This window comes from Equus caballus, chromosome 1 (genome assembly GCF_041296265.1).
Source record: "Equus caballus isolate H_3958 breed thoroughbred chromosome 1, TB-T2T, whole genome shotgun sequence".
In the NCBI taxonomy this organism is placed as follows: domain Eukaryota; kingdom Metazoa; phylum Chordata; class Mammalia; order Perissodactyla; family Equidae; genus Equus; species Equus caballus.
In genome coordinates this window covers 147,818,671-147,962,849 of record NC_091684.1, presented here as the reverse complement: position 1 = coordinate 147,962,849, position 144,179 = coordinate 147,818,671, and the positions used below count along the sequence as shown (strand labels likewise).

Genomic DNA, 144,179 nt, shown 5'->3' with positions numbered 1-144,179 from the left:
TGTCATGATAACACTTGGAGCCATTCGATATTCAACTCAGTGTTTGCTCAGACATTGTATCCAATATCCCTCAAAAACTTCTATGTATTCCCTTTCCTCAGTTTATAATTACCTCAGAAAAGTCTTTTTGGGGAAGGACTGGGGAAATCACTTGGTATACATTTGCTATTGTATTGCAGTGTCAAGAGGCCTGGCCTCTCTTTTAATTGACAGACTCTGAGTCTGAGAACTGCCTCAGGTCTGGAAACTAGGCAAGGGATTATATCTTTTCAATGGGGCAGCTGACCTCAATCTTTTGCTCATACAGTAATATATATCACTGATTGATTATATATATTAAGGAATACCCTTGTTGGATCCCTATGTATCTTGCTCCTGGACACACCATGTTCTATTAGCCAGCCCTATAGATCACTGTGGGTCAGGCTTCCTTGGCTGCCATTCTACCCTTGCTGCCCAAGAGAATAATTACACCCACCTTGCTTTTGACAATTAGATGCTGCCACCTGGCATCTATTATTCCAGCATCAGACTCTTGCCGTTAGGGAATCTAGTTCTGTTATAGAACTTCTTACTGTCAGCCCCTTCTTACAGAGGACAGACACTAGTACTGAGCATCTCCATGCTACTGCTGCCCATCCTCTCCGTTGCATTTCTTATTGCCTTGGTAAATGGAATGCCCTCAGGGCCATACCAAGGAATATAATTAGCCGTTGAATTTTCTACCTCACTTAGCATAGTCCTTTGCTTTTTCCAAGCTTCTAAGAGCCATCCTAGCAACTTATTAGAACTAGATGTCAAGATCCTTGCCAGGGTCTTAAACCCAATGTCATGGGAGAGTGCCTCTATATCAACAAACTCTCCCTTATTCTGATTTATATCCTGCTTCCCTTGATTCAGCATCTTTAGGATCCATTTCCTTGCATATGATCCTGATCCTGGTTCTTGCTACTGCATGTTATTGAGATGCTACAGCTCATGTGTAGCTCATCCCTCTCCTGCCTTAGCAGACCTGATACTCCCCAATTATGCTGAAATTTGACCCTAGTTATTTGTCTAGTTACCAGGACAGGAGTAATGGCAGATCCTGAGAAGGGCAAGCATTGTCTTGTAAGCCATATGCCTATTTTAAATGTCTGCATGTTCTTCAAGCAAAGCAGCACCCATCTTCTAACAAAAATGAGTGGGACATTACTGCAGGCTCAGAGGGTTCAGACATACCAGGAGGGCAAAGTTCTGAGTGGATCTATGCAAAATCCTTAATCCAAGTCTCAAGGTCTCATTCTTTCCATCTCAGGGCCCTTACTTGGGCATAGGACACTTTCTAGGGTTGAGAATGCAATATCTTCTAAAATTCTACTACTCTTTAGGTCCTGAGCTAATGAGAACTTCTTTAAGTGCTACTTAGTAGGATCTTTAGTGTTCACACTTTGCTTTGAATTGATGAGTGATCATCCTTAGCCTATTATTTTTTCACTTCAAGTCATTGATGGTATTCAGCAACAACTATGTAATTCCAAAATCCTTATAATTGCTATTTCTCCCACATCTTTCAAATGCCACAGATATTGCACAAGCCAGTGCATTCCCTTCCAGATCCCATTCCAGTTAGCCACAATTGGAAAGCCTTAATAGTTTTACTGCTTCATCATGCCAGGAACTATCAATTCTCCACCTACCAGCAGAGATGAGGTCCTCATTGGCAACTGGCCAGCAGGTGATCCAACTCCTGAACACTATCCTTAGAGTCTGCTTCCTAGCCCATTCCTAACACCCATGGGTCATGGTTGGGGTTTTCTAGAAGCAGAGTCTGAGACAGGGATTCAGGTGCAGGTTGTTTTTTTTGAAGGAGTGCACTTCAGAAAAAAACTAAAAGAGATAGAAGAAAGCAGAATAGGGAAGGGGAAAGAAGACAATGACGTGATCTTAGGCTAAGTCTGACTTTGGCCTGAACAATGGGGTTGGGGCCTCTGGAAAATAAATCATGCTGAGAATTTTCCCAACTTGAGGCAAAGGGGCTAGGCTTTTAGACTCCTGTATCAGTCATTTATTAGCACCCCCACCACTACCATACGCACATGGGATGTCTCTTTTGTACTTTGAGCAATGACTAGACACCTGGAAAATTTTTTTTTAATAAGTGGTCTCAGACCCTTCCTGCTGTTTCCTTTCCTCCAAAATTTTCTGGTTAAGTTTATTGGAGAGTAGTACTAAAACAAAAACTCTGTAGCTCCTTAAATATTCTCATTGGTCAAACTATGATATTTGAGAAGCAAAATGACAATATTAATAATTATTATAATTTAGATAATTGGTGAAAAAGATGAGTCTGTGAAAGGTCATGAGCGGATAAGAATATACAAAAGAAAAAATAAATATAAAGTATATAAAAAGATAATTATAAATAAAAAATATTGACAATAAGGAGATCCTTAAAGTTAATTTTAGGTGCACATGAGAGTTGGTGGTGGGCAAAAATGCTGATAATTTTAGAGATATAGATGGAAAAGATAGTTCTCTTTTTAAAAGTTATGAGTTCATATTTATCTTCCCAATTTATCATTTATGCCTGTACCCAACTTTTCTTATCAACTATGGAGTAAGATTTTTCTATTACATTGACATAGATTCAATTTTATGCTAATCTGTGTGATGAAGCCCAGAGTCTGGAATTTTGAGAGTTCAAACATGAAATTTCAACTCAGTACTAAAGTATCACCCCTTCCTTTTCACTTGGTGCTATTATTGATGGTCACCTCTCTTGTGGTTCCATAAAAATAATAACTAATATGTGCAAGAAATTCTCCTAACACTTCATATTATTGCTCTCACATTTCACAATAATCTTATGAAACAGGAAGTATTGTTATCCCTATTTTTCACATTAGAAAAATAATACTCAAAGAGGTTAAGTGAAAAGGTCACATGGCCAGTAAACAAATGAGCCACATGGCTAACTCTGCTCATTTCAGGAAATGAAATCTCAAGATAGCTAGTTTTAAAAAATCAAAAATTAAGAATAACTTACCTTTCTACGGTATCTGTTTTACTTGTAAGAACTATCTTCTATCTACCCATCTGTGGTCAAGAAAAGAAGTAAAAGCAAATATTATGGTTCAGAGCATTTAGCGTTTAGTTAAAAAGAAAGAAAAAAGAAGCTCCACATGCAGTAGAAAAGTTGTTATTGTGGTTGGAGGTGGCAGAAATAAATACTCCTAAACACTAGCCCAGTGCAATGAATTCCTAAACAGACAGTAAATTATTTTTTTTAAAAGCCTCTGCACAAGAAAATAAGCAAGAAGTTACATTGGACTGAAATACAATCCACAAGGACAAATGTGGCTTTTATTGGATGACTGTGGCTGGCTTCTGGGCCACATCCTTCTGATTCATAATGTGAAAAGGCCACAGGGTTAACCTGGGCAGGGCAACTGGTCAATTAGGCTGAGTGGAGTGCCACAATAAGTGTGAATCAGGATGCATGGCAGTGCCAAATAAATATTTAAGGGTGTTAAACATAAACATTGCCTGCTTGCCCTCTCATAGAGTTTTCTGTATCTTAAGATCCAATAGTTACTAATAAATACTCAGAGTTTCTCTAGAAAAACAAATGTAGAGAGGGACCTCAATTCAAAAGAAGGGGTCCAAATGGAAGTCTATTTCTGAGGTTGGAAGAAGATGCCTGGGAGAGGTGAGAGAGGAGCAGAGAGGTGCAGCTCAAGTGTGATTCTGGGAATCTGACTTCATTCTTTGGGGAAGTGGATTGTATAAATTTACCAGAATTGAACAGTGACTAGACTAAGGTGTGTGTCTGGCTCTTGCCAGAGACAAGCCAGGGCAAGACTGTGAATAGTGCTTCCTGGAGCCCAGATTAGTATTTATTCCTTTCCCAATCTTTTAAACAAAGCTAGCCTATCCATGAAAGGAGCAGTTGAAGTCTCTAAAAGCCCCTCTTCCATCTCCAAAATTAAACCATCCCACTCTCTATTTGCTACTCTGACTTGCTGTCTAGGGTCTCAGGTTTTCCAATCCATTTCTTTCCTACCTTAGTCCCGGTATTCCTCATATTGATTGACAACTCATTTGGGATATGCTTTATGACCCAACTATGCATTTTTCTCTTGGATGTTTGCAATGCATGTAGAGGTAGGGGAGACCACCTCTCATGCACCCAAGCTTTTAGTACTGATCATCAAGATTTACTTTTATCTTGAGTTTTCCATTATCAAGGAGAGGATATAGATATCCACTTTCAGGTAGAGGTAGCACATGTACTTTTCCCTATTCCTCTCACTAAGTGCAACTAAAACCTCTGGAAATTATATGTAAAACAAACATAAGAAGACTTTGAAAGGTGGATAGAGGAAGGCAGACCAACTAGGTATGTTGGGACTCAAGGAATGACATGACAGTGAGTTCTCTGGGTTGCTGGGGGTTTTTTTTTGCATCATATATTCCACACTTTGAGGTGAAGAAGACAGAAACCTGAAATGCCATCAAGCAGAGAAGAAGAAAACTCCAACAGAAAGTCTGCTCTCTTAGCCAAAGGATCAGGAAAGGGGCAACATAGAAAGAAAGAACAAATACAAAGAAATTCACTCAGCTTAATTAAATTTATGAAAACTAAAAAGAAAAAATATATTTGAAAGAAGCCAGAGGAAAACAATATTTTACCTAGAGGAGAAAAACAATTAGAATGGCAGCAGATTTCTCATCAGAAAACACAGAGGCCAGAAGGAAGTGACACAATATTTTCAAGTTCTGAAAAAAAAGAACTGTCAACTAGAATCCTATCTCCAGCAAAAATATCCTTAAAAAATTAAGGGGAAATCAAGACATTCTCAAATGAAGAAAAACTTCATAACAGAATTTGTTGCCAGGAGATGTATCCTAAAAAAATAGCTAAAAGAAATTTTTTAAACTGTAAAGAAACAATTAAAGAACGAATCTTGAAACACCAGGAGGGAAGAAAGAATATGGTAAGCAAAACTATGGGTAAATAAAATAGGCTTGAGTTTTATTAATTATATTTGACACTTGAAGCAAAATTATAACACTGTCTGATGTGGTTCTCAATATATGCAAAGGAGATAGTAAGACAATTATATTCTAAACAGGAGAGGGGAAAGGATGTAAAGATAAGCTAAAGTTTCTATACTTTACTAGAACTGGTAGTAGAGTGTGATTATGTATACATAATGTATTACCTAGAGCAACCACTAAAAAATGCTAAGGAGATACAGCCAGAATCACTACAGAAAAATCAAAATGGAATTCTAAAAAACATGTTCAAGTAACCCACAAGAAGGTAGGGAAAATAAAATGAAAAATTTAAAAAACAGAACCAACAGAAAAAATAAAATGGCAGAGATAATCCCTAATATATGAATTATTAGAGTAAATAAAAATGATCTAAGTATGTCAATTAAAGGATAGATATTAGTAGGTTTCATTAAAAACATGACCCATCTAGGGGCCGGCCCCGTGGCTGAGTGGTTAAGTTCATGCGCTCTGCTGCAGGCGGCGCAGGGTTTCCTCGGTTCGAATCCTGGACATGGCACCGCTCATTGAGCCACACTGAGGTGGCATCCTACATACCACAACGAGAAGGACTCACAACTAAGCATACACAACTATGTACCTGGGGGCTTTGGGGAGAAAAAGGAAAAAAAATAAAATCTTTAAAAAAAAAAAATGACCCATCTATATGTTGTCTACAAGAAAGTCACTTCGAATACAATATAGGCAGTTTGGTAAAAGGGTCAATCAACTAAGAAGACATAGCAATCCCAAATGTGCCTGCACAAAGCAACAGAGCTATAAAATATGTGAAGCAAAAACTGATAGAAAGGAGAAATAGACAAGTTGGGGACTTGAAGCTCCTCTCTCAAAAACTGATAGAACTACTAGACAGAATCAGCAAGGATATGGAAGAATTCAAAATAACATCAACAAATAGGATCTAAAAACATTTTTGGAACACTTCACCCAACGACAGCAGAATACAGATACTTTTCAAGTGCACATATATCATTCACCAAGATAGATCATATCTTGAGCCATAAAATAAACCTCAAAAAATTTTAATAGAACTGAAATCATACAGTGTGTCCACTGACCACAAGGGATTCAACCTAGAAATCAATAATAGAAAGATAACAGGAAAATCTCCAAACACTTGGAAACTAAGCAACACTCTTCTAAATAATCCATAGGTGAGAGAGAGTCTTGAGGGGAATTAAAAAAAAATACACTAAACTGAATGAAAATGAAAATACAACCTGTCAAAATTTATAGGATGCAACTAAAGCAGTGCTGAGAGGGAAATTTATAGCAACTAAATGCATAAATAAAAAAGTAAAAATCTCAAATCAATTATCTAATCTCCCACTTCAAGGACCTAGAAAAGAAAGAGCAAAATAAAACCAGAGGAAAGAAATAATAAAGATAGGAGCATAAATTAATGAAATTGACAACAGAAAAACAATAGGGAAAAATCAGTTAAACAAAAAGTTGATTCTTTTAAAAGATCAATAAAATTGAGAGACCTCTGGAAAGACTGACAAAGAAAAAAGAAGAGGAAGACACAAATTACCATTATCAGGAATGAAACAGGGGAGATCACTACCAAACCTGCAGATATCAAAGGGTAATAAGAAATAATATGAACAACTCATTATGGATGAATTTGACAACTTAGGTGACATAGACTACTTTCCCCCCAAAACACAAATAAATAAATGATTTGAATAGCTCTATAACTATTTAAAAAAGGAATTTATATATATATATATATATATATATATATATATATATATATATATATATATATTATTTTTTGGTGAAGAAGATTGGCCCTATTGCCAATCTCTTTCTCTTTTTGCTTGAGGAAGATTGTTGCTGAGCTAACATCTGTGCCAATCTTCCCCTATTTTGTATGAGGGATACTGCCACAGCATGGCTTGATGAGTGGTGTGTCGCTCCATGCCCAAGATCCAAACCCGGGAACCCCAGGCAGCCAAAGTGGACTGTGTGAACTTAACCACTATGCCACTGGGCCAGCCCCAAAGAAATGAATTTATAATTTTAAAACTCCCAAAAAAGAAATCCCAGGGCAAGATGATTTCAGTGGAGAAATCTACCAAATGTTCAAAGAACTAACATTAATTCTCCCCATCTATTCCAGAAAATAGAATAGAGGGGAACACATTCCAGTTCACTTTATGAAGCCAATATTACGCTGATACCACAACCAGACAAAGGCAATAAAAAAAGAGAAAACTACAGACCAATATCCCTCATGGATAGAGATGCAGAAATCCTTAGCAAAATATTAGCAAATAGAATTCAGCAATATATTAAAAGAATGATACACTGTGAACAAGTGGGATTTATTCCAGAGAAGCAAGGCTGGTTCAATATTTGAAGATCAATCAATGTAATCTACCATATTAACAGGTTAAAGAAGAAAAATCACATGATCATATCCATCAATTCAGAAAAAGCATTTGACAGAATTTAACACACATTCATGAACAAACTCTCAGAAAAACAGAAAAAGAGTAGAACTTCCTCAACTTGATAAAGAACATCTACAAATATCCTACAGCTAACATTATACTCAATGGTAAAGACTGAATGTTTCACTGCTAAGATCAGGAACAAGGTGAGAATGTCGACGGTCACAGCTCTTTTTCAACATAGCACTGCAAGTTCTGGACAGTTCAATAATACAAGAAAAGGAAATAAAAGGCATAGAAATCTTAAAGGAAAAAATAAAATTTCCCTACTTGCAGATAATATGTTTGTCTGCATAGAAAATCCTAAGAATTCTACCAAAAAAATCTTCTAGAACTAATAAGTGAGATTATCAAGGTCACACAATATAAGGTAAAAATACAAAGTAAATTGTATTTCTATATCCTAGCAATGAACATGTGGGCTACAAAATAAAAATACAATACCATTTACAGTCTCTAAAAAAAAATACTTAGAGGCCAGCCCAGTTGTATAGTGATTAGGTTTGCATGCTCTGCTTTGGTGGCCTGGGGTTCTCGGGTTCAGGTCCCAGGCGTGGACCTACATACCACTTATCAGCCTTGCTGTGGTGGCATCCCACATACAAAATAGAAGAAGATTGGCATAGATGTTAGCTCAGTGACAATCTTCCTCAAGCAAAAAGAGGAAGATTGGCAACAAATGTTAGCTCAGGGCCAATCTTCCTCATTAAAAAAAAAAACTTAGATGTAAATTTAATGAAATATCTATAGAACTTATATGCTGAAAATACACAAAACTGATGAAAGAAATGCAAGAAGATCTAAACAATGGAAAGACATACTATGTTCATGGTTTGGAAGAGTCAACATAGTAAAGATGTGAATTCTTCCCAAATGATATACAGGTTAAACACAATTCCTGTCACAATCACAACAAGAGTTTTTGCAAATACAAAGTAATATTATTCTAAAAATTTTCATGGAAAGGCAAAAGAACTAAAATAGCTAGAACAATTTTTAAAAGAAGAATTAAATGAGAGGAATCGGTCTACTCAGTTTCAAGACTTATTATGTAGTTACAGCAATCAAGTCTGTCTGACATTGCTAGAAGGATAGACAATTAATGGAACAGAACAGAGGACCCAGAAAGAAACCCACAAAGATATGTCCAACTGATTTTTGACAAAGATGGAAAAGCAATCTGATGGGGGAAAGATAGCCTTTTCAATAAGGTGTGCTGGAGCAATTAGATATCCAGAGGTTAAAAAAATGACCCTTGACCTAAGTTTCACACCATATACAAAAAAGTAATTCAATATGGATCACAAACTTCAATGTAAAAGTATAAAACTTTTAGGAAAAAACAGGGTAAAATCTTCAGAATCTAGGGTTAGGCAAAGAGTTCTTAGACTTGACAGCAAAAACATGATGTATAAAGAGAAAAATTGACAAGCTAGACTTCATCAAAATTAAAAACTTTTGCTTCATGAATAGACCCCGTCAAGAGAAGGAAAACACCAGCAAAAAAGTGGTAGAAAATATTTGCAAACCACATATTTGATAAAGGACTAGTGTCGAGGCTATAAAATGAATTTCTAAAACTCAACGGTAAAAATAAAGCAAACAATTCAGTTAAAAAGAAAGACTTGAAGAGACCTATCACCAAAGAGGACATACAGATGGCAAATAAGCACATGAAAAACTGTTCAACATCATTAGCCATTAGGGAAATGTAAATTAATACTATAATGAGATAGCACTACATAACTATCAGAATAGCTAAAATAGAAATAGTGATGACATCAAATGTTGGAGTATGTGGATCAGTCATACATTGCTGGCGGCAATGTAAAATAGTGCAGTCACTGAAGAACAGTTTGGCAGTTTCTTAATAAACTGAACGTGTAACTACCATGAGACACAGCAATTCCACTCCTGGGCATTTAGCCTAGAGAAATGACAGCTCCTGTTCATGGAAGAACTTATACACGAATATTTATAGCAGCTTTTTTCATAATAGCCACAAACTAAAAACAACCTTGATGTCCTTCTATGAGTAAAAGGTTAAACAAACTATGATATATCCGTACCAGGAATACTACTGAGTAATAAAAAGGAATGATACGTGTGACAACCTGGATAAGTCTCCAGAGAACTATGCTGGGTAAGAAAAAGTCCAATCTCAAAAGGTTACATTTTATATGATTCCATTTATATGACATTCTTGGAAGGATAAATTTATAGAAATGGAGAATAGATTAGTTATTGCCAGAGGTGTAGCAGAGATTAGAGTGCTAGCAAAGTAAGTGTGTCTTTAAAAGATCAACTTGAAACATCCCTGTGGTAATGGAAATGTTCTATATCTTGACTGTATCGATGTTAATATCCTGGTTATGATACTGTATTATAGTTTTGCAAGATACTGCCATTGGGGAAAAAACTACCGGGTAAAGGGTACACAGAATCTTTCTATATCTTTCTTACAACTACATGTGAATCTAAAATTATCTCAGAATGAAAGAGTTTGGAGAAAAAGAGGAGCGGATTAAGATAGTTTGGGCTGGCATCTGTTATATGATGGAGAGTTTGTGAGGGACTCCTGCAAATGGTCTGTTAGGGACAGAAACTACTGGACAGTAGGAAGAAGGAGAACTGGGAATCCAGCTGCTGGGGACCCAGAGAGAAATAGTTGATTTGATTTCTACTGGGGATTGTTCTTTTTGATTGTTCTTTTCCAGGCTAGTGGCTTGGAAACACCTGGTATGCAGGTTGTGTAAAAGCATATAAATAGAATTTAGTAGATTTTCTTTAGATGAATAGTTTACTTTAGTCCATTGCTATATTTACTTTCATTTTCTGGCACTTAAGAAGGGCTAATTGTATAATTTGTTTGGCGTCTGTTCAACATAGCTTGGTGCTGTGGTGGTAAGGATGATGTTTGTTGAAGGAGGATATGAAATTCAGATGCTATACCTTATATAAAACTGACAGGAAGGAAGAAAAATTCAGAAATACAGGATTTGAGTGTATGTCATAGCTAGATAATTCAGAAACAATTAGGTGTAATTATTTCATCTGGTTATTTAAGGAACTGACAGATTTGTTCTATGTTTTCCCATCCTTTAATATAGCTTTCCAGTGATGGGCTAGTCACCTCTGTTTCCTTCTTCATCTATCTAATTTCCTCCTTCAAGCAGAATGTGCAGCAGTATGCAATTTTAAGTAGGAGAAGTGAGAAAATATCTCACTTCTTTTTAAAAGTTTTTTAAAGAGAAGACTTTTCTTTATTTCTTCTTTCAACTCAATGGTGGGAAAGGGGAATACTTTTCTACTGCAGTTTGGAGTCTCTGTGCTGGAGATCTACGCTACTGGCTCAGACATTTTGCTGTGTTATTCTGAAATGAATGTGGCAAAGTTTCAGATCTGGTGTACAGGAAGTCTTTCTGTAACGATGAGCGGTTACTATCATCATTCCTCACTCCACCTACGCTGTGATCCAAGCAAAACACCTGGTCGAGGAAAAGCATGAAAAAGTAGCAGGCTGGATAGCTACCCAAAGAAGCCTTCAAAGACTTGATACCCACAGAGAACACAGATGCTTTCAGCAGAGAAACAGTCATTCCAGAAAGGGGGTAGCCTCCAAAATTGGAGTAATCAAAACTGCATGAGGTCCTCAAGCTCTAAAGCTGTTAATACATGCAGAGACTGTGTGATTTTCAGATTCCAAAAATGTACCCATCACTGGTATGGGTGCCTACTGAGAATTTCTGACTTTTTGGAGACAGGGGATACTGAAAAACATTGCAACAAAGTTGGCAATCACTTAGCTCAGCTTTCTAGTTTGAGAAGAATACAGATGTTCAAGGGACTTCATGAAGTGTGGTGCAATGGAGTTGAGTGTGATATATGAATACAAACGGGACAATAGGAAGCATAGGGATTTTCTTAGGAAGTAGAAAACAAGGCTGTAAGAAACTTTGTTTTACAGAAACTGGCACTGGAAAATCATCCTCATTCGTTAATTTGTTTGGTCATTTATTCCTCCATCCAACAACAACAACACAAAGTTTATTGAGTCCCTGTTATATGTCAGGCACAGAAACCAAGGGAGCTCTAGCATACCAGCTTATTCCTTTTGCCTCTCTCTGGAGTTACAGTCTCTGCTTCTTTCTATATTTCTTCTTCAGTTCTTGGACTTTCACAAGACCTCTAGCCTCTCTGACATGAAGTTTCAGCCTTGGTTTCCACTATTAAATGACCTATTATTCTTTTGGGATTTCTTGGTTCCAATTCCTGAGAGAGAAAATCTGATTGGCTCAGTTCATCTTTTGGTACTTCGTACATCATAGGATCTTGGTAGGTTTATGAGTTGACTGTCCAATCCCTCCTCTTACCATGTAGCCTAGTCAAAACAGCTGTTGCCAAGGGGAAGAGGGAGCAGAGTCACCTGTTATCAAATAGGAGAACTGAGCCATAATTAGGAGCTATGAATGAGACAGGCAACGTGAATTAGTGCTCAATACAATGTTACCAGAAATTTAGGCAGAAAATTGGTCTGTACTGAGGGAGAACTCCCTCAAATTATTTTTAATGCTCCAAGCGATAATTTTTCTACTTCATTCACAAGCTCCAATTCATACAGATTTTACTTCCAAAATATTTTTCAACCGTGTTCCTCAAACTTCTTACTATCCCTTCTTTAGATCAGGCTCTCTTGATGTGCTTTCTTTAATACTACTCTTGGATCACTGCAACGGCTTAAGTTTCCTGCCTCCAATCTTGCCCTTTCAAATTCATTTTTCACTGAGTAACCTGAGTGATCTACATAAATACAGATCTTATTATGTCATTTTCTGGCTTGACAACCTTCACATAAAAAGTAAGACCAGGCTCCCTAGCATGGCAGACATGTCCTCCAGTCTTCCTTTCACACTTAGCATTACAGCCACGCACCACGTAATGACGTGTTGGTCAATGACAGACTGCATGGATGACAGTATTTCCATAAGATGAGTACTATATGGCCTAGGCAATACCATCTAGGTTTGTGTGAGTACACTCTATGATGTTCGCACAATGAAGAAATTGCCTAAAGACATATTTCTTAGAATGCATCCCCATCATTAAGGAACACATTGCTATACATGTAATGAACTGCTGGAAATTCCTTAACACACTGTGTTGTTTCTCTTCTTCATGCCTTTGTTTACATGGTTTCCTTTGCTTGAAATGCACTTTGCCTTCTTTAAAAAGACATTAAAAGAGAAAAATAGTATTTTATATTTACTTCAATATTTACTGCTCTCTATTCCTTCTTGAAGATCCATCTGGTATCATTTCACTTTTGCCTAAAGAACTATAGTATTTTCGTAGTTCAGGTTTTCTGATGATAGATTTGCACACGACTCCTGGTGACAAGTTTGCATAGTTTTCTTTTACGTGGAAATGCCTTTATTTCACCTTCATTATTGACCTTTTTTCCTATTGGATAAAGGGTTCTGAGTTAATGGTTTTTCCTGTCAGCACTTTAAAGCTGTTGTTCCATTGTCCACTCTCCTCCATTATTTCTGAAGAGAAGTCAGTAGTAGTCAAATCATTGTTGCCTTTATGTATTAATTTTCTCTGACTGCTTTCAAGACATTCTTTTGTTTTCAGAAATTTGATTATGATGTGTAGGCATGATTTCCTTTATATTTATACTGTGTGATGGTCACTGAGCTTCTTGGAGCTATAAATTTACTTCTTTCACCAAATTTGGGGAGTTTTTGGCTATTACTTATTTAAATATTTCTTCTGTCATGTTCTAAATCTCCTCTCCTTCTGTGACTTCAATAATTCATCTATCATGTATGTTAGAACTACAGATATTTTCCACAGGTCTCTGGGTCTCTGCTCAAGTTTTTAATCTTTTTCTCTTTATTGTTCAGAATGAATCATTTCTAATGATCTATATTCAAGTTCAATGACCCTTTCCTTAGTCATCTCTACTCTGCTATTTAGCCTATCTAATGAATTTTTCAAAATTTCACCAATGAAGTTAAAAGAGCTGCTTTAAATTCCTTGTTTGCTAGTTCAAACATTTGAGTCATCTCAAGGTCAGCCTCCATTGATGGCTTTTTATTTTGAGGATGGGTCACATCTTTCTGTTTCTGCAAATGTCAAGTAATTTTGTATTGTTCTTAGACAGTGTGAATACTAATGTTCAGAGACTTTGGATTCTGTTGTATTCTTGCAAAGAGTTATTTTAGCATGAAATTAAGTTGCTCAGACTCAATCTGAAAACTTTGTCTCTTGGGAAATACCTCAAATCTCATATCCATCATTAGCTGAGCTGCTTGAAATCTGCCCATGCATATGTACTTCAGTTGTCAGCTAGAGATTTGGGTGGAGTTTATACACGGAATTTGGGGCTCTCTCTCTCTCTCTCTGGTGCTCTTTTCTTTTCTTTTTTTTTTTTTCCCTAAAGATTGGCACCTGAGCTAACAACTGTGGCCAATCTTTGTTTTTTTTCCTTCTGCTTTATCTCCCCAAATCCCCCCTGGTACATAATTGTATATCTTAGTTGCAGGTCCTTCTAGTTGTGGCATATGGGACGCCACCTCAATGTGGCCTGACGAGCGGTGCCATGTCCCCACCCAGGATCCGAACCAGTGAAACCCTGGGCTGCCACAGTGGAGCGCTTGAACTTAACCACTCGGCCATGGGTCCAGCCCCTCTGGTGCTCTTTTCTAGTTGCCAAAACTCTGTCTTCTGGTTCTTCAGGCCAGAAAGACTGTGGATTTTCCATCAGAGTTTTAGCCACCCTGGCTTGTGGCAACTGCAGCTTGCCCTCAGGTTAAAAGCTATAAAAATGAGAAACTCATACCATGCCATTCCCTTCACTCAAGTATAATTTTCCTTTCATAAATTGTCTGCTTTTGGTCACCCTCCAGTGTCTATAGGGGATTTTTTCGTATTGTGTCCAGAGTTTATAATTGTTATCTGAAAAATAGTCGGTCCAATAGATTACTCAGCCATACTAGAATTTGAGACCCTTTCCCTTCTTTTTTATCAAAAAAAATCTATTCATTTGTCAAGAATCAGTTAAGACACTACCTCCTCAGAGAAAACCTCCCTTTCTCCTATCTTCTTCAGGTTGAAAGTTAGTTAGCTACCTAAGGGTAGGTTAGGTGTTCCTCCTCTGGGCTTTCATAGGACCTTGTGTCAAATTTGCTTATAGCACTTATTATATTTTAGTGAAATTACTTATGTGGGTATTTCTTTTCCAACTGACTATAAGAATTTGAGCTCAGGGCTTATTATCTTTATATTCCTAGTGTGTAGTACAAGATCTGGTGTATAGGCTAAATATTTTGTTGAACATTCTCTATTGATAAGATAGATAGATAGAATTTTTATGATACTCTCCCTGTTGGTAAGTGTGTAGTGTCCAGCTATTCAAAGCACAGAGTTCATGGGGACAGGTCTCATCTATCTCTTGGCCTAGTAAGGGTAGGATGGTTATACAGAAAGTCAAGTCAACTAGGGTCCGTGGAAAGTTTCCAGACCCAGCAGTGGGGATGATCATTCAAACTAAGAACTGAGATAGAATCTATGTCCTGTTGATCAGGCACTAATGGTGGGGTCCAGATAAGAAGGCAGCCACATGGTACACCTACAAGTGCCTGGAGAGTTCTTGTTCCAACTATACCAGCTAATTCCAGATCCTACTCACTTAGTCTGGAATAGCCTTGGGACTGGATGAGTCTGACCTTTGTTTTGGTGTTCTTCAACCATTAAAGTTTATTTCTGCTAGGGGGTACATCAAGCCTGGTCCAAGAAATGTCATAATTTTGGATTCATTTCATTAGGGCTTGAGCTTGTATTGGTCCTTAGAAAGTCCCTAACTAAAGTGAAAATACCTGTGGAGGGGTAACAGTTTAGAAGATACAGTCAATTAACTGATAGCTAGCCAAGGCCAAGACCAGGCAAGAATGTGACACACAATGAGTGTTTAACAAAGTGTTTGTGGCATGTGTGGTAGTGGAATGGGTGAAATGGAAGAAGAGCAACTGTAAAACATTTCCACAGCTGCACTGAGAGTCACTGTTTCAGGAGACCCTTGGTCAATTTTCTCTTCATAGGCTACAAATTCTAGACACTTAGGATACAATGAATAATATTTTCCCTCTCTCTTGAGAAAAAGATGAGAATAATTTGTGGCTATTAACAATGTTTCATGAGTAAGTCTTACCCAGATTTTGTGCACCTTTCAAAGAAAGATAAATTTCACATTATAGCAATAAACAGGACATCAGGGATCCAAAGTAACTTTGTTTGAAATTTATGCCAGGTTGGTCTTTATTGTCTCCAGGAAAGGACAAAGAAAGACCTGCCTAACAGACCTGTATTGATGAGATAATGGTGTTATGAGAGGACACCCTATCATATGATAGGATGTTGAACATTTCCACCCAAAAAGCAATTATAAGACAGTTAGAAGTCCACCTTCCTTTGATGAAGATACCTGATTGTAGGCAAAAGCCTCTGGATTTGTCCCCAAAGTGTCAGGATGTGTAGTTGCACTTGAACATAAAAAAATTATGTTATAAGCAGAGAACTAAAACTGCACAAGGGTTGGACCACAGCCAGGGTGGTGGTATCTGCATATTGTCTAATATTGTTTTGAATAGCGAAGAATGAGGGGACGGCAGGGTAACCCTTGACTGATCTCTAGGTCTGCAGCTAGGTAAAAAATTGGGCCTAGCTAGAGGTTATTAACTCCAGTTTCAGCAAATGTCTTAAGCAATCAGGCTTGACAGCTGCCAAAATATTGAGCTCAAAACATTTCTGGTTTTATAAAATCGCTTGAAACGTAGTCACAAAGATTGGGTTAATATACGCTGTGTGTGAAAGAGAGAACTGCTATTTTGTTTGGCATTGCGTATTTCTTTAATTCAAAATGTCATTTCAACTAAAGTGCCAAGTTGAGGTATACAAAATGCTTCCTTTTGGTTTCTGTAAGTCTTAGCATGTAACTTTGTTAACAGGGCACTTTAGACACTATTGTCGTCCTCCTTAATACTTGAGGTGAGTGGGAGAGGATGCATGATAAGTATATAAGGAAGCTGTTGGTCTGAAGGTATCCTATAAGTGAATTTAAAGCTATTCTAAAGTGAACAAGATTGAAAAAGAAGCAACTTTAATACTTTGGGGAATGAATTTCATTTCCAGGAAGTTAGCATGTGCAGATTGAAAAGGAATCCCAGACAGGAGTGAGTTGGAAAGTATGGAGTGATAAAGTGTTAAAGGCACATCCAGATGTTAATTGCTGCATTTCTATTTCAAGCTTTGCGGTGCATCTTCCATTTAGCATACACCTATTTAAATAATTTACTCTTTTGACGATGTAGTGGTTGATGGCACGTCTATCTTGTTTATTATCTGTTGTTTTCAGTATTCTTACCATATGGTGCTTTATATTCATTGTCACATTAGAAATATATTACTTTAAAATTTAAAAATAAGCTTTTTATGCAGAATATTTTAGTTACTCCACCCAAACTCTGAAATAAGATATTCAGTCAGTTAATAAAGATTGAGCTCTATTATGTAATTTCATACTATATGGGAGTATATGAAAAATACATTTCTAAATATCTTTGAATCATTTTTTCCCCCTCTCCATCTTCTCTCCAACTCAGCTCATTATCTAAACCACCTAAGGTAAATTCTTTCCTATTCTTATGCAAGACTGATGAATAAATATTTGGATCCTTGTGATATAGGGCATAATATTTGGGCACCTGGCCTGCTCACAGCCCCTTTCTGAACAAATAGACAAGAAGCAGCCCTTAAGAATAGGTGGCCATGCTCAGGTTTATAGGATCTCAATACCGTAACTATGGTTGTTTAGACCCAAAGGTAGTAAATGACCTGGCAAGCTGGTGAGTGAGCCTATCATGAGAGCTTTGGCTAAGGGTGGTGCCCTGGTGCCCAATAAGTGGCTAATACCAACAGAAATTTCTCTTAGAGAGTTTGAATGAGACACCTGCTGTGAAAGGGTTATTTCATTGTTATTGACAGGAGCAGTAGCAATAAAGACAGTAACTTGAGTGGTGGAGCACTAGAATTGGGAGCAATGAAAGTCGACTAGTGTGGGTATGACGAAGTAAGCAGACTCCTAAAGTTATATTGTTTCCTTAATGATACCCCAGCTCTCCTAGGCCTGGCTATATGGCTATTGAGACTGTTTCCTTTTTTTCTAATGACCTCCCCTCTGTATATCCACAATATATCCTCATTCATTGAAATAATATGTGCATGTTTCTTATAATCCAAAAAAACCCAGAGCAGTGCTTCTCAAATTTTAACGTGCATACCAATCTCCTGGGGATCTTGTTAAAATGCAGATTCTGATTCAGTGGGTCTGGGGTGTGGCCTGAGATTCTGCATTTTAGAAGTTCCCAGGTAATACTGATGCTGTTAATCCATGGCCATGGGCCACGCTTTGAGTAGCGAGGGCTTAGATACCTCTTCTCTGGGCTACATGCTAATTGATTGATTGATCACTTATAAGTTCCTACTAAGAAACAACATCTATAAAGATTATTTCAGTCTTCAGCAATAGAATCTTAACACTGGAGGAATTATCTAGTTCAATGTTGCCTTAGTCTGTTCAGGCTGCTTTAATAGAAATACCATAGACTGGATAGTTTATAAACAAAGAAATTTATTTCTCACAGTTCTAGAGGCTGAAAGTCCAAGATCAGAGTGCCAGCATGGTCAAGTTCTTGCGAGGACCCTCTTTAAAGTTGCAGACTGCTCACTTCTCATTGTATCCTCACAAGGCAGAGAGCAGAGAAAGGATGCAAGCTCTCTGGTGACTTTTATAAGGGCATTAATCCCATACATGAGGGCTCAACCCTCATGACCACATGTAATCCTAATTAGCTCCCAAAGGCCCCACCTCCTACCTCAATCACATTGGGGGTAGTTTCAACATGTGATTTGGGGAAGACACAAACATTCAGTCTATAACAAATGTCTCAACCAATGCCAGAATCTTTTCTATAATATCCGTGATGTATAGTCTCATTCAGCTTCTGCAATGAATGCTTATGAGTGATGAAGAATTCACTATCTTACAAGACAATCCATTCTACTGGTAAACAACTCTGGTTATGAGGCCTCACAAAGGCAGGACCTAACTCCAGTGAAGCCTGGCCTAAATGTGCAGAAACTATGGATCATAAAGTATCTAAAAATAGTTGTATCTACCACCTATTCATTGTCATACAACCCTACAATACAGGTTTCTCCATTTTACAAATAAAGAAATTGAGGCTTAGGGTAGGTAAATTACTTACCTAAGATTGCACAGCTGTTAGGTGGTGGAACCAGGAATGAAGCCAAGATCTGTCTTAGTCTAAAGTGGGCGTTCTTTGCACAATACCATATTGTCTTTCAAAGTATAATTTTGTTTCTTTCAAATACTTTAAATGTCTAGATTACCAAAATAGTTTCTTAGCTAGGACCCCTTCACACAGTTTCTCTCCTCCTATTCATTTTATTCACTGCTGTTGAGTGAATTTTCCTTCAGAAAATTTAAAAAAAAATTATAGTACCACTCCCAGGTTCAAGAGCCTTCAGTGTTTTCTGATTATCATTCCTACCTTATTACTCACTGATTACCCACCATAAACCTCCATTCTGGACATTTCAGTCTCCTCTTCCATTTACTCTACATCCAAATGATTAGTTTTCCAATGCTTGCCAAATGTTACTGGTTCTTAATGGCCCAGATCAAATCTTTCCTTCCTTATGAAGGTTCTCCTTATTTCTCAAGACTTCCAGGAGTTTATCCTTCTTGAATTCCTATAGCACCGATTACATGTTTTAGTCCTTCCTTAATTAAAAATTCTATCATATTGTCGTCCTGACTTTTGACATTTTTATTCTCATTTCCTCCAACATCATTTTAAACATTTTATGAACTGCTAACATATAGCTTTATATGTAATAGATTTTCCTATTCAGCCCAGTTTTTATCTGTGAAATAGCAAGTATTTTATTTTTATACTTTTTGTAGTTGGCTGTACACACAACGTCAGAACAGGATTTATTTTGTAATTTTAGCAAGTATTTTATTTTTATACTTTTTGTAGTTGGCTGTACACACAACGTCAGAACAGGATTTGTTTTGTAATTTTAGCATTTCTAAGGGTTAAATTTTGATTGTGAAACACATCAGAGAAAATAAATTATTATACTGGTTATAAAATTAAAACACTACTCTAATTTTAGACATCCTGTGTAAAAAAAAAAAAAAGCAATGGGGTTGGAGTCATAAAACCTGGCTTTTAATCCCAAATCTACTGTTGTTAATGAACCAGGTAACCTCGAGTGAATTGTTAAATCTCTCTAGACATTGACTTCCTCATTACCGCAAAATGAGGGGCCTATGCCAGATTATGTACTGCTCTAAAATCCTCTGGTTCTGTGTTATAATTAAATGTGAACTTTAAAAATACTTTAAGTAGATTGGGCTTCTGTTCTAGCTAATGTTAAGGATATCTTAGACAATTTTCAAGTTGCATTTGCTTTGTGCACACTTTGAGCTGAATTCCCATCAGCTTTTTTCCCTCCCCATAAGCCTTTTCTCTATTCACTACTAGCTCCATGTTATTGAATCAACTGCGAATGTTTATTCAGATCATGCTCCAAGTGATGAACTTTATTGGATAAAGATACAAAATTCACAACATCCTTTAAATTCTTGTTTGTTTTCACAATGTTTCCATAGCTCAATGCTGTTTCACACATTCTCATTACCCTGAAACATCATTTCAAAACAGATGTAGTGGCTCTATAGAATTATAAACATTTCTAATGTTTTCAAATATTTGTGGAATTGAATTATGGAAGACTAGTTTTGAATTTGCAAATTCCATTTAAAGTAGAAGAAATCAAAGCATTGTTTGTTTGAAAAGTTTCTCATAAGGTACTTCCTTATTCAAGAGAGGCACTGTGAGAGAGAGCATGTGCCAGCCATGACCTGACTCTGTCATTTAGTAGGTAGCAAGTATGATCTGAAAGACACCAGAAGATTGGTATCGTTAGAGCAGGACTTGAGGAGATCTCTGTCATCTGAGGGATGACAGATCAAAGTAGGGTGCAGCTTCGCAACCAGATCTAATAATTATTGCACATACACATCAGCATAGAGAGAATTTTGAATAATTACAGCTAATCCTCTGCTTTTACTCAGGAAGGGCCACAGGTTTAACACACTCTTTTCTGACCCCATCTGACATTAATTACACAACATTTGAAGGTCGGGAACAGCTGCTGAGAAACACATAACAAATCAGGGGTGTGAATGTGTCTTCCTGTTTGCTGCCAGATGTCAATCTGCTGAGGAAGAACATCCAGAAATCATCTCTCCCTCTCAAAATAAATTATACAAACATGTTTCAGGATAGTGGTGAGGTGGGAAGAAATTTTTCTTGACTACTTATATTATGTATTCAGCATGACTTTTATAAGAAGTTGAATTTCTATAGCATATTATGGTATAGCATTGGACAAGTCTGTTTCTTAAATATAAATTTAAAAATGTTTTTTTTGGTAATAATTTTAAAGTAAACCATGTCAATAAATAGGTTTTACTTAGGCACCTACACTTCTCATGAAATACTGAAGAGAGAATCCACATTTTAATAAAAGTAGGTTTTTCTATAGGCGAAGAGAAAGTGAAAACTATATTAATTTGTGATACAAAGTTTTTTGATAACTGAAGCTAGAAAACACATTTAAAATTTTTCTACTAAACTTATGACTAAGAAGAGATAAATTAACTTGGTTCCATAATTCTCCTATTGTCCTTACTGGACTAGCTTTGTTTTCTTTTTATCCACTTGTAACTACTTTATGCATTTTAAGGTATATTTGAATTTTTATATTGTCCATGTTTGTTGAGAAATACTCAGAGTATATAAGCTTATTTTAATTAAATTAACGTACATGCTGTTGTTTTCGGTAGTGGTCATTTCCCTTTAAGACAGCCATGTTGAAAATTAATAGTCACTTCCTAACGATGCCACAAAAAATGTTTAACTTTGGATATTTTTTTAAGATTTTTTTTTTAAAGATTTTATTTTTTCCTTTTTCTCCCCAAAGCCCCCCGGTACATAGTTGTATATTCTTCGTTGTGGGTCCTTCTGGTTGTGGCATGTGAGATGCTGCCTCAGCGTGGTCTGATGAGCAGTGCCATGTCCGCGCCCAGGATTCGAACCAACGAAACACTGGGCCGCCTGCAGCGGAGCGCGCGAACTTAACCGCTCGGCCACGGGGCCAGACCCAACTTTGGATATGTTTAAATAAAAAAATGAAAATAACAATTCTTACTCAATTTCTCATATCTCTATAAAACTTGGGGAAAACTATAAAATCATATCAGCACTCTAAGTTAATAGCACTTTTGAAAATTATAAGCTACAGCTTTCTGTGTTGTGAATAACATCTTCCTTTAAGGTTATGTTAATTAAAAAGGAATCAGATAATTATTAAAAGAAATTTTTGACCACGATTAAAATTGTGATTTTAAATGACTTATTTAAAATAAAATCTGACAAAAAGTGGAAAAAAATATAATAAAGAGACGATGTAGTAAAAATTCAAAAAGTGATATATGTGGAGACCAGTATGGGGCGATTCAGTTGGTCAGGCCTAAGCCTCAGATTTTTGGATATGGACTAATTCAAAAGAAATATGCAACGATCCTTTGGCACCAAATTCCTCAAACATATTGTTGATAGTAATTGCTTTCCACTCATTCTCCTTTAACATGGCTTCTAATGCTTCTACTTCACTATAAATATCCTTCCTGTGGCCAGCAGCTTCTTGCTTGCCAAATCCAGAGGCCTTTTCTTAGTCTGCCTGTTGCTCAATCTTTCCATTGTATTTTAGCTGGGTAACCTCATATTTGTTTCATCTTATTTTTAGCATTCTAAATATTACAAAAGTACTATGTGTTCTTTGCAGTGAATTAGAATATACAGGTTTTTAAAAATCATTTGTGATAACCAAGGCTAACATTTTAATGGAATCTTTCCTGGCTTTTAAATCCATTTATATACTTTGTACAGTTGTATCCTGAGTTACGTCATTTGGGGTCAGGGATAGGAGTCATTCTTACATTAACACTCAGGTGTCACTGGCTTTTGCCATACCTGCTTACAGAGGACATTACCCACTTCTGCAGTATCCTTCAAGTAATTCTGGGGGTCCCTAGGGGCGTCTCTCTTGTACTCACAAACAAGTCTTACCTTAAAGGTAGCGCTAACTGCTCTGTGAGGTATCTATCTCGCTCGCATCAGGCTTCGTGGACTCTGCTGGACACCAGCATTGGCTCTCTAATGCCCTTAAATTGTCAAAGTAGGGCTGATCTCCAAAAGCAAAAAGATGGGTAAAAGACAGACGAGGAAAATGACTAATCAAAAGTATGCCAAGTTAGTTATATTTAATCAGATAAAATTGACCGATCAAAAAAGCATTATTGGAGATAGAAAGATTATTACATAACACTAAAAGGTTGATTTCGCCAGGATTTAAGCCTTATTTGCTTCTACCGCATTTCAGTGCCAAGATGGGTTTCTTCCCCTTCACATTTTAGTATATCTGTTGTCAGAAGGCGTCTTATAGTCACAGTCACATAAGTGGCATAAGCAACGCGATTATCATTGCCTGAACATTCACATCAGAACTTGCAGAATAGGTGTCAGGTGTGGCAGAAATTTCTGTAGAAAACAGTAGAGCTCACAATAAATGCTGCACAACCAACACTTGATGATACGGAAGAAAATACTGTATGGAAGAGGATGGATATCTTGGCTCTTAGTGGAAAAATAATTCAAACAAGCCAAACTGAATATTCAGAATTATGGGGTATGTCTTACCCAATCTATTTTTCCCCAGCTTTATTGAGGAATAACTTATACACAATGAAATTCACCCATTTTAAGTGTATAGTTTAATGAGTTTTGGCATTTATACGCAGTCATGTATCCACGACCGCAATCAAGGTAGACAACATTTCCAACAACTAAAATTTCCTCATGGCCCTTTCCAGCCAATGACTTCCTCCCTCCTCCAATTTCAGGGAGCCATTGATCTGCTTTAAGTCACTACAGTTTGCCTTTTCCAGATGTTAATATCAATGGAATCATATAGTATAAAGTCTTTTGTGTTTGACATATGTTTTCATTTCTCTTGGGTAATTACCTAGATTGCTGTGTTGTATGGTAACCACATGTCTAACTTTTTAAGACACTATCAAATTGTTTTTTATATGGTGTGAAGTATGGGTCAACGTTACGTTTTTCATGTGGATTTATAATTGTTCCAGCAATATTTGTTTAAAACCCTATTCTTTGGCTTCCCTGAATGCCTTTGTACCTTTATTAAAGTGTGTGAGTCCACTTCTGGACTCTCTTCTGTTCCATTGATCCACGTGTCTACATTTTTTGTCAGTACTACACTGTCTTGATAACTGTAGTCTTAAATCAGGGATTGTGAATCCTCCAACATTGCTCTTCTTTCTCAAAATTTTTTAGCTAGTGTAGTTCCTTTGTCATTCCATGTAAATTTTAGAATCATCTTGCTGATTTCTACACAAATCCTGCTGGGATGTTGACTGGAGAAAATTGACATCGTCACAATATTGAGTCTCCTAATCCAGGAACATGGAATATATTTCATTTATTTGGTCTTTTTTGATATTTTTCATCAGTGTTTTGCAATTTTTAGCATATAGATTTTGCACATATTTTAGTAGATTTATACCTCAGGATTTCATGTTCTTTTGGTGCTACTGTAAATAGGATTGCATTTTAAAATTTAATTTCCAATTGTTCATTGCTAGTATATAGAACTACAATTAGTATTTTTATATTGACCTTGTATTTTACAACTTTGCTAAACTCACTAAGTAGTTCCATGGATCTTTTTGGTAGATTCTTTGGAATTTTCCAAATAGACAATCATGTCATCTGTGAATAGAGACAGTTTTATTTCCACCTTTCCAAGATTGATCAATTGATTAATTTACCTTATTGCACAGGATGGAACCTTCAGTTCTCCAGTATGATTATGAATAGAAGTGGTGAGAGTGGAAATCCCTGTCTTGTTCCTTATATTAGGGGGGAAGTAGTTGGTTTTTATCATTAAATGTGATGTTAGATATAGGGTGTTTTGAGACACTCTATCAGGTTGAAGAAGTTCTCTTCTAGTCCCAGTGTGATGAGAATTCAATGTTTTAGTCTTCTTTTTTAACTCCACAAATTAGGCATTATTATTAGTAGGAATTTTAGAGAAATTATTCATTTATACTTACATATATGTTTACCATTTTATTTGCTTACCATTCTTCTGGCATCTCAAAGTGTCCCTCTGGTATTATTTCCTTTCTTGCTGACGTACATCTTGTAGGAATTCCTCTAGTACGAGTATGTGGGTGGTAAATATTAGATTGTGTTTATCTGAAGATGTCCTTCTTTCACTCTCTTGCACTAGAGTATTAGTGAGTGAGTGCACAGTTCTAGACTGGAACTATTTTCTTTGATCACTTTGAAGATATAATAAAATCCCCTCATAATAAGATTAGTAAAGATGAAAATTTTCAATTGTGTACAAAGAAGAGTGGGCTTAATGTGAAAATTAAAGAAATGAGTCATCTGACCCTTGTCTAGCTGATTGGCTAGAAGTTCTGGTGGTCTGGCACTATAATTAAAAGCTTTGCTCATCCTGCTTGTGGTTTGGCACCACTTGGTGGTGGCTGTCTGCTTCAAAATAAACACCAATGGTGCCAATTCTGGATTCTGTCTCACTGGCTAGAACCTCCAGGACAGTGGCAGCATTTATAGTAACCTCCTGTTTAGCTATGGCCCATTTAGTCAGTCTAATCAAAGGAGATTGGCTAAAAGAATTCTGGCAATAGAGGACTCACCCTCTGCCTCCCTGTTACCTGAGAGAGGAGCTTCCTTTTTCTCACCAGCCTTGCGCTTTCCTCCATGTCCTCTACCCCATCCACTCAGAAGATAAAAGTTTATCCTACCCAATTTGAAAAAGAGGGCTAGAGAGAAGGCAGCCAATCATTAATGATTAATTAGTGATTAATCACCAATCATACTTAATCCAAATTCTCACTATAATGAGGCTGTCATGGGATTTCACTCATTATTTTACTGTCTTCTGGCTTTCATTGTTGCTATAAAAACATCTGCTTTCAATCTAATTACTTCTTTGTAGGTTGTCTTTCTCTCTCTAGCTGCTTTAAAGATCTTCTCCTATTCCTTGGTGTTTTGGATTTTACGACAGGTCTAAGAATAAATTTTTAAGTTTATTTTCCCTGTGATACTGTGTGCTTCTTGAATCTGTGCATTCAGGTCTTTCCCAATTCGGTAAAATTCTAAGCGATGAACTTTTGTAACATGCTTCTCAATTCTTAAAATCTGTCCTTCTTGGAATCTGATGGTCAGATATTCTCAGTCTAACTTCTATAATTGTTTAATATTTCTTTCATATTTCCCATATCCTTATCATTCTTTGTTCATTCCGGACAATTTTCTTAGATATTTTATGGTTTATAAATGATCTGTATCTAATCTGCCATTCAACCCACGCACTGGGTGTTTTCATTTCAACAAATACATGGTCAACGTCTAAAAGCTTCATTTGATTGTCACATCTGCTTGGTCATTCCTGGTAGTTTCTTGTTGCTTGTTCATCATTATGATTCTATCCCTTATTTCTTGAAATATTTTCTAAATAGATATTCTATATTTCACAGCTGATAAAAATTTAATACCTGACTTCCTTGGGGATTCTAAATATTTATTATTTCTTCTGATTTTTCACTCATGGTGACTTGCTTCCTTTATGCCTAGTGATTTTTGATGTTGAACTCACCTTTTTTTTATCTTAATCCAGGAATCTGGTGGGCTTAATTAGGGATATTTGCCTCTGATGAGGATCTGTGTTTGATTCTGCTAGGAGCCTGGGGGCACTGCCAATCTGGAACTATCTTATCCTTTTTCAGGTAGCTTAGTAGCTCCAAGCAAGGGTCTCAGGTTTGGCTCCTCCATGTTACTGTTGACCTAAGCCTTGTTTTCTGAACACAGTTCTTTGACGGGCATTTTCTCAGTTAGTCCATATATTCTTTTTTTTTTTTTTCAAAGATTTTAGTTTTCCTTTTTCTCCCCAAAGCCCCCTGATACATAGTTGTATATTTTAGTTGTGGGTCCTTCTAGTTGTGGCATGTGGGACACCGCCTCAGCATGGCCTGATGAGCAGTCATGTCTGCACCCAGGATTCGAACTGGTGAAACCCCCGGCCATGGAAGCAGAGTGCATGAACTTAACCACTTGGCCACAGGGCCAGCCCAAGTCCGTATATTCTTAAATGCCTGTTTGCAGAGCCAGTTTTGTTTATTTGAGGGGGCAGAGAGCTGGAGTGGAAGACGTCAGGAGGACACATCGAAATTTTCCCTACTTCCTTCAAGTTCAGCAATGTAATTATGCTTGTTTTAACACAGTCTAGTTGTTTTACAGAATGAGGGTGTCCCAGATGATTTAGCTTGCAATTCCATTGGAGCAAAAGTCTCTTTAGATTATTTTTAAAAAACAGACTTTATTTTTTAGAAAAGATTTAGATTTACAGAAAAATTGAGGATACAGTACAGAGAGTTCCCGTATACCCTGCATCAGTTTCCTTTATTATTAACATCTTACCTTAGTATACTACATTTGTTAGAAGTAATAAACCATTATGGATACATTATCAGTAACTAAGCCCATAGTTTATTCAGATGTCTTTGGTTTTTAACCCAGTGTGCTTTTCTGTTCCAGGATTCTATCCAGGATACTACTTTACATTTAGTTGTCATGTCTCCTTAGGCTCCTCTTGGTTGTGACAGTTTCTCAAACTTTCCTTGCTTTGAATGACCTTGATAGTTTTGAGAAGTACTGATTGGGTATTTTGTGGGATGCAGCTCTACTGGAAATTTTTTGTGTGTGTGAGGAAGATTAGCCCTGAGCTAACATCTTTTGCCAATCTTTCTCTTTTTGCTTGAGGAAGATTAGCCCTGAACTAATATCTGTGCCAATCTTCCTCTATTTTGTATGTGGGTCACTACCACAGCATGGCTTGATGAGTGGTGTAGGTCTGCACCCAGGATCTGAACCTGCAAACCTGGGCTGCCAAAGCAGAGTGCTGGACTTAACCACTATGCTACAAAGTCAGCCCTAGGAATTTTTTATTCTAGCAAAATATACATGACATAAAATTAACCATTTAACTATATTTAAGTATGTAATCTGGTGGTAAGTATATTCACAATGTTGTTTAACGATCGCTATTATCCATTTCCAGGACTTGTTCATCATCCCAAAGAGAAACTCTGTATGAATTAAAAAATAACACTACAGTCCCGTCTCTCTCCATTCCCTGGTAACCTCTATTTTATTTTCTGTCTCTGACTTGCCTATTTTAGGTACCTTATATAAGGAGAATTATACAATATCTCTCTTTTTGTGTCTGGGTTATTTCGCTTCACATGTTTTCAAGGTTCATCTGTGTTATAGCATGTATCCAAATTTTATTGTTTGTATATACTACATTTTGTTTATCAATTTTTTTATTAGTTCCAGGAGATTTTCAGTAATTCTTTGGGACTTTTTCCTTAGAAACTCATGTCACCTGTGAACAAAGATATTTTATTTCTTCTTTTACAGTCTGGATACCTTTTATTTCCTTTTCTTGTCTTATTATAAACTAGGACTTTAGGTATGATATTAAATAAGAATGGCGAGAGAGGACATCTTGCCTTGTTCCTGATCTTTGGAGGAAAGCATCCAATTTTTCACTATTAAGTATGATGTTAGCCGCAGGTTTTTTGTAGATGTTCTTTCAAGTTGAAGAAATTCCTCTCTGTTCCCAGTTGTCTGGGAATCTTTACCATGAAGGTTGTTGAATTTCCGCAAAAGCTTTTGCTAGATTAATTTATATGATCATATGATGTTTCTTCTTGATTCTCTTTATGTGCTGAATCACACTGATTGATTTTAGAATGTTGAACTATCCTTGCATAACTGGAATAAATCCCACTTGGCTGTGTTGTATAATTCTTTTTGTACATTGTTGGATTCAATTTGCTAATATTTGTTGAAGATTTTTGTATCTATATTCATGAGAGATATCAGTCTATGGTTTTTTCTTCTTATAATGTCCTTAACTGCTTTTGGTATTAGGGTAATGCTGGACTCCTAGAATGAGTTAGGAAGTGTTCCCTCTACTTCCATTTTCTAGAAGAGATTGTGGAGAATTGGTATCATTTCTTCCTTCAGTGTTCAGTAGAATTCACCAGTGAAACCGTCTGGGCCTGGTGCTTTGTTTCTCAGAAGGTTATTAACTCGCTCCTTGACTACTCAGATTATCTATTTCTTCTTGTGCGAGTTTTGGTAATTTGCACATTTCCAGGAATTGGTCTGTTCCATCTAGTTAATCATATTTGTGGTCATAGAGTTGTTTATAGTATTCCTTTATTTTCCTTTTAATGCTCATGGGATAATGAATGATGATTCCTATTCCATTTCTGATTCTGGTATTATCTTGTTTATTTTTAAATTTTTCTGTATAGTATTATGTTTTGCCATCTTAAAAAGTCTCTCTGGCTGGGGAGAAACGGTTACTCCTGTGGCTAGCCAATTCTCAGGGATAGCAAAGGGCATGCCTTTTTGATACCCAAACTAACCAATTCAGAGTCATACCTCCTATATCTGGCCTGTAAACCCCAGGAGGCAATATTCCTCTGCTTTAATCATCCCAGGGCCAACTACCAGGCAACTAGGGACAGACCCTATAGTGTAGAGTCTGCTGAAATTATTCAAACTAGCCAATTCTAAACTGTTCACTCAGCCCTGCCTTGCCTTTTCTGCAGGAACCCCAATAAAGGCTCTAGCCTATGTCTTCCCTTTGCTCAGGTTTTCTGCCTCCTGATCACCCTGAGGCTTTCTGATGTAGTCCTGTGTGAAGTGTGCTGTGCCTCCTATTTCTAGGACCTGTGAGTATAATAAACTTGGTTTTCTTGAGCCTCTCCTGTGTTTTCTCTTGTGGTTGCACCCGACTGACCATCACATAAAAGAACACAGAACAGGTAATTTTGTGTCTTCTCTCTTTTTTTCTTGGTTAGCATGGCTAGAGGTTTATTGATTTTATTGGTCTTTTCAAAGAACCAGATATTGTTTTCTGTGATTTTCTCTATTGTTTTCCTGTCTTCAAGTCCATTGATTTTAAAAAATTATTTCTTTTCTTTTGCTCTTTTTTAAGCTTAAATTGCTTTTCTTTCTCTAATTGTCTAAGGTGGAACCTTAGATTTTTGATTTTAGATTTTTCTTCTTTTCTAATATATGCATTTAATGCTAAGCACTCTAAGAACTGCTTTCATCCCACAAATTTTGACAAGTTGTATTTTCATTTTCATTTAGTTCAAAATGTTTTTTAATTTCTCTTGAGACTTCTTATTTGACCCATGTATTATTTAGAAGTGTGTGTTAAACCTCCAAATATTTTAGGATTTTTCTGTTATTTATTTCTAGTTTAATTCCATCTGGGCCTGAGAAGACAGTTTGTACGATTTCTGTTGTAAGTTGAATTGTGTCCCTCCCAAAAAATATGTTGAAGTCCTAACCTCCCCCAAGCCCCCAAATCTGTGAATATGACCATATTTAGAAATAGGGTCTGTACAGATATAAGCAAGTTAGGATGAGGTCATTAGGGTGAGTCCTAATCCAATATGACTGGAGTCTTTGTGAGAGGAGGAAATGCCATGTGAAGACAGGGACACACAGGGAGAATGCTACGTGTGGCAGCAGAGAGAGTGATGGCAGAGATGGGAGTGATGCAGCTGCAAGCCAAGGAGGGACAGCCACCACCAGAAGCTAGGAAGATGCAAGGAAGGATTCTCCCCTACAGGTTTCAAAGGGAGCATGGCCCTGCTGACACCTTGATTTCAGACTTCTAGCCTCCAGCGCTGAGACAATAAATTCCTTTTGTTTTAAGACACCCAGTTTGTTGTACTTTGTTACAGCAGCCCTAGGGAACAATTATAATTTCTATTCTTTTAAATATATTAATTTTTTAATATATTTAATAGAGTGTGCCCAGAGTGTGCTCTATCTCAGTGAATGCCCCACATGACCTTGAGAAGAATGTGTATTCTGCCGTTGTTGGATGGAGTATTCTCTAAATGTCAATTAAACCAAGTTGATTGATAATGCTGTTCAGGGCAATTATATCCTTACTGATTTTCTGCAGCTAAACTATCAATTACTGAAAGAGGGGTGTTGAAGTCTCCAAATATATTTGTGGATTTATCTATATCTCTTTGCAGTCCTATTAGTTTTTGCTTTATGCATTTGGACACTCAACTGTTAGGTGCATACACGTTAAAGACTGGTATGTCTCCTTGGAGAACTGACCCCTTTATCATTACATAATGCCTCTCTTTGTCCTTGATAATTTCCTTGTTCTGAAGTCAGCTTTGTTTGAAATTAATATAGTTACTCCATCTTTCTTTTGATTAGTGTTACTTTGGTGTACCCTTCTCCATCTCTTGACTGTTTCAGTTTTTCTTTTCTTTTTTTTCTGAGGAAGATTGTCCTGAGCTAAAATTTGTTGCCAATATTCCTCTTTTTTTGCTTGAGGAAGATTAGCCCTGAGCTAGCATTTATGCCAATCTTCCTCCACTTTATAGGTGGGATGCTGCCACAGCATGGCTGATGACTGGTGTAGGTTCATGCCCAGGATCTAAACCCATGAACTCAGGCTGCTGAAGCAGAGTGAGCCAAACTTAACCACTATGCCATGGGGCCAGCCCCCTTGACTTTTTCATTTTAAGTATTTATTTTTAATGTTTTAACAACTTGATTTTGATGTATTTCACATACCTACCATTCACCCATATAAGGCGTACTATTCATTGGCTTTTAGCATATTCAGGGAGTTGTGCAACCATCTTCACAATCAATTTGAGAACATTTTCATTACCCCTGCAAAAAACCCTTGCAACCCCTTAGGCGATCCCCCACCATCTGCCAGAGCTAGGCAACCACTAATCTACTTTCTGTCTCTATAGATTTGCCTATTCTAGATATTTCACATAATATGTGGTCATATTGGAATGAAGTCATATAATATGTGGTCTTTTGTGAATTTCTCCTTTCCATAGCATGTTTTCAAGGTTCATCCATATTGTAGTATGTAGCAGTACTTGATTCCTTTTTGGTGCTGAATAATATTCCATCACATGAATATACCACTTTTTATTTACCAATTAATTAGCTTTACCCATTAATCAGCTTATGATCATATGGGTTATTTTCACTTTTTGGCTATTCTGAATAATGCTGCTATAAACATTTATGTACAACTGTTTTTTTTTTCTTTTTGAAGAAGGAGATAATGGACATTGGGAAGGCTACTGTCACTGTCCACTAGACCTTGCTTGGCCCCTTCAGTGGTTAGAACTATGGGCATTTCCTCCTTCTGTTTTTTTTTTCTCTGCTTTATCTCCCCAAATCCCCCCCGAGACACAGTTGTATATCTTAGTTACAGGTCCTTTTAGTTGTGGCATGTGGGATGCCACCTCAACGTGGCCTGACGAGCGGTGCCATGTCCGCACTCAGGATCTGAACTGGTGAAACTCTGGGCTGCCGCAGCGGAGCGCACAAACTTAACCACTCAGCCCCGGGGCCGGGCCACTGTGTACAACTTTTTGTGTGGGTAGATATTTTCATTTCTCTTGGGTATATACCTAGGAGTGGGTTGCTGGATCATGTGATAACTCTATTATGTAAACGTTTGAGGAGCTGCCAAACTGTTTCCCAAAGTGGCTGTGCAATTTTATATTCCCATCAACAGTGTATGAAGGTTTGAATTTCTCCACATCCTCCCCAACACTTGTCACTGCCTGTCTTTTTGATTATAGTCATCCTAGTTGGTGTGAAGTGGTAGTTCACCATGGTTTCGATTTGCATTTCCCCAAAGAGTAATGATATTGAGCACCTTTTCATATGCCTTTTGGTTGTGTGTATCCCTTCTTTGGAGAAATGCCTAGTTAGGATCCTTGTCCATTTTTCACTTGGGTTATTTGCCTTTTTATTTTTGAGTTTTAACAGCACTTTATATATTCTAGACACAAGTCTTCTACCAAATATAAGATTTGCAAAATTTTCCTCCCTTTCTGTGGTTTGTCTTTCCACTTTATTTATGGTATCCTTTGAAGCAAAACATTTTAAATCTTGATAATGTCTAGCATATTGATTTTTCTTTTGTTGCTTGTGTTTTTCGTGTCATATCTAAGAAATAATTACCTAATTCAAGGTGGTGAAGATTTACACCTATGTTTTCTTCCAGGAGATTTTATAATTTTAACTCTTAATGCTAGGGCTTTGATCCATTTTGAGTTAATTTTTGTGTATGGTGTGAGATAAGGGTCCAACTTCATTCTTTTATATGTGGACATCCACCTATCTGAGTACCATTTGTTGAAAAGCCTCTTCTTTCTTCATGGAATGGTCTTGGCACCCTCCCTGAAGATCAGTTGACCCTAGATGTGAAGGTTTATTTCTGAACTCTGGAGTTTATTCCCCCCCAAATGGAAATTTTTGACTGCTTACTGTGTTCCAGGCACAATCCTAAGCACCAATTCATTTATTCCTCCTAGTAACTGAGATGGGCACTATTCTTACTCCCATTTTACAGATGAAGTTGTCAAGATACACAGTGATTTGCCTAAGACCAAACAGCTAGTAAGTAACAAGTGACAGAGCCAGGACATGAATTTAGGCCGACTGACTTGAAAGCCTGACCTCTTAACCATGCTGTAAATAAATGTGAGAAAAGAGAACTTAGAATTCCACTAAAGAGTTCATTTTTAAAAACACAGGTAGAGGTCAGATTGGCTGCTACGTCTGGAAAAGCACAACAGAGTGGGGTTTTACTAGCTTGCTTCCTATTGAGTATTAGTAATGGACTTGCCTGAAAAACTCAAAACCATCCCTCTGAGAACAGGAAGAAGACAAGGGTGCCCACTCTCGCCACTCTTACTCAACATAGTACTGGAGGTTTGGGCGAGAGCAATTAGGCAAGAAAAAGAAATAAGAGGAATCCAAATTGGAAAGAAAGAAGTGAAACTGTCACTGTTTGCAGATGACATGATTCCATATATAGAAAACCCTAAAGAATCCATTGGAAAACTATTAGAAATAATCAACAACTACAGCAAAGTTCCAGGGTATAAAATCGACTTACAAAAATCAGTTGCATTTCTATACTCTAATAACAAACTAACAGAAAGAGAACTCAAGAATACAATCCCATTTACAATTGCAACAAAAAGAATAAAATATCAAGGAACAAATTAAACCAAGGAGGTAAAAGACCTATACACTGAAAACTATAACACTTATTAAAAGAAATCAAGGATGACATAAAGAAATGGAAAGATATTCCATGCTAATGGATTAGAAGAAAGAACATAGTTAAAATGACCATACTTCTTAAAGCAATCTACAGATTCAGTGCAACCTGAATCAGAATCTCAATGACATTCTTCATGGAAATAAAACAAAGAATCCTAAAATTTATATGGAACAACAAAAGACCCGGAATAGCCAAAGGAATCCTGAGAAACAAGAACAAAGCTGCAGGTATCACAATCCCTGACTTCAAAATATAATACAAATCTATAGTAATCAAAACAGCATGGTACTGACACAAAAATGGCCACACAAATCAATAGAGCAGAATTGAAAGCCTGGAAATAAAACCACACATTAATGGACAGCTAATCTTTGACAAAAGAGCCAAGAACATACAATGGAGAAAGGAAAGTCTCTTCAATAAATGGTGTTGGGAACAGTAGACAGCCACGTGCAAAAGAATGAAAGTAGACCATTATCTTACACCATACACAAAAATTAACTCAAAATGGATTAAAGACTTGACTAGAAGACCTGAAACCATAAAACTCCTAGAAGAAAATATAGGGACTACACTCTTTGACATCGGTCTTAGTAGCATCTTTTCAAGTACCATGTCTACTCAGCCACGGGAAACAAAAGAAAAAATAAACAAATGAGACTACATCAGACTAAGGATCTTCTGCAAGGCCAATGAAACCACGAACAAAATGAAAAGACAACCCACCAACTGGGAGAAAATATTTCCAAATCACATATCCAACAAGGAGTTAATTTTCAAAATATATAAAGAACTCATACAATTCAACAACAAAAACAACCTGATTCAAAACTGGGCAGAGGATATGAACAGACAGTTTTCCAAAGGAGATATACAGATGGCCAATAGGCACATGAAAAGATGTTCAACATCACTAATCATTAGGGAAATACAAATCAAAACTACAATGAGATATCACCTTACACCTGTCAGAATGGCTAAAACTACCAAGACAAAAAACAACAAACGTTGGAGACGATGTAGAGAAAAGAGAACCCTTATACAGTGCTGGTGGGAATTTAAACTGGTGCAGCCACTATGGAGATTTCTCCATAAAAATTTATCCAAAAAATTAAAAATAGAAATACTATACGATTCAGCTATCCCAAAGAACTTGAAATCAACAATTCAAAAAGACTTACGCACCCTTATGTTCATCACAGCATTATTCACAATAGCCAAGACATGGAAGCAACCTAAGTGCCCTTCAACCAATGAATGGATAAAGAAATGGTATATATATACAATGGAATACTACTCAGCCATAAAAAAAGACAAAATTGTCCCATTTGCAACAACATGGATGGATCTTGAGGGTATGATGTTAAGCGAAATAAGCCAGACAGAAAAAGACAAACACCTGATGATTTCACTCATATGTGGAAAATAAACAAACACATGGACAAAGAGAACAGATTAGTGGTTACCAGAGGGAAAGAGGGTTGGAGGGGCATGGTGGGCGACAGGGGTAAACGTGTACATATATGGTGATAGATAAAAATTAGACCACTGGTGGTGAATATGATGCAGTCTACACAGAAACTGATAAACAATAATGTACACCTGAAATTTCACAATGTTATAAACCATTATGACCTCAATAAAATATTTAAAAAAAGATTTTTACAAAATGCTGAAGGATTATTAAAAGAAAGAAAAGAAATGGACCTGTCTTCTGTGGTTGAAACCCCTTGAAAGCTAACTTAATTTGTGAGTCCACGCACTACTCTGGCTTACTGGGTTCCTGACGGAGTGCAGAGTCCTTTTAGGGCTTGCTGGAGGCACATAGGGGCGACTGCACCGACCCCCCAGGGATCAGGCCCCGCCCCAGCCGTATGCCGCTCTCTGCTCTCTGCCCCAGAGCGAGAGCGCGGGACTGGACCAAGTCGGCGCCCCGGAGGGAGGCTGCCCGGGATGTGGTAATTCTCGCGGGAAGATGCATCGTTGCCTCGGCAACGGCGTCGCGGTCGCGAAAGATGGCGGGGCGAAGTCTCGGCCTCAGGGTCAGTTCAGCCCCAGACTCCTAGGTAGCAGGCGGGCTAGAGGAGGCCCAGCCTCATTTAAGATCGGGTCTGAAAGTCTCTCTTTTCCAGAGACGGAGTGTTTCCGGGACTCCGCTCCCGCCACGCGTTCAGCAGCCTGCTACACCTCGACGGGACCTCCTCGCCAAGGAGGAAGAATATAAGTAAGAAATTCGGCGGTTCAGCTTTCCTTTCTTTCACCTAAATGAGGCCACTTAACAAGTACTTTTCCTGTGACTGACTGGATTTGGGGACCACTCGCTGTCTAGCATTCTCTTCTCATGGTCCCATTCGCTTGCCCTTCTTCATCTTTTCTCTTTGACTTGAGTTCCCCTGCGTCCTAGAAGGTCTTTGAAGTGGGCAAACATTTAACGCAAGAAACATGTTCGTCAGCAAGATGATAATGCTAGAAGTGGTTTGCATAATAGGAATTGCCACGAATAGTTCAATTTCTAGTTTAAGGAATTCTACTTAATTTCGATTTCCTAGAGTTTACGTATGTACATTTCTGTTAGCTTGGTTTCTAAATTGAAAGCATGTTTCTCAGGGCAGTTGGAATTACCGTTCTCATCCACGTTTGGTGGTGTTGGGAGTTTCCGTATCTGCGCTCAGTGTAATTACAACTGTCCTGACAATACGTGCTTTCATTCTTGGACCACTTCCCTCTTCATCCCCCAGTTTTCACACAGATGCAAGAGTAATCTTTTAATTTGATTGTGTCACTCCCTTGCCTAAAACTTTGCAATGGGTTCCTGTTGCACTTCAAAAGGGCTGTCAGATCTGGCTCCTGCCTCTTGTTTGATCTTGTGCTTTCTTCTTTGGCCTACCACTCTCCAGCCTCACTGGCCCTTAGTTCCTAAAGTTTTTTCCTTCTCTTTCCTTGACGGCAATCACACATACCTTCTACCTGTAATTCTTAGAGTAGCCTTCCTTGCCTATGCTAAGTAGACTCCCTTGCAACTCTTTTTAAATTGTCTTATTAATTTTTCTTTGCAATTAGCATGGCTTGTTACAATAAACTTACTTGTTTATTTTTTGTTGTCTTCCTCCACTGGACCATAAGTTCCACAAGGTTGGAGACTATGTCTTTTGTTTGCCATCGTATATACCCTTACAAAAAATTATATTTTAACAGTTCACTTTCTTTTTAAAGTAACTAATTTACTTAAAAATTTGGAGAACATCCTGACAGTTCCTCAAATGGTTAAACATAGTATTACCATATGATCTGTACTTAAAATTAAAACATATTTAAAGTTAAAACTGACATATACTGTCTTTAGATGAACTGGACACATGCAACTTGTCATAGCATGTAGGAACATAATCACCCTCCTCTATTTGATGAAATGGGCCTACTATTCCAATTCAAGAGTGTACTTAAGCGATGGATCTGTTGTCCAGATACAGTTCTGAATCAGCTGTGCTCAAACCCCAAACGGTTATTTTTATTATCATACACCAGATAGCACTGAATAGCTGCATTGATTAGGTTAATTTCTTTGGTTATTTAAGGGTATATTTTGCACCTGCCTCTGGTATGGTGTTAGGGATATGGTCCTGCTAAAAGTCAGACATCTATAGGAGCGATTGTATTTTAGCAAAAGTTATTTTGTGGTGAAGGCACCCAGTTGTTACTTGTTCTGTTATCTGTACTCTGAAGTGTGCAAATCTGAGGCAATTGAACAGAGTAGCTCCCAGGCTCTACCTGAGCTTGTAGATCACTTCTGCTCCATTCAGAGGAGTAAAATGTCTGGCTGGGGATTCTTATAGACAAGAATATGAGTTCATGACAGAGTATTTTGCCACATGTTGTCTTCTCACTAACCATATTGGGATGTCTTTTCAGTAGGTGGAACACAGCTCTTCCCAGGATTCCCAATCCAGAATCTTCTATAATCAAATAGTTGGAGGAAGTAATCACTATCTGAGAGGACAGACTAAGGAATATGCCAATCAACCAAGTTGAAAAATTTGCCAAGCTTCATGCCTACATCATAAACCAGAGAGCTAAGCAATGAGACTATGTGACATCTGTTTTAGTTGGTCTTAATAACTTGTAGGGTGAGCTTCCCTCTGGCAACCTGCTGTCCATGTCAGTTACATTGGATTTGTAGATTAATTTGCAGAGAACTGACATCTTTATGCTATTGAATCTTCCCCTCCATGAATATGGTACATCTCCATTTACACAGGGGGGTTTTTGGTGTCCTTTAATAATGTTTTGTCATATTACTACATAAATATCTTGCATATGTAATTTTTTTCAAGGTACCTTATAGTTTTTGTTGCTATTTTCTAATTGCTTAGATGTGTAGGACCATTATTGATTTTTGTATGTTGATCCTAAACACATTTATATAGATATAGATTGTCAGCTCTGCTTAACTCTCCTGTTCATTCTGTAGAGTCCCTTGGATTTTTGATATAGTTATATGTAAATTATGATAGTTTTGTCCCTTTACAATTTCTCATGCATCTTCTTTTTTTCTTGATCTGGTTAGAACCTCGAGTGCAATATGAAATACAAAAAGTGATGGTGAGCATCCTTATCTTGGTTATGATTTTAAGGAGCCCACTTTTAATAATTTATCACTACATTTGAGGTTTGCTGTAGTTTTGGTAGATTTCTCAGGCTTAAGGACACTGTTTCCCTTATTTCCTGTTTTGAATGAATGTTAAATCTTATCAAATTTTTCTCCCCCAAATTAATTTAGGTGATGAAATTTTTTTTCACTCCCTTGTTTAATGTTTTAACATACTGAACTACAAAGGTATTTTTCTTGTTTTCCTTAAAAAAAATTCTGGATTTGAATGCTTTAATTTTATGTAAGTTTTTTTCATCTATGAACAGAAGTGAAATCGGTCTTACACTTTTTTCTAGTTCTTTTCCTTTCTGATTTTGATATCAGTGTTATCCTAGCCACATGAAATAAGTTGAGTAGTTTTCCTTTTTTGTTTTATTCTGTTCTTGGAAGCTTTTTGTAATTAGAGATCATCTGCCCTTTGATAAAAATTGTGAAACCGAATCTGGTGTGGGTTTTTTTTTTTTTTGCCTATCAATTCAGTTTCTTTAATAATTATTGTTTTCAGAATAAATTTTAGTTATTTGGTAGTTTTTTAGAAAAGTGTCCACTTCATGTATATTTTTAAACGTATTAGCATAAAGTTTTTCTAACTATGCTCTATGTTTTAAATCTTTACTGTATCTGTAATCTTATATACACCTTCTTTTGGGGACTTTCCAACACTGTTTATTTTTATCTTCTCTCTTTTTTTCTATCAGGCTTTCTGGGAGGTTTATATATTTTATTGGTCTTTTCAGAGAATTAGCTTTTGATTTTATTGCTAATCAATTTTTCTTTAAATTTCATTAGTCTTATCTTTATTATTTCTATCTCTTCTAATTGTGGTGGATTTATTTTTTCCTTTTTTGGCTTTTCTTATTTTTTAATAAATACATTTAATTTCTGTAAATTTCTCTCCAGCTACAGATTATCTGTAAGGAACTGTTTCGATATGTATATCTTTTGTGGTTATTTAGTTTTAAATATTTTATGATTTCCATAGTGATTATTTAGGAATATGTTTTTTAGCTCCAAAGCTTATGTTTGTTTTATTTTTGTTATTTTTGAATTTACTTTTAATTGCACTGTGGTCAGAGAATGTGTATAATTTTGATTTTCAAAAATGTATTGCAGCTTGGTTGTGACGAGGTACCATGTTCCAATTTTGAAAATATTCTGTGTGTTCTTTGATAGAAAATATATTTACTATTTGTTGACTAATCTGTTAGATCAAGCTAATTAATTTTGCTATCCGTAATATTAGTGTCCTCACCTTTTTTTTCCTACTAGCTGTATTGGTTTCTGTTAGAGGTATACTAAAATCAACTATAACTGTAATTTTAAAAAATTCTCTTTATAATTGTGTCCAGTTTTGTTTGGGGGTTGTATTGTTTAATTTATTTAAATACTTGAGATGAATTATTCCTTTCCTTATTACATAGTGTCTGTTACATCTTTTTCCTTCATTTCATTCCTTTATTTTCATTCCTTTTTTCATTCCTTTATATTCAAACTTTTTGTGTCATTTAGCTTAAAGAGCGTTTCTTTTATATCTATCTCATAATTTCTGCCTTCTAATATGTGTATTTATATTATTTTGTTTATTAATTTGAAGTTGTTTGGGCCATCTTTTTGTTCGCTTGTTTTCTATTAACTGTGCCTTTTCTTTGTTTGGTTCTTTTCTGTCTTCTGTTGGGTTGAATGAGTTTTCATTATGTCTTTATTTTTCTTTCATAAAGACGTTAGAAATGCTTTAACTTGGTTTCCCCCGTCTGTCAAGTTAGATAATACTTCCTCTTTGTTTTGAATACCCCTACTTGTTATTGTTATAGTCTCTACCAACTTAGACTTATCATGATGTTTTATAATTTCTTTGCTCTTCATGATTCAATTTACTCCTTCCTCAAGTGTAGAACCTTCATTACTTCTCTCTGTGAAAACCTGAGTCTTCAATTCTCCAGTCTTTTCTGAAAATTTAGTTACTTCGTGCTTGTTCTTCAAAGACAGTTTAGCTGAACACAGATTTCCAGATGGCCAGTTTTTCAGCCCCACAGTCCATTAAAGATATCATTTCCTTGCCCATTGGAATCTAGACTTGTTGATGAGCCACCTGCTGTCAGCTTTTTAGATAATCATGCTGGGAGACTATTTTCCTCTGTTCTTTTTAAATAGTTGCTTTGGTAATTTAAAGAATATTCTCTTTGTCTTTGAAGTTCTGCAGTTTCGCTATGATGTGTGTAGGTGTGGATTTGTTTTCTTAATTCTGCTTGAGATCCATACCTTTCTGCATTTCTGACAAATTCTCAGCATTATCTATTCAAATATTGACATTCCCTCCTTCTCTGGGATTTCCTTCTGCACCTCTGTTAGGGTGATATAAATCTGTCTTTGCGGTACCCTCTGTCTTCAGTGGATGTTAGCCTCTGACTCCCACACGTCCGTCGGTTTCTAGCTGTTAAGCTGTTTTGGCTTCTGTTCCTGTTTACTGCTCTCACTTTGAGTTGCTGCTTTATTTTTAGTGCCAGGGTATTTCCCTTGCCTGAGTTTGAGCTTTAGCGGTATTTACTTCATTACGTTTTATCCTGCATTTCCATGGGTTTGGAGCAGAAGAATAACCTTCTGAGTCATCCTGGTCTACTGTATTGACCAGAAGCTTCTAATGGCTCTTGTTAGGGAAATGTGAAAAATCAGGTGATGGCATTTAGGTGCAACTTTAAGTCTTTATTAGATATTTTTGTTTTGACTAACTCATCCTAAGATGTAAAAATATTTCTTAAAACATCAGACTGCTTTAAGAAGAAAATGGTACTGCTTTTTTTTTCCCCTCTGGGAGTGGGGGTCATCAGTCGTTTGTGATACTTCTGAATCACATATCTAAAACAGACAAATAAGATATCTCGTTTTTAAAGTTGCGCAACATATTTCTTTCATATCACTTTAAAAGAGGCTAGATGGCCTAGAAATGTGACCTATGAATAGAATAAAAAAGTTATATGCTTTGGAAGATGCTTATTATAGTGTTAACCTTTAAAAGTGAAAAAGGGACTTGAACCAACAGTAGGAACAGTTTAGTACGTTATGTTAGCTTCAACTCAGAATATTTTGTAACCATTTAAGGCACTAATTATAAAGATTATGTAGAGATAAACATATTCCTCTATATTGTTATGGGAAAATGTACAAAATTGTATATATACTATAGATGAAATTTAGAAGGGAATATTAAAAATAAAAATGATTGGATGATGGTGGTAGGATTATGAGCAATTTTCCCTTTAAAAGCAGTTTCCTTCAATGGTATTGCCATTCTTGCAGTCTAAATGGGGCCAAATAGTTTGAATTTTTTTTTTTTAAAAAGGAGTGGCAGGGGGAGGTCAAAATAATTACCTTTATTTCTGATGAAGCTGATATTGAAGTACCCAGCTGAGGTGCGAGCCTCATTAGATGTGCTCACTAAACCCCAGATTCGCCTTCCCAGTCACAGCCACACCCCAGACCAATGCAGGCCTCTCCCTCACCCTGCCCCGCTCCTGTCGCCAGTTGGAGTTGATCCCAAGAAGATGAAGAGTGGAACTGAGTTGAATCTGCCAGTTTATTCTTCCTAAATAAGTCATTTCACCTGAAGTGAGGGCCAGAGAGAGGCCAGGAATTCACTATTTTGATTTCTACCATGAAGGAGGAGGAAGCATGGGGAGTTGGAGATAAGTGTTCTAATAGGTATGTTAATTTTAGAATAAAAATGTCATGTGTATGTTTTGGCATTTGTTGGTTAGCTAAGGTGTAGTTACTGAAATTTAGTTACTTTTATTTTTGTTAGAATCTTCAGTATATCCAAATTATTAAATTATTTTCTGCTTTTAGGCGTTTAAATGCAGAATTGGAGGCAAAAACGGCTGATCTGGTTCGACAAGCTGAGGAAGTAATAGTAAGTAAATGCGCAATTATTAGTAATTCCACGTAAGTGCTAGTTTTTTACCTTTTTAACTTGATGTATAACATACATATGAAAAAGTACCCAAAGCATAAATTTTCAGCTCAATGAATTATCACAAATTGAACATGAATATCTGTATAGGTTTGTGTATAGATGCATGTGTATGTTTTTGATAAGCACACATTTTCTAAGAGCCACTGAAAAAGTCTTTTCTATTTAGGTGTTCCTATCATCTAATTAATAAGAACATTAATATTTAATAATCTTTCCCGCTATTTTAAGATTAATATGTGAGATTGGCTATGTAGAATTAACACTGGGAATTCAGTAAGGATAGACATAAAATAGTCTGTGGACAGAAGCTGAATAAAGGATAACAATTATTACTAATATTCAGATGGTAATTTGTTTCTTAGACTCTGCAGCTGGGTAACTCAAATTCTTAGGGCTAGACCGTCATCACAGGAAAAATGTAGAGGTTCTATCACTAGACAATGTAAGTATATATTGCCCCATTCTGGGTACCACGCTGGTTATTCCTACGTTAGCATTTTTCCTCAGGCATCAACATTCCCATTGTTAATTGATAGGATGTAGTAGCATCCTTAGAGGAATAGGGTGGCTGCTTTCAAACCTTTTTTCAGTTCTTATTCTCATTTAATTATATTTTTTTCTTTTAAATCCCCTCCCCCCACCGTGGAGTCGTTGGGGGCAAGGAAGTATAGGCAGTATTTTATTTTAATGCCTTATACAGAGCCATTATTATTAGTTTAGGAATAAATATATATAATATTTCAGGTAGTATATTCAGATAATGATAGTTACAGGTTTGCTAGGTGCATTTGTAATTAAATATTTTATTAAAAATAAATATTTTCTTACATCTTTTAGTTTTTGCCAGTGTCTGAAGAGCAGGAAAATACTTAAAGAAACCCAGTGTTACAGTGGAAGGAGGGATTTATTATGTATTCTGTTCAAACAGTCTTCTAATAAGGGCCTTTTTTTTTTTTTCCAAAAAAGAGTAGACCAGGAAACTGGGAAGGGCTGGGAAAGGGCAGAGGGCATTCTCGCCCCCACAGAAGTAATGGATATAACTTTTGCCACATTGATGAACTTTTGTTTACTCACTTTCATTTCTTTTTTTTTTTTTTAAGAATCTCTGAAATTTTTTATTTTTTTATTTTTTTCCTTTTTCTCCCCAAAGCCCCCCGGTACATAGTTGTATATTCTTCGTCGTGGGTCCTTCTAGTTGTGGCATGTAGGACGCTGCCTCAGCGTGGTTTGATGAGCAGTGCCATGTCCACACCCAGGATTCGAACCAAGGAAACACTGGGCCACCTGCAGCGGAGCACGTGAACTTAACCACTCGGCCACGGGGCCAGCCCCTCACTTTCATTTCTTGATATATCTTTTCCAAAAGCTTTTACTCTTAGTGCTTCATTTTTAGCATCTGTGAGCTTTTCTTAACGTTGAAGCTTTGCGTGATTTGAGACAAGTCTTTCTACCCATTAAACATTTCTGTTTTTATTTCTTGTGAATTTAATTTCCTTTGCGTGTTACATAAGATGAAAGACTTTAATGTAATGGAGAAGCAGGAGTCAGATAAGATCATATAAAGGCATTGACACTCTCACATTTTCCCCTTAGAATTGACTTTCTTAACCCAGATTGAATGAAAGGTGAAACTACATGATTGCAGACCTTATTTTTATACTATAGCATTTATAATCCTGTGCCTTGATTTCATAGAAACTGTGGACAACTCTGAAATGATTAATTATGAGAAAGGCACTTGAATGCATCCTAGTTTTGTGTTTTTCCTTCCTATATGGCTTGTCTTTACTCATTTAACTAGAGAGATCAGCAAGAAGTACGATCTAGGCCTACTTCAACACAAATTAAATCATATGAAGAAGAAGATGATTACAGTTTAAGGTAAGTGACAAATTCTTGAACACCTCTTTTTTTTTAACTGGGTAAATGCTGTAAGATATTTTTCTTTTTTTAAATTGAGGTATAACCGATGTACAACATTTTAGTTTCACATGTACAGCATAATGATTTGATATTTGTATGTATTGAGAAATGATCATTACAGTAAGTCTAGTTAATGTCCGTCACTGTACATAGTTACAGAACTTTTTTTCTTGTGATGAGAACTTTTAAGATCTACTCTCTTAGCAGCTTTCAAGTATGCAATACAGTATTAATAATAGTTGCCATGCTGTACATTAAATCTCCATAACTTATTTATTTTATAACTGGAAGTTTGTACCTTTTGATTCCCGTCACCCATTTTGCCCAGACCCCAACCCCTAGCCTCTGGCGATCACCAGTCTGTTCTCTAAGAGCTTGGTTTCTTTTTTTTAGATTCCACATACAAGTGAGATCATATGGTATTTGTCTTTCTCTGCTGGCTTATTTCACTTAGCATAATGCCCTTAAGGTCCATCCATGTTGTCGCAAGTGGCAGGATTTCATTCTTTTTTTATGGCTGAATAATATTCCATTGTATGTATATACACCACATTTTCTTTATCCATTCATCTGTCAGTGGACATTTAGGTTGTTTCTATATCTTGGCTATTGTAAATAATGCTGTAATGAATGTTGGGGTGCATATGTCTTTTCGAGTTAGTGTTTTCATTTTCTTTGGATAAATACCTAGGAGTGGAATTGCTAGATCATATGGTAGTTCTATTTTTAATTTTTTGTGAGTCTCCATACTGTTTTCCATGGTAGCTGCACCAGTTTACATTCCCATGAATGATGCACAAGGGGACCCTTTTCTCCATGTCCTCATCTTATCTCATCTTTTTTTTTTTTCCTTTGGTGAGGAAGATTTGCCCTGAGCTAACATCTGTGCCAGTCTTCCTCTATTTTTTATGTAGGATGTGTCTACAGCATGGCTGATGAGTGGAGTAGGTCCTCACCCAGGATACAAATCCATGAACTCAGGCCGCTGAAGCAGAGTGTGCAGAACTTTAACTACTTGGCCATGGGACCAGTGTCATCTCATGTCTTTTTGATAATAGCCATTCTAACAGGTGTGAGGTGCTATCTCATTGTAGTTTTGATTTGCATTTCCCTGTTGGTTAGGGATGTTGAGCTTCTTTTCATGTAGATGTTGGCCATCTGTATATCTTCTTTGGAAAAATGTCTATTTAGATCATCTGCCCATTTTTTAAATTAGATATTTTTTTGTTATTGAGTTTATGAGTTCTTTATATATTTAGGATATTGACCCTTTATCAGATATTTGGTTTGCAAATAATTTCTCCCATTCAGTAAGTTGCCTTTTCATTTTGTTGATGGTTTCCTTCGCTGTGTAGAAGCTTTTTAGTTTGATGTAGTCCCACTTGTTTATTTTTGCTTTTGGTGTCAAATCCAAAAAATTACCGCCAAGACTGATATAAGGAGCTTACTGCCTATGTTTTCTTCTAAGAGTTTTATGGTTTCAGGTCATACATTCAAGCCTTTAGTCCATTTTGAGTTTATTGTTGTATATGGTGTAAGATAGTGGTCCAGTTTCATTCTTTTACATGTTACTGTCCCGTTTTCCCAGCACCATTTATTGAAGAGACTGTCCTTCCTCCACTGTATATTCTTGACTCCTTTGTCATAAATTAATTGACCATATATGTGTGGCTTTATTTGTGGGCTCTCTATTCTGTTCCATTGATCTCTGTGTCTGTTTTTATGCCAATATCATACTGTTTTGATTACTAAAGCTTTGTAATATAGTTTTAAGTCAGGGAAAACACCCTTTTTTTTGATGATGTATGTGGATCTTTTATTATATAAAACTTTTTTGCAGGTAAGTATTTGAAATCTGTAACTTGAAGAATACGTAATATATAAAATACTAATAGCTGGGGAGTTCTACCAGTCAGACAAAATGTAAACCCTTCACCTACTTTATCTCATTTAATTCTCAAAGTATTTTGAAATAAATATTATTGTCCTCATTTTAAACATGAGGAAATTGCAGCTTTGAGGAGTTCAGTAGCTTACCCAAGGACGTAGAGATAGTATGTGATTTCACTGAAATCCAAGCCACAGTTGATAAGATTTCTAAACCTGTTCTCACAGATTCTGCCTTTCTTTTAAAATTGTGTATGAAGATTAGGTAAAAATAAACAAATTAGCAAAAATAAAATATATTAGATCTTTTCTTTCCTTGAATTTTACATGAACTTCAGATATGTCAAGAAATTAGGGAACCAAAAAAATATTTAGGAATAAATTTAACAGGAAAAGTAGAGGATCTGTGTGAATAAACCTATAAGATCTTGTAGTAGGGGCAATGGTGATCACCAGATCTTCCAAGTCTCTTGCTATGAGCAGAAGTCAAATCATTCTCTTCCAAGCCTGAAGAGACAGGAGTTGGTGTCTGAACTTTCAGCTAACTTTCTTTGCCATGATCAGTGAAAATTTGTTTGGCAAAACCTCCCAGCCTGGTCTCTGGGTGACCATGTGGAATATAAGGAAAAAAGGGCCTCCCCTCTCTTTCTGCTGCTACTTTGGGTTTGTTAAGCCCCTGAGATTTGGGGTTAATATCTTAGCCCGTCCTAAGGAATGCAGCAGTTGGCGTTGAGAGTAGGGTGCTGTAAGTGCGGGTTTAGCTTTGTAGTCAGGTGGTAGTGGCAAGGAAACTGACATTGGAGGCTGGAAAGATAGAGGAATGCTGGTATGTAGTGGCAATGAATTTAGTAAAACTGTCACCTTTGGTAAACTGGGAGGCAGAACAGATTTCTAATGAACTTGTGCTCTAGGGAAAGAGATGGGAAAACAGTATTAGTAAGCACTGTTACTATTAGCTGTATTTGGTGCAGCGTTATAAGAAAGACAAATTGGGAAAGAATTGCCTTTTTGCAAACAGACATGAAAGGAAATATGGAGATTCTAGGAATTATAGGCCTTGTAATATTGGAAAAGTTGCCTGCTTCTAATTTTGATGAGGTCCAATTTATCTGCTTTTTGGATGCCTGTGCTTTTGGAGTTACTCTAGAAATCCATTGCTAAATCCAAGGTCATTAAGATTCACTCCTCTATTTCTTTATAGGAAAGTAGTATAGTTTTAGCTCTTACCTTTAGGTCTTTGATCCATTTTGAATTAATTTTTGTGTATGGCATGAGATAAGGGTTAACCTTCATTCTTTAGCATGTGGATGTCCAGTTGTCTTAGCACCATTTGTTGAAAAGAGTATTCTTTCCCCCATTGAATGGTCTTGGCACCCTTGTCAATAAGCTGACCAGAGACACAGTTTTATTTTAGGACTGTCAATTCTGTGTCATAGATGTGTGTATCTATTTGTATACCAGCACTACACTGTCTTGATCACTCTTGCTGTGTAGAGTTAGCTGCTTTTAGACCTCAAAATTATGAGAGAAAATTGAGACAAATCTTTGAGTAGCAAAAGCCTGTTAAAGCTCAACTTTGAGGCAAAGATCAGAGTAAAGGTATGCTCTTCACAACTATTGGTAAAACTTTCCAATGGATTAAGGTTCTTCAGGGCAAGGATCATATTAAATAGCACCTAGTGAAACTTTCCAGTTGGATAAAATGGCTCAAGGCAAAAATCTAACTAAAGGCGTATTCTCTCCATAGAAGCCTGACAACTTCAAAGTAACCCATTTTTAAATTGGTGGGGGGAGAGAAAAGTGGAGGATGGACAGAAGGATGGAAGGGGAGAGAGAGGTGTTCAAGGTAAAGTAAAGAAATAGTCTTGGAAAGAACCGTGGGTGTGGTAATGACACAGGGAACTGACTGGAATCAAATAGTAAGAAATGAGTTTTTGAGAGTTGTACTAGCGAAGAAACTTTGAGTGATGGACTAAAACTGTTTGTGACTACTTAAATCTTGAAAGAGCTATGGGTCCTCTCGGTCTTCTAAGATAAAGAAGCAGGCTGTGAGAATTGCACAGCTGTTAAAGGGTATAACGTTTAAACACCTAGAGGGCGTAGAAACAACAAAGAAATGTGTAACTTAAGTGCCAGTATATTCGTCTCATACTTGAAATATTGGAACATCAGTCATTAGGTCAAAAGTTTTATTGCATACGATCCAGCAATTCCTCTCTAGAAACGAAGACCTGTGTCCTAGCAAAAACCTGTATGCAAATGTTTATTACAGTTTTATTCATAATTGCCAAAAACTAGGGACAACTCATATCTATCAAGTGGTGAATGGATAAACAAATTATATGTTAATGCAGTGGAATACTCCTGGCAATAAAAAGCAATGAACTACTGATAGCGCAATAACACGATGCTAAGTGAAAGAAGCCAGACTAAAAAGTGTATATACTGTATGATTTTATTTATTTGACATTTCAGAAAAGGTAAAAACTGTAGGGACAGAAATCAGATCTGTGGTTGTGTGGGGCTCAGCGGGAGAGAAGGGGATTAACTGCAAAGGGACACGCGGGAACTTTTTGGGATGACAGAAATATTCTCTATCTTGGTTGTTGTGGTGGTTTCATGACCATATAAGTTTGTTAAAATTTATAGAACTGTACATCTAAAAAGGGTGTATTTTACCATATGCAAATTATATCTCAGTAAACCTACAAAAATAATCTTTAAACACCATTGGTGCCAGGTTCAGCTATTGGTGGTACAATGGTGGATAAATAGACCAGGTCCTGCTCCCGAGGACTTAATGCCTAGTATGTTGCTTTTTAATGGTTTTTGAAATTTAAACAAATTTTTCATAAAAAATACTTTTTTTACATCATCATTTGATATATACATATATATGTGTACGTATAATGTGAAACTATTCATCCTTATTATATGTAACGCTGTCCAATATTTTATGGAAAATCATGTTTAACAGTTATCAAAATTCCAAAATTTGGATTACAAATAAAATTTGGCACAGCTTTTATCCAGTAAATGAAAAGATTGAAATGATGGTAACGACAGCTAATCCCTAGTGTCTGTTGAAGCAGGTGAGAGACTGATTTCACAAGCATGAAAATAAATCTGTTGGTTTTCTTTTACTAAATTTTTTTAAGTGCAAAGTGGTGGTGACACCTCTGTTTAGATCAGGCGGCTCTTTTTTTTTAATGCTACTGTTTGAACAGATGGCTTGTACCATGTGAAACATGGCGCTTGACTATTGGGAATTGCTAAGGATGGGAGGTAATTCTATAAAGAGACAATCCATGTTAGCTTGGATCAATGATAATTCACCTAAATGATTATAGTCAGGCAGTCTATATTAGAATAGGTCTTCAACATCCAGGGTTCCTCTGTCAAGTAATATGGTAGGGAAATAAGAATTTAGTTCCCTAATAGTATAGCATACATATCCCTCAGTCTGCTGGAAGCAAGGTTCACCACACAAATCATTTAAATCATAAAACACGCAAAACCTTTCATGGAGAAGTTTTACATAAATAATCAGAATACACTGATGCACTGCATGACGATGTTTCAGTCAATGACAGACCACATGTGTGACAGTGGTCCCATAAGATTAGTACCATATAGCCTAGATGTGTAGTAGTCTATCCCATGTAGATTTGTGTAAGTACGCCCTGTGATGTTCACACAATGACAAAATTGCCTAACAACACACTTCTCAGAATGTGTCCCAGTCATTAAGCAGCACATGATTGTACTGTTTAGTTGATTTTTCATGGAAATACACTAGCAAGTAATAGCGCTCTGTTCAACCTGAAGGAGGAACATAACCATTAAATGTCTTTTAGCTGATAGGTATGTGTATGTGGTGGGGGAGGCATATGGAAGGTGTAGAAAATGTAAGGAAATGGCAAATATTATTTAAAATGAGGGTGATTAAAGAGGACACTTAAAATTTGTATAAAATTTGAAAACCTTTCATGTCATATGTGAGAGTGATTCTTTAATCTCTGTAATTTTAAGATATTTTGAAAGCCTTGTCTTTTCCCCAGAGCTATTTCTAGTTCTTTAAGAGGTCATAGTCATATTTAATAATATCCATCTAAGTATATCTTTGTGTTTAATATTGAAAAAACCTATATATGACTAGTTCGAGAGGTGGCATCTGATGGACAGAAATGTTGTTTTTCTGTCCTCTACTATGGGTAGGAGTTCTCAGGGGTTTGATGTAATTTCTTAGTTTTTTTTTCGTAGCAACAATAGATACTAACTTGGTAGGTTTTCAGAAATATTAACACATGTGTTGGCGAGGATCTAGAAAATTGATGAGGGGTAGGCAAACTTTTCCTGTAAAGAGCCAGAGAGTAAATATTTTTGGATTTGTGGGCTATGCAGTCTTTGTCACAACCACTCAACTTTCTGGTTTTAGTGTGAAAACAGCTCTAGACAATGAGTAAAGGAATGGATGTGGTGGATTCAGCGTGTGGGCCATAGTTTGCAGACTCCCATAATCACTCTTCATTTTAAACTACAAACATATTTTGTCCATAAAAATGAATTGTATTTTAGATGAATTTGTTAATACAGTTAGCAAATATTTAGTGCCAATTTAAGAGTTTATATGCCAGTTACTGTGGCAAGTACTAGGCATAGAGCAGTGAACAAGGCAGACATGATTCGTACTCTCGTGGAGTCCACAATGTAATGGAGAAAACAGACATTGACCAAGTATTTAAATGCATTAGACAAAGAATAACAATGGGTGAGCTCACAATAAAAAGCCCTGTTTGTAAAATAGGTAATCTTTGTGTGTAGCCAATAATCACTCCTTATGATTTCCATTTGTTAAAATTTGTGCTGTACTTTCTTACAACAATATTGACATCATGGTACATCTTCTCAAAGGTGAATTATTTAACCAAAGCACTTTTCTTGTTTGTGACACTCATTCAAAATCAATTAACATGTGCGTAATAGAATTATAGCAAAGTCTACTTGATAGTTGTTTATTTTCCCTTTCAAATGTAATTGCTGTTGAATTTTATCGTGTCTCAGCCTTAGTATCACCTATTCTTAATTCATAATGCTTATTTTTGGTCTGTAGAGGTCTATTGTCATCTGAAGGGACAGTTCATGTACATTCGGAAACTAAGGTATGAAATCAAACTTTGTGAACATAATTACATTCTGTAGAATTTAGGTTACTTTTCAGGCTTTTCTTAGGCAAAACAGAGAAGGGGTATGGCTTTATAGAAATAGAATAGAAGCCTTGATACTCAGAAGAGATGCCTTCATGAATTGTTGCTCACATAATAAATTGAGTTCTTTTTTGTCTCATACTTTCACAGAACAATTTGGAGAAACATTGGAAAAAATTCAAAACGAAATGAATCTGTAACCAAGGATTTTTAGTTTTCTCTCTGAAGCCCAAATTTACTAGCTAGAAGGCCTGAAAAAGAAAGTATTCATATACAAAGACGGTGATTTAAAGGTTTATTCATTCGTTTAAATATTTGCAGCGTAGAGATCACTATTGCAGGTGCTGTGTACACTGGGGTCTGCAAGGTCCCCAGCCATGGGGATCTAGGACAAGTGTACGTGAAGGCCTGTCTGGGGAATGATCAGTGAGGAGGACTAAATTCTGAGTCAGGACATCCAGTCTAACATTCCACTAGCTAGCTGAATATCCTTGAATCTTTGGGACTCATTTTCCTTATCTTTGAATCTCTTGGTCCTGATGAAATCTAGGTATTTTCCAGCTATACAATTCCAGGATTCTTTACAATACAATTAGATTAATTCCATGAAAATAGTAATGCTTCTATATAGTAAACTAGCAATTCTGTGTATTAAAAAATTGCTTTCCTTGGCAAATAAATAGAATCTAATTAATCAGTGGTTTAAATTCTTTTCATGTAGCCAAAGACCAAAAACATTGATCCACTAAATAAGGTTCAAAACAAACTACACTCTGCAAATAAAGGAAGGAAAACAAACTCGAGGTATAGTACAGTTTAAAAAGTATTAGTTTTTTGTTTAGTTTTATAATTCACAGTATCATCATTCTTAATTATTAAGCTCTTTCTAGTTTTTTGTTTAGTTTTATAATTCACAGTATCATCATTCTTAATTATTAAGCTCTTTCTGTTTCTCCAGATCTTTTTATACCCAAAATATACAAAATTACACTGTATATATCTTAGTCATATTCAATAATTTGAAACGTTTTCTACTCAGATGTGTCTTGCAGCAGTTAATGAACATTTTGTATTGTTTTCTTAAACAAAATCGCTACATTTAAAATTTTTTGTGTTATTTTTCGTGAGAGATTTTCTTAGAACTGAAACTAGAACCTAGGTGTCTTTCTCTGCCTAGTTCTCTCAAATGGACTAAATAGTTTTACGCTTTTTGAGCATTTAACAGAGCACCATTACATTTTTGTGTATATTGAGATACAGAATGACTTGGCATGCTCTAAATAAGACTATAGTACAATTATAATTTACATTTTATTGTTTTTGGTGAGAAAGAATTCGAGACTATTCTTAGTATTTTAAGCATAAAAAGGGGACCCAGGAGCTCTCTAGAACAGGAGGCCTAGAACAGGAGGGCCACGCCTGCTGTGGGTTGCATCAGCCAGCTTCTTATTCACAGGAAGTCATTAAATTTACATGTCTACTACTTCCCCAAACTGATAATTACATTATAGTTCTGGGAAAATCTTTATTAGTTCTTGTCTTTTAATTGGCTAAGTAATTTTTTTCTTAATAAAAGAGAGAAAAAAATAGAGTGAAGGGATGAGGAAGAGAAAATCTAAAATAGATTGACAAGAATATACAACTATGTACCGGGGGGCTTTGGGGAGAAAAAGGAAAAATAAAACCTTTAAAATAGATTGATAAAGGAAAAGAAAACATATACTACATATATACATAACTGGAAAGGATTATCTTATTTTCAGACTTCAAGTTTACCTTTTAAAGAAAAGATTGTTTTTCCAAAATAAATTTGAAGCCTTTGCTTATGTGTGAAAAGTAATTTTGGCTTTAAAATAAGTAAAAATTTATAATTACGGCTTTAGAACCTTGATGAGTTAGGTCTGGCCCAGTCCTAAATGCCTTTAGAAGTGACTTCTGTTTCGTATTTATTCCTTTACCTCATTAAAAAAGTCAAATCCAACTTTTTGGTCAACTTTGATCCTGGTTAGAATGTGTTTCTTCAGGTGGAAAAAAATGTTGAGTTTGCGCTAATAACTGTTCATTCTGTAATGCTTTCTCAAGAGGTATTATTCTTCAGTGTCTGCAGAATTATGGGTAGAGCAATATCAGTTTTTACAGTTCTTCTCCAGCGGCATGTAAAATTAAAAGACACAGGCCGGATTTGACTAGGTCAAACTCAGTACTCTTGGTTTTGCTGTTCACTTGTTCAGAGGCAATGTCTAGACTAACGGGCCCCATAAAGCCTTCCCTAGCTCTGTGGTTGTGTGATTCAAAAGGACTGAAAGTCTGCTAAGTCTCTTAGAATCCTTGAAAGTAGCAATCGTAGATTTCATCGTAAATTTAAAATTCATAATAATTTTTATCTGCTTTGTTATTTGGATAAAAGCCGTATCTAGGAGTCATATCTCCTTTTTATAATATATATAATATGCATTTTTTTTTAGTATAAAACTGAAATACCCTGATGTACAAACTGCCAATGATGTTGCCATTCCAGAGGATTTCTCAGACTTTTCTCTTGCAAAAACAATTAGCAAAATTGAAGGGCAACTGGAGGAAGAAGGCTTACCTGATTATATAGATGATGATATTTTTTGTGGTGCTAGTAAAGACATCGGAACAGGTAGGTTTCCTTTTGTTTATTTTTGTCCTTATATCACAATTGCTTAGAAAAGGGTATTTGGGAACTATTTTCCTTGCATTTAAAAAACGTATTGTGATGTCTTGCATTTATTTCAAAATCATCTAGTGGGACATGGTGGTGGAAGGAATGAGTGGGATTATAGATGAAATAAAATTGGTTATGAGTGAATAATTGTTGAAATGAATGATGGGTAAGTAGAGTGTCATTGAACTAGTCTCTCTACTTTTGTATGTTTGATATTTTCCATTATAAAAAGTAAAAATGAAAAAGACTACATAGTATTGCTTTCATTGACCACTGTTCAATTAAGGTTAAAATGCCCCATAGCTTGTCATTGAAACATTAAAATAATTTTAAAAACCATGTTTCTTTGAAGTCCTTTTATTTAATGTTACTGTATTCTATTTATTGAATGTTAAATCAACAGATGCAAAAGGATAAATGAATTATTGATGTAACATCAGGTAAAATAATCAAATGAGTTTTCTAATGAATATTATTTTTTTCTTATAAACTCATTCTTTATGTACCACTAGAAAAATACTAAGTTTCGGTCATGTGAAAACATTACATTAGTTACCAGGAATGCCTCTAAAATTGTTGAATTTTAGACATATTCTGGAGTGTTGGACTCAGGGCCCAGGTCACTATCTTGACAGGCAAAGCATCATCCTGGTTCCTCTTCCATGTGGGACACATGGGGGCCAAGGAATCATGGGGCTCCAGGCCTAAAGCAAACTCTCATTGGGACCCCTGTCCCCTCCCAGCAGGCCTTCCCTACTCCCTGGACAGGTAATCAGAATAGAAATAAATGGTGGTTGGCGCATCTCACGTTGAATCAATGGCCTTCTGGGTAAGAGCCTTGTAGTGGAGCTAGGCAGGTGGAGATGTCTGGAATTGCTCCCTGCTACCCACCCCCAGCAGGGAGAGAAATAAAAAACGATATCCTACCCTGGGAAGAAGAGCAACTTCTTTGCTGTTGTAAGCAAAAAATAAGACAATTGAGTGCATATGAATATAGTTAATGCTAAACTATAATTAATTATGAGTTCAGGCAAGCCGTGTAGCTCCTCTGAAATAGCAGTTTCTTCTTTTGAAAATTTAGCACTTGGAATTAGCTGATCATAAAGTTTATCTTTAAAATTCTCTGATTCTGTGAAAATCATAACAATTTATGTGTAATGATTATTGTGTTGCTTGCTAGTTAGTCATAAATGAGGAGCAATTCATCTGCATTTATTACGTTTACTGACCTATCCAAGCTTTCTGGGGATAGTTGTCAGGAGGGAAGGTACGTGAAGCAGGAAGTTGCCGTTATGTCTCTGTTAAGATGCCTTCAAAGACACAGTGGTCAGATGTTTGCTGTTCCTCCGTACACAGGTACCGAGGGCCCTATTACAGTGTTCCTTCTCCTAGATACAGGAAACCTGCACAGACAGACTACCTTAGATTGCTGCTTTTTTCTTATTGCTGAATCACCTCTCTGCCACTTTGCCTCTCTGTCTTCCCTTTTCAGAGTCCTTGGCCTAGGTGTCCCCCTTTAAGGGGAGCTTTCTCTTATTCCATATGATTGCCTAGAATGGCTGGATTACTTGGGGTAGGAAAAGATCAAAGAGCAGTTTAGTGGCACAGACTGCTTTGTAAGCCTAAAGTTGGCGTGGGATGGGGAGGGGAGGTTAGTGCTGTGGACCTCCAGAGAGACCAGAGCACTCAGCTCCTTGATGATACTACTGAGGTTAGAGTTGGGGAGAGAAAGAGTTGGGAAAAAGTCATGTTCTGCCATTCTTTCTTCCTTCTTTTCCCCTAGAGACCAACTACTGCAAACTTTACACTTTTAAATTTATCATTTTCCTTCTATCCCTTGCTAACCTGGGGTTACATGAGAGGCTAGAAGGAGAGTTGAGGCTAGAGATCTGGGTGGGGTTAGAGCCAACCATGGTTCATCAGCTCCGTGGTAACACTGGGGACGCTTCGTAAGAAGAGTTTTGGAACAGAAAGTTATGTATGGAGACATTCTGTACTCTGCCAGATACACCCTACTGACTTCTCAGAGACAGTTCAGAGTGTTTACTCAAAATAAGCTCCGTGAGGGCAAGGCTTGTCTTATAATATCCGTACTGTGCCTGGAACATTGTAGAGACTTAGTGTTTATTTTTTGACTGAATGATTGAATGAATTATGAGTGAGTTCTAAGTTCAGTTTTCACTTTACTTACTTTTATAGGCCTATAAACCTCAAAGATTTACTGCTGATATTATTGAATAAAAAACTTTTGCTAGCAATGAAATACCCAAGGCGGATCTTCATGAGGGTTTGTGGGAGAAAGCTCCTGCAGTAAGGTGTTAGTGTGTGTCTTTGCTCCTAAGACACACACACTATATTTTAACTTCTGTGAAATCGGGCTGCATATTACAGTCAGTGGCATTTTGTAATCACAATGGCTAGGATTGAAGCTGAGTTTTGCTATAGAGGGTTTGTATTTGTTTCTGCCAAACACTTGCGGACAGTACCGACCTGAGACCACTTTAATTCTGTTTGAGGTGCTTTGGACCACCATGGTGAGTATGAATTCAGTCTGCAAACGTGTGTGAGTACTGGCTTGTGGTTCAGAGTCTCAGGAGAGGTTTTTGGGTTTTTTCCCTTTTTCTCACTTGGTTCCAATGTGGGTGTGAACACTTCCTTTCTCCTAGGCGGATTTGTTTTTCATTTACCTTTACATTCGGGGGAGCTAGTGTCTTTGGTGTTCCTAAACAGGGATCTCCTGTTGGAATCCCCATCTTGAGCATTTATTTTTTTCCCTCATAAAATAATGGTCTGTCTTATAATTGATGGTATCTTAGATTCAGCAAAAGATAATAAATATAATTATTTACATCCACAGAGGCACAGATCAGATTTTTAAAGGCCAAACTCCGTGTCATGCAGGAGGAATTGGATAATGTTGTGTGTGAATGCAATAAAAAGGTAAGTTTTTAAAACCTCTCAAAATAAATGCTCTAATATTCAAAGACATTTTAGGAGCAATTTCAGTTATATTTTAAAAATAGCTTCATTGAAATATAATTCAGAGTTAAATTTTGAATTCAAAAATTGTATGTAAATACTGAACTTTGTTCTGCGGATGGTGAAGTTTCACAGAGCCTAAAGAATTTTAAATACTTGTTAGCAATTAGAATTCTCTATATTAGACTTACAAGTGTAAGCTATTAAGTAAGACATCTGACTTCCATTTTTGAAGATGAAAATAGAATATAATTTGTTTTTCTTCATGAAATGGGTATAAATATCTCATCAAAGATCATATGAAGCTCCTCTTGTTTTCTGCTTTGTGTTTTGATACCAAATCTTGTGCATTTTTTCACATAATCTATAATTTCATAACTACAGGAGGATGAAATTCAGGATTTAAAGTCTCAAGTAAAAAACTTTGAAGAAGATTGTGTGAGACAGCAGCGAACAATTAATTTGCAACAGTCTCAAACAGAAAAATATAAAACTCTTTTCGAAGAAGCAAACAAAAAATGTGTTGGATTACAGCAACAGCTGTCTTCAGTAGAAAGGGTAATAATTTTGCTATTTTTCCTAACTTAATGCCAAAGATGCTCTGAAACATTCAAGTTGCATGTTTGTATAGACGCCACTTTTGGTTGTTCAGTTATTTTGTTACTATTTACTAAAAATTCTTCCCCCATGTCTAGGAGAGTATTTTTGACAGCTTTATTGAGATATAATTCACATACATCTCACCATTTTAAAGTATACAATTCAGTGACTTTTACTATATTCACAGAGTTGTGCAACTATCACCACTATCAATTTTAGAACATTTTCATCACCCCAAAGAGAAACCCCATACCATTTAGCCACACAATACCCCAACCCTCTTCCCCCAGTCCCCTCCAGCCCTAGGCAATTCTAATCAATTTTCTGTCCTGATATATTTGCCTGTTCTGGGCATTCCATATACATAGAATCATATAGTATGTGGTATTTGGTGACTGAGATCTTTTGTTTAACATAATGTTTTCAAGGTTCATCTGCATTGTAACACGTATCAGTACTTCATTCCTTTTTATAGAGTAATATTCCTTTTTAAGGGGTAAAAGGATATAACACATTTTATTTGTTTATCAGTTGATGGACGTTTGAATCGTTTCCACTTTTTGGCTATTTTGAATAATGCTGCTATGAACATTCATGTGCAAGTTTTTGTGTGGACATATGTCTTCATTTCTCTTGGGTATATATCTAGGAGTTAAATTGCTGGATCATATGATAACCCTATGTTTAACATTTTGCAGAACTGCTGACTATTTTCCAAACCACCTGCACCATTTTCACATTTCCACACTCCAATTTCTCCACATCCTCACCAATTCATGTGAGATTATTTTTATCTTTTTTTTTTTCCTGGGGAAGATTCACCCTGAGCTAACATCTGTGCCAATCTTCCTCTTTTTTGTATGTGGGTCGCCCCCACAGCATAGCCGCCAATGAGTGGTGTAGGTCCACACTCGGGAACCAAACCTGGGCCGCCAAAGTGGAGTGCACCGAACTTAACTGTTAGGCCACAGGGCTGGCCCCCAGATTATCTTTTTGATTATAGCCATCCTAATGGTGTGAAGTAGTTATCTCATTGTGGTTTTGATTTGCATTTCCCTGATAGCTAATGATGTTGAAGATCTTTTCATATGCTTATTGGCCATTTGTATATCTTCTTTGGAGAAATGTCTGCTGAGATCCTGTGCCCATTTTTATTTATTTGTTTGTTTTTTGGTGAGGAAGACTGGCCCTGAGCTAACATCTGTTGCTAATCTTCCTCTTTTTGCTTGAGGAGGATTGCTGCTGAGCTGACACCTGTGCCAGTCTTCCTCTATTTTGTATGTGGGACACTGCCACAGCATGGCTTGATGAGCCATGTGTAGGTCTGCTCCTGGGATCTGAACTAGCAAACCCTGGGCCGCCAAAGTGGATCATGTGAACTTAACTACTACATCACTGGGCCAGCCCCTTGCCCATTTTTTTAAATTGGAATTTTTAAATTATTGAGTAGTAAGAGTTCCTTATATGTTCTAGATACAAGTCCCTTATCAGATATATGATTTGCAAATATTTCTCCATGAAACCACTCATTGGGTTATCTTTTCATTTTCTTTATAGTGTCCTTCAAAGCACAAACGTTTTTAATTTTAAAGTCCAATTTATCTAATTTTTCTTTAGTTGCCTGTGCTTTTGGTGTGATATCTAAGGGGAGGATATATTTCAGATAAGCTATCCTATTTAAAAATTTTTATATTAATGTAACATTGTGTTAATAAAAATGAAACATACTGTACAGTATTACTTTGCAAGACAGCCATAAAAATTACGTAATATAGCATGTATTGAGATTTAAGTAGTAAGAAAATATGCCATCTTCATTACTATGTCATATTTTCATATAAAAGAGCCTATTTTTAAACATTTTGGTCTTGTATAAATAGCATTATCTTTGGTAATAAAATTTTTAGCATTAGATTTATTGAGATATAATTTATGTACTGTAAATCATCCTTTTTAGTATACATTTCTTTGAGTTTTGACAAATGCATAGTCACTTAACCATACCCATAATTAAGATATAGAACAGTTCCATCATCCCAAAACGTCTCTTGTGAATTTAGTCAAGTCCTCCCCTGCTCCCAGTCCCAGGCAGCCACTGATCTGTGTTTGGTTCTTATATTTTGGCCTTTTCCCTAGCATAGAGCATGTGAGATTCACCCATGTTGTCATTGGTTTCTTTTTATTGCTGAGGAGTGTGACATTGAATGGATGTCTGATTGGCAGTCTCTCACCATATGTGGCTAGTCCAAATTGTGACATGCTGTAAGTGTAAAATAAACATCGGATTTTGAAGACTAAATACAAAAAAGAATAAAGAATGTAAAATCTTATAAATATTTTGTATATTGGTTACATGTTGAAATGATAATATTTTGGATTTGAGATAAGTGAAATACAGTATTAAAATTAATTTTACCTCTTCTTAAAGTGACTACTAGAAAATTTAAAATTACGTCTGTGGTTTGTATTATATTTCTATTGATCTAAGAAACATAGACAAATGGTCTGAAAAAAAAGTGTTGTATCTGGAAACAACTGTTTTAGTTTGTCATGACACTTTACCATTTGTCATCGTGCAAGCAAGCTCTGGCACATCACTGCTCTAATCTCACATAATCTTGAAACCTTGCCAAGTCTTTAATTCTTTTCTTGTTCTTGACCCTCATACCCAGTCCTGTGCATTCTTTCTTCCAATTGTTTTTCATTCATCTCTTTTTTTCAATTTCCATTGCCACTACTTGGTTCAAGCTATTATTATGTTATTTCTGAATTCTCCTCCCTGATTATTTTATATCCTTTTTCTTTTCCTTATCCATTGTATCCTGTACTCTGACAATAGATTAATATTCTCAAAGGACTACATGATTATAACTCTATGTATAGGCAGAAAGGGAACTAACATTTTTTGAGTGCTATGTGCCAGGCAAAACACATTTTACAGCAAGGGAAAAACTGAATCTGAGAGTTTAAGCAAATTGCCCAAGGTCATACAGGAGTGGCAGAGCAGGATTCAAACCGTGTTTGTCAGATGGACTCCAGAGTCTGTTCTTTCTACAAATCATGTAGGCTCTTTCTCTACTCCCCTCCCGCCTCCTCCAATTAAATGGACTTAAACACACAGCTGTTCCAAAATCTCATTGCTGTATAGAGTTGAATATCTGAAACTTTGGGTTCACAATGAATGAACTAAGCAATTATGATGCATTGGCTATCTGAAGCTTTTTATGTTAACTTTCATTGGCTCTGAACTTCCAACTTGAATCCCTGTCTACCTACCAGCCAGAGAGGTGTAACAACTCTTACGGGTTATGTGGAACTCAAGACTGAATCTTTCTTTGCTAATTCCATTCATTTTCTCTATCTCTAGAAACAAATCTCAATGTACAGTTTGCAGAAATGCGAAACAAAGCTTGGGTTTGATGAAGCTGCTTCTATAAACTTGCAAAAGCCAACTATTTAAAAAATGATTATGTGTATTAACTTATTTTAGCTGCTAATACTAACAGATGGAGTCATTTCTAAAATATAAAAACAGAAAGCATTTTATTTCAGCATTGGATTTTGTTTTTCTTTTGATGATCTCTATGTAAAAATCAACTTAATATTGAGGAATAACTTAATAAAATATACTTGCTTTAATTGTAGAATTCATTGAGTTTTGACAAATTAATACATCCTTATAACCACCGTCACAATCAAGATAAAGAAAATTTCTATCACCCCCCTGCAGATTTCTTTTGTGTCCCTTCCCTGTAAATCCCGTCTCTAAGCATGGCCCCAGGCAATCACTGATCTGCACTCTTTTACTACAGATTGGTTGTTCTTATTCTAAAATTTCAGATAGATGGAATCATAAATACGTACTTTTTTGGGTCTGGCTTCTTTTGTTCAGCATAATGTTTTTGAGATTCATCAATGTTATTGTGTGTTTTGTGGTTTATTCCCTTGTATTGCTGAGTAGTATTTATTTATGGATTTACCACATTTTGTTTATCTCTTCACCAGTTGATGGGCATTTGGGTTGTTTCCAGCATTGGGCTATTAGAAATAAAGCCACTATGAATTTTCATGTACAAATGTTTTGTGTAGACACATGTTTTTGTGTAAAAGGATCCAATATCATTCATGATGTTGGATAAATACCTAGGAGTAGAATTTCTGGGATTTATGGAAAGTGTATCTTTAACTTTTTAAGAAACTGTCAAACTGTGTTCCACAGTGTACCATTTCTCATTCTGACTAGCAATATGTGAGAGTTCCAGTTAGTCTGTATCCTCCCCCAAACTTGGTATTGTCAGTCTTTTAATTTTAGCTGTTCTAGAAAGGCAGAAGTATTGGTCATTTGTATATCTTCTTTTGTGATGTGTCTGTTCAAACCTTTTGCCCATTTAAAAAATATTGGGTTATAGTAAGAGTTCTTTATGTTTCCTTGTCTAATTCCTTTGCTAGAAGAATTTGTACTGTGAATAGTTTCTCCCAGTCTGACTTGGCTTTTTTATTTTCTTAACGGTGTCTTTCAAAAGGCAGTAGTTTTAAATTTTGATGAATGCCAATGTATTTTTTTGTGGTTTGTGCTTTTTTTTTATCCTATTTGAGAAATCTTTGCCTATCCCAAGGTCATGAGGATTTTCTCCTATGTTTTCTTATAGAAATTGTATGGTTTTAGCCTTTATGTATATATGTGTTGTATATAAATAGATCTATAATCTATTTCAAGTTAATTTTGTGTATGGTGTGAGGTTAAGGGTCAAGGTTCATTTTTTTCATACAGATAATCAACAGCATTTATTGAAAATACTCTTCTTTCTCCATTTAATTAGTATAGCACCTGTGTAGAAAATGAATTGACTATATGTGCAGGTCTATTTCTGGAGTCGCCTGTTACATTGATCTGTATGTTTGATATACTTCATTGGTAAAACTTTGTGGGCTGGAGTTTTCTTTTTGGAAGGATTTTAATTACCAATTCCATTTATTTAGTGCACATAAGTCTATTTTGATTTTCTGTTACTTTTTGAGTCAGTTCTGGTAATTTGTGTTTTTCAAGTAATTGTTCCAATTCATCTAAGTAGTCAAATTTATTGGCTTAAATTTGTCCATAATATTCCTTTATCATATTTATAATGCCTGTATGATATGTAATAATGACCGCATTTCATTTTTGATATTAATAATTTGTGTCTTCTCTGGTTTATTCTTAATCAGTCTAGCTAGAAACGTATCAATTTCATTGAGCATTTGGCTTCAATGATTTTTCTCTACTGTTTGTTAGTTTTCTATTTCATTGATTTGTACCCTTATCTTTAGCATTACCCTCATTCTTAATAGGGTTTAATTTACTCTCATTTTTCAGAATTCTTAAGGTAAAATCTTAGATAATTGATTTTCTATTTCTCTTCTTTTCTAACATAAACATTTGAAGTTACAAATTTTCCTCTTAAGTGCTGCTTTATCTGCATCCACAAATTTTGATACTGTCTTGATATTTTCATTAGGTTCAAAGCAATTTCTAATTTCCTTCCTGTTTTTCCTTGATCATTGATTGTTTAGAAGTGTATTGTTTAATTTCTAAATAATTGGGGATTTTTCATTTCTTTCTGTTAATTGATTTCTAATTTAATTCTGTGGTGTAAGAACCTACTCTGTATGATTTTATTCTTTTAAAATTTGTTTCAACTAGTTTTATGGACCAGTATTTGGCCTCTCTTGGTGAATACTTCATGTGCACTTGAAAAGAATATGTATTATGCTGTGTTGAGTGGAGTCTTCGATAAATACCAATTAGGCTAAATTTGTTGGTAGTGTTGTTCAAGTGTTCTATATCTTTATTGATTTTCTGCTTGTTCTATCAATTATTGAGATAGGAGTGCTGGTGCTGAATTCTCTGGATGGAATTGTGGATTTGTCTATTTCTCCTTTCAGTTATATCTGTTTGGACTTCCTGTATTTTCAGTCTCTGTTTTGGATGCCTGCACATTTAGGATTATAATAGAGTTTTGATTAGTGCCCCCTTTATAATTATGAAATACTGTTCTTTAAATTTCTGTTAATATTCTTTGTTCCAAAGTCCACTTTGTCTGATATTAGTGTAATTCCAGCTTTATTATGCTTAATGTTTGCACAGTATATCTTTTTTCATCTTTTACTTTTAATCTGTCTTTCTACTGAAAGTGGGTTTGTTACAGACAGCATGGAATTGGGTTTTGCTTCCCTATCCACTCTGACAGTCTCTGTCTCTTGTTGGAATGCTCAGACCATTTACATTAATGCAATTTTTCATGTTTGGATTTAAATCTATGATCTTACTATTTGTTTTCTATTTTTCCCAACTGTTCTTTGTCACCTTTCTCCTCTTTTGAATTGGATACTTTTTAGTATTGCATTTTTTTCTCCACTATTAGCTATATCTCTGTCTTATATTTTTAGTTTTAGATTTAAGGTTTACAATATACGTATTTAACATATCACAGTCTACCTTTAAATCATGTTATACTATTTCAATTTAAGACTGTCACCACAATATATGCCATTTCTGCCTCCTTTCTTTTATGCTTTTGTTGTCATACATTTACTTTTAAATGTTATCATCCCACAATATTTTTTTCTTTAAATAGTCAGTTATATTTTGAAGAGATTAAGATATGGAAATGTCTTTTATATTTACTTTTTCTGGTATTCTTCATTCTTTAGATCTGTTTTTCCATACTTCTGCTTGAAATAACTACCCTATCAATTTTTGTGGTGTCAGTTTGCAAGTTCACTAATTCTGTTTTTGTTTCTCTGAAAAAGACTGTATTTTTCCATACTTAAAAAAACCTTTTTATTTTGAAATGATCATAGATTCACAGGAAGTTTCAAAAATAGCTCACAGAGGTCCTTTGTACAATTCACTGTTTCCCTCAATGGTAACGTCTAACATAATTAGTACGATATCAAAACCAGCAAACTGATATTGGTACAATCCACAGCCATTATTCAGATTCCATCAGTTTTGTCTGCACTCATGTGTGTTCTGGGGCCCTTTAATTTTTGAACGGTATTTTCCACTAGGTATAATTGTGAGTTGACCATTTTTGTTTTCTTTTAGTAGTTTAAAAATGTCATCCTATTGTCTTCTGGGTTGTGTAGTTTCTGACAAAATGTCCACAGTAATTCCTTTCTTTCTATCTCTGCCCTTAAGACATTTTCTGTCATTAGTTTTTAGCAATTTCATAATGATGCGCTTTCTCAGTTTTGTGTGGGGAGAGTGTTTATTCTGCTTGAAGTTGTTGAGCTTTTTGAATTTGTGGGTTTTAGTTTTCATCAAATTTGGAAAATTTTGGCTATTATTTCTTCAGATATTTTTCCTATATTCCAACACCCTTTCCTAAGACTCCAATTATACTTCTGTTAAACCACCTGATATTATTGCACTGATAATATCAGTAATATTAGGTCACTGAGGAGCTGGTTTTAGCTGTTTTTTCTTTATATTCTTTATTTGAATAGACTCTATTGCTGTGTCTTCAGTAGTTCACTGATCTGTTTTTTGTAGTGTCTAATATGCTCTTATTCCTAACCAGTGAAATCTTCATTTTGATATATTATTCATCTATAGAAATTCCATTTGACTTTCTTTTGTATGTTCAGTTTATCTTCTCATATTAATGTTTTGCTTTAAATACTTGTATATAATTAAAATAGCTGTTTTGACAGCCTTGTTGGCTAGATCCATTGTATTTCTCATTTGTGGGTTTGTTTCTATTGACTGATTTTTCTCCTGGATATCAGTTACATTTTCCTGCTACTTGGCTTAGTCAGTGATTTTATACTAGATGCTAGACATTGTGACTATTATATTGTTGAGTGCCTGTATTTAGGGTGCTTTGTGAAGATGGCATTGGGTTTTTTTTTTTTTTAACTTTTTATTAAGATTATGATAGTTTACAACCTTGTGAAATTTCAGTTGCACATTATTGTTAGTCATGTTGTAGGTGAACCACTTCACCCTTTGTGCCCTCCCCGCAACCCCCCTTTCCCCTGGTAACCACCAATCAATTCTCTTTGTCTCCGTGTTTAACTTCCACCTATGAGTGGAGTCATACAGAGTTCGTCTTTCTCTGTCTGGCTTATTTCACTTAACATAATACCTTCAAGGTCCAAGATGGCATTGGGTTTTGACAAGTAGTTATTTGCCAGTTTAATTCCTTTGAGGCCTATTTTTAAGTTTTGCTAGGGTGTGTCTAGAGTAGCCTCTAGTAATAGTTCAGCTCTACCACTAAGGCTTCCCCTAAAGAGACTTTCCAGGGTCTCCATCAAATGCCCCAGAGATCACTGAGGCTGTCCTTTCAGACTGGTTAGAGCTCAGATGTCTTCCTGCCCTGTGTGAGCTATGGGAATTGTTCTGTTTACAACTCCTTGATTGTTCTCTGCCTGGCCTTGTTGAGTTGCCTGGTATGCAGGTGTGGCCTAGTCCTCAGTAGAATCAAGGGATTTCCCATGTAGATTCCTGAAGCTCCCTCCTAAGGTAGCTCCTCCTTACTTGAACCCACCACACAAATTCCAGCTGCCTCAGTCTCCTCCAACTCTGATCTCTGCCTCCTCAATTCAACGGACCTCTGGACTCTGTATTTTCTCCTACCTATTGCCTACAGTGTAGATATGGCCTCCAGGCAGAATGCTGGGATGCTTGTAGGACTACCTCATTTGTTTTCTTTCTCTCAGGGATCATAATCCTACTATTTCCCAGTATTAATACAGTTTTTAACATATTTTGACCATTTTTTTCTAGTTGTTTACAATACATTTTATGTTAGATCCTTAGTCTTTCATCATGGGTGGAAGACTTAATCTCTGTTTTGTTTGGGGTTTTGGTCAAATTAAAGCCAGTAGGTGCACTCTGCAAGTTTCTCTGATCATGGATCATGTCACTCTTATCATTAGTAACTTTAAAAAATATATGTCTGCTGTCATTATCTTGCTTCAGCTAAAATTGAGCTCTGTGTCATTTCCTAAAGGTGCTTTGTTCTTTTCTGCTTTCATAGTGAAACTCTGAAAAAGCATTTTCTCAACTTCTTCAAGTCATTTCCTTATTTTTCAAAGAAAACTTTTTTCATTTTTGCCTATATGTATCCTGCAAAGCTATGATGTTATTGGTACTTTATCTTTGTTTAATATTGTATAGTTTACAAATTGCTATCATATACATATAATAGTTGGATACTCTCATATATACTTTTTTTATATAGGCCTACCACTTCTCCCATGTTCTTTATTCCCTTCTTCCTCAGTTTAGGTTCCATGGTACACAACTTAATTATCCATTGCATATATTCTTAATTTCCTGCCAGTCTAGTATGTGGGCAAAACTCAACCTAGTTAAACCTAATTTACCCCCTACTGCATGCCTACTCATGAGCAGTAACTTATGGCTGGACAAAAATACACAGGCAAGCGGATTGGTCCTACTTTAAATTTATTTACACATATCAAGTGTAATGATGCCATTTTCCTCTCCCACTTTCTGAGAAGCCAGTTCCCTCTTCCACTTTCAGAGGTGATTTTAAACGGTGATCTTTCTTCCTCAGTTTTCCATTACCTCTTCCAACCTTCTCATTCTCAGTGCATGACTTTGCTCCCTATTTTACTAAGAAAACAGAATCAAAAGATAACTCTTCCTGATCCTATTACTAAATCTGTCAACTTCTCTGCCTCTATAACCATCTATTCTTTTTTCTCCTTCATTATGATGGATTACTATCTCTTCTGTCTAAAGCTGATCACTGTGCACTGGATTCCATGCCCTTTCTCCTATTCAAGGGCTTTGCTCCTACAATTTTCCTGTCTTTCTTTCTCTTGCAAAAATCAAATTTACTCTATCTTTTGGATTATTCACATTAGCATACAAACATGCCATGGACTCTCCAATATGTATTTTTACAAACCTCCGTAGGTCTCACATCTACCTCCAGCCCTATATCATTGCTCCCCTTTAAAGTGAAGCTTCTTAAAATAGTTGTCTATACTCAGTGTCTCTATTCCTCATTTGCCATTCTCTCCTAAAGCTCCTCCAGTTAGGCTTCCATCTCTACTCTGCTTCTGAAACCATTCTTAACAAGGTCACCAGTAATTCACATTGCCAGTTCTAGTCAGTTATTATTCCTCATAGTGATTTATATCTTAGCAATATTTGACATGGTTGATTACTCCATCCTTGAAACACTATTAATTTGGCTTATAGAGCACCACACTGATGATTTTATTCCTCATTTTCCTGACCTTTACGTGTTGGAGTGTCCAAGGCTCAGTCCTTGGCTCTTTTCTCTTTTCTGTCTACATCCAATTCTGAGATGCCTTCATTCATTTCCATGGCTTTATATACCATCGATATATCAATCACTTCCACATTTCTATTTCTTGCTCTTACATCCTTGAGCTCCAGACTCTTACATCTTGCTGCCCACTTGATATCTCTACTTGGTATGTTAAACTTCGTATGTCCTAAAGGGAACTCTTGCTTCCCTGTCCTCTGCAAACCTACTTCTCCCTTCCTCCCTCTCAGTAAAAGACATCAGGTTGTTCAGGCCAAAATCCAAAAATCATCTTGATCCTTCTCTTTCCCACACCTACATCCAATCCATCAAGTCCTGCCTATTCTGTCTTCAAAATATATAGAAGTGACCCGTTGTCAAAAACTCATTACTCAAGTTTAAGCTACTATCTTTCACTTATACTATTCCAGTGACCTTCCAGATTGGTATTCCTACGCTCAGTACCACAGTTACCACAGTAGCTAGAATAATCCTTAAAAAAACTTAGGTCATGACGCACATACACACCCCCTACTAAAAACCCTCCAAAGGCTTCCCATGTCATTCAGAATAAAATCCAAACTCCTGAGCAGGGTTTACAAGGTCTGCCTAAGCTCGCCCTGCCTGTTTCTCCTGTCTCAAGACCTGACACTGTGGCTGTGTCACTCAGCTGAAGCCACACTAAGTGGATTCTTGCCTCAGAGTCTTTGTCTTCATTGTTCCTCCAGTCTGTAATTCATTCCTTCAGATCTTTACATGGATCATTCCCTCATTTGGAAGCCTTCCCATAACCACTTTATCTTAAATAATTATGCTCCTCCGCCATTGCTCTGTCACCCTACCCTTTATTTTTCTTCATAGCCCTTATCACTACCCGGTATTACATATGAGTGAATATGTATGTATGCATGTGTTTATCATCTATCTCTTCCTCTAGAAAGCTTTATGAGAGGAGGAACTTTGGTTAATTATCGTGTGCCCATGATGTAGAATAGTACCTGGCATAATAGTAAGTGCTTGATAAAAGTGTTGAATAAGTAAAACCTATTAAGTATAGACATTATTACTCTCAATTTCAAATGTGGAAACTGAGTCTACCACAGCTGGCAGGTTTTCTGACTCCAAGCTTATTGCTTTTTGTACCTTGGCCACTTGTTTCTAGAACCTTATCTGATCATTTATTTGTCCTCATCTGATTATTCCTCATCTGAATTACTATAGCAATTTGTGTTACTCTTAAAGCATATACTACATTTTGTCTTGTGCCCTGGCTACTGATACATACCTCTTTCTCTTCTTGCCCCTCCCCAGTATCTTATGAATGCTTTAAAAAGTTATTAGAGAATGGCACATTATTTCTTGTTGGATCTCATAGTATTTTACTTTTAAATTTAGACTTGATTTTCTCTAAGCTATCCAGCTTTTTCTCTTAAAAACTAATGTAAAATTTAGGGCTTGATATTTTTCATAAAACTTTAGCAACACATAAACTGCTTAATTTTTTTTGGTAACAATAGATTTTCTTTATTATTTTCAGGATGCAAGCTCTTTCATAACAGTATTGGTATCTTGTCTTCACTTTGTAAAAAGTACTTGAGTATGCTTGAAAACAGAACTGTTTTCAAGTTTTTGTTAAGGATTTCCCTTTCTTTAGTGGATTTACTCATATAGGAAAACTTTATTTCCTACTTTACTACTCTTCTGACTATTCTTTTTCACTTCTCCCAAGAAGCAGAGACAGTATTGATTCAATGGTAAGGGGAGATCATGTGGTGAAGAGATCATGTTTTTCATTTTTCTGTGAAGTAGGTTACAAAGTCATCAGTCGGAAAGAGAAGAGCAAAGATTCATTTCCATATTCTTATGTGAGGAGGCTGAAATGAGGCAGCAAGAATTGTGGACTTTGCAGCTAATGAGAATCTCTGCTTTCTCATGTGAACAGTGAGACAAATCAGGCTTGCTCTTAGTGTAGCTGCTACCCACAAAGCTGCGCAGAAGGCTGGTGATAGCAGATGGCATCCGTACACAGTTTGATTTGTTTAGAAACCTACATAAAGAGCAGCATGTGTTATGTTTTGTTTTCCCCTTAATTGCTCAGAGCCAGGGAGATCAGTTTCAAATAAAATGTAGTGATAGAGCCAGGAGAAAAAATTATAAAAGAAGAAAACAGACAACTGTATTTTTAACTGCATCATTTCAATTCCATGGTAATTATTGAGTGTCTGCTTTGTATAAGGCTTTGGACTAGGCATTGTATGGGGATGCAAGGAAGAGTGAGTTAAGAATTACAAAATAAATTTAGTTCAATGAACATGTCATTAGTGCCTCTTATATGCCACTAAAGTGCTGGGAATATAGACATTAAGACAGTTCCTACCCTCAGGAGCTTACACTATAGTGGGGAAATGAAGTGAATGGATAGTTTCAGCTCCACACAGCAGGTACTATGATTATATGTAGATCAGGGTGCTGTAGAAGCTCTGAAGAAAGGATACCTAATCCAACTTGGGAGAACAGGGAGGTGATAGTGAGAGACGGCTTCTGTGAGGAGGGAAAACCTAGTGTACCGCCCTGGCTGAGTCTTAAAGGATGAGTAGGTGCTAGCCAGGTAACAATGAGAGTAGGGAGGAATCAGGGCAGAAAGAAGAAAATGAGCAAGGGTTCAGAGGCAAGAAACATCATGGCTGTTTGGGAGAGAGGCAAACATGGCTGTTGACAGATCCAAGGGTATCACCTGTGCTGGAGATGAGATTATGGCGCAGTTTGGAGCTTATCCTGTATGTTCGCGTTTCTTCACGTGTGGCGTGAAGACTGTGTACGACAGCACCTCTCAGAATATTTGCAGAAATGCAGGTCTAGACCCACCCTAAGAGGTGGAAAATAATCCATAGGATCTGTTGCTTTTACTCAGAACTTGGATTTTCCTCTAAGGCTAATGTGGAATGCTCTGTATTTAACAAATATTTTTTTATATGGTATACTTTGTCAGGTTTACACACACACAGTATTTATGAGAGAGCGTGTGTCTTACATTGGTGTTTTGGGAGGTTCCCAAAGGAAGAACTATAATTATAAAGAGTTGTGTATAAAATAAATATAGAGGACATGTATAGTGTACTTGGGGTCAATAAAAAGAGGCAGAAAATTCCAAATAAAAAGTAATCTGAAAGCCTATTTCGTGACTACATCTTTAAGGACATGTTTTCCTAATACCAAGTCAGGGTAAGAATTCCTTAAGACTGTCACTCAGTGCTCGGTCTCTGGCTGTGTGTGTGTGTGTCTGTGTGTGTGTAAAATTTGGGAGAAAGCAAGGAATATGGAAATGGAAAATGTTGCAAAATAATAAAGAGAATTTATGATATATTTATAAATGTTCCATATTATTCTCTTTTACTCTACAGGAATTAGAAAATAAAAGAAGACTACAAAAACAGGCTGCCACTAGTCAAAGTGCCACAGAAGTCCGTTTGAATAGAGCTCTAGAAGAAGCAGAAAAATATAAATTAGAGTTAAGTAAATTAAGGCAAAATAACAAGGTATGGAAAAATTGAGTAGTGTTGGTACTGATAACCTTTGGTAACTTCTTTTATGTGAGAGTCAAAAATAGTAGTTTTTAAATTATAATTCTTGATGTCATGGTGAACATTTCTCTTTTCAGAGGAAATGCATTCGTTATCAATATGTACATTTTCAGTAAGTTAGGACTATATTGCTTGGGCTATTGCCATAATTGAGTGAAAACACAACTCTTTGGAGGATTCATTCATTTTTTTCATCCAACAAATCTTTATTGTGTGCCCATATTATATGCCAGACACTTTTCTAATCTCTGGGGATAAGTGGTGGCAAAAAGTCTCTTTTGTATCTCAAGTCTGTGATATCCTTGTCAGAGTCTCAATTTTCTAATATACAGTAGCCCCCCCTTATCCGCAGGGGAGATATGTTTTAATGCCCTTAGTGGATGCCTGAAACTCTGGATAGTACCAAACCCTCTATATGCTATGTTCTCTTCACTTAAAGGAAGCACTTTATGGCTTCTCTTTGGCATATCCAAATTGCCAGCATCACTACTCTTGCACTTTGGGGCCATTATTAAGTAAAATAAGGGTTACTTGACCACAGGCACTGTGATACTGCAACAGCAGATCTGATAACCAAGATGGCTACCAAGGGACTAACAGGTGGGTAGTGTATACAGCATCCATCCACTGTACAAAGGGATGATTCATGTCCCAGGTGGGACAGCGCAGGACAGCATGAGATTTCATCACACTACTTAGAATGGCATGCAATTTAAAACTTATGGATTGTTTATTTCTGGAATTTTGAATTTAATATTTTTGGACCACAGTTGACTGTGGATAACTGAAACCATGGAAAGCGAAACCGTAGATGATCAGGAACTACTGTATAATGTAAGGAGCTATTTTACAGGGCAGTGGTTCTCAAACTAGATCATGTATCAGAATCACCTGGAGGGCTTGTTAGAGATTCCTGAATTGCTCAGCCCTACCCCCAGATTCTGATTCTGTAGGTCTGGGGTGAGGCCTGAGAATGTGGAGTTTCAACAAGTTCCCAGGTGATGCGGATGCTACTCGTTCTGAGACAACATTTTGATAACCACTATTACAGAGTTATTGTAAGGACTGCCATTGTATCCCCACCATCTAGCCAATGACTGGCATAGAATTAGCACTCAGTTCCTGAAATATCTGTTGAATAAATGAAGGATCAAATATCAATGTGTGTGAAAGCCTTTTGTACACGCTATAAATGTTGACTATTCATTGTTGATTTTGTGTCAGCCTGAAAGTACTGTTCCATTGGAATCTCTCCTTTAGGACAATATTTAATAATTTAACAATGGGTTGGATGATGAAATTAAGAGCCATTGCAATTACATACACAGATGATACATTCTGGATTAAATTAGTAACAATTAATAGGACATAGAACTAAATTGGTCTTAAGTCCTCCAACATGTTTAACAGCGGCAAATATGTTACAGTGACTACAGAGTTTTAAGATATCTTCTGTGAGATAGTTTATGCTCTATGATCAGACTTTCATGTTCGAGAGCCATCAGTGAGGGCATGATGACTGGGATTTATTAATAGAAGTTATTAAATGAACAAGTAGGAGGTCATCCTTACAAACTTGCCAATAGCAGGTTATTAGAGTATTATTTCCAATTTGGTGCATTCTAAAAGGATTTTGAAGAAAATAAAATGGAATAACCATGTATATGTCAGGGTTTGATAACTGTGGTTATAGATTTTTATCTCTATTTTAGCACACACATTAGAGAAACAGAAAGAGAAACTTGTTTCCATGACAACAGATGACTCTCCTAATTCTAGCCAGCCATTTTGCAAATTCAAGTAATGAGGACTTGGTGTGTGAACAGCTCAGTTTAAAACCAACACCACTATAAAAACAATGTAGATGTAGTCAAGACAACTTCCGACCCCAGGTCTGCATTATGGGTAATCGATTTAGACACAGTGGGATAACATTTTGTGTATATATCACTCACTATTTACTATCAAGTAGGTATTTTGAGAAAAGAGTTTTTAAATGCAACTTCTTTCAGATTTCTGAAAAACAATGTGTATGTGTCTTAAGTTTTTGATTTGTCAATTATTTGCCTTATTTCTGACTTTTATCTTTGAGGGATGTTTTCAGGATATGCAATAGGTTTTTCCTTGGAGTCTAATCTATATATGTTTATCTTTTGTGAGCAGGTATACTTTTTTCCATTTTAATTCTTTGTACCTTGCTTCTCATTATGATTAGACATATAGTTATGTAGGCAATTAAAATTATTCAGGTCTATATGTTTGAGAAATAGTAAGGTTTCCATAAAATAGAACAAGATTGCCTCACAGTCATCAGAAAGTTAAAGATTTATTTAAAAAATAATGATAAACTTATTCTCCACAGAGGTTAGGAAACAAGTAATCTGGCTTTAGAGTAAGAACTTTTGAAATGAAAGGTCAGTCAACTTAAACCGGATGCTGCATGAATGAGTGCAGGAACCTTGACTGTCTCTGTCACTTCTTTGCCTCAGTGCCTGGAACATAGTAATTACTTCTGAAACACACTGAAGAAAGGAATGATGAAAGACAACTATGTGATAGTTTGACTGGAATTCTACTTAAAAACAGGGCATTTGATTAGATGGTTGCTTGAAGTCCATTTAAAATATGTCACCAGGTCCATGTTACTTCATTTAGGAACAGATAATTTTTAATTCTTCATTAATTCATTTAGAAATATTTATAAGGGCCTGCTAGGTACCTGCCAGATCTTTACTAGAGGCTGGATATACAAAGGTGATAAAAAAATAAATGTAGTGCTTATAGCCATGCATCTTGTAGTGGAGAAGTTGGATGTTATTTAGACAATTCATCAAACAAAACTAAGATGCAACTGTGATACATGCCATGAAGGGGGGTACACAGTGCTTTAAGCAGGTAACCAGGTCAGTGAATGCTTTTTGAAAAATGTAATTCTAAGCTGAGATCTGAATAATATGTAGGAGTTATGTGCCAGGGGAGACATTATGGATAGAAGGAATAATATGTAAAAAATGGCTCTATGACAGGAAAGAAGAAAGGTAATGAAAGCCAGGATGAATGTGAAGGGAGTGTTGCAAAGTGAGATTTCAAACATAGGCAGAGGCCAAACGAGCTTGGTCCTTTAGGCCACGTTATATATTTTGGATTTTATCCAAAGAGCAGTGCAAAGCCACTACATGATTATTTTGAAAAAGGTGAAGGGAGACTATGCCATGATCAGATATGCACCTGGAAAGTATTTCTCTGTTTGTAGTGTAGAGAATTGACTGGAAGTGGGCCAGAATGGATGCAGATAGACTGGTTAAGAGTAGTAGCGTAAGTGAGAGATGATGATGTAGCTTGGACTAAACTAATACTGGTAGAGATGGAGAGAAACCAAGTATCAAAAATACATCTAGGAGAGAAAATTGCTAGGATGTGGTGATGGACTGGATGTGGGATTGTGGGAAAGGGAAGCTTAAGGATGTTTTGACTTGTGGTTTTCAGAACTAGATATATAGTGCCATTCACTGAAATAAGAAACACTGGTATAGGTTTGGGGAAGATGATTGAGTTGTTTTAGAACATGTTAAGTTTGAAGATATTCTGAGAAATACAAGGGGAGATGTCAAGATTTAGGGGAGAAGTCTGCACAGAGATAGTAGCAGAAGCCATTAGTGTTCCCTAGGAAGACAGGATAGAGTGAGAGGAAGAAAGAACGGCTTAGGGCTGAGCCTTGAAGAATTCAGTATTTCAAAAGAAGCAGTCAACAATGTTGAATACTACTGAGAGGTCAAGTTCTATGAGAACTGAAAAAATCTGCTGGATTTAACACAAGTGATCTTAGTTAGAAATGTCTTAGTGGAGTATGATAGGAAAGAAGCTAAATTCAAGGGAGATGAAGAATGAATGCAGGTGAGGAAATGGAGACAGTGGATGTATGTAATTCTTTCAAGAAGCTTAGCTAAAGGGTAGAGCTAGAGGGACATAAAAGAGTTGAGTGAATTTTTTAATTGAATTTACATACAATAAAATGCACAGATTTTCCATTATAATTCATTGAGTTTGGGCTCTTGTACATCTGTGTAATAAGCACTTCAATCAACATATAAAATATTTTCATCACCTCTAGAAAGTTCCCTTGCATCCCTTTCCAGGCACTACATCCTTCTCTCAGAGATACCACTGTTCTGATATTTCTGTTCTTGAATGTCATGTAAATGGAATTGCATAGAGAGTACATTCTACTGGCTTCTTTCACTAGGCATAGTGTTGAAATTCATCCATGTTGTGTTTTTTTAATCCTTGATCAATCTTGTTAATGAGTTATCAATTAATCCTTTTAAAGAACCAACTTTTGGTTTTATTTTCTGTATTGTCTGTTTTCTATTTTCACTGAATTCTCCTTATTGTATCCTTTTGTCTACTTGCTTTAGTTTTTAATTTGCTCTTCCATCATCTTAAATTGAAGGCTTACATCATTGATTTTCATCCCTTCTTCTTTTCTAACACAGCATTCAAAGCTAAAATTGTCCTCAAAGTTATACTTGAGCTGTGTCCCACAATTTTCTCATTTGCCTGTCTTTAGGTATATATATTTCTATTTTTATTTTTTCACATTTTTGGGATATGATTGACACACAATAAACCTGCACATATTTAAAGTGTAAAATTTGATGAGTTTTGACTGTGTATACCGTGAAACAATCACCACAATAAAGATAATGAATATATCTATCACCCCCAGAAGTTTCCTTGTGCTCCTTTATATTTATGCTCTTCTCCTAACCCCCATCTCCAGGCAACTCATTTGCATTTTCTAGAATTTTATATTCTTTTTAAAAATGTGAGTTTTTACTCAGTACAGTAATTTTGAGATTCATCCACATTGTTGCATATGACAATAGTTCACTTTTAATAACTTTATACATGATATAAATACCAACCTATACCACCTTTTGATGGACATTAGGGTTGTTTCCAGTTTGGGGCTATTACACATAAAGCTACCATCAACATTCACATGCAACTCTTTGTGTGGACATATGTTTTCATTTCTCTTGGGTAAATACCTAGGAGTCAAATGTCTGGGTTGTATTATAGATGTATCTTCAACTGTCAAACTGTTTTCCAAAATGATTGTACCAATCTACACTCTCACCAGCAGTATACGAAAGCTTCAGCTGTTCTGTGTCCTCACCAGCACTTGATATAGTCAGTCTTTTATATTTTAATTGTTCTAATGGGCACCTAATTGTATCTCATTGTGGTTTTCATTTGCATTTCCCTAATGACTAATGATGTTGAGCATTTTCATGTGTTTATTTACCATCTTGGTATCTTTTTTCTCCAGTTTTATTGAGATATAACTGACATACAGCACTGTATAAGTTTAAGGTGTCCAGCATAGTGATTTGACTTACATATATTGTGAAATGATTATCACGATAAGTTTAGTTAATATCCATCATCTCATATAAATAACAAAGAAAAAAAAGGAAAAGGAAAAAAGTTTTTCTTCTTGGTGATTAGAACTCTTAGGATCTACTCTCTGCACAATTTTAAAATATACCATGCAGCAGTGTTAACTACAGTCATCATGTTGTACATAACATACCCAGGATTTTTTTATAGCTGGAAATTGTTTGTACCTTTTGACCACCTTCATCCAGTCCCCCTTCCTGCCACCCCCCACTCCTGGTAACCATAAATCTGGATCTCTTTTTCTATGAGTTTGGCTTTTTTTTTTTTAGATTCCATATATAAGTGATATGCATATTGCATATAAACATATAAGCAATCCATGTTGTTGCAAATGGCAGGATTTCTTCCTTTTTTATGGCTGAATAATCCATTGCATGTATATGCCACAACTTCTTCATGCATTCATCTATTGGTGAACACTTACCTAACTTATCCCTATTTCATCTTTTTCATATTATTGTGATTTTTTAAATCCAGATTTCCAATTGTTTGTTGCTAGAATAGAGAAATACAATTTACTTTTGTATGTTGAACTTGTATCTTGAAATTTCGCTGAAGTTACTTGTTCTAGAATATTTAGGATTCTACACAGACCAAGGGTAGGCAGGCTTTTTCTGTAAAGGGCCAACTAATAACTGTTTCAGGTTTTGTGGGCTCCATATGGTCCCTGTGCATATTCTTGGCTGGTTTTCTTTTCTAAGAAATTTGTTTAACCCTTTCAAGATTAAAAAAAAGATCATTCTTAGTTCACATGGAAAGATTTTAAACTTCAAATTCAGTTTCTTTGACCAATACAGAAGTATTCTATACAGGCATACTGTGCTTCGCAGATACTGCGTTTTTTACAAATTGAAGGTTTGTGGCAACCCTGTGTCAAGCAGGTCTATTGGTGCCATTTTTCCAACAGCATTTGCATTTCTTAGCAATATTTTAAAATTAAGATATGACATTGTTTTTTTAGACATAATGCTATTGCACATTTAATAGACCACAGTATAGTGCAAACATAACTTTTATATGCACTGGGAAACAAAAAAATTTGTGTGATATTTGCTTTATAGTGATATTTGCTTTATTGTGGTGGTCTGGAACTGAACCTGCGTATCTCTGGGGTATGCCTGTATAGAGGCTCTCTGTATTTTATTGTGTGATTTGGGTGTGTCTTTCAAGGAATCTGTCCATTTTACCTATGTTGTCAAATTTATTGGCATGTAGTGTTTTTATGTTATTCCCTTATTGTCCTTTGAATAAGACATAGAATAGAATAGAACCTATGGTGATGTTCCTCCCACATTTTTGTGGGATTTTTCCTTACCTCGTTCTTGATATTGGTGATTTGTGTCTTCTTTTCCTGATCAGTCTTACACTAGAGCCTTACTAAATCTGGTTTTGTTGATTTTCCTGTAATACTTTTTATTTTCCTTTTATATTGATTTCTGCTCTTTATTATTTCCTTCTCACTCTTTACTTTGGGTTCAATTTGTTCTCTTTTTCTCATTTTTAAAAATGGAAGCAGAGACTGTTGATTTGAAACCTTTCTTCTTTATAATATAAGCATTTAACATTGTTAAAATTTCCTCTATGTATTCCTTTAGCTACATCCCACCAAGTTTGATGATTTGTCATGTTTTCATTTTCATTCCATTCAGAATACTTTCTAATTTTCCTTTTGATTTTTTTTTTAACTCATGAGTTACTTAGAAGCTTGTCATTTCATTTACAAATATTTGGGGATTTTTCCAGATACCTTTCTTACCGATTTCTAATTTAATTCCATCATGGACAGATAATGTATTTGGTCTTATCTGAATCATTGTGAATTTATACAGACTTGTTTTATGGCCCAGAATACAGTTTAAATTGGTAAATATTCCATGTCCCCTTGAAAAGAATGTATAGTTTGCATTTATTGGGTGCAGTATTCTATAAATGTCAGTTATGTCACGTTGCTTGATAGTGTTGTTCAAGTCTTCTGTATCTTTACATATTTTGTGTCTCCTTGTTCTCTCAATGACTAAAAGAGGGGTACTGATCTCTGAATAGAAGTGTGGATTTGTCTACTTCCCCTTTCAGTTTTGTCAATTTTTGCATCATGTACTTTGGAGCTCTGTTATTAGGTATATTAAATATTTAAGATTGTTATATCCTCTTGAAGAATTTAACCCTTTATTATTGTGACATAACTATATTCTGGTAATAGTCTTTGTTCTGATATGTACTTTGTTAGATTTTAAGTAACTTTAGCTTTCTTTTAACTAGCTAGCATTAGCTTACCTTTTTCCATCCTTTTTCTTGTAACTCCTTTATATCTTCTGTAGGCGGCACATAGTTGAGTTTTCCTTGTCTTTAAAGTTTCATCCAATCGGACAATCTGACTTTTTAATTGGATGTTTAGGCCATTACATTTAATGTGATTATTAATATGGTAGGGTTTAATTCTATTAACTTGCTATTTGTTTTTTGTTTCCATATGTTCTTTTTTTGTCCATTTCTTTTTCTCCTTCTTTTGAATATTTTTAATGATTCCATTTTGTCTCCTTTATTGGCTCATTATCTTCACTTTTTTTGTACATGTTTTAGCATTTATCATATACATCTTCAACTTATCATTGTGTACCTTCAAGTATTATTTCATGAATAATGTTTAAGAAACTTTTAGCAGTAATACTCCTATTTACTCTCTTCTGCCCCTTTTGCTATTGTTGCCACACATTTTACTTATACACAAACCCCACACTACATTGGGACTTTTTTGCAATTTAAAGAATTAACTTTTTAAATTAAAAAAAAAATTTACTTGTGGTATACTACACATAGAACTTAGCCTCTCGTTTGTTAAGTGTACAGTTCAGTAGTGTTATATACATTAACACTGTTGTGCAACCAAACTCTTACCTGTGTCCACTAAACAGTCCCCATCTCCCTCTCCCCCACCCCTGGCAAACACCAGCCTACTTTCAATCTTTATGATTTTGACTACCATAGGTACCTCGCATAAGTGGAATCATACAGAATTTGTCTTTTTGCAGCTGGCTTATTTCACTTAGCATAATGTCCCCAAGGTTCATCCAGGTTGTAGCATGTCAGACTGTCATTCCTTTTTAAGGCTCAGTAATATTCCATTGTATGTATATACCTCATTTTGTTTATCCATTCATTGGTTGATGGACACTCGGTTGCTTCTACCTTTTAGCTATTGTGAATAATGGCTGCTATGAACTTGGGAGTACAAGTATCTCTTTGAGACCCTGTGTTATCATTTTGGGTATATGCCCAGATGTGGAATTGCTGGATCATATGATAAATCTTTTATAATTTTTTGAGGAACCACCATACTGTTTTTCGGTTGCAGTTGCACCATTTTACATCCCCACTAACAATGCACAAGGGTTCCAATTTCTCCATATCCTTGCTAACACTTGTTAGTTTTTTTGATAGTAGTTATCCTAATGTTTATTAGATGATATCTCATTGTGGTTTTGATTTGCATTTCCCTAATGATTAGTGATGTTGACTATATTTTCATGTGTTTATTAGCCATTTGTGTATCTTCTTTGGAGAAATGTATATCCAACCCTTTGCCCATTTTTTAATTGGTTGTGTTTTGGTTATTGATTTGCAAGTTTTTTAAATATATTCTGGATATTAACTCATCAGATATCATTTGCAAATATTTTCTCCCATTCTGAAGATTGCCTTTTCACTGTTGATTGTGTCCTTTGATGTAGTCCAATTTATCTATTTTTTCTTTTGTCACCTGTGTTTTTGGTGTCATACCCAAGAAATCACAACCAAATCTAATGTCATGAACCATTTCCCCTCTGTTTTCTTCTAGTACTAGGTTTTAGGGTATACATTTAGGTCTTTGACCAAATTTGAGTTAATTTTTGTACATGGTATGAGATAGGGGTACAGCTTCATTCTTTTGCATGGAGATATCCAGTTTCATAGCACAATTTGTTAAAGAGGCTGTCTTTTTCCAGTGAATGGTCTTGGCATCCTTGTCAAAAATCATTTGGCCTTATATGCAAGGATTTCTTTCTTTCTAGTCCATTGGTCTATATGCCTTTCCTTATGCCAGTACCACATTGTTTTGATTACTATAGCTTTGTAATAAGTTTTGAAATCAGGAAGTGTGAGACCTCAACTTTGTTATGCATTTTCGGCTATTTGTGGTCCCTTGAGATTTCATATGAATATTAAGATGGATCTATTTCTGTAAAAAATACCATGGGGATTTTGATAGGGATTGCACTGAATCTGTAGATCTCTTTGAGTAGTATTGACACCTTAATAATAAGTCTTCCAATCCATGACCTCAGACTATCTTTCCATTTGTCTTTAAATACTTTCAGTAATGTTTTGAAGTTTTCAATGTAAAAGTCTTTCACCTCCTTGGTTACATTTAGTACTAAGTATTTTATTCTTTTTTATGATATTACAAATGGAACTGTTTTCTTAATTTCTTTTTAGGAATGTTCATTGTTAGTATATAGAAACACATCTGATTTTTGTGTGTTGAATCTGTATCCTGCAACTTTGCCAAATTAATTTGTAAGTTCTGTTTTGGGAATCTTTAGGGTTTTCTACATATGTGATCACATGATCTGTGAACAGAAATAATCTTACTTCTTTTTTATTTGGGTGCCCTTTATTTCTTTTTCTTCCCTTGCTGCTTTGACCAGAATTTCCAATGCTATGTTGAATAAAAGTGGCAAAAGCAGGCATCTTTGTCTTGTTCCTAATCATAGAGGGAAGGCTTTCAGACTTTTACTATGGAGTATGATGTTAGCTGTGGGCTTTTCATATATGGCTTTTATTATGTTGAAAAGTATCCTTCTATCCCTTGTTTGTTGAGTGTTTTTATCTTGAAAGTGTGTTCAATCTTGTCAAATGCCTTTTCTGTATTAATTGAGATGATCATGTGGTTTTTTCCTTCATTAATGTGGAGTGTTACATTGATTGATTGATTTTTGTATGTTGAACCATCTTTGCGTTCCAGGAATAAATCCCACTTGGTCATTGCATATAATCCTTTTCATGTGCTGTGGAATTCAGTTTGCTATTATTTTGTTGAGGATTTTTGCATTAATATTTGTCAGGGATTTTGGTCTGTAGTTTTATTGTAGTGTCTTTGTCTGGCTTTGGTATCTGGTTAACGTTAGCTGGCCTCATAGAATGAGTTTGGAAGTGTTCTGTCCTCTTTAATTTTTTGGAAGAATTTGAGGATGATTGGTGTTAATTCTTCTTTAAATGTTTGGTAGAATTCACCAGTGAAGCCATCTGGTACTGGCTTTTCTTTGTTGGGAGATTTTTGATTATTCCTTCAATGTCCTTACTAGTTACAGCTCTGTTCAGATTTCCTGTTTCTTCATCACTTTTGATAGCTTGTGAGTTTCTAGGAATTTATCCATTTCATCGAGGGTATCCAATTTGCTGTATACAACTGTCATAGTATTCTCTTATGATCCTTTGTATTTCTGTGGTATCAGTTATAATGTCTCCTCTTCCATTTATAATTTTATTTCTGTAAAATCAGTTGTAATGTCCCCTCTTTCATCTCTGATATTATTTGAGTCTTCTTTTTTTCTTAGTCTATGTAAAGGTTAGTCAATTTGTTGATCTTTTCAAAGAATCAACTCTTGGTCTCATTAATTTTTCTCTACTGTTTTTCTGTTCTCTATCTTCAACTAGCTTTGGGCTTAGTTCTTAACTATAAAGTTAACTTGTTGACTTGAGACCTTCTTTCTTAATGTAAGCATTTACAGATGTAAATTTCCCTCTTTGCACTGTTTTCACTGCATCTCATAAGTTTTGGTATGTTGTTTTCATTATCTGAAATTTCTACTTTCTAATTTCTCTTGTGATTTCTTCTTTGGTTATTTAAGAGTATGCTGTTTAATTCCCACATATGTGTGGATTTTCCAGGTTTCCTTCTGCTATTGATTTCTAGTTTCATTCCACTGTGAACAGGAAAGATATTTTGTATCATTTCAGTCTTTTAAAATCTACTAAGACTTGTTTTGTGGTCTAACATACGATCTATTCTGGAGAATGTTCCATGTGCACATGAGAAAAATGTGTATTCTGCTATTGTTGGGTGGAATGTTTTGTATATGTTGGGTCCAGTTGGTCTGTAGTTGTTGTTCAACCAGTGTTGTTCAAGTACTGTTGCCTTAGTGATCTTCTATCTGGTTGTTCTATCCATTATTAAAAGTGGGGTATTGAAGTCTCCTTATTGTAGAGCTGTCTGTTTCTCCCACCAATTCTATCAATGTTTGCTTCATATATTTAGGAGCTCTGATATTTGGTGCATATATAATTGTTATAGCTCCATGGTGAATTGACCCTTTTATCATTATATAATGCCTTTCTTTGTCTCCTGTAATTGTTTCTATTTTGTCTGGTATTTATTACAGCCACCCCTTTTCTCTTTTGGTGGAATATCTTTTTCCAAACTTTGATTTTCAATCTATGTATGTCCTTAGATCTAAAGTGAGTCTCTTGTAGACAGCATATAGTTGGATCCTGCTTTTCTAATCCATTCTTCCAAACTATGGGAGAGTTTAATCCATTAACATTTCAAGTTATTACTGATAAGAACTTCTTATTCCATTTTGTTCTTTTCTATATATGTTAAAGCTTTTTTGTCTCTTATTTAAATGTCTTAATTTCCTAAACGCTTCAGCCCTGCTTCTTCTCAGGGCTTTAGATGTTGTATTTTATTCCTCTGCCCAAAATCTCTTGCCCCTAGGTGCCTGTGGTTCTGCAGACCTTCTGCAATTCTCATGTGCAGTGGTGCCCACTAATGCTTTCAGCAGCCTCCAGCCTGACATCCAAACTATGCCACCATTCCATCAGTACTCTTGAGTCAGGCAAGACAGAAACTAGTCCTTCAGGCAGCCCCCAGACAAGTCAGAATGTCATAAGCAAATTTCACTTTCTTTCCATCCTGAGGGAGAAGCCAGGAATTGAGAGGCTTCCTTCCACTATGCCTGGAAGGGTGAGGGGAAAGATTGCGCATAAATGCCATGAAATTTCCTACCATTTTGAATGTGGTTTTTTTCTTGTTTGGCGTTTACTTGGTTGCTGCTGCTGTTTAATTGGCTTCTAGAGTTCTCACAATGCTACATTAGCCTGTGTATTGTGTATTCAGTGTTTCCATGGGTGTTCCTTGGCAGAACAAGGGCCTGGAGCTTTCTAATCTGCCATCTTGCTGATGTCACTCTCAATTATCTTTTAGATTTTTTAAAAAGAAAAAGTGTACTAATATTTACCACATGTTACTATCTGGTACGCTTTTTTTTCTTTCCTTTTTACGTGTATGTAGATTCAGATTTCCTTCTAGTATCATTTTCCTTTTGCATGAAAGACTTCAACATTTTTTCAAGTATACTTGAAAAATATACTTAATGTATATTTTGTACTTAATAACTTCTAGTGATCTGTCTTAAAGTTCAATGATTCTTTTTCTGCATTGTCCACATTACTGGAGAGCTCATCCAGTTAATTTTTACTGAGATTACAAACTTGTTCTCCCTTGTCATGGGCAGTGACTGAATTCTCTGCTCAGCTCTTTACACCACAGCTGCTGCCTATCATGGGTTCCTAGGCATCTCACCTTGCACATGTATTTAGGTGTCTGCCAAGGATTTGAGGGAAATATGTATGCAGATTTTGAGGACTCATTTCTAGGATTTCCCACCTGGAAATTCTACCACCCTGGCAGCCCTGCTGTCTCATTCCTCAGCCCAATAAGACTGCTACTTTTTGCTTGAGGTATATCCCCTGTGAACCCTGAACTGGAAAGTGCTCTCAGAATCCAGCTGAATGTGGATCTCAACCAGTAAGCTTCCACTTTTTCAAGGATCATATCAAATCCAGTTTCTGTTTACTATTGATTACTCACCTATTGCCTTCAAGTATATTTTTAAAATTGTGTCCAGAGTTTATATTTGTTACTGTCAGGAGAGCTAGTCCAATACAAGCAACTTTGCTATTATTGGGATTAGACCTGAGTTGTTATTTTAAAAATGTTTTTTAAAATGCAAGAGATGTGAGTATCATTAAAAGTGATCAAAGTTACAGTAATTTGGTAATGTGAAGAAAACTATCTACAAATAATTTTATATTTGTTATAAAATAGTTTTTATTACTGATGCGATGATAATTTTTTCCATTAAAAAACTGCAAAGAATATATGGGATTTTTTTTTCCTTTTGCAGGATGTAGTGAATGAAGAACAAAAAAAAATTGAAGCATTAAAATCAGAAAACAAGAAGCTAGAAAAACAAAAAGGAGAATTAATGATAGGATTCAAGAAACAATTAAAATTAATTGATGTTTTAAAAAGGCAGAAGGTGAGTCTATCCTAAAAAAACAAAGTTAAAATAAATCATAGATATTATTTAGAGCTCTCTACTAAAATATTTAATATTCCTACTTTAGTATGTTTCTTATTTTGACATGATTAGGCAGAAAATTTTATCAACATAAAATGCATTAAGCATACAAAATGTATTTAATGTGTTATCCAAGCAAATGGATATTTTCAGGCAAGTAAACTAGTAATGTGAAAAATGGGACTAGTAAGTACAGTATGGGTACTCCTTAACTAAATAAAGTACCATATACAAGAATAACTATTATCTTAGGTGATTGGTTTGCTTCTTGAAACCTTAAGAGTGAAAACTGATTTTCCAAACCCCTATTGTTCCAGTCTCTACACATGAGTTATCTGGTGGTGAGAAGATATGAATTCATGGTTCTGCCACTCTCCATTTTTGCAAAGGTTAGGTATTAGTAATATTAATTCATGGTTCTGCCACTCTCCATTTTTGCAAAGGTTAGGTATTAGTATTATTCTCTCAAGAGTAGGTTGGTACAATACCACTGTTCGACAAGTAGGCTTTTATAGGCTGGCCCTTGAATGTAATTACAATTTCAAATATGTTTATTGGAATATTTGATAGCATATTAATATACACATACTTCTCAAATTTCCTGTTGTTCTGTGGTCTAGTCTTAATATTAAATTAGACAATATTGATTTTTTTAAAACCAGATGCATATTGAAGCTGCCAAGATGCTGTCTTTCACTGAAGAGGAATTTATGAAGGCACTTGAATGGGGAAATTCATAAGTGATCTACTCTAATTAGTCTGTATAGCCAACTGTGCGTGATGGGTATATGTTTTATTTAAGTTGTAATAGTTTGAATTATTTGATAATGAAATCAAAATACTTCTAAAGAATTCCCTGTTTAAATTTGGGGAATACAAAATTGATAGTGTTATTGGGAAAAGGAAATATTTTGTAAAATAAAGCAATATGAAATAACTTTTGAGTCGGCTATCTTTATGATCTGCTAGCCCTTTTCAACAGTACTTGAATAGAATATATGTTCTGGAGATTTAACTCTAGTTAATAAACGATAGTTTCTGAGAGAAATGCTGTTTTTAATTTCTAATTGACAATTAAGCCCATTAGGTAATAAAGCACTTTAAAATTCCTCACTCTTTGCTTTTCTCCTCCCTTATAATGGACAGAAAAAGATGCTCCAAACCCAAATTAATTCTAAATACTTATTATTTCCCTAGCCAAATCAGGGAAGTAAATTCCCTAAACATAGACAGACTGTAGCCTGAATGGGGATACTGAAGAATCTCTGAACAGCAGGAGTGGTACAGAGAAGTTAGTCCTCTGCTTTTGGCCTATAATATGTTTTTATATATGGAGTGTTGTATAGAACTCAGATCTTCAAATCATCAGTACAAAAACAACAGTTTGACTAAAAGCGATTAATTTTGCAGTTAAAAAATGCTTAGTAATTTGTTTAGTTTTTGTCAAATGTTTCCTTATAGATTAATTGTTTACAAATGATGAAATACAGATGTTTTAGAAAATCCAAATAGACAATGGATTCTTACTATCACTGATCTGTAAAACAAAAGTTACGCTGACATCTAGTGGTAACATACAAAAGAATCCAGGTTTTTTACCAAATCTTGGTGATATCACTTCTCTTCACAAATTGCACTCCTTTCCTGATATGCTTTCCTAAACTCTTCACCAAGCATATCAATATCATCCTCTTTTTTAAATACTCCCTACAAGAAAAAAATTTTGTGGGTTACTTTGAATGCCAGAATATTTCACTAAATGCTGTAAGACTCACAAATATGTAGACATGAAATTCGTAGTTATCTCCAAGACAATAAATTCTATTTAATAGATTTATGAAGAAAAACATTATTTTCTGCAAATTATAACTTGATATACATACTGAATACTTTTAGACTGACTCGATTTCCTGATTTATCAGCTCCACTGTTGGAACTTATCATAGGAATCTGGGCTCTTCTACTTTACTACTACAAGCACCACTGCTTGGACTGGCTGAACGGGAAGGAATTTAATCTATCCCACACCCTACCCTTGTCTTGAAACAGCCCTACAATGTAATATGAGGGAGGTCAGGGTAAAGAGACTGAGCTCAGCCAGACTCCTCATGGGATTGGCCCTTCCCTCAGTTCTACGGCTCATCAGCAGACATTCAGTCTTGCAGATGGAAGACTCAGGTTTGGAGTTAAGTCATTTAAGCAAGCCCTTTGAAATTCTTCATTCTTATTTACTTATTTTTCATAGTATACAGTAAAAGGCTCTTTGAAACAAAATTCAACTTAAATATTTACTTATAATCTAAAGGATCTAAAGAATAATTTAGGCCATTTGGGGCCATTAGGACCTAAAGGATAAAAATCATTTTAGGATATTAGGTTTATTAGGCTCTCCCTATCTCCAAAATTATTTCCGTACAAAAACATCTAAACCCCAAGACTCTCCCAGAATTTATAGTCTATTTTATGAAATTTATCAATTCCATATGGTTTTTGTGATTAACACATAATTTTGTACTCATTAATCCTGTCTAACCAATTAGACTATAAGGTCCTGTGGACAGGCAATAATTACTTATATAGTTCTCTTTCTTCTTCCTTCCTTAGCACTGGACTAAACATAAAATATGCACTCAATTCTTCTAATTGAATAAAACATCAAATGGCATAATTTCTTTATTTGAAGGATAGAAATTTTATTTACATGAGTCCAGATGTTTATGTGGCCTGTGAAACTTGGTTATTTTATTTATTGTTACAATGTATCTGAGATACACATGAAAATTTGCTGTCTTCTGGAAGTACTTTCAAAACCCCAGGTTACCTAGTACCACCTAGTTATAACCTACTATTACAGAGCAGATCTGTCTCAGACTCAATTCAAGCAAGTGTCTGTTATTGGTGTTAACAACTACAAGATTTTGCTGTATAAAATCAGATTTGGTGTACAAAATATCACAACTGGTTTCAAGTAGTTTAGTTTTAGACCTCCTACACTGAGAGCAGAGAAAACCACCTCTAAGATTTACATTCCATAAATTTAGCTCATACTTCTAAGAATGTGCCAAAACCAACACTCTCGTTTTGGAGATGTTTAATGACTGGCAAAAATCACACTGCTGCTTCGTAACAGCAAGGAGTGAGTGAAACCCAGGCCTTCTGAAATCCTAATGCCATGTTTTTCCCCCACTGTTAGAGGTCATGAGGATTACACTTTAAGTTAAATCTCACTTACTTTAGGGAGATATCCTAGTAATTTTGAAGCATGTTCTTTGAGAAGTTTTAGTCTTTCTTCTTCAATAATTGCATTAATACATCCTTGTCGTCTTTGCTGCAACTGCCATTCTTCCAGTTCCTGTTGCTGGAAATGTAAATAAAATTTCATTAGTTGTCACAAAATACATTAATCTTATGAGAAGCTGTTGAATAAAACTACTCTTGCAGTGAATTAGATAAAATTGATTATTTGACACTAACTTCAAAGGATGCTAGATAGTGTATATATCTTTTATGTATATTATATCTATCTTATCTTTTATAGTTACTATGCCTTTAAAGTTGCAAGAACAGTAGTCATGATTGACTGGGCTTTTAGGGAGGCCAGTACACATTTTCAGGACAATGTCTTCATCACCAAGGAAAAAATGTTCAAAGAAGTAATTTTCTAATTAATTCAACAAATATTTATGGAATGCTTACCATATGCCAGGTGCTGAAGGCAGCTTATAGTATAAGATAAAAAAAGGTAGATAAAACAGAATAGGCATATCTAAGAGAGAAGTATTTCCATATGTATTAAATTTTCAAAAGCCTGTATTAAGCACAAGAGTAGCAGCACGAGTTCCAGCAGAACTAGTATTTCTCAGGAAAGAGTTCTGAATACTCTTAGATAATGACACCAAGTCTGTGCCATATAATGTGGAAAAAATGACTAGCTTAAAAAATTTCGGGCTTAAAAGAACTCTTATGGAATTGTATCCAAATAATCCTATTGGGTAGGGAAGGTTGCTAAGAGAAGACCACTGAAATAGTGATGAATTCCTGCCAAGAATTACTTTAACGTAGTATTAATGCTAAAGCAGGATGTCTCTTTTTTGGTACAACGAGAGGCAAGCTTCCATATAACCTAATAACTCTTCAAAGTTACTGAATGATATGCATACACTTTCTTTAGGACATCACTCACTCACTTACTCAAGATGGAGGTAACAGTATTATTTATCAGTAGTAGCCTTAATTCTTCTCTCACCTCTCTAGATCTAACTGGTCACCAAGTCTTATCAGTTCTTTTTTTTTTTTTTGGCTGGGAAAGATTTGCCCTGAGCTAACATCTGTTGCCAATCTTCCTCTTTTTTTCCCCCCTCTCAAAGCCCCAGCCCATAGTCGTATATTCTAGTTGTAAGTCCTTCTAGTTCTTCTATGTGAGGCGCTGCTACAGCCTGGCTAGTGACAGGTGAAGGGTGTGGTTCCACACCTGGGAATCAAACCCAGGCCACCAAAGCAGAGCACACCAACCTTTAACACTAGGCCATCAGGCCTGGCTCTCAGTTCTGTCTTCTTACCATCTCTCAGATGGATCCCTTCTCCATTTGCATGGGCTTTCACCAACTATCACTGGGACTACTGTAATAACTTCCTTGCAGGTCTCCCTCTCTCCAGTCTGACTCCCCTCACATCTATCCACACTACTGCTACTTGAGTCATCTTTCCAAGTGCAGATCTTATCATGTAGCTTTCTTAATTCTTCAGTGGGTCCTGTTGGATAAAGTCTACCTTCCTTAAAATAGCATCCAGGCATTCATGATCTGTCTCCTCTCTGCTATACCAAGACATCCACCATCCCTGTATAATTATAATCACTTGCACTTGACATATCTTATTATATAATCACTGTTTTTATATATTTTTTTCTTAACCAAGACCACAAACTCATAGATGACATGGACTTAGTCATATTTATCTTTATGTTCTTAACACCAACCAGCACACAGAAAACATCAATAAATATTTTCTAGATACACTAACGATTGGTCAGAAAATTTATAGATCATATGATTAGTAAACAGACATCTGACATCATCTGGCACATAAAAGTTTCTGAGTTAAATGTTTTGTGGATGAGTAGATGAGCTGATTGCTGTTTAATGATAATGACCAAAAAAACCCCAAAACACTTCTTACTTTGTCTGCAAGGAATTGGTTGCGACGTTCCTCAATAAGTCTTTCCACAGCCCTCCTGTGTTCGAGCTGCTTCATTCTTTGTTTCTGAGCGTTCATTAATTCTATTCGATCATCCTCAGCAAGTTTAGCTAGCATAGCTTTTCTGAAGATCTCCTCTTCCTCTTTTGCAGCCTGTAGTACTAGTTCCTTCAAGGCCATTTGTTCTATAAAATTTTGCTTCAACTCCTTTTGCTTTCTCAATTTCTCTTCTGCTTCTTCCTAAAGAACAATACATATGAAAGTTAATTCAGTTACGGTTTCTTTACAGCAGATTTATAAAGAAAGGGTAGGATATAGTTTGCTTAAGCTTAATGTTACAATATGAAATGAAAGTGAAAAAATTAAGCATTTTCAAGGTAACATGTTGCCCCATCCTGTTAAAACTAGTTGGATAAAGTACATGTTACTTTTGGATTGCCTCCGTTACTTATTTTCAATTTTAATTTGTAGGTATTTATCATCTTGTTTCTGTACTCAGAATTAACACATAACTACTTTGAAAGAGCTGATATAAAATGTTTTTCTACATGTGAGTTTATTAAATCTGTGGTCTGCGTAATTTGTATCAACCATGAGTCATTCTAGAATCTTGCCTGAAACTGTTGTTCAAATCATTGACAAACATTTTTCAGAACAATAATCTAGCAATGATAATCAGAAGTTTTTCAGGGAAATTCAAATTTACTTGGAGCAAAGTCCTTTACTACAAACTTTAATTTTCCCAAAATCTTATTATGAAAAATTTCAAACATAACTGAAAATATAAAGAATTTCACAGTGATTTCTGAACACCTAGATTCTACCAATAGCATTTTACCATGTTTGTTTTATCATCTAGTCTACTCAGTTAGGACGGATGTAAATTTTAAATCCTTCTCTAATCTAATCAACCTTGCCCAATTCTAACACAAGCTCCAGGTAAGCCAGTATCTTTCAGGCATCCAAAATATTGCCTTAACAACAACAGCTCTATGGTCAGGGTTCTTACTTATCAATAACACAAACTATAACAGAGGCCATCAGGGAGCATACAGAACTTCCAGGAAGGCCAGGGAACTGCTCAAATTCTGTGATGGGGACTCTACCAAAGCTACCCGCAATGACCTGATCTGGCGTGGCTGTTAACTCATCTGCTCACTTCCATCTTCACCCCTTGATGGGGGGTGGGGTGGGGGGGGGTGGGAAGACAACTGTTGGAGATAACCTAGGTCACTTGAAGAATTCCAGCTCAGAGAAGAGAAATGTAGTTTAAACTTTATAGTCTTTATGGAAGACAAATGTTTTTAAAAGGGGGTAGGAGTGGGCTTTAAGTGAGCCAATCTGCAGTATCAGCGCGAGCAACTTTGTGCGCCACATCCGACCTCTGTCTCTTCACTTATCCCCATCTAATAGCTTCACAATCCTACCTCCTCCTTAGTCTTCTCTAATCACTCTAACCGATAATTACCTCTCTTTTTGGCCACTTATCCCATTTAATTTTTCCATCATTTAACTTTATTTCATATGTACATGCCTATTCCTCACTAAAAATAAATTCCTAGAGTGCATATCTTATTTTTCTTTGGGATGCTGGGCACATAGTGTTTTTATAATACGCAGTTGGTGTTCATTTGCCATGTATTATATACAAGTCAAAAGGCTCACTGAAGGCAGAGATGCTGTCAGTTAGCTTTGAATTCCTCAAGAGCTTATAATGCTTTGCACACAGAAATTTAGTACATACTGAATGAAACAAATGAACTGCTCACATTTCCTGGCACCCATCTCCCACACAAATTTTAGTTTAATCCAATGGTGAAGACAGCTGGCTAAAAACAGGGAAGAGTTTGGCAAAATAAATATATATTAAACAAAACTATCTCTTTTCAACTAAAAGTGTTCATGTACTCTTTGACATGCCTGGATCAGGATTATATAGTTATATAATCTGAAATGCATAGTTTTCTATCCTTTTCTATGTTCTAAAACCCATTATGTGGTTTGAGAAATAGCTGTTCACTGAAGGTTTGAAATAATTTGCTGTAAAACTACTCTGAGCCTGCAAACTTTTAGAGGTTTCTTAGTCTGGGTTCTCCTCTGAAAGCAGAGCCTTAAACAAGGACTTGTAATAGAGATTTTACCAGGGAGGTAATCTTAGGAAGCAGCAGTCAAGGACAAGCAGAGCGAAGCAGGGAAGCAAGAAAAGCCAACACAAGGGTGCTCCACTGAGCTGGTTACCACCATGGGCACTGAGGCTTAATCCTGCCAGGGCCTTGTGAGGAAGGCATGGAGTGCCTTTCAGGACCTTCCTGAAGGCTGAAAGGAAGAAGCATTTACCCCTTAATTTCTGTCCACTGTTGCTGAGGGATGCCCCAGAGGACACTGACTCCCTGACCCCACCCACACCCCCACACCCCCACACTTAAGGAAGCTGTCAGTACAGTCAGACTAAGCCCTCACAACTGTCTCCACAGCTGTCACTGAAACCAGAGGCGAGGCTGAGAGGAGGTGAGGCAGGGCACTTTTAATATAGCAAATATTCTTAATAATCTTATTTTGTCTGATTTTTCTACATGTTTTTAAATCACTATATTTTTAACTCAGAAAATTGCGCCATTGAGATTTTTACATTTTATTAGGATACAATTGAATAATCTTTCACTATTTTTCTAATCTCCTTTCTTTACAGACCTTTTATTCCTTCAATTTTTTTTTATTTTTCAATGTTTTTCCAGAGTAAAAGCTTTTTCTCATTAACATTAAGCAACTGGATTAATACTAATGTGTTCTCCTGATTTTAGTTTATTTCCACTTGTATCTTTATTATTTCCTTCCATATTCTTGCCGCATACTTGAATTTGTATTGTTCTTCTAAGTTACTGAGTTGATTGCCTAGGTAATTTTTTCCAGTATTTCTCATTTAATAATTAATTGCCCCAGAGAGCAGTTTTACAAAATCTGATAGATTCTGATATGCAGTAATCTCATTCTTTAAACTGTCTCCAAATATCCTCTTCAACCAATAATAATTGAAAAGAATGTTTTTAGATTTTCAGTTAGTAGGTTAAAATATCTGTTATTAATTTCTAGTGATGTTAAACACCCTTTCCTCCTGCATTATTCTGGTAAATTTTCTTTGGAGATCTCACAGCCTTTAAAAAGTTATGCACTTCTGGGGCCAGCCCTGTGGCCGACTGGTTAAGTTCACCCGCTATGCTGTGGCGGCCCAGGGTTTCACCAGTTCGAGTCCTGGGCGCGGACATGGCACCGCTCACCAGGCCATGCTGGGGCGGCGCCACAACTAAAGGTGCACAACTATGTACTGGGGGCCTTTGGGGAGAAAAAGGAAAAACAAAATCTTAAAAAAAAAAAGAAGTTACGTACTTCAAGGCAACATTAGATGGAAGATTAAATGTTCATTCTGCTGTACCTTCATTATCGATTATACCTTTTATCTGTGATATCGGGTATCCATTTGGTGTTTTACTTATCTGGTGATAACTCTGCCTGTCTGCTTCCCATTTGTTCATATATGTCTGTGATGCCTTCATCCACCATTTAATTCTTAACTTTTCTGAGTAATTTGATCTTAGATGTATATAAGTGAATTACATTAAGATGTTTTTAAAAGAACTGTACACATTTTACATTCTTAAATGAAGTTCATTATTAAGAATATACATCAATAGATTTTGACATCAATACCTGGTATCTATTTCCTCCTCGCTGAGGAAACAGTGTATCTAAAATAATGTTCTACTTTGAGATAGCTGAAAAATATTAAATATAATAACAATAGCTACAATTTATTGTGTACTTGGCTATTCATATATATTGTTCTATGAAGTATCTGTTCAAACTTTTTGCTCCTTAAAAAAAAGCTGAGTTCTTTATATTCTATTATGAAGTTATAAGTATGCTTTATATATTCTGGATAAAAGTTCTTTGTAACATACATGTATGGGGAATATTCTCTCCCAGACTGTGGCTTGCATTTTCATTTTCCTAACAATGTTAAGAAATTATTAACTTCTTTCTTTGGTGCTAACATGCCTTTTATACCAATACTTAGTAATCTCCCTTTTCTTTTTTGGCTAGGAAATATTTGGCCTGAGCTAACATTTGTTGCCAGTCTTCCTCTCTTTTTTTCCCCTGCCCCACTACATAGTTGTATATTCTTGTTCTAAGTCCTTCTGGTTCTTCTATGTGAGCCGCTGCCACAGCATGGCTCCTGACAGATGAGTGGTATGGTTCCACACCTGGGAACGGAACCTGGGCCACCAATGCAGGGCGTGTGGAACTTTAACCACTAGGCAATCAGGACTGGCTCAGGAAATTATTAATTTTGATGAAACCCAATTTATACACTTTTTCTTTTATAGTTCATGACTTTTTTATCTTATTTTTATCCTTTAGCCATTCTCAAGTTTATAAAGAATTTCTCCTATGTGTTCTTCCAGAAGTTTTGTAGTTTCAGCTTCTTTTTGTTTATATCTTACTCATTTTGAGATCGTTTTTGTGTATAATATGACAGAAAATAACAAGTGTTGGAAAGGATGTAGAGAAAATGGAACCTTCATACACTGACAGTAGGAATGTAAAATGGTGCAGCCTTTGTGGAAAACAGTTGGGCAGTTCCTCAAAAAGTTAAACACAAAATTACCATATGACCCAGCAATTCCACTCTTAGGTATATACCCAAAATAATTTTTAAAAGATATTCAAACAAAAACAAATGTTCATAGCAGCAACAGTCACAATAGTCAAAAGGTGGAAACAAATCAAATATCCATAAACTGTTGAATGGATAAACAAAATGTGGTATAGCCATACAATGGAATGTTATTCAGCCAAAAGAAGAAATGAATTACTAACACAAGCTATAAAATAGATAATCCTCAAAAACATTATCCTAAGGGAAAAACGCCAAACACAAAAGGTCACATATTGTACGACCCCATTTATATGAAATATCCAGAATAGCAAAATCCATAAAGACAGAAAGCCAATTAGTAGTTGCCAGCAGCTAGGGAAATACGGAATGTAGAGTGACAGCTTAAGTGGTGCAAGGTATCCTTTCGGGGTAACAAAAATGTCTTGCAACTAGACAGAGATGATGGCTGCACAACACTATGAATGTACTAAATGCTCCTGAACTGTATATTTTAAAACAAAGTAGTTAATTTTATGCAATGTAAATTTTACCTCAATTAGAAAACACTTTGTAAAAGGAGAAATATTCACATCCACAATTATAGTTACAGACTTCAATAACCTTCTCTCAACAACTGATAGAACAATTAGACAGAAAATCGGCAAGGATTTAGAAGAACCCAACAATATCATCAACCAGTAGGATCTAATGGACATTTATAGAGCATTTTTCTTTTCAAGTGCCCACAGAAGAAATTTAAAGGAAATGAAATCATACTGAATGTATTCTCTGACCACAATGGAATCAAACTAAAAATAATAAAAAAAAATGAACATTTCTGGACATCTGGGGACACCTGCAACACACTTTTAAATAATTCATGGATCAAAGAGGAAGTCTCAGGGAAAATAAGTACAATGGAGTTAATGAAAATAAGACATATCAAAACTTGTGAGATGCAACTAAAACAATTTTGAGGGAAATTTACAGCACTAAATGCATATGTTTCGGAAAATGCATGTATAGCACTAAGTGCATGCCTAGGAAATGTCTCAAATCAATGATCTAAGTGCCTACCCCAAAACCTATAAAAAGAGAAGTAAACTCAAAACAAGCAGAAGGAAGGAAATAATAGAGCAGATACCAATGGAATTGATCACAGAAAACCAATAGACAATATCAATGAAACAAAAGACTGATTCTTTAAAAAGAAATCAGTGAAACTGAAACTACAAAACTCCTAGAAGAAAACATACAGGGTAAACTCTTCAAAACCAGTCTCAGTAATGATTTTTTGGATTAGATGCCAAAAGCAAAGGCAACAAAAGCAAAAACAAACAGGTAGGACTACATCAAATTAACAAGCTTCTGCACAGCAAAGGAAACCATCAACAAAATGAAAAGGCAATCTACGGAATGGGAGAAAATATTTGCAAATCATATATCTGATAAGGGGTTAATATCCAAAATATATAAAAACTCATACAACTCAATAAAAAAGAACAAGAAATCTGATTTAAAAAATGGGCAGAGGATCTGAATAGACATTTTACCAAAGAAGCTATACAATTAGCCAGCAGGTACATGAAAATGTGCTTGACATTAATTATCAGGGAAATGCAAATCAAAACCACAATGAGATATCACCTCACATCTGTTACAAATTACACAATGTTATAAACCAATATGACCTCACTAAAATAATGTTTTTAAAAAGATTCAGGTCTAAAAAATAAATAAATAAAAAAGACAAGAGATCACAAGTGTTGGTAAGGATGTGGAAAAAAGAAGACCCTTGTGCACTGTCGGTAGGAAGGTAAATTGGTGCAGCCACTATGAAAAACAGTACGGAGGTTCCTCAAAAAATTAAAAATAGAACTACCATATGATTCGGCAGTCTCACTTCTGGGTATCTATCCAAAGGAAATGAAAACAGGATATCAAAGAGATATCTGCACTCCCATGTTCACTGCAGCATTATTCACAATAGCCAAGACATGGAAACAACCTAAGTGTCTGTCAAGGGATAAAGAAAATGTGATATATACATAAAATGGATATTATTCAGCCATAAAAAGAAGGAAATCCTGCCATCTGCAACAACATGGATGCTAAGTGAAATAAGCCAGACAGAGAAAGACAAATATTACATGGTAACACTTATATGTGGAATATAAAAAAAAAATGTCAAACTCATAGAAACAGAGTAGAAAAGCGGTTGCCAGAGGCTGAGCTGGGAGCACGGCGTTGGGGTAGGGAGCAGGGAGGTGTGGAGGAAACAGGGAGAGGTTGGTAAAAGGGAAAATAATTTCAGCTATAAGATGAACAAGGTCTGAGGATCTAATGTAAAACATGGTGACTAGTCAATAACACTGAATTGTATAATTGAAATTTGCTAAGAGTAGAACTTAAATGTTCTCACCAAAGGAAAAAAAAAAAGATAAATATGTGAGGTGACAGATGTGTTAATTAACCAGACGGGGGAATTCTTTCACAAGGTAAACATATAGTAAATCACCAGGATGTACACTTTAAATATCTTACAATTTTATATGTCATTTATATTTCAAGAAAGCTGAAATTGAAAAAAATCAGTAAAATTGAAAAACCCAAAGCAAGAGTGGACCAAATAAATGAAGAAACCAATTACCAATACTAGGAATGAAACATGGGATAGCCCTAGAGATTCCAGAGACATCAAAAGGATAACAGGAGAATAAACAATTCTACATGCATAGGTTTGACCACTTAGACAAAATGGATCACTTCCTTGGGAAACACAAGACACCAAAACTCATTGAATATGAAATAAGATGATTTGAATAGCTCTATAACTATTAAGGGTATTGAATTAATAATTTAAAACTCTCAAAAAATAAAACTCTAAGCCCAGATGGCTTCACTGGAAAATTCCACCAAACGTTTAAAGAAGAATTAACACCAATTTTACACAATCTCTTCCAGAAAATAGAAGAGGAGGGAACACTTCCCCATTCATTTTAGGAAGATAGTATTACCCTGACACCAGCATTAAAAAAGGAAACTAAAAACTGATATTCCTCATAAATATGGATGCAAAAATCCTTAACACAATACTAGAAAATAGAATCCAGCCCCATATATTAAAAGAAATCATGACCAAGTAGGGTTTATTCTTGTGACGCAAGGTGGTTCAGTACGGTACTCAAAAAATCAACCAAAGTAATCCACCAGGCTAAGGAAGAAAAAGCACATGATCATACCAACAGACACAGCAAAAGCATTTGAGGAAATTTAACACCCCTTCATGATAAAAACCTTCTGAAAAATAGGGATAGAAGAGAACTCCCTCAACTTAATAAACAGCATGAACAAAAAACCTACAACTAACAGAATGCTTTCCCCCTAAGGAATGTAACAAAGAAAGTTGATGTCCACTCTCATCATTTTCACTCGGGATAGTGGTAGCCAACGCTAGAAGTTTTACCCAGTGCAATAACGCAAAAAAAGGAAATAAAAAGTATACAGAGAAGAGCAAGGAATAAAACTGTTCCTATATACAGAAGATACCATATACTACGTAGCAAAAAAGAAAACAACTCTTAGAGCTACTAAGTAATTCAGCAAGGTCATGAGATACAAGATAAATATAAAAAAGTCAATTCACTAGCAATGAGTACATGGACACTGAAATTAAAACTAAAATCCCATTTACAATTGCCAAAAAAAGAGAGAAATACTTAGATGTAAATCTAACAGAACATATACAAGATTTGCATGCTGAAAACTAAAAAACAGTGATGGAAAAATTCAAAGATGATCTAAATAAATGGAGAGTCATACTATGTTCATGGACTGGAAGACTCAACATAGTGAACATGTCAACTCTCCCCAAATTGATATTCAGATTTAATGCAATTCCTATCAAAATCCCAAAAGACTACTTCTAGAGACAAAATTATTCTAAAATTCATATGGAAAGGCAAAGGAACTAGAATAGCTAAAACAGTTCTGAAGACTTATTATACAGCTACAGTAATCAAGACTGTGTGGTACTGATGGAAGGATGGACAGATAGATCAACAGACAAAATAGAGATCCCAGGAACAGACCCATACAAATACGCTCTACTGTGTTTTAACACAGGTGCAAAAGCAATTCAGTGTAGGAGAGAGAACCTTTCCAACAAATGGTGTGGAGCAACTGGACATCCAAAAGCAAAAACTGAACTTTGATCTAAGTCTCATATCTTATACAAAAAATTAACTGAAAATGGATCACAGATTTAAAAGTGAAAAACTTTTAGAAAAATAAAGGAGAAATTCTTCACGATCTAGGCAAAGACTTCCTAGAGGTGACACCAAAAGTATGATCCATAAAAACAGAAATTGATAAACTGGACTGCATAGAAATTGAAAACATTTGCTTGGAAAAAGACCCTGTTAAGAGGATGAAAAGACAAGCTACAGACTAGGAGAAAATATTCGTAAACCACACACCTGACAAAGCACAAGTATCTAGAATACATAAAGAACTCTCAAAATTTTACAATAAGTGAAGAAGCAACCCAATTAGAAAACCAGCAAATCATCCTGACTTGAGCTCAAACTTGTTGATATAGCTGTTTAATGCCATATCCTGTGGTTTTCTGACTATTCTACATATTAATGAGAAAGAGCAATGAAATCTTCAACTATAATTATGGGTTTGTCTATTTCTCCTTTCAGTTTTGCTTCATGTATTTTGAAGATTTTTTAGGTTCATATACCTTTAGGACCATTAATCCTCCACATGAATTTACTCTATTAACATCATGATTTCTACTCCAACTTGCTTTTGATTAGTGTTTGTATGGTACATATCTTTCTCCATCCTTTTGCTTTTAAACTGTATGTGTCTTCATATTTAAATCGTGTTTCTTGAAGAAAACTTAATTGTATCCTGCTTTTTATGCAGTTTGTGAACTGCTGCCCGGGTCTAGCTTTTTTAACACAGCCTGACAATTTCTCTTTTAACTGTAGTGTTTATACCATTTACATATAATGTAATTATCAATATGGTTGGGTTTAAATCTATTATCTTTCTACTGCTTCATCTTAAAAGTGATATTATTCTCTATGTTAATCATTCTGTCAATTTCCAAAACTTACTTTTAGTTTCCTCTTATGCATTTCAGCTTGTTCTTCCTGGTATAATTCTTGTCGCACTTGTTCCAAATCTTCACGTTGCCTCAGCATTTCTTCCAGTTTCTGAGTCAGCTATTAAAGTTTTTAAAAAAACACACAAACATTTTTAGGAATCAAATTCTGTAATAAATATTTCAGGAAAAAAATATTTCAGAATTTCTCCAATGTTAAACTGATTATTTAATACCATATTCTGAAGCTGTAGCCTTTTTTCTTCACTTTCTTGAACTTTTGCCATCCGATCTTCTTCTCTTTGTTGCTGCATGTTGGCAAACTCTGTGATTTTTCTATTTTCTTCTTCCATCTCCTCACGCTTCTTTTTTCTCCAGAGAGCCTGCTCTTTCTGAAACTCTTCTATATACCTTCGAGTTGCATTCATTTTTTCTAACTTTTGTTGTCTTTCTCTAAAAAGCAATAGTAAGTGCAGTTTTTTTTTCCTGCTTTTTTCTCCCCAAATCCCCCCAGTACATAGTTGTATATTCTATTGTGGGTCCCTCTAGTTGTGGGATGTGGGACGCTGCCTCAACATGGCCTAATGAGCGGTGCCATGTCTGCACCCAGGATCTGAACCCTGGGCTGCCACAGTGGAGTGCACGAACTCAACCACTCGGCCCCGGGGCTGGCCCCCATGCAGCTTTATAGCAATAGAAATGATATCAAAAAATATAACTGTCAGTTCCTTCAGTTAATAATGTGGATAAAAATGGCTTTCCTATTTACAGTTTGTTCATTCATTCATGTAACAAACCTCTGAGTGTCTACTACGTGGGACTAAATATGACAGGTATGAATTTTCTGAGTAAAATACCACTACGCCTCTTCTCTAACCTATTAATGAAGTTGTATGCATCTCATTTCAGAAAGGCCACAACCTGTTTACACAAGCCTCACAGCACTCTATACTTCAGCTGTCTACCAAGGAAATTCGTTGGAAAACAAGTCCTCTGTCATGTGTTATGGGCACATTTAAGAAAAACAAAGGTTTAGTCATTGTCATTTAATAAGCATTTATCAGTTATCAGATAATTAACTGTCACACTAACAGAGACAGTAAGATCTGGTCTCAGCGTATGTGACCACAACACTTACTGAGGACTTACTCTGTAGGAGGGGCGCCATCTAGGTGCTCTAGCTTTTCACAACAAGCCCGGGATCAACCTAATGCAAACGTTTAGGCACGTAAGAAAGTTGGGATAAACTTACAATTGATCTTCTTCATAGATTTTCCTAACAATTTCATCAACCATGAGTTTCTCTTTTAGCAACTGCTCATAAGCTTCCTCCTTCTTTTTTTCTTGTTCTTCAAGCTGTTTCTCTAAGTCAAGATAGTACTGTGCTTTTACTTTATTTCGTTTGTCCTCTGCAGCATTCTCTTCCTTTTTTACTCTCTCATGTTCTTCCATCATGGTTTTGGCTATTTCAGCATCACGTTTCTGTTATTGAAAGAAAATTCATCTTTCCGTTTTCAAATTTGAACATAGTATGATAGAACATTTTAAACAGATGCAACTGAATATTATAAAGCCTGTTACATAAAATATTTTCATCTCTCTAGGTAAAAAGAAAAGGTAGGTCGCTATCAACTGAAGGGTGTGGATGATGAGCCAGACCCTAAAGAGGCTTTTTTATGCCTTCAAATAGCTCTCCCAGGGCAATACATGAAAGGATAATTAATAACTCCACATTTGAAAAACAGTGAGTAAAGTTAGAAGTACTTTATTAATAACCTAACGACGTTAACTGCCAAAGCAGTAGTCATCTTCATCTTCTATTTAAAAGTTGACATAGGCAATTTTCACAATTTTTAGCTCCATTGTGTATCAGCTGCTACTTAGAGTAAGGATGGTGCATCTTTTCCACACAGTCTGCTGTTAAACAGCTCTGAGCAACTCTTTAAGTTTCTTCCAGTCTAAACTTTCCTTCCTGCCACTGGCCTTTGAAGTCTCCCGTTCCTCATTTACTAAAGGCCCTTTGTAATCACTGTAACTTAAAAGGGTCACATATGTCACTGTGCCAAAGTCTTCTACAGCTTTTAATTCACTCATTCAAGCCCATGCCTTCTGAGTTACAGTCTTGCTTCTTGAATGGGTTAAACCCCTTATTTATTTTGACCATTTTGAAATCATTTAACAAAATGAGTTGTAAAATAAATATATTGGGGCAATTTTAAAAATTTCCCCTTACCATTATAATCACATCCCAAATGCTAGAACAATTAGCAGCATCAAGCATAAAAGGAGCAGCAGATTAAATAGGAGTGCTAAATGCCATCCCTGGTCTTAAAGGTGATGCCTTTAACATATACTTGACCAAACTGTTAATATGACTTGACCAAAATTCTTTCTTTGCTTTTGTTTTCTTAGTACATATTGTGCTAGGTTCTTTAGAAAAAATATGAAATGAGAAAACCACATATATACAGATTACCGTACACTTAAAGAAGTACAGTGTTCTCCTTTCACAGGTAAGAAAACTAAAGCTGGAGAGACAGAGAGAAACTAGCACCTAGATATCCTGACACCTAGTCAAGTCCTAGGAGTATTTGACTTCAATTTTTGTGGATCAATTTTATTTAGAAAATAGCAGCAATTCTTTCAGGAGTCAGATTAAAATGTCTTCAATTGCCTTGAATAACCTCAATTATCAGGATAATTAAAACTGCAAACTACTGGTCAAATAGTACATTGTTTATGTTCTACTTCATTTTTGAAAGGTAGAAGAGACCTATACGGCTTAGGAAATGAAGTCTCCTCACCCTCTCCTACCACCTGCCACAGCAAAGGCTGTCACAGTTAACAGCATGCGGTATAGCCCTCTAGCCTGTCTCTGTTCTAACACACAAGCACACACACACACGTGTCACTGTAGACAGCATCTATTCCTAGTTGATGCCAACATTGCACGGCACTCGTTGAGTATTTTGATATCACCCCTCTAACTGTGTGTGTGTTAATATGTGTGTGAGTTGTTATATATAACATATATGTTATATGTTGATATACAGACATATATGCACAAGTTTTAAAAAATAAAAATGGTCTGTGATATGTATTATTCTCCAACTTGATTTTTCCTCAACTTGCTTTTTTCCTAACTTATAATATATCCTGGCCAACTTTAAAGACCAGAACATTTACCTCTACCTCTTTCTCTTTCATGGCTGTATACTATCTTTGAAAGGGATCCAGGAGACAGAGAACTCTACCACCAAAATGCTCTACGCAATAACGGAGAAATGGGAGACGGAACTTAAAAGACTGTGTACGGTTGCACTCAGATCTGTTCATCCATGTCTAGTCTTTCTGCGTGACAATGAGAGCTCAAGTGATGATGTGCACCCTGCTTTTAAGTGTTAACTCAATAAACTCTCTTTTATATTACACTGTATAACACTACTGGTGAGTGTCTCTGAAACTCCTTTGCCCAAGAGTAACTCTTGCCCTAACCTTGGCAGTATGTAACAAGTTAGAAAAAGCGATAAAAATAGAGGGAAACATCACAAGAAGAGACTGCTGTTTATAAAACAGGAAAGTTTCCCACCTAAAATTAAAAATTGTTTATGTTTTTAAATAACTAAAAATAAAAAAATTAATAACATTCTAAAATATATTGATCATGCTAACAATTTGTACTGAATTGGTTTGTCAAAGAATAATCAGTTAGAGACCATAAAGAATGCTGGGAGTTACTGAATACAGCTGTTCATTCTCAGCAGCAACCTAATTCTTTGTATCGGAAAGGCTCAAATATTAAATTAAACAAGACTAAATATTAAATAAGCCATGATTCCTATACCTTAAGGATCTGAAAAGCATAAAAGTATTTGAGAAATCTAGCAGTGTAAATTCTTTATAGTATGTAACAATTTTCAAAACATTGGTCTATTTTTGATTTTCTAAATGAAGCTAAAAATAGAAAAACATAATGAACACAACATGATTACCATTTGCTCGTATTTAATGGCATCCTTTTCAGCAATCTGAGCTGCCCTTTCTTTATTCATGTAAGCTGCTTTTAATTTCTTCTCCAATTCTCTGAGCTCAATACTGTTTAAAAAAAAAAAGACAAATTTAAATTTGAAGACTGTATTTCTCTATTTTAAAAATAATACATATCTGAAATTTAAAGAATTTTTTTCGAAATGTGTAAAAGATATTTATTATTTAAATATTTTGAAAAAAAAATATCCTTTTCTCTTTCATCCAAAGAAAAATCAGAATGCATATGAAAGGGAACACTGTAATCACATTTTTAGACAAAGTAACTCTTTTATTTTCAATAATCATCACTAAAAATCTTTCTGTCAGTGCCTGGCTCAGAAAAGGTGCTTTACCAATTTGGTTAAAATTTCTGTCCAGCTACTAACACTATCAAGTGAAAAGAGCTATAGTGGAGGTGTTTAAACCTAAGCAAGTTACTTAAATTTTGTACCTCAGTTTTGCTACCTGTGAAAGGGGGAGTTGTGGGAATCAAACGAACGTGTATAAAGAGCTTGGAAAAGTACCTGTTACACAGTAAACATTCTACAAATGGTAACTATTTCATGACGATGCTGCTGAAGAGGGAGTGACCATGGGCAAGTCTGCTTCACTCCTTGGGCTTTTTACTTATCTGTTAAAAAATGGGGGCTGGCCTCAGATAATCTCTGTAATATATCATTGGGGTTTTAATTTACATTTCCCTATTACTAATAGAATTGAGACTTTTTCATATGTTTGAGTCATTTATACATCTTTTGTGAAGTTCTTGTTCAATATACTTTTTTGCCTATTTTTATACTGGACTATCTACTTATTATTATTGCATAAATATTCTTTATATATTCTGGATACAAGTCTTTTGTTGGTTACGTGCATTGCAATTATCTCCTTCCAGTCTGTGGTTACTCTCAAAGTGATTTCTTTAGATGAAGTGATGTATTCTAATTCACCAATCTTTTTCTTCATTGTCAATGACTTTTGTGTCATGTTTTAAGACATGTTGCCCCCCCCACACACATAAAGATTTTTTCTTACATTACTCTCTCAAAGTTTTGTTGTTTTACCATTCACTTTTAGACTACAGTCCTTCAGGAATTGATTTTGTGTGTGGTGTGAGGTAGAAATCAAGTTCATTCTCTTCCATATGCATATCTAATTGATCTGGTACCATTTAAAAAAAGCCCATTTCTGATGCTCAGCAGTGCCAGTTTTGTCATAAAGTGTGCATATATCCATGAGCCTGTTTTTAGATTTTCTATCCCATCCTTCCTCAACCGGCATTCCATAAGAGAATCAAGCCTCGTAGAAAATTAAGTGACTATATTTTTAATTTTCTCAAAGATGGTATATAGCTGGTATTATGTTAGACCTATAGGAGGTAAACTAATTCATTACATACAATGAATGCCTTAAAGCATTACGGCTTAAATTTCTGGTTGAGAAGAACTGCTCTCTTCTACTCCATTGATCCATTTGTTTATCTTGTGCTAAAACCACACTACCTTAATTACTGTGGCTTTATAACAAATATTCATATCCTGGAGAAGTCGTCTCAAATTTTTGTCTTCTTAAAGACTGTCCTAGCCATTCTTGGTACTTTGCATTTCCATACACATTTTTGAGTCAGCTTGCCAAACTTCACAAGAAACAAAACTGGCTGGGATTCTGATTAGGACTGTACTGAATTTATAAATCAATTTGGAGAGTTATTGACAGGTTTGCAATACTGAGTCTTCAAGTCAACAAACTTGGTAGATCCTTCCAATTATTTAGGTTTCTAAAAAGTCTATCAATAATGGTTTATTTTTGTTTCTGTTTTGTTATTGAAGTTTTATACCTCTTTCATTAGATATTTTTTATGCTCTTATACAAATCATTAAAAAAATTTCATTCTCTAATTGTTGATTTACAGAAATACAATTAATGTTTATATATTGACTTCATATTCAACAACACTGCTAAACTTATTTTTATAATTTATATGTAAATTCTTTTGGATTGTCTACATACATAATCATATGATCTGTGAATAATGAAAGCTTTATTTCTTTACTGCCAATCCTAACATCTTTCATTTACTCTTCTCACCTCATTGCACTGGTTAGTGTGTCCAATACAATGACCAATAGAAGCTGTTATAGCAGGCATCCCTGTTTTTCTTTCTTTTTTTTTTGCTGAGGAAGATTAGCCCTGAGCTAACATCCATGCCAATCTTCTTCCATTTTATATATGTGGGTCACCGCCACAGCATGGCTGACAAGTGGTGTAGGTTTGCTCCTGGGGTGGAAACCCGGGCCGCCAAAGCAGAGTGCACCAAACTTAACCACTATGTCATGGAGCTGGTCTTCTTCTTAACGTCAGAGAGAAAGTGTTTAACGCTGGCCATTAAGTATGATGTTACTATAAATTCCCTTTTATTCCTAGTTTGATAATCTTTTTTTAATCATAGATTGATATTGATTTATATCAACTGGCTTTTCCTGCTCACATGGTTTTTCTATTATATTCGGTCAGTAGGATGAATTATATTTATTGATTTTCTAATGTTAAACCAACTTTGCACCCTTGGAATAAATTAAATTTGGTCAGATGTATTATCTTTCTTACATACCACTGGATTTGATATTGACTAATATATTTCAGATTACAGCAGCTAAATTCATGAGAAAGATTAGTCTATAATTTTCTTGTCCCATTCAGGTACTGATCTGATTAAAATAAATCGGGAAAAGTTCCCTCTTTTGCCACTCTACAAAACTATGTAAAATTCGTGTTACTTCTTCCTTGAATGTTTGGTAAAATTCACTAATCAACCACCTAGCCATGTAGGTTTCTTTGTGGACAAGGTTAATTATAGATGCAATATCTTTAAAAGTTATAGGAACATTCAGGTTTCTATTTCTACTAGCGTCAGTTTGGTAAAATGTGCTATTTAGTAATTTATCTAAATTTTCAAATTTATTTACATAAAACTGTTCACAATATCCTATGAGCTAGTAAATATATGTACCATCTACAGTGATATCCCATTATCCATTCCTAAAATCGTATTTGTGTATTCTATTTGTGCATTTTATCATTCTTGCCAGGGGTTATCAATTTTACCTTTTTAAAGGTAAAATTCTTGGCGTTGCTGATTCTACTTTATGTTTACATTCTACTTCACTCATTTCTGTTCTTATCTTTATTACTGCCCTCCTCCTACATTGTTTACATTCCAGATGGAAATTTTCTGTTTGTTTTCTAACAATTCCAGATGGAATCCTCCAAACAGAAATGTTGTACCCACCTAAGCAATAACTCACTATTCTCCCCTTTCCCTAGCCCCTGGTAACCTCTAATTTACTTTCTGTCTCTATAAATTTGCCTGTTCTAAATATTTCATATAAGCAGAAGCATTTATCCTTTTTTTTTGTGTGCCTCAGAGCTGGAAGGGGTGAGGGAAGGACAAGTAAAAACACCACAGATTTTGCTACTGTTTCTAAGTTGTCTTTTTCTTGTTTCAGCAGTCAGTGGGTTGCTGTAAACCTTTGACTGTTGTTCAGAGTTCTTACAGACTTGGTTCTAACCGTTTCTACTTGTGTTTTGATTGACAGGGGCAGGAGCGTAGGGCTGCCTACCCCACCATTTTGCTTATGTCACTCCACTCTTACAACTTTTACTATGTGGTATTTTCATTGTCACTCAGTTAAAAATACTTTCTAACTTCAATTTTGGTTACTTCTTTGGCCTAGGGGTTATTCAGAAGTACATTTCAAAATATCTAAACATACAAAGATTGCCTAGTTATCTCGTTACCATATCTACTTTAATTCCACTGCGGTCAGAGAACATACTATGTATGAATTAAATGCTTTGAAAAGCTGATTTGTTCTGGCATAACCATTTGTTCAGTAAATGGTTCAAATATGTTTACTGTAACTATTAATATAGTTGAGTTTAAATTTATAATCTTAGTATTTTCTTTCTATTTGTCCTACCTACCCTATGTTCTCTTTTCTCTTCTTTTGCCTCTATGTTGGGAGTCTCCAAAACCACCTCCTCAGATTCAGTCATTCAGCGGGAGGACTCACAAGACTCAGCATATAGTCACACTCACGGCTATGATTTACTACAGTAAAATGCAGACCAAAATGGGCAACAGAAAAAAGGCACCTGGGGCGAAGTCCTGAAGAAATCAGTTGCAAGTTTCCAAAAGTCCTCTCCCAGTGGGGGCACACAGGACACACTTAACTCCCCAGCAATGACTTGTGACCACATGTGTGAAATGTCTACCAGGAAAGCTCACTAGAGACTTAGGGCCCAGGGTTTTTACTAGGGGCTGGTCATGAGGGTACCCTCTGCCTAGTGCATACCAGAAGTCCAGACTCCCAGAAGGAAAACAGGAGTTCAGCAGAAAAGAAACTGTTTTTCCAAATAGTTTAGGCACTGTTATCATAGAGAAATGGGAACTTTCTCAAAATCCAAGTTTCCAGATGCCAGCCAAGGACCAAACTTGCCAGCAGGACTTTCTAAGGATATCAGTCTCAGGCCTGCTATGTTAACTCTTTTCTGCACAGCCCCTTTTTAGATTCATCATTTCTTATTATCACATTTTCTCCTCTATTTGTTAATTGTATATTCTTTTCCAAACTTTTTGTTACAGAGATTACAACATGTTTGTTTCGAGTCTAATAAAATTTGACCATTTTTTTACTAAAGATTCTTGACCACTTTACTCCAATTAATTCCTATCTCACTTTTGTTATAGTTTCTATTTCTAACCCTTTATATATTCTAAATCCGAAAAGACATTACAATAAATGATTCACACATTCAAATTTCACCTAGATTTACTACACATTTACCTTCCTGAAGTTCTGAAATTCATGTTAGGATCATTTTCATTCTTCTACCTGAAGAATAACTGCCAGTATTTCCTTTAATGCAGGGTTATTGGTGATCAATCTGTTTTTGTTTGTCTGAAAACGTTATTTTTTAATTCATTTCATCTACTTTATTTTAATAATTAACATCTTGATTATCAGTCTGGAATATAAGTGTACTGGCATCAGCAAGGAACTGGTTATATATCTAATAAGGGAAGAAATCTCTCTGTCTCTTCTTTGAGCTAGTTTGTGCTGAAGTTAAATACAAATTATATAATAAGTGCTTGTTCTTGCTTTCATAAAGATATGTATTAACTATGTAATAAATATATAGTTGCTAATTATGTAATAATTACAAATTGTATAATTTACAATTAATTATAAATAATTAGTTATACAATTAATTATAATTATTAATTGATTAGTGCTAATAATTAAGATAGGATTTCTAAAAATAGGCAGTGAGTTTCCCATCTCTAGTTAAAAGCAGTGATAAAATTAAATTGCCTTTTAAAAATGTTCTTGGGTTAAAAAAAAATCACATGTTCAAAATCAAATAACAAAAGAGTCTCATGACTTCTGAACTCAAACAATTATTTTCAAAATAAATTTAAATGATTGTTAAAAATTTACCCTGGGTTTTAAAATGAATTTCTTTTACATTTAAAGAGCCTAATCTTAACATAGGTGATTTTGAATTACTTAGGATACATATTAAGTACCACAGCAAACATTTCCTTGAATTTAGACCTGCCAATTTGCAGACAAATACACTGACCAAAAAATGGTCCATTTCTGCATGTTAGTTAAAATTTTACTACAGCTGATGCACAAAATAAAAAAAACTCTTAGCAGTTTTGACACTGCTGAGAGGGAACATACTCTGTTTGAAAGAGTACTCAACTGAATGACTTCTGCCTTAAGTTTGAAGAAAATTTTCCCAAGGTATAGAATTCTAGATGGGCTATTACTTTCTTTCAGCCCTTTAAATCCACTGTCTTCTAGTCTCCACTGTCGCTGCTCAAAATTCAGTCGTATTTCTTATTGTTGTTCCTTTGAAGGTAATAGTCCTTTGTGTGTGGATACTTTTGTGGTTTTTATGATTTTCTCTATTATTGGATTTCAAAAGTTTGACTAGGTTGAGCATAGGGGTGCTTTTCATTCTTCATTGTGTTTTAACCTGTGGCTTTATGTCTTTTATCATTTTTGGAAATTCTTGGCCAGTATCTCTTCAACCACTGCTTCTGCATCATCCTCTTTCATTTCCACTACCAAGACTAAAATTATGCATCTGTTAGAACTTTACACCATAGCCCATGCCTCTTTTAAGTTCTCTTCTATATTTATCCCTCCTTGTGTTTCTCTGTGCTTTATTCTAGATGTTTTCCATTAACCTGCTCACACATTACCTCTTCATCTGTTTCTATCCAATAAAATCTAATTAAACTCTGTATTATTGAAGTAAAACATACACTGAAGTGCACTAATCTTAAGTGTACAGTTCATAGAATGATGTTGAACACCTTGCCATACGCTTATCGGCCAAGCTCTGCTTCAGTTCTCAATTCTAAGCCGTACTCTTGGAATCAGCAGAAACTTCCAGAAGAAATGCAGCTACAAATGCCAGGCTCATCATTGTGGTTTCCTTCCTCTCCCTGATCTTATTTTTATACTTTCTCAGATATTCTGTTCTCAAAGGGAGCGTTTATCTGAATCACCTAGTCTGCAATTGCTAGAAGTGGAAAGCTTTTCTATTTAATTCTTGTATCAGTGAATTAGACAAAAACATGATAATAATATAAAACTATGACTGATAGCTAACAATGATTGGAGAATTAAGGTCCAAAAGAGAGTTTAAGACTAGAACAATATGAACATATTAGCAGTAATTCTAAATCTTTTTCTAAAAATTAGAAATCCCTTACAGAATTTGATAAAAGTTCTGGGCCCCGAAAAATACATATGGGTACATTTGCCAAACCCATAAATATACTTTAATGAGGCTCAAAACCCCTAAAGCTCATCCATGAGTTATATAATATTCTACATAAGCCTTGCTCAGTTAAGATAAAATGTAATAACTATCCAAGTAAATTTCCAATATATTCAACTACATAAGTATGGGGTGGGCATTTAGTTAGCCCTGAGTTTTAATCAATGGTGTGACACAGCAGCCCCTAAAAAGTAACTTGATCTTCCAAGAACATAAGAAACATATTCTAGAACAGTGGGGTTAACAGTCCCACTATTAGGGGTACTAAGTAGTACCCTGAAGTATTATCCATACTTGTGGGGGTAATATTTTGTTAAGAAACACCAATAATCTAAATTACCTCTACAAAGGGAACCAGGATGGAAAAGAAGCTTGAAACCAGGTTATATAAAGAACAAACGAACAAATGTGGGATATTTAACTTACAGAAAAAAACATATAGTGGATTCATAAATATGAAAAGATGTCCTAAAGAAGCACTAAATTTATTTATGTATTTATTATCAGATAGCAGAACTGAGATAAATCTATGGAAGGCACAGAGATATTAATTTTGAAACAGTAGGAGAAAAAAGATTATTCGAAGTTAGGGCTGAATGAGAAAGAAAGTTCCTATTGCATTCACTAAAGGTGTTGAACCACAGCTTGACCAGCCACTCTCCAGAAATACTGCAGGAAATTTACATAGGGTTATAAAATTAAATTAGATGTCACCTAATGTTTCTCTTAGGACTAGGACTCATGAGTCTATTTTTTATAAGAGGTCATTTAAAAAATTATGTTTGGAGGAAAGAGTAGAGGGAATTGACATTTATTTTCACCTTAAATATTAATACTTTACTTCTACGAATACAACTCATTTTCTCAAATAAATACATGTAGGATTTAAAGCACTAAGTATTTCCAGGCAAAATATTAACTGAGTGCAATGATATAAGGCAATTCCACTCTCAGGTAAAAATTTGAAGATAAAGACTAAATAAATCAAATTTATAGAAACCAAGATACCTGTTTTCTCTTACTTGTTGCCTCATCTTCTCATCTTTTAGACTTTCATTTTTTAGTTTTGCCAATTCTACAGCCAATTTTTCTTCTTGTTCAAGCTGGAGTTCCCTCAACCTTTTGTTTTCTTCTGCCTGAATAAAAAAATAATAATTTCAGTTATTTGTCCTCCAGAATTAGATTTTTTTTCCATCAAGTTTTAATCTGTTTTATAACAGAATACTGCAAGTGCCTTCAGAGTAACAATCAACTATTTGTTTTATTTTAAAATACAAAATGCTATTTCAATAAACACTTTTCTGCACATTTTATCATGGAAAATTTCAAACATCACCAACAGTAGGAAGTATAATATTAAAATACACACTCAGCCATCACTCACCTCCAACAATTATCAATATTTTGCCAATCATTGCCTCTAGTCTTCTACTCCACTCTTTTTTGTTCTTTTTTTTTTTTTTGCTAGAGTATTTTAAAAACAAATCCTGGATATCTCATTAACCACCTAAATAATTCAATATTGATAAGGTAGAAATTCTTATCAGGTAGATAACAACCACGCCGTTAACATGTCTAAATAAATCAACAACTCCTTAGTAAGATCCAATACCTTGTCCATATTCAGGTTTCTCCAATTGTCTCAAAGACGCTTTTTTTCATTTTTGGTTTGTTCAAATTGAAATCCAAGCAAGGTCCACATATTGCATCTAGTTATTATTTCTCTTAAGTCTCCTTCATTGTGTAATGGTCACCTCACACGCACACTTTTTTTTCCCCCAAGCCACTGATTTGTTGTAGAAATTAGGACATACGTCCTATAAAATGTCTCACATTCTGAATTTAATAAGTGCTTCCCCAGGATATCATTTAATTTCTCTTTTGTATTTCCTATAAAATGGTAGAAAAATCTAAAGGCTTGATTAAATTCTGTATTTAGGAAAGAATATGCACATGGTAAAACTATATCATCAGCCATGAGATAATGCAAGTTAAACTACAATAATATATCACTAAATACCTATTAGAATGGCTAAAACAAAAAATAACAGCAAAACCAAACACTGGTGAGAAACTACATTATTCACACATTGCTGGGTGGGAATGTAAAATGATGCAGCCACTCTGGAAAATAATTTGATAGTTTGTTATAAAGCTAACATGCAATTACCATACAACTCAACAATCGTACTCTTAAGCATTTAACCCAGAGAAATGTAAACTTACGTTTATTTAAAAATCTGTACCCCATTTTTCACAGCAGATTTATTCAAATTGCCAATACTGGAAATACCCAGACATCCTTCAGCAAATGAATGGTCAAATAAACTGTAGTACTCCCACACCATGGACTGCTACTTAGCAACAAACAGGAATGAAGTACTGATACAAGCAACAACCTGGGTGAATCTCTAGGAATTATGCCAAGTCAAAAAATCCAATCTCAAACTCAGTGGTTTGTTAGCACAGTATTCACAACGTTGTGCAACCATTACCGCTATCTAGTTCCAGGACTTTAAAAAAAAAAAAAATAGACTATCTTTTGAAGGAGTTTTGGGTTCACAGCAAAATTTTGCAGAAAGAACAGAGTCCCCATATACCCTCTGCCCATACACATGCACGGCCTCTCTCACTACCAACATCCCGCACCAGAGTGGTACATTTGTAACAATCAATAAACCTACACTGACACGTCATTATCACCCAAAGTCCACTGTTGAGAGTTCACTCTTGGTATTGCACATTCTGTGCGCTTTGACAAATGCATAATGACACATATCTACCATTATTTCACTGCCCTAAAAATCCTCTGTGTTCCACCTATTCATCCCTCTCTTCCCCAAATCCCTGGCAACCACTGATCTTTTTACTGTCTCCATAGTCTTGCCTTTTCCAAAATGTCATGTAGTTGGAATCATACAGTATGTAGCCTTTTCTGATTGGCCTTTCACTTAGTAACATGCATTTAAGGTTTCTCCATGTCACTTCATGCCTTGATAGCTCATTACTTTTAGTGATGAATAACATTCTGTTGTCTGGATTATTTACCATTCATCTATTGAAGGATATCTTGGTTGCTTACAAGTTTTGGCAATTATGAATAAAGCTGCTATAAACATCCATGTGCACATATTGTGTGTACTTAAGTTTTCAACATTACAGAACATTTTCATCATTCCAAAAAGAAACCCCATACCTTATAGCAGCCCCTTACCCCCAGCCCCTGGCAATCACTAATCTACTTTCTATCTCTATGGGTTAGCATATTCTAGATATTTTATTTAAATGAAATCATACAATATGTAGCCTTTTTGTGCTTGGCTTCTTTCATTTAGCATATTTTCAAGGTTCATTTATGGTGCAGCATGTATCAGTAATTCATTCCTTTGTATGGCTGTATAATATTTCATTGTATAGATACACATTTCGTTTATGCATTTTTCAGCTGATGGACATTTGTGTTGTTTCCACTTTTTGGCTATCATGAATAATGCTGCTGTGAACATTCACATACAAGTTTTTGTGTAGACATATGTTTGTCATTATCTTGGGTATACGCTTAGGAGTGGAATTGCTGGGTAATATAGTAACTATGTTTAACTTTTTGAGGAACTACCAAACTGTTTTCCACAGCCACTACATCACTTTACATTTCCACCAGCAATGTACAAGGGTTCCAAGTTGTCTGTATCTTTGCCAACACTTACTTTCCTTTTTTTTTTTAATTAAAAAAAAAATCCTCATGGGTCTGAGTGGTATCTCATTGTGGTTTTGATTTGCATCTCCCTAACGACTAATGATGTTGAGCATATTTTTTGTGCTAACTGATCGTTTGCATATCTTCTTTGGAGAAATGACTACTAAAATGCTTTGCCCATTAAAAAATTATCTTTTTATTGTTGAGTTGTATATACAACTTTCTTGAAATGACAAAATTACAGAAATGGAGAACATACCAATGGTTGCCAAAGGTAGGGATGAGGTAGGGGCAGACAAGAAAGAGAAGAGTATGCTTATAAGGACCAACTGAGCAATCCTTGTGATCATGGAACTCTGCTGGATCTTGACTGTGGTGTTGGATATACAAACCTACACACATGATAAACTATATAGAACTAAATACACACACACACAATACACACACACACAGAGCAAGTAAAACTGGGTAAATCTGAACAAGTCTAGTAGACTGTTATTATTGTTGATATCTTGTCTGTGATATTGTACTATAATTTTGCCTAATGTACCACTGGGAGAAATTAAGTACAGGGGATACAGGATCTGTCTCTATTATTTCTTAAAACTGCATAGGAATCCACAATTATCTTAATAAAAATTTCAATTAACAAAAAGCAACAGTAAGTAATGGTGAGGGCAAAAAGCAACTGGAATTCTTAGATATTACTTGAGGAGATCCAAAATAGTACAGCAGCTCTGGAAAACAGTTTGGCAGTTCCTTATAAAATGAAACATACACATACCTAATGACCCAACCATCCCACTCCTAGATAGATACCTAAGAGAAACGAAAATTTATGTTCACACAAAAGTTTGTAATCAAATGTTTATAGCAGCTTTACTCACAATTGTCAAAAACGGGAAACAATTAAGATTTCCTTCAACCTGTGAATGGCTAAAACAAACTGGTACATAAAATTTAGCAATTAAAGGAATGATTCATGCAAAAACATGGAATCTTAAATTTGTTTTGCTAAGTGAAAGAAGTCAGACCTCAAAGATGACATATTGTATAATTCCATTTATCTGATATTATAGAAAAGACGAACCTATTGGGACAAAAAAGAAATTAGTGGTTTTCAGGGGTGAGTGGTTGACTACAAAGGGGCAACATGAGGGGACTTTCAGTGTGATGGAATTGTTTTGCATGACATTGTGATGGTAGAAAAATCTATGCATTTGTCAAAATCCATAGAACGGTACATCACAAAGAATGAGTTTTATAATATGCAAATTGAAAAAGAAATAAACTAGAGTGATGTCAGCATCATTGCAGAGTGAAATCTTCTCTTAGACTCTCTCCCCTAAGATACAATGAAAAGGACACTCATAAACCAACAGAGGATATTCACAAACACAATAGACATCTGAGAGACCCAAGCAGCCATAAGTCTGAAGGTGGAGGTGCTGAAACTCCCCGGAGGCAGTGGAAAGAGGCAAGGAGATCTCCTCACCTTCCCCTAATGGCAGCAACATAGGGCCCAGGACAACACCCGGCTCTGAGAGGAGGGAGGGAGAGGGCAGTCTTCCATAGGAACACCTTTGCTCTCTCAGTTGCCTCCAAGTCTGTGGGAAAGCTCCACACGGAAGAGGCCAAGTAATCATGGGGGCTTACTCACCAAGCAGAACAGCCCAGGAGGGCAGAGCAGGAGTGCCCCTGGGAGAACACAGACGAAAGAAAGTGCCACCCTCACCTGGTGCACCAGCTCAGCCAGTTGGCCGAAGCAAGGGAACCTCGCCAGAGAGCCAGTGCATACATGTGTAAAGAAGCAGTGGTGAGCATGCAAACGCACACAAGCCCCGTCAGCATAGCTTCCAAAGGACAGGCACAGCTGCCAGGGTCACAGTGGGCTCAGAATACACAGCTCCTGCCCCCCCCCCCCGCAGCGGTGGCAGGTGGAATTGGTGACTAGGTACTCACTATGCAAAGGCGCAAATCCATGCCATCACACAGTATGAAGAGGTTTTTTTTGAGGAAGATTAGCCCTGCGCTAACATCTGCGGCCAATCTTCCTCTTTTTGCTGAGGAAGACTGGCCCTGAGCTAACATCCATGCCCATCTTCCTCTACTTTATATGTGGGACGCCTGCCACAGCATGGCTTGCCAAGTGGTGCCATGTCCACACCCAGGGTCCGAACCAGTGAACCCCAGGCTGCTGTTGTGGAATGTGTGAACTTAACTGCTGCACCACCGGGCCATCCCCTGAAGAGGTATATTAATACTCCAGACCAGAAGGGAAATGACGGTCACCCAGAAATCAATCTCGAAGACACAGAAATTTACAAACTAAATGACAGAGAATTCAAATTAGCTTTCATAAAAAAACTCAACAAGTTATAAGAAAACTCAGAAAGACAGTTCAATGAAATTAGGAATAAAATTAATGAACAGAGGGAATTATTCACAAAAGAGATTGAAACCATAAAGAAAAACCAATCAGAAATGTTGGAGATGAAAAACACAATGAACGAGATAAAGAAAAATCTGAAGTCCTTAGGTAACAGAGCTGATAACATAGAGGAGAGAATGAGCCATTTAGAGGACAGAAATATAGAAATGATTCAGATGGAGGAGAGAGAACTAAGACTAAAAAGAAATGAGGGAATTCTCCAAGAAATATATGACTCAATTAGGAAATGCAACATAAGAACTATAGGTATTCCAGAGGGAGAAGAGAGAGAAACGGGAGCAGAGAGTTTTTTCAAAGAAATAATAGCTGAGAACTTCCCAAACCTGGGGAAGGAGCTGGAACTACAAGTAAAAGAAGCTAAAATAACTCCTAATTATATAAATGTAAAAAGACCTTCTCCAAGGCATATATTAGCAAAACTGGCAAAAGTCAATGACAAAGGAAAAACATTAAGGGCAGTAAGGCAAAAGAAAATAACATACAAAGGAAGCCCTATCAGGCTTTCAGATTTCTCAGCAGAAACCTTACAGGCTAGGAGAGAGTAGAATGATATATTCAAAATTTTGAAAGACAAAAACTTTCAGCCAAGAATACTCTATCCAGTGAAAATATCCTTCAGATATGATGGAGAAATAAACTTTCCCAGATAAACAAAAACTGAGGGAGTTCACTGCCACAAGATGCCCCCTAGAAGAAATGATCAAGAAGGCCCTCATACCTGGAAAAAAAAAGGGGGAGGGGGGTTTACAAAGCTTCCAGCAAGCAGATAAATAGATAAAATCAGAAAATTGCAGCTCTCAATCAGAACAGGTTAGCAAACACTTAATTACGACATTAAAGAGGGGAAGGAAAACATCAAAAAGAACTACAGTCACTTCATTTTAACACAAACTCACAACACAAAATGGAGTAAGTTGTGACAACAATAACTTAGATGGGGAAGAGGATTGGGATGGAACCTCCTTAGATTAAGAAAATAAGAGGCTATCAGAAAATGAACTATCTCATCTACGAGATCTTTTATACAAACCTCACAGTAACCACTAAACAAAAAATCAGAACAGAGACACAAATGATAAATAAAGAGAAAACTGAGAAAACCATCATAGAGAAACATCAAATTGAACTGGCAGTCCAAAATACATAGGACGAGAAACAAGGAAAATACAGAACAATCAGAAAACGAGCGATAAAATGGCAGCATTAGGCCCACATATATCAATAAACACTTGAAATGTAAATGGATTGAATTCTCTAATCAAAAGACACAGACTGGCTGGACAGATTAAAAAACAGGACCCAACAACATACTGCCTCCACAAAACAGATCTCAGTTCAAAAGACAAACACAGGCTCAGGGTGAAGGGATAGAAGACCATAGTCCAAACTAATGGCAAACAAAAGAAACCAGATGTTGCCATACTTACAGAAGACAAGGTAGACTTCAAGATAAAACAGGCAATGAGAGACAAAGAAGAGCAGTATATAACGATAAAAGAGACACTCCATCAAGAGGACATAACACTTATAAATATATATGCACCCAACATAGGAACAGAAAAGTACATACAGCAACTATTAAAGACCTAAAAGGAGACATTAACAGCAACACAGTAATAGCAGGGGATATTAACACCGTACTTACATCAGTGGATAGATCATCCAGACAGAAGGTCCACAAGAAACTAATGGAATTAAACAAAAAACTAGACCAGATGGACTTAATACACATCCCTCTCAAATACACCTGGAACATTCTCAAAGACAGACCATATGATGGGAAATAAGGCAAGCCTCACTAAATTTAAGAAGACTGAAATAATATCAGTATCTTTTCTGACCATAATGCTAAGAAACTAGAAATAAACTATAAGAAAAAAGCTGGGAAAGCAACAAATACGTGGAGATGAAACATGCTACTGAACAACCAATAGATACTGAAGAAATTAAAGGAGAAATAAAAAAGTATCAGGAGACAAATGAAAATGAAAATACACCATACCAACTCATATAGGATGCAGCAAAAGTGGTCCTAAGAGGGAAATTCATAGCAATACATGCCCACCTTAACAAACAAGAAAAATCTCAAATGAGAAATCTTAAACTACACCTAACAGAATTAGAAAAAGAAGACCAAACAAAGCCCAAAGTCAGCAGAAGGAGGGAAATAATAAAAATCAGAGCAGAAGTAAATGAAATTAAAATGAGAAAAACAGATGAAAGGATCAATGAAACTAAGAACTAGTTCTTTGAGAAGATAAACAAAATTGACAAACCTTAGCCAGACTCACTAAGAAAAAAGGAGAGAAGCCTCAAATAAATAAAATTAGAAATGAAAGAGGAGAAATTACAACAGATACCCCAGACATACAAAAGATTAAAAGAGAATACTATGAAAAACTATATGCCAAATTGGACAATCTAGAAGAAATGCATAAATTCCTAGACACACACAACACAGCAAAACTGAATCAAGAAGCAACAGACAATCTCAACAGACCAATCACAAGAAAAGAGATTGAAACAGTAATCAAAAACCTCCCAAAAAATAAAAGTCCAGGACCAGATGGCTTCTCAGGAGAATTCTACCAAACATTCAAGAAGATTTAATACCTATCCTTCTCAAACTAGTCAAAAAAATTGAAGACAGAACTCTTTCTAACAGATTTTATGAGGCCAACATCACCTTGATCTCAAAGTCAGACAACGACAACACAAAGAAGGAAAATTACGGGCCAATAGCGCTGATGAACATAGATGCAAAAAACCTCAACAAAATATTGGCAAACCAAAAACAGCAATACATCGAAAGAATCATACACCATGATCAAGTGGGATTTATACCAGGGACTAAGGGATGGTTCAACATCCACAAATCAATCAATGTGATACACCACATTAACAAAACGAGGAATAAAAAGCACACAATCATCTCAGTAGACACTAAGAAAGCATCTGACAAGATTCAACATCACTGATGATAAAAACTCTCAATACAATGGGTATAGAAGGAAATACCTCAGCAATAAAGGCCATATATGACAAACCCACAGCCAACATACTCACTGGGGAAAAACTGAAAGCCATCCATCTGAGAACAAGAACAAGAAAAGGGTGCCCATTCTTGCTACTCTTATTCAACAAAGTACTGGAGGACTTGGACAGAGCAACTAGGCAAGAAAAAGAAATAAAAGTGATCCAAATTGGCAAGGAAGATGTGAAACTCTCGCTGTTTGCAAATGACATGATTTTATATAGGAAAACTCTAAAGAATCTATCAGAAAACTATTAAAAATAATCAACAACTACAGTAAAGTGGCAGGTTGCAAAAGCAACTTACAAAAATCAGTTGCATTTCTATATGCAAATAAAAAACTAACAGAAAGAGAACTCAAGAATACAATCCCATTTACAATCGCAATAAAAAGAATAAAATATCTAAGAATAAATTTAACCAAGGAGGCAAAAGACCTATACAATGAAAACTACAAGGCATTATTGAAAGAAATTGATGATGGCATAAAGATATGGAAAGATATTCCATGCTTATGGGTTGAAATAATGAACATAGTTAAAATGTCCATGCTACCTAAAGCAATCAAAAGATTCAATGTAATTCCAATCAGAATCACAATGACACTCTTCACAGAAATAGACCAAAGAATCCTAAAATTCATGTGGGGCAACAAAAGACCCAGAATAGCCAAAGCAATCCTGAGAAACAAGAACAAAGCTGGAGGTATCACAATCCCTGACTTCAAAATATACTACAAAGCTATAGTAATCAAAAGAGCATGGTACTGATACAAAAACACACACACAGATCAAAGGAACAGAATTGAAAGCCCAGAAATAAAACCACACACCAATGGACAGCTAATCTTCAACAAAGGAGCCAAGAATATACAACAGAGAAAGGAAAGCCTCTTCAATAAATGGTGTTGGGAAAACTGGACAGCCACATGCAAAAGAATGAAAGTAGACCATTATCTTTTGCCACGCACAAAAATTAACTCAAAATGGATTACAGACTTGAAGGTAAGATGTGAAACCACAAAACTCCTAGAAGAAAACATAGGTAGTACACTCTTAGATAACAGTCTTAGAAGGATCTTTTCAAATAGCATGTCTATTCAGGCAAGGGAAACAAAAGAAAATATAAACAAATGGGACTACATCAGACCAAACAGCTTCTGCAAGGCAAAGGAAACCATGAACAAAATGAAAAGACAACCCACTAACTGGGAGAAAATATTTGCAAATCATATATCCAACAAGGGATTATCTCCAAAATATATAAAGAACACATACAATTCAACAACAAAAAAAAACCAAACAACCCAATCAAAAAAATGGGCAGAGGATATGAACAGACATTTTTCCAAAGAAAATATACAGATGGCCAACAGGCACATGAAAAAATGTTCAACATCACTAATCATCAAGGAAATGCAAATCAAAACTACAATGAGATATCACCTTACACCTGTTAGAATGGCTATAATCACTAAGTCTAAAAATAACAAATGTTGGAAAGTATGTGGAGAAAAAGAGACCTCTCATACACTGTTGGTGGGAATGCAAACTGGTGCAGCCACTACAGAAAAGAGTATGGAAATTTCTAAAAAAATTAAAAATAGAAATACCATATGACTCAGCTATCCCACTACTGGGTATTTATCCAAAGAACTTGAAATCAACAATTCAAGGAGACTTATATACCCCTATGTGCATTGTAGCATTATTCACAATAGCCAAGATGGGGAAGCAACTCAAGTGCCCATCAATTGATGAATGGATAAAGAAGATGTAGTATATATGTACAATGGAATACTACTCAGCCATATAACAACACAAAATCATCCCATTTACAACAACATGGATGGCCCTTGAGGGTATTATGTTAAGTGAAATAAGCCAGACAAAGAAAGACAAACACCGTATGATCTCACTCATATGTGGAAGAGAAACACATGGACAAAGAGAACAGATTAGTGGTTACCAGAGAGGAAAAGGGTTGGGGGAAGGCATAAGAAGTAAAGGGGTACATATATATGGTGACTGAGAAATAATAATGTACAACTGAAATTTCACAATGTTATAAACTATTATGAGCTCGATAAAAAAAAGAAACCAACTAGTACATCTCTACCATGGACTACTACTCAATAATAAAAGGAATTAATTATTGATACATCCAACAACTTACATGAATCTCAAGAGCATTATGCTGAGTTAAAAAGTCTACTCAAAAGGTCACAGACATATGATATGTATGGAATCACACACATGAATACATTTATATACTATTTTTGAAATGACAAAATTACAGAGATGGAGAACAAATTAATGGTTGCCAGGCATAGTGGAGGTTGAAGGGAGTGTGTGACTATAATGTGGTGGCGTGAATGAGGTCTTGGCAGTGACGAAATAGTTCTGTATTTTGCATGAGGTGGTGGTTACACAAATCTACACGTGATAAAATGACATAGAAGTATATATGCATATTGTATCAATATCATTTTTCAGTGTTTGATACTGTACTACAGTTATGTAAGATGTGACCACTGGGGGAAACTGGCCAAGGGCACAGTGGACCTCTCTGTACTACGTTTGCAACTTCCCAAGTACCTGTAATTATTTCAACATAAAAAATTTTTTTAAAAAATATGTGGAGGGGGGCTGGCCCAGTGGCACAGTGGTTAAGTACGCACATTCTGCTTCTTGGCGGCCTGGGGTTCGCTGGTTTGGATCCCGGGTGCAGACATGGCACTGCTTGGCAAAAGCCATGCTGTGGTAGGCGTCCCATGTATAAAATAGAGGAAGATGGGCATGGATGTTAGCTCAGGGCCAGTCTTCCTCAGCAAAAAGAGGGAGATTAGCAGTAGTTAGCTCAGGGCTAATCTTCTTAAAAAAAAAAAAAGAAAAAAGATGTGGCGGGGATAATGGAATGCAGACAAAGACAAATTAACTATATTAAAATCAATCAGATAACCACAGTGAAGGAGACCAGTAGGAGTGGATATGAGTAACTCTGAAAATAGTGTTTGACTAGATATTGTAAGACTAAAGACAAAAAGAACTGTACCCAACTCTGTACTGTAGTAAGTAAATTTGTTGTTCACAGGGGCGCAGGTTAGCAATTCTGGAACTATTTTATTTGTATGCTAGAGTTGGAAGAATAAGTAAACATATGGTAGATAATGAGAGGCAGCTTTCTTTTTGTTGGAGACAGCAGCTACAAATAAGGAAGGGGAAAAGGCTAAAATGACCCCTGTGGTGCCAGACTGGAGTTAGCAGTACCAATGTAGACTCATGGTTTTTTATTAATAAATATATGCAGATAGACACAAAAATAAACATAGATGTGTGTGTATGCATTGGTATATTTACTTTCTAGTTCTTTCCACCTAGAGGGAGTAGAGCAATAAAACCCCAGTAACAATGAACCTATTATCATTCAGATCTTAGTTTCTAAATACCATTCTCCAATAAAAGGGACCAAGCCTCCTTAGAGAAATGGTTGATTCCAAGGCAAGAAAAGTATAAGTTAGCTAAGCCTGGAACATCCTGCAGTGCCAGAAAGCAAGTAAACGCTAAAAAAAAAAAGTGGCACAAGATGTCAGAAGGGCACAGAAGACAATCTGAATAGTTTCCAAAAGCCAAAATTGGAACTGGAACAACAAAATAACAAAAATAACAAAAAAAAAATATGCCAATGACTCCACAGTGATATAAATAAATAGTAACTAAATAAATATATGAGGAGAAGGGTCAACTCTTTCTTATAGAAAAATTCCAATTAATAAATGAAGAAGGAATAAGGCAAATAGAAAATTACCATTAGAACCAGAAAGTAACAATTGCCGAAGGCAAGATTCACCAATGAAGGCTAACATTAGTGGGCAAACATTAACACAGAAACAGGATATTTGCATAGTCTCAAAATATTTAGTATTTACAAAGTGCAAAATAATTCTAAAGTGTAAAACTTTACAGAGGAGAATCCTGGTAGATACCACCTTAATCAAGTGATCAAGGTTAATTATCAAGAATAATACATATCAACATCATGTACCCCCAATAAACACATGAAAAGGGCATTAAGGTCCCAATAAGTTGGCTTTGAGTTAATCAGAAGGGAGATTCTCCTGCGTGGACCTGACCTAATCAAGTGGGACATAAACATGACAAGAAGTAGCTAAAGTCACTTCCCTGTGGACTTTAGGGAAGCAAACTGCCAAGTTGTGGAGAGGGTCACAGGGCAGGCAATGTCAGCAACCCCTGGGATATGGGGGTCTCAGTCTTACAACTACAGGAACATAAATTCTGCCAACAACTTAAATGAGCTTAGAAGAGAGCCCCAAGATCCAGATGAGAATACATTTCAGACAACACCTTGATTTCAGCCTGTGAGCCCAAGCAGATAAGACAGCTATACCACACCTGGATTTCTGATCTACAGAAAGTGTGAGGTAATAAACGGCTCTTGTTTTAAGTCCCAAAATTTGTGACAATTTGTTACACAGCAACAGAAAACTAATAGAACAAATGAACCATCGTCTTTACAAGTGTCTAGGTCATGAAGGATGGAAAAAGTGAGGAACTCTCACAGACTGGGGGAGACTAAGATTGGAGGAGACTAAGGAGACATGGACAACTAAATGCAAGTAATTCAAGTGTATAAAGACCCATGAGTCAATAAAGATACTTTTTTAAAAAGTCAAAAACTAAGGAAAACAACATAGGCAAACACCAATGGAAGTGACTAGGGCACCAATTCTTTACTCTGAAAATTAACTATTTATCTCCCTTTCCAGTAAGTGATCATGGAACAGGTAAAAGACGTTAGTGGAAAAACTGATGAAATCTGAATAAATCCTGTAGTTTAATTAACAATATTGTATCAAGCTAATTTCTTTGTTTTGACCATTGTTCTACGATTATGTAAGATGCTAATATAAAAAGAAGTCAGACGAAGGGTATACAGATTCTCTATAATATTTTTGCAACTCTTCTATATATCTAAGTTTATCTCAAAAAAAGTTAAAAATATGCATATTTCCAAGTTCTGTACACTGAAAAGACCTGGAATCAATGATAACCCAAGAATAAAAAGCACATCTAGGATCCAAATTGTCTCAAATATTATTTCCACTAAATGATAATAGAGTTCCTTGGTACAATGGCTGATTCATGTGTGAAGCAAGAAATTTACAAGATGAGCCTTGTATTAGTCAGGGTTTTCCAGAGAAACAGAACCAGTAGGATAAGGAATTGGCTTAAGCGATCAAGAAGGCAGGCAAGTCCCAAGATCTGAAGGAGACCCAGCAGAGCCAACGGTTTAGTTCCAGTCGAAGTCTGAAGGCCTGAGAACCAGGAGAACTGATGGTGTAGCTCCTTTCAGGGAAGGTTGGCAGGCTTGAGACTCCGGAAGAGGTGATGTTTCAGTTGGAAAGGCAGTCAGAAAGGAGCAGTTTCCTCTTACTCAGCCTTTTTGTTCTATTCAGGCCTTCAACTAATTGGGTGTGGGCCACTCACATCAGGGAGGGCAATCCGACTTAGTCTACCAATTTCAATGCTAATCTCATCCCAAAACACCCAGGATAATGTTTGACCAAATATCCAGCACCTCATGGCCCAGTCAAGTTGACAAATAAAATTAACCATCACTAGCCTGGAACATTTTTTTCAGAAAGCAAGCAAGGAAGCTACCACAGATTAAGAGAGACTTGTCAAATGGTCACAGAAGCAATAAAAGTGCATCCGCTGACCAAAGACGGAACAAGCTGAGCATCAAGAAGAATAATAAATGCAATTAATTCAAGTGTATAAAGACCCATGAGTCAATAAAGATACTTTTTTAAAAAGTCAAAAACTAAGGAAAACAACATAGGCAAACACCAATGGAAGTGACTAGGGCACCAATTCTTTACTCTGAAAATTAACTATTTATCTCCCTTTCCAGTAAGAACTGTATTACAAGGTACCAAATAACCCTAGTTGATGAGGGAAAGTTCTTTTCAGAGGAATTTCAGCTAATTAAATGTGAAAGGAATAATAAAATTAGAAAATCAGTGTTTTGCAACTCCTAATGAAAGAAACAATTCATTGGTGAAACCACAGATGAACGTTTGATGGGGATCTTCCTAATGGAGGAGCCAGGCTGTCTCACTAAGCCTGCTGATGAAAATTAGCACCACTACAAGTGGAACAGCCAGACATCATGTGCCTGCCGATGCGATACAATATGAAGAACAGCATCATCTACGCCAGAAAAGCTGCATCTAAACCTAATCATGCCTGTAGGGTTAACTTCCACTTAGAGGAACTGTATAAAAGGGGAACAAATTAAAAGAATGAATGAGAAAGTAAACAGATAAATTCAGAACATGGGATATCCTATAAAACAACTGGCCTAGTTTCCTTAACAAGTTAAAAACAAGAAGTTAAAACAAATAAAGAATGAGGGAGGGGCTGTTTTAGATTAAGAGGGACCTAACAGACTTAACAACCAAATACACCATATAAACCTCATTTGGATCCTGATTAAAACAAACCAATTGTAAAAGAAGATTTTTGACACAATCACAGAAATTTAATTATGGAATGATATTAAATGATACCTAGAATTTATTAATAATTCTATTATGTGAGACAGTGGCATTACGCTACTACTATGTAAGAAAATAGCCATATTTTGTAGGATGCATACTGAAGTATGCAGGAGAGAGTTGATATGCTAGCCGAGATTCTCTTTAAAATTAAAGAAAATATAAGAATAAAACCCATAGGGAAAAAGTTCTAATTCCTAGGATCTTCTTGCTCAGGCTTAAAAAATCATGTCTAAACTTCTGGAATTTGGAACTCAGAGGGATGGATACAACTTTTAAAACTTGCTTTGACATTCCCCACAACATCCTACAAAATGTTGAACACAGAGGAGGCACTCAAAAAATACTGAAATATCAGAACACCTTTTTCACATTTATGAGAACTCATTTCCTGTCGGTTCCCCTTTTTCTACCACCCTCATCCCTTAAAATATTTAGTAATTTCCATTGAAAAATTATCTACATATTTTAGGAGTTATATACACATATAGTGTGCCAGAATTCTTCAGAGCAGTATTTCAAAAATCAAAAACATTAATAAATTCATGCCTAATAACATGTGTTCATTTTCTACCACTTAATAATACACATGTTTAATCTCAGTAAATTCAAAAAAGATATACTTAAATTTTTGTCGTTAGAATTTTATGGACAGCAACAGAATTGTACCTACATGAACAAAATGTGGAAGTTAGTAACTATGGATTTCATACTTGTAAAAAAAAAAAAAAAAAAAAAAAACCTGAGTGCTTACTCTGTTCCAGGCACTATTCCAAGGGCTTTGCATGCATGAACTCATTAATTATTAAAACAATCCTATGAAGTGGGTACTACTATTATTCCCATTTTATAGATGAGGCACAAAAAATAAAAGCAACTTAACCAAGGTTCCACGGCTAACGTATAGCAGTCCTAGGATTCAAAAACATACAGTCTAGCTCCAAAAACCCAGCTCTTGACCACTACACTGGACTGACCGACGTTGAGGCATCCTTTGCCTGATGCTGTCGTCTGTCTACTCAATTCTAGTATTAGCAGTTGGTCTTCATTGTCTCCAAGGAGACAATGAAGAAAGAAATGATGTAAGAATGAACAGTAAAACTTACTTTTTGAATGGCCTCTTCCATATCCAACTCAAATTGTTCATTCTGTAGTAATCTGAGGAATCTCTGGCGCTCGACACGGTCAGCAATTTGATTCTGCACCATTCGGTCCCTGATTTGATTCTCTATCTTTTTTAGTGCCTCAACATGTAATTTTTTGCAGTAGTTTATATCTACTAATTTCTGATGCCCTTCACTGCAGCTCAAAGTTCTCCTTTTGGAAGCCTATAATGCAAAAAAAAAGAGGCATACTTCGGTATTCCAAAATCTAATTTTTAAAAATATATCGATGTAAGCCCCAGTAACAAATGATACAAAAAGAGTTAACAGTGATAAACGAAGGGCCTTTGGCTTCCTTCGTAAATTCAGAGAAATATACCATAATAAAAGAGTAAACGTGGTAGATTAATATATTGATCTATCAGTGAAGTAGCTACTATTACTATTCCCCATCCTACAGATGGGGTATGAAAAGTAAAAGCAACTTTACCCAAGGTTCCACAGCTAATCAACAGCAGCACTCGGATGCAAAGACAGGCGCTCGAGCCCCGTAGACGCAGCTCTTGACCACTCCGCAGGGAATTCCTCTCCGCATTCCTCCCCCAACCCCTTCCCCATAAGCGCTGTTCAGAAGCGGGTCAGGTTTTCCTCCTATATAACCCGCTGCTACTTATTCATAAATTCACTCTCTCCTGGACTTTTATTTCCCCTAATTTGTCCAACGGTTCTTAATCTTTCCGCAAATTTCCAGAAATACGGGAAACAAGATTTTTACCGGGCAGATGTAATACAGTGTAGGGAAAATGCAAAAAACCTGGAAGCCAGCGCAAGCGTTGCTTAAACAACAGCACCTGCAGCCCCGGAAAGCAAATACGAGTTTCCCACTTAAGTCTCAGGTTAGGTACTTGAAACCGTTTTCTAGAAGGAGGCTGGCTCTAAACTACACTTATATCAATAGATAAACACGTAGTTTCCAGACCCCCGACCGGCTCACCATCTTGGCAGAAGAACAGCCTCGCTCCGGCTCCCGCGGCCATCACCTCCCGCCGCAACTGCAGCGGCGGGCTGAGCTCCCTAGTGTTTGCGCGGTTTCCGGGCAACGGCCGCCGCGGCGCCTCCTGCCGTGCAGGGCCCACCCGCACAGGGCGCGGCCGCCCATTGGACGCAGCAAGACCCAATCGGCATTGAGCTTCTTGAGACGCTGGCAGGGCGGCTACTCCTATAGGCCTACAGCTGACTGGCGGGAAGTTCAGATCTTGTGTCCTGACGCCAGCGCTTTGCGGTCCGTCAGGGAGCTCCAGATTTCCCTCAAGCGGCTAATTCTGTGGTTTCATGGGGTTGGGAGCCAAGCTGAGGTCTGTAGAAACTGTTTACAGAGAAATACGCCAACTCCTGTCTAGAACATGGGGCCAAAGGCACTTTCCACTCACAGAACATCGTGCGCCCTCAACGCCTGTTCTGTCAGGGTTGATGACGGCTTTCATCCTCAGCAGTGGGAGGCACGGTCACCGTCCCCATCGCTGGGGGACTGGGAGGCTCTGTGGGTAGCGCAGGCTTCCAGAAACCTTTGCCTCACCTCCCACAGAAGCTGTTGGTAAACTTTGGGAATAAAATGTGTGGGCCACGTGGATCTTATTCTGCTATGTAATACGTGGCCCAGGTACAAATGAGAGAGCACTTAGATGATGGCAGGATGTGGTCTGCTTTAGTTTATCAGCACATTAGACACTAAAGTCCATTTATGAGGAAGAATTTAAGAACAGGAATGGGTCAGAGAAATTAGTCAAATATGTTGATTTTAAAGATCACATATTTTGGGGCCGGCTCCGTGGCCGAATGGTTAAGTTCGAGTGCTCCGCTGCGGCGGCCCCGGGTTCGGATCCTGGGTGCGGACATGGCACTGCTCGTCAGGCCACGTTGATAAAGCAGAGAAAAAAAAAAGATTGGCAACAGTTGTTAGCCCAGGTGCCAATCCTTAAAAAAAAAATTTTTTTTAAAAGGAAGATTGGCAACAGTTGTTAGCCCAGGTGCCAATCTTTAAAATATATATATATATATATTTAGAAAAAATCTCATCAAAAATTTTAAAAAATTTAAGGTAGTGTGAGGACTTGGCTTAGTTTGTGTTATCTAATTTGAAGTCCATCTTGTGTAGCAATATTTCTGCTTAAAGATTAATAAAGAATAGAACTTCCAGTTTCAGCTCCAAAATATAAAAAGCTTGGAAGTTATCACTTTCATCCTTACTACCAGAAAAAGCTGAACAAACTGAAAATTAATGACTTTTCTTGGACTTGTCCTAGAACCGAGGTCACAGGGCAACTCACCACCCTGAAATCTGGAGATCGAGGTAAATCCAGGGAGCCATGGCCAAGACCTACTTACCTGGGGCAGAAGCCACTGAAGCCATAAACTAGGAACACTTACATGGTAATTTTGATGAATTGCTGGAGACTGAGCGTGGAATAGCATGAGTGAAACTACTGGAGGCTGCAGATTTAGAGCATCCCTGACACTTCTGTGGGTTTTTCCTCCAGGAAGCCCAGCAGGTTCTCACAAAGAAGAACCAAGAAAGATCTCCTGTGGCTCTGGCAGAGGGATGAGAAGAATAATCATTGTGCAATATGCCCAGAACCTTCTCAATAATAAAGGCCTACTTTCCAAAGGAAAAGATTTTACCAGATCCTTATCCCACCAGGGGCAAGGACATTCCTCTGACTACAGTCTCGTCCACCCTTCCTGTCTCTCCTAAGCGCAGAAAGGGGAGCTAAGAAACACTTGTATAGGTCACAGCCCAGGGACACAGCCCTACTAAAAGAGATTTAATCATAAAATTGTAGAACGCTTTCCCTTTCCAACACTTTACCACCATGTCAACAGCACTCTGGTATAATAACAGATGATTACAGATGGAAGTGCTGCAAAACACTCTGTCTAACAAGGAACTTTTAGGGAAATCCAAAGACAACAGGAGATCAAAAAAACGCTAGAGGAATTTGAAGCTCCGGAACCTACAGCTACAGCAAACATTAAATACAACCCAAGTCCCGGCCACATAATAAAAAACCTCACACTAAAGCTCTATTTACCTCAGTTCCTGTTACCCAATATATCACATCTAGTTTTCAACAAAAAACTACAAGGCTAAAGGCAAGTTGATAAAAGGCAAGTAAAAACAGCATCAGAATTGGACTCAGCTATGACACAGATTTGGGGATTATTAAACAGGAATTGAAGATAACTATGATTAATATACTAAGGGATCTGATGGAAAATGTGGACAACATACAGGAACAGATGGGTTACGTGAGCAGAGAAATGGAGACTCTAAGAAAGAATCCAAAGGAAATTCTAGAAATCAAAGACACTAACAAATGAAGAATGCCTTTGATAGGCTCATCAGTAGACTGGACACCACTGAGGAGAGAACCAGTGAGCCTGAAGATGTGTCAATAGAAACTTCCCAAACTGAAATGCAAAGAGGTTAACAGCAAATAGATAACCCTACCGGGATTTTCAGACCTCACCTTAGACTCAAATTGTTCTCCTACATTAGAAGAGGACTTGTGGGTGGTGGGGGGTGGCAGGTGGTATTGTCAATGTTTTCAGTTTTTGGGGGGTCTTATTATAAACCCAATTACCACAAAAGTAAAACTGACTACAGGGTGTGTACACTGCAAGAATATTTTGAAAGCAGGATGCAACCGTTATGTTCATTTAATCCCATTAGTCTAGCAACTTCCACAAGAACTTTTTACAAAAAAACATGGCTTATGTATAGCTTCTCATAAAGTAGCCTCTAATTAAACCTTGTTGGCTGGGCCGTCACCAGAAATTTTTGTTTTGAACACGGATGCATCCCAAGCATTTAGAATAGTGCCTGGCATACAATAGGTGATAAAGATTTGTGAAATGAACAAATGATTGAAACTATATTACTGTTATGAACATAGGAGAAAGCTCTACTCAGAAATAACTTGGAAGAAATATGGTTCTTCATCAGAGTTTTATCTATTTATATTTTCAAAAAGCCAACTTATGGCTTTGTTAATTTTTTTCTTTTGTTTCTCTATTTCCAAGTCCATTTTTTCCTTCTCTTACCATCATTATTTCCTTCTCTGCTTGCTGTGGGTTTAATTTGCTCTTCTTTTTATAGTTTCATAAGGTGGAAGCTTAAATCTTTATTGAAGACCATTCTTTTCAAATATAAATGTATACAATGTATAAATATATACAAATTTTCCTCTATGCTCTTGCTTTAGCTGCCCCTCAGATTTTAATATGTTGTGCTTTTTCATTCACTCAATTAAAAATATTTAAAGACTTCTTTGATCCATGAATTATTTAGAAATGTTTTGTTAGCTTTCCAAATATTTCAGATTGTCCAGTTTTCTTTTTGTTATTGATTTCTAGTTTAATTCTGTTATAATCAGAGAATATACTCTGTATGACTTCAAATCTTTTAAATTCCTTGAGGTTTGTTTTATTCTACAGAATATAGTCTGTCCTGGTGAATGTTTCATGTGCACTTGAAAAGAATATGTATTCCAGTGTTTGGAGTGAGGTGTTCTATAAACATCAATAAGGTCAAGCTGGTTGAGAAGGCTGTTCGGGTATTCTATATCCTTACAGTATCTCTATCTACTTGCTTTATCAATTGCTGAAAGGAGTGTTGAGGTCATCAAGTATAATTGTGGATTTGCTTATTTCTCTTTTCAGTTCTTATTTTGCTGCATGTGTTTAAAGTTCTTTTGTTAGGTGTATACACCTTTAGGCTTATTATGTCCTGACAATACATTAACATTTTGAAATGACCTTCTTTTTCCCTGGTAATATTCTTTGTTCTGAAGTCTATTTGATACTAATGTAGCCACTCTAGCTTTCTTTTAACTAATGTTTACATGATATATCTTTCTCCATGCTTTTAATTTATCTGTGTCTTTATATTTAAAATGGCTTTCCTGTAGATAGCATAGAGTTGGGTGTTGCTTTTTAATTCAATCTGGCAATCTCCACCTTTAATTGGTGTGTTTATGCCATTTACATTTACGTATCATTACTGATATGTGTGGATTAAAATCAACAATTTTGCTAATTTTTAAATATTTATTGCATCTGTTCTTTACTCCTTTTCTTTTTCTGTCTTCTTTTTGATTATTTTTTATTCCATTTTATTTTCACTATCAGCTTATAATTTATGTCGTTTTTAGTGATTGTCCTAAGATTTATAATATATATATTTAAATATTCAAATACTATAATTCTGCCTCATTTATTGTGTGTAAACCTTACAACAGTATAATTACAATCCTCCATCCCATCTTTTGTGCTACTGTTATCATACATTTTACTTTTACATATATAAATCCACAACACATAGGTTTCCACATATGTTAGATTGTTTGATATTGTCTCAAAGCTCTCGAAGGCTCTGGTTTTTTTCTTCTCCAATCTTTTTCTCTTTGTGTTTCAGTTTAAGTAGTTTTTAGGGATATATCTTCAAATTCACTGGCTCTTTGCCTCAGCTGTGTCAAGTCTTTTGATGAGCCTGTCAAAGGCATTCTTCATGTTCACTACTGTTGATTTTTACCTAACATTTCCATTTAACTTTTTTTATAGTTTCCATCTTCTCAGCTAAAATTACCCATCTTTTCACATATCTTGTCTACCTTTTCCATTAGAGTCTTTAATATATTAATCATAGTATTTAAAATTTTCTGTCTGATAGTTTCACCATCTGGGTCATACATGAGTTTTGTTCTGTTCATTTCTTCATCTTTATACAGGTTATACAATGTTTTTTCTTGTTTTTTTTACAGGTCTCATAATTTCTGATTGAATGCCAGGCATCATGTGTAAGACTGAGGTAAATCATATGTATGCCTGGAAATAAGCACACCTATTCTTCTGCTAGAACATTAATGTAAGAGGTTGAGTCTATATTGTCAGGAGTTGAGCTGCATTTGAACTTTGTGTCACTATGGTTATCTTCGGTTCACCACTATCTTCAAATTTCTCCAGTGTTATCTTTGATTACGTTGGGAGCAGGTTTTCCAGAAGGCTTCTCTCAATGTTCCTGTCCCACCCCTAGCTTTAGGCCCTCCCTGTGTTCCTGCGTGTCAGAGAGTGTCTCTCTCCACACTCTGGCTCCTCCCCCTAGCAGTAGATCCCTGTTCTTTGTTGCTCATGCTTGCTGGCCAGGTGGTGGGAGGAGGGGAATTTTCAGTTATCCTGGTCCAGTCTCAGCATTTTAGGCAGATCCTGGCACACCTGGTCTCTGGTATAGGGGTCTCATAGACCAGAAACTTTCCTTAATGGTAAGTATTCACTGTTTTCTTATCTCCTTTAAAGAAAGTCCAAAACCCTTAACCTGGCCTGTAGAGGTTTATGTGTCTACCCCTTCAGGTTTCTTCCTCAAACTTTAGCCAAAATGGACTTCTTTGAGCTCCTTCCTGTCAGAGGGCCTTTGTATGTGTGGGTCTCTGCCCTTAGTAAGAGTGTACAATGACTGAAATTTCACCAGCCATCGTGTGGGTGAAATAATACATGCTCTGGATAGCAGAGCAGAAAAATAGAAGGAGCCTTGGTTCTTTATGACTACAGAGCTACAACACCAGCTCTGGGCTGCCTAACTCATGACCTCATGCTATATGAAAGAAAAATAAATTTATCTAAGCCTCTGTGTCCTCTTCTTCACCCAGGACTCTATTACTGTTAGCCAACTGCAATCCTAACTGACACAACCACTATCTCTGTTCAATCTCAGGGATGAAAGTGATTAAGAAAAACAAAACTTTTTGCAGGATTAATTGCCTTTTAAAATCAATGTTTAATATTACAGATTATTAGTAGGTATAGCAGAAAACCTTTGATTTCCTTTCTCACATTTTCCTCTCTCTTCTGTATATTTTGGAAGCTACTAGCTGGTTCCCTTCCCTAATCCCTGTGCTCTTGGAGTCTTGATCACAACTTTTGTTTCTTGATTTTATTTTCCAAAATATCCATGCAACATTTGTCTAGTGATTTGATAACTCCCAGAGTCATGTCATTTACAAATTGGATAAGCATGTCTTTTATATTTTCAAATACTTATAGATGAAAATGTAGAATAAGACTGAGAGAACACAGAGCCCTGACATACATCACTAGAATGTCTATCCAAGTGGAGCCAGATCAGCAACCTCTGAGTCTGATCATTCAACTAGTTACCAATGCACCAACTTTGCTAACATACTACCAATATTTCTATGCCTTTCTATAAGCATTGACTGGGAGAATTCTCCAAAAAGGCTTCTCTAAGATCTAGATACATTGTGATTTCTTCATTTCCTTATCTGCCTAACACAAGTCAATTGATTGCTTGGCAACCAAATGACAAATATTTTGGTTGCTTAGATAGATTCAGGTCAACGTTATTTATCTGAGATGCTCACAGATCAATAAATGTAAATGTCTTTAAAACATGAATGGAGTAAAAGTCTTATCATTGAATGTTTAGTTACTTGATAAAGGTAAACTCTATCGTGTACAACAAACTTCTAAATCATGCTAATATATTAGTTTTTGCAAGGAAATCTTTGTAATCTAGAGATTACCTCTCATTAATCAAATACGCAAAGTATTTCACTTATCAGTATATAGATTATCCATTTAGTCAGGCAGTTAAATATATCACTATCATTTGCTTCTTAAAACAGGCAAGTCGGGGGCCGGGCCAGTGGCGCAGTGGTTAAGTCCGCATGTTCTGCTTCTCAGCAGCCCGGGGTTAGCTAGTTTGGATCCTGGGTGCAGACATGGCACCACTTGGCAAAAGCCATGTTGTGGTAGGCATCCCACATTTAAAGTAGAGGACAATGGGCATGGATGTTAGCTCAGGGCCAGTCCTCCTCCGCAAAAAGAGGGAGATTGGCAGTAGTTAGCTCAGGACTAATCTTCCTCAAAAAAAAAAAACAAAACGCAAGTAATATTTGAGAACACCACACACAATAAGCAATAGTTTGAATGCATTAGTAATTGTCTAAGTTTACCAAAAATGTGCCTAGCACAGAGCCCTGAACATAGTATAGCTTAATAAACACACACTGAAGGATTGACAATATATTCAGAATGCAATAATTTTAGTTTTAGGATGATCGAAAGGATAGTTTAGATGGGTATTGTGTAGGAGAAAGGAAAAGCATTGCATTTAGTCAGCAGAAATAAACTAAGGGGAAACCATGTAAGTCATCAGAAATTATGAGACAAGAGAGACAAAAGAAGAATTTTGTGAAATGACTGGTATGGTTTTAATCACAAAAGTGAGGGGAGCTGAAAAACCAAAACGACTCTGACCAAGGAGAATTCAAGTTCTTGGTCAAAAGGTATTCACCTTGCACTCTGAGTTGTCCTTGGCAAAGAGACCCCCACCTTACAGTAATGGCATTATAATAAGAACAATATGTACTAATGAAGAAAACAGTGATTAAAGGTAGGGTCATACATAATCCAGTTAAATATGCAACATTCATGTTGAAGGGAATTCTGGTGAGGAGTGTGAGAAAGGTAGATAGGTGGCAAAGACTGAGACCCTGAGGAAAAGAATATGATGCACAAACAAAAAGCTTAACTTGAGCCTTGAAAGAGTTTTTGGGAGCTGCAAACCATTTGCTCTCCTCTCTGTCCTTGGGTCGCTGATCACACAGTTGCATATCAACATCACCTCTACTGCTTTACTCATTGGCAATACTGTCCGAGAGGAACAGAGAGAAGGCACGCGCTTGCCCTCTTGGTATTCTGTGTAAACTGGCCTGAGATGAAGCAAAGCAGTCAGCTTGATGCAGATTTCTCAGTATAACCACCTGCCCAAAGGGCTAGGCTGCCTGTGGGGCGGGTAGGAGATGGGGACGGGGTCAGGGGAAAATACCGTATAACAGGTGCAACAGAGTAGAACTTGTTAATTCCTAACAGCGAAATGTGATGCAACATTGCAAAGAATTTTAGCAAACGTATGCTTTTCATTATTTTTTGCTTCTCTGAGGATTTTTGGTTCTAATGGGAATTTTACTTATAGCTCCTTGTTTCCCGTGTATCCATGGGTATTGCAGATTCTACAATAATTTATGTAATTTAATAGGTGGTCCGCCAGAGAAAAGGATTTTTGGCCTGAATGTTCATCTAAACCAAAGACAAATTTAATCAATTGCAACAATTAGTTGACTTTACTTGAAAAAAAATTAGCCTAAATTTTTTTTTTAATTAACAGACTTTGCTTTTTTAGTGCAGTTTTAGGTTTACAGAAAAATTGATAAAATAGAGAGTTCCCAAATGTCCCTTTTCCCCTGCACACCCATACAGTTTCCACTATCATTAGCATCATATGTAGTGTGGTACGTTTGTTACAATTGATGAACCAATATTGATACATTATTAAGTGAAGTCTATAGTTTACATTAGGGTTCATTCTGTTTTGTATAAGTCTATGGGTTTCAACAAATTCTTAATGTCATGTATCCACTATTACAGTATCATACAGAAAAGTTTCACTGCTCTAAAAATCTCCTGTGGTCCACCTATTTATCCCTCCCTCCTTCCCCCCAAACCCCTGGAAACCACTAATCCTTCTACTGTCTCTTTAGTTTTCCCTTTTCTAGACTGTCATATAGTTGGAATCTCACAGTATGTAGCATTTTCAGACTGACCTCTTTTCGCTTAGCAATATGCATTTAAGGTTCCTCCATGTTTTTTCATGACTTGATATCTCATTTATTTTTATCACTGAATAATATTCTATTATATAGCTTTTAAAAAGCAATTATTACATTTAAAAGCATTTCTCATGATATATGACTACTATCATAAATGATATTCATTGCTAAGGAAGGATTTATGCCCTCCCAGCATTAAGGAGAAATCTTCTGGTTCATTTCCCTTTGGAATATAGCTTTTCACTTACAGGTCTAAAGGTCTAGATTACTGAAGGTAAAGAGCTTTCCCTAATAACAAATGATGGATTATACTGATTAATGTTTCCCAATAGTTACAACATAGCAGGGTTGAACATATCAGAGTATCCTAGTTGCTGATCTGAAATAAGGAATGCTAATAGGTACGCACTGTAAGTCCTAACTATACAAGAGAAATTATTTACAAAATTGTATTGCTTTATAAAATGAAGCAATTAGAACAAAACAATTTTTCTTTTGTTCAAAAAAATGCCCAAATCTAATCTAATTTGCTGCAGCTGGACACCACCTGCAGATGCCTATTTAAGTACTCTGAACATTACATACTTATCTTTTAAATATTGATAATGCCATTTTTCATTTCCTCGACATGAAATCCCACAGGGAATAATTATGCTAATAAGCCTTAATGATTCTTGCAAATAAATGATCAAACCAAATTGCTACTGTTGATTTATATTAATGGATGCCTTTAGGATGAGATTTGCCAGTACGGTGCTGCCTCTTGAATCTCAATTCATCTTATTTAGCTGAAGAGGGTACATAGTTTGTTAAATAGATGAAGTGTTTAAAATATAATGTGTTTGTGCCGTTTTTGCACTTCATAATGTTCAAGCATTACCATCTTGCCTTGTGGCAAATCTTCATTTAATGGTTTCATTGTACATAACTTGCTACTTTTTCTCTCTGTTATATGCAGTTACGAGGTGACTACTTTCTGGTGGATTCAGAATAGGCCAGCTTCCATGTGTTGAGTCTGATTGTTTCATTAAGAAAATAAAATCTGTTTCTGATATTTTGGCCACCCTAACCTGGGAATCACATTGACTATGTGATGATGTGATCGAGTGCTAAATAATTGTGTGGGGGGAAAAAGGAGACTATTAAATGGCTTATTTGTCACCCCATGTTAACCTAAGGTAGTGGGTTGCTTCCTTTCCTGCTCTCTCACGTTCACTCTTGCTCTTGTATCCTTACCAAGTCTGTAGGAAATAGGAAACTGCTGACTTCATGAACTCTAAAATAAAATCAGAAAATAACTACAGCATTGTTACACACTCATTTACAGGGTTGGGGAACACTACATAGAAAGAATGCTTATTCATTGCATATATGAATAAAATTTTATCTGGCTAATTTTGTGAAAAGCCCCTTTTATTCAAAATACCATATAATTGAAAAAAAATTACCTTCACCCAGATAACTGCCTCAGTTGTCCATTTTTGTGCTTTGAGTCTCAATCTAAGCATAGGAAAAAAACAGTGGAGACACAACAGATATAGGCACAGAATTGAATGAAAAGCAATGTAAATTCGGAGTAAAATAGGGGATTGGCATGTATATGTCATGTACACATAGACACCATACGGAACTTGGGCTGTCAGAGAACAGTTGCTTAGGGATTTGTCATGTGGTGCACAGAGGCTGTAATTTGGTTAGTGGTGAAGCAAAGATGACCACATTTAATTCACTGTGAAGAGCAGAGTGCCCTTCTGAATTATTAAGCTCTTATTGATGTAAAAAAATGTATACATATTAATATACACATACATATATGGAAACTACCTTTAGAAAAGTGTTATATTTTTCATTTCTGAACTTTAGAAAAAGTGCCTAATTTGATCAAATTTGTTACATTTAAGGCAATTTTTTCTAATGAAAAATTAACCAGGCTAAAAATTTTAAATCACCAAATGCATTATTTTATTCATTGTAGAATCTTCTAATTTAGAAAAAAAACGAGGGCAACCCAAAGATGCGACGGTAAGAGAATGGTTAAATGATAGCACATCAGCTATGTACCTCAAGAAATGTGGGTGTGTCTGAAGGGCCAGGGAGAGGTGATTTGTGGGGCGCTACAAGCAAGAGTTTTTCTCCACGGTGGTCTCTCATTGAATGAGAGTGACTGGGCACTCAGAACCTGAGCCCCAACTCTAAGGTCCTGGGGAGAAAGAGGGACACAATAACCCTACATAAGAATAGCAGATGGAGGACACAGCTGCCAAGCAGGGAGAGTCAAAGAGCACAAGTTGGCTGCAGGTATTTGGAGCAAGGCTGTACGGAGGGGTGAAGGGAACGGAGGAAGGGAGGAGGTGGGAGGAGGAAGAGAGAGAGCGAGAGACGTTGAATCAATTAACTGATAGAGCTAACTAACTGATAGAGCTAACAGACGGGCCCAGAAATTCTGTAACAACCTTACCTTGAGGTAATAGATCACAATGTGTACAAGTAAATGCAGTGGGAAACATTCAGTTAATATTAGAAAGTCTTATCCTGCTACTTGTCATTTATTGAACACCTACTACACGCCACTCACACCATGTATAATTGTCTGTAATCATCCGAACAACCCAGTTCGTTTTACGTATGATGTAAACAAAATTCAAAAGAATTCGCCAAGTTCACAGAAAGTGCCAGTAGTGGGACAGAGTTTTGTATCAAGTCTGTCTCCTCAGTTCATGCTTTTTTCATGAGTCCAGTATTTTCGAAACTGTGGCTCACAAACAGTAATAGAATAGCCCAGAAAATATTAGAATACATCGAATCTAGTAAGCTAGCTATTGTTTTGTGAAACTTTTTAGTGATAGGTAGGTAGGAAGGGAGGCAGGAAGGCAGGCAGGCAGGAAGGGGGAAGAAATATTGTTTCCTACTATAAGTCAAGGTCAAAAATGTTTGAAAACTACTGAATTGGAGCACATTGCCTCTCTTACCCAATCTTAGGTTGGGTAATTATATAATTAACTTCTGAATTATAGCAAATTTAGGTTGGGTAAATATATAAGTAACTTCTGAATTATAGCAAATTTCTCATTTTATGGAATGTTTTCTACAATGTCTAAAGCATCGCTCCACACAAAATAATTTTCTTTCAGATAATCACTGAATCAGACATGTTTGAAATATTTTCCACAAACGATACCAATCCTTACAATGATTATGGAGTATTATATCAAAGTGATCCCCATTTATTCTTTTCTAGGCAAACCCAACTTTCGGTTTTGTTAAAATATAATTAATGACTATAACAAAATGTATTATATGTTAACAATGTATCATAGATTATATGACACACTTCCAATTTTTACACAATATAGTATGCTAATGGTAGATACATTATACAATGTATGTTCTACATAGTATTTATAGAACAATAATAGTAACTTTATTGAGTATCCAATACTGGTTGATTTGTGTCCAGATAAGGAATAACAATTATGTTTTTTCAGAGATAGAGACTTCCCCGTTTTGGAAATACGATCCAGGCATAAAGGCTGTGTCTGGAGAGAAAGGAAACAATGGTTTCAATCCTAATTTTAGAAGCAGTCAGTGCCAAGGAATCCAGTTTTAGAAAAGCAGATACATTTATGGGGAATCCAGGCAACAGGTCCTTCCATCCAACCCATCTCCTTGGAGAACGTTGGTAAGCTTACTGAATTTGCTTGGTTCTCCACACCATAGTTCTGACCACATATCAACATGGGGTTCATCACAGAGTGAAAACCTTTGTTATCATAGGTCTCGTTACACAAGATACTGCTGGAAGAATGACAGGCTAACCAGAACAACAAGGCGACTATGGCCTATTAGGAAACATCAGTCATAAAAGTAGCAAAAAAGGGGAAGAGTAAAAGAGTGAACAGAGCCAGAAGTGAAAGAGCATATTTTCTGGCTTCCCATGATTTTTCAGTGCTTTGTTAGATCTCCAGTTACTTCTATACAAATATATCCATAGCAATAGTTATCCATTGTACACCTCTCCATCATACAACTCTGCTCCTTAGAGTTTTCCTTTCCTTTCCTAGTAGAAACACCTAAGAAACAGCCAAATTGTAACCCACAAAGTCTAATCTAGCCCCTTAGTTCTTTTTTTCTTTTTGAGGAGGAGGAGGATCGGCCCTGAGCTAACATCTGCCAATCCTCTTTTTGCTGAGGAAGACTGGCCCTGAGCTAACATCTGTGCCCATCTTCCTCTACTTTAATATGTGGGACGCCTACCACAGAGTGGCTTGATGAGCGGTGCTATGTCCGCACCCGGGATCCAAACCGGCGAACCCCAGGCTGCCAAAGCAGAACATGCGCACTTAAACCACTGTGCCACCAGGCGGCCCTAGCCCCTTAGTTCTTTAGAATCTATTATAGCACCTGACATCTGGTGACCTGGATTGAGTTAATGTATTTTATGGAATCTATGACACCATCACTGGTAGGATGCACCGTTATTTTATTCATCAGTAAAGAAGAAAATCTCCTGCCAATTAAATTCTCACATCACCTATTTTAAGACCCATCCCAGGGCCTGGCCTGGTGACACAGCGGTTAAGTTCACATATTCTGCTTCAGTGGCCAGGTTCACCAGTTCGGATCCCGGTTGCGGACATGGCACCGCTCATCAAGCCATGCTGTGGTAGGCGTCCCACATATAAAGTAGAGGAAGATGGGCATGGATGTTAGCTCAGGGCCAGTCTTCCTCAGCGAAAAGAGGAGGATTGGCAGCAGATGTTAGCTCAGGGCTAATCTTCCTCAAAAAAAAAAAAAAAAACAAAAAGACCCATCCCAATTTCAGAAAGGTTAAAACACACACAAAAAATATATGAAACATGGATTTTTTTCACTAGAAGTAAATTTTACTACAATATATATATCCTAAGGCCATGCCATCATGAAGGAGCACAGTTAAGGAATTGTAATAATGGCAACTACAGCAACCAAACAGAAACCATTACTATGAAGCCCCCACCAGCAGAGTAGGATTCTAATTCTTTCTCAAGTTATTTTTTCATCCCTCCTGGGCATCAACCAGGGCAATTGCTATACTCTGCATCAGCCAGTGTCTTCTGAGATGCAGATGCCAAGACAGAACTGGCCTGTCAAGAGGTTTATTTTGGGAAAGGCCTATAAAGGACAAAGGGGGAAGGGGGAAGTTGAGGTGGGCAGAGAGAGCCTTCAGAACTGATACAGGTCTGACACCTGTAAAAGGAGACAGGAAAAGAGAGAAGAGGAGCTTCAAACTGCAGCACAACTGAGAAAGTCTCTGCCAGGCCAATGGAAAGTCCCCAAGCAAAGAGCTCCCATTAGAGATGTCCCACATTGGGCCAAAAAGACCTGGCTCTAATACCCTGGGTGTGCTCAAGCATCGGCTGGGAGCCGCTTCCAGAGAGTGTGGCCTCAGCATGAACGCTGCAGTAGATCCCAGTGTGCAGCAACTGCAAGTTCTCAACCACTTTCCTCGCAGCAGGTTCCCTTAAAGAGAGATTTGAGCAGAGCATCTCCATGGCTGCCACATCGACACGTGGCACGCCACCATGGTTCCCACAATTACAGTGGCTGACTCATTTCCTCTGATCGTCTCAGATGTCATCTTTGTCGCCCCACAATGTCTTCTCTAAAAATACTCTGCATGCCGGCTTTTTCTACTTGCATCTTGGCATCAGGCACATAGAGTCCTTAAGGGATGACTTGACTGCAAGATACCGCCAGGATCAGGTGTCACTCACACTGTCAAACTGGGACCCCTGTTTTTCCCTAAGTCCATACAGGGCTGCTTCTGTCTCCAGAGTTCCCCTGTTGAGTGTGTCCCTGTCCCTCCCCACTCCCCCTTTGCTACATAAACATTATGGAACAAGCTTCAAATTTTAAAAACTGAGGCTTGGAAACCCTTGCAATGAGACATTCGTGAGATGAATTCCCAGATATTTTATGAAAGGTTGTAAAATAAGAAAAACTTGTTTTCAAATGATGTTTCATGGTTAAATATAAAGAAACTCAAAATCTTTAAGGATGCAGTACTGAACCTATTTACGGGATGCAGTGGCGAAGACAGACAGTATCTTTGACCTTGAACAAGTCATTTAACCTCTCTGA

At 36.2% G+C, this 144,179-nt stretch overlaps 2 protein-coding genes and 1 long non-coding RNA gene across 13 annotated transcripts; 2 read left to right on the top strand and 1 right to left on the bottom strand.

Annotated features, from left to right (window-relative positions):
- Positions 1 to 35,899: 35,899 nt before the first annotated feature.
- Positions 35,900 to 86,591, top strand: TEX9 (testis expressed 9). 9 transcript variants are annotated; one of them, XM_001500734.7, is made up of 12 exons: positions 35,900 to 36,061; positions 36,152 to 36,243; positions 42,508 to 42,571; positions 44,436 to 44,515; positions 51,558 to 51,606; positions 52,373 to 52,455; positions 54,117 to 54,295; positions 57,198 to 57,280; positions 57,704 to 57,877; positions 71,610 to 71,744; positions 85,478 to 85,612; positions 86,317 to 86,591. In XM_001500734.7, the coding sequence occupies exons 1-12, from the start codon at positions 36,035 to 36,037 to the stop codon at positions 86,392 to 86,394; spliced, it is 1,179 nt and encodes a 392-aa protein (XP_001500784.4). In that variant the 5' UTR covers positions 35,900 to 36,034; the 3' UTR covers positions 86,395 to 86,591. The 9 variants fall into 9 exon arrangements, with proteins under 9 accessions (XP_001500784.4, XP_070092259.1, XP_070092270.1 ...); XM_070236177.1 differs by having other exon boundaries at positions 36,005 to 36,061; positions 43,785 to 44,515; XM_070236169.1 differs by lacking the exon at positions 52,373 to 52,455 and having other exon boundaries at positions 36,002 to 36,061.
- Positions 71,541 to 129,542, bottom strand: MNS1 (meiosis specific nuclear structural 1). 3 transcript variants are annotated; one of them, XM_070236149.1, is made up of 11 exons: positions 129,371 to 129,542; positions 128,380 to 128,601; positions 112,519 to 112,646; positions 104,613 to 104,715; positions 101,873 to 102,102; positions 100,857 to 101,073; positions 100,634 to 100,741; positions 90,833 to 91,090; positions 88,887 to 89,012; positions 87,254 to 87,361; positions 71,541 to 71,687 (listed from the first exon to the last, which is right to left on the bottom strand). In XM_070236149.1, exons 1-10 carry the CDS (start codon positions 129,371 to 129,373, stop codon positions 87,269 to 87,271), a joined length of 1,488 nt encoding a protein of 495 aa, XP_070092250.1. In that variant the 5' UTR covers positions 129,374 to 129,542; the 3' UTR covers positions 71,541 to 71,687; positions 87,254 to 87,268. The 3 variants fall into 3 exon arrangements, with proteins under 3 accessions (XP_070092250.1, XP_023472642.2, XP_005603084.3); XM_023616874.2 differs by lacking the exon at positions 71,541 to 71,687 and adding an exon at positions 85,377 to 85,534; XM_005603027.4 differs by lacking the exon at positions 71,541 to 71,687 and having other exon boundaries at positions 85,377 to 87,361.
- Positions 129,543 to 129,559: 17 nt separating this feature from the next.
- On the top strand, positions 129,560 to 133,191 carry LOC111767648 (uncharacterized). The gene is made up of 3 exons (XR_011426286.1): positions 129,560 to 129,731; positions 130,680 to 130,806; positions 130,914 to 133,191. It is a non-coding gene; the product is annotated as an uncharacterized lncRNA (long non-coding RNA).
- Positions 133,192 to 144,179: the final 10,988 nt, after the last annotated feature.

Excerpts from the sequence above, each read along its gene's own strand:
- TEX9 (XM_001500734.7), top strand. The coding sequence starts at position 36,035 with ATGGCGGGGCGAAGTCTCGGCCTCAGG. Across the intron at positions 44,516-51,557 it reads GAAGATGATTACAGTTTAAG|AGGTCTATTGTCATCTGAAG; the intron begins GTAAGTGACAAA and ends TTTGGTCTGTAG. Across the intron at positions 85,613-86,316 it reads ATGTTTTAAAAAGGCAGAAG|ATGCATATTGAAGCTGCCAA; the intron begins GTGAGTCTATCC and ends TTTTAAAACCAG.
- MNS1 (XM_070236149.1), bottom strand. Across the intron at positions 100,742-100,856 it reads GGCTACAGCTTCAGAATATG|CTGACTCAGAAACTGGAAGA; the intron begins GTATTAAATAAT and ends AAACTTTAATAG. Across the intron at positions 89,013-90,832 it reads ACCAATTCCTTGCAGACAAA|CAACAGGAACTGGAAGAATG; the intron begins GTAAGAAGTGTT and ends TTACATTTCCAG.